The sequence below is a fragment of the Hyperolius riggenbachi genome, chromosome 3 (assembly GCF_040937935.1).
Source record: "Hyperolius riggenbachi isolate aHypRig1 chromosome 3, aHypRig1.pri, whole genome shotgun sequence".
NCBI classification, from domain to species: domain Eukaryota; kingdom Metazoa; phylum Chordata; class Amphibia; order Anura; family Hyperoliidae; genus Hyperolius; species Hyperolius riggenbachi.
Genome location: NC_090648.1, coordinates 455,323,434 through 455,445,329, shown reverse-complemented (window position 1 = coordinate 455,445,329; position 121,896 = coordinate 455,323,434). Strand labels below are relative to the sequence as shown.

The following is a 121,896-nucleotide window of genomic DNA, read 5'->3' as shown; positions in this document are numbered from 1 at the left end:
GCGTGCATCTCCAGCTTGGTGGGCGGAGCTGAGCTCCGCCTTCAGTCTCCGAGCAGCCATTGCCGCTCAGAAGACTGTTACACAGCGAAACCGCCGTGTGTTTACTTGTGCAGCTCTGCGATCAGCAGCAGCGCTGTACTGGGGACAGCCGGGTGACATGGCTGTCCCCCTGGGGGACAAGAGAGCGATCGGCTCTCATAGGCAGAGTGGCCGGCTGGGGGGAGGGAGGGGATTTGGTTAAAAAAAATAGTAATAAATATTTAAAAAAAAATATTTATTAAAAAAAAAATAAACACAGGGGGGGAGGGGCCATCAGACCCCACCAACAGAGAGCTCTGTTGGTGGGGAGAAAAGGGGGGGGGAATCACTTGTGTGCAGAGTTGTACGGCCCTGCAGCTTGGCCTTAAAGCTGCAGTGGCCAATTAAACAGAAAATAGCGTGGTCACTAGGGGGATTTAACACCATGGTCCTCAAGAGGTTAAGAATAACGATACTAAAATAGCTTTTCCTGCATAAAACACCCGTAAAATTTTATGAAAAAGCACAACCAAAACATCTATTTTCAAATGTTTTTTTATTTAGAAGTGTTTATTTTAAAAAAAAATGTTTTGGAATCACAGTTTTGTTCAGTTATGACTCTGAGGTGTCAAGAACTGTTTTTACATAAAATATGTTAACATTTCTAACACAGATTAGCAGATCTAACACAGACCGCCACCTCATAGAAGACCAGAGTTTTGAATCCTGGCTGAAGAAAGTGCCTATCCAGTATGGAGTTCTTGGGTAAGGGCTCGTTTCCACTATCGCGAATCTGCATGCGTCCAACGCATGCAGATTCGCACATGTAATGCAAGTGGATGGGCCTGTTTCCACTGTAGCGTTGTTGAGGTGCGTTTTTTTCAGCGGTAAAAAAACGCACAAAAGAGCCAACGAATTCGCCTGCGAGTGGAATGCATGCGAATCGCCGCTAATGTATTTAATAGTAAAAACGCATGCGTTTGTTACATGCGTTTTTACCCGCGATTTCGCGTGCGATTTCGCACCTTTTTCAATTTTATTTTGCCCTGGCAGTGTCATGGTTAATTTCGCATGGCACCCTGCCATGCGAAATCGCACGCGAAATCGCGGGTAAAAACGCATGCGGAAACGCATCCGCATGCGTTTTTACAAGCGTCGGAATGCTGGCGAAATCGCGTCGCAACAGTGGAAACAAGCCCTTAGACTCCCTAACACTGCATTCCATTAGGTATTCCACACGCCCAGCTCTCAAGTGCTTTGTGTTTGACAGGATTAAAGTCCTACAAAAAAGTTAGCATTATTATTATTAGGCCTCCTTCAGGCTGTCAGCTGCTCCCTTGGATCTGTTGGGCATTTGCCAGGCAGCTGTAAGTGGTACAGGCAGAGAGGTGGCATCCATCTACTGCATGCAAATTTTATTGGGTGGCTGGACGGTGCTTGTTCTTCTCAGCAGATCGGAGACTGAGCCGACCGGCAAGCACACAGATCAGTACGGTTAAAATATCCAAACAATTCAAGCAGGTATACAAATGTCACCTGGCCTCCACCTTTCTCTGTATGCCTGATATTTTCTGTGAAGGGTAATTTTATATTTATTCAGTGTTCTGTTTGAAATTTTCTGGGGAAACCAATATTTGGATGTTTTAAAATGTGTGGGGAAGAAAACACCATCAAAAGCATTCCCAGTGTGAAGGAAAAAGGGCGTGATAAAATGTGGGTGCCCGATTTTGGCTAGTAGAGTGTTGGTAAAATTGACCGCAATTCTACATTTTAAAAGTGTACATTTTCATAGTAAAATATCTGTAAGTAATGTTGATATTTTATTGCAACTCAACCTAACGCTATTCCCACACAGAACCCTCCCTTACCGATGCCAAACCTTAACCGATCCCTCCCACACCTACACTTAAAAACACCTCCCCCACGCCTAACCTTAACCATTCCCTTATGCCTAACCTTAACTGCCCCCCCATGCCTAACCCTAAAAACAACTCCCCCATGCCTAACCTTACCAATGCCCCCATGCCCAACCTTAACGGCCCCCCCACAGTAATTTTTACTGGTATGTGTAACTAGGGGTGTGACAGTGATGTAATTAGAGGTGTGTCAGGGGCGTATATTAACGTTTCCCTCTTCCTCATCTCGAAAAGTAGGGAGGTATGACTTTAGATAATGTTATGAGGATAGGAGGAACCTGGGAGGGGGTTCAAATAATGAATGCATTAAAAAAGGAGTGTTAGTACCTATACCTCGTGCAACAAGCAGCCAATATAGTACATCTTCCAAAGGTTGAGACAAGGAGGGGTGATAGTAGTGGGGGGTGGGGCAGGCAGGATCTGTCTGGCAGTAGGAGTGACACTTGGGAAGGGGGGGGGAAGGAAGTGGTAAAATTGGCCAATAAAGATTGGATGTGTGTATGCACATTTAGATGGGCATCCTGGAAGAATTGCCCCTGACTCTGTTGGAGTGAGTGAGAAATGATCTGCCTGTCAATATTAGGAGTAGGGAGGATTGTCTGGCTGGCACTACTTGGGGGAAGATGGAGGTGGGATTTATCTATCAGACACTACGGGGGTCACAGACTGGGAGGGGAATTATCAGCATGTTTTTAATAATTCATGCCTATCATTGATAGTATCTACTAATGATTGGTATTACCTGACTGTCACTGATATAATCTGCATGTTCACGTCTATCTGCCTGCTATTGGTATCTGCTTGTCTGTTGTAATATCTGCATGTCATTAACCACTTTACCACCAGCGGTGTGTGTATCTACGCCCCTTTTAACACCCCTTCCCCACCAGGGGCGTAGATACACGCACCCCCTGCCACTACCGCCGCTGTCTGCGCTCCCGCTCGCTCGCGCTCCCGTGCTCGTGCACGCCGTCGCCCGCTCGCCCGGAGATCAATGAACGGGAAAAACCGTTCCCGTCCGTTGATCTCTGCCCCCCAGCAATGATCGGCTGCTTCTATGAGAAGCAGTGCGATCATTGTGAAAAAAAACGTTTCCCAGCTTCATAACACTTCCTGTAAGCGTACTACGCTTACAGGACACATTCACAAAAAAGTGGCCAAATAGTAAAACTACATCCAAAAACATCTTTCATATATAAATACATGGTTTTATATTATAAATTAACTCATTACCTCCCAAACGCCCCAATTTTTGGGGGGGTAATGAAAAGAAAAAAAAACATAAATAGCTACCTTAGGGACTGAACTCTTTAAATATTTATGTCAAGAGGGTATAACAATGTTACTTTATATACTGTGGGCTTGTAATTAGGGATGGACGCAAAACTGAAAAAAATGCACCTTTATTTCCAAATAAAATATTGGTGCCAAACATTGTGATAGGGACATAATTTAAATGGTGTAATAACCGGGACAAATAGACAAATAAATTTCATGGATTTTAATTACAGTAGCAATTAAAGACTATAATGGCCGAAAAGTGAAAAATAATGATTTTTTTCCCACATTTTTCCTATTTTCCTATTAAAACACATTTAGAATAAAATAATTCTTGGCATAATGTCCCACCTAAAGAAAGCCTAATTGGTGGCGAAAAAAAACAAGATATAGTTCATTTCATTGTGATAAGTAATGATAAAGTTATAGATGAATGAATGGAAGGAGTGCTGAAAGGTGAACATTGCTCTGGTGCTCAAGGGGTAAAACCTCTCAGTAATGAAGTGGTTAATATCAGCCTGTAGATCGTATAATTATAATAATATTGGCCATTTCTATCTGCCTGGCATATGTATTACCTGCATACCATTGGAATTTGCCTAAATAAAATATTGATATGTACCGGACAATGTTGATTAGTAAGATACTATATATTTTGAATGTGTTTTTTTTGTTGTTTTTGCTTACGTTTTTAAAAGTGTACATTCCTGCCCGTAGGAGAAAGTGTGACACCGTGGCATGAAAAGCAATGATCAGGGCTGGATTTCTAGAAAGGCCACAAAGGCCCATGCCTTGAGCGGCAACAGCCCAAAAGGGCACCTGGACATGAAATGGCGTTGCTTCTACATATGAAAGAGAAAGCTGCAAATTGAGAGCAGCACATGAAAAAGGGAAGCTGGTGCTCAAGGGAGCTGTGCATAAAAGAGGGGCTGCTATATATGGATTATATACATGGAGGACGGGGCTGAACATATAATGGGAGAGGCACTGCTGTAAAAGGAACGGGAGACCCAACATACTTGGCCTAGGGGAAGTAAAAGTATAAATCCGGCCTTGGCAGTGATACTTGTGGTCCAGTCATGTAAGAGGCATTGGCTTCATGGTGGTACGGTGGAAAGCTCCCTTTGTAATTTGCACATTCTCTTTATTTATTTAGCAAGAAGTTTAGAATCAGGATGATACCATTTATTGGCTAACTTAAAAGAATAAGAATAAGCAAGCTTTCGGCTGTAAAGCCTTCGTCAGGCTTCAATCCTGAACAGGATTGAAGCCAGACGAAGGCTTCACAGCCGAAAGCTTGCTTATTCTTATTCTTCTAAGTTAGCCAATAAATGGTATCATCCTGATTCTAAACTTCTTGCTTTTACTGGTGGCTAATATGGTACAATACCACACTACTAGTACTTTATTTAGGTTTCTTTCTAAACCCGCAAAATATACTGATAAGTTAATTGGTCCCCATCCACAGATTGCACACAAAGGACACCTAAAGTGAGGGGATGTGGAAAATCCAGTCAAACATCAGCCAGAAACACCTGATCTGCATATGCTTGTTCAGTGTCTATGGTTAAAAGTATTAGAGGCAGAGGATCTGCAGGACAGCCAGGCAATATGGGTTGTTAAAAAGGAAAAAGAAACATGGCAGCCTCCATATCCCTCTCACTTTAGGTATCCTTTAAGCCTCGTACACACTCATGAGGACTGTCACCCAGCAGGGATTTGCACTCAGTCAGTCTGGTGACCTTCCGGGGCCAAGGCTGTTCAGATGCATCACTAGACTTCTGGCTAGCAATGCGTCTGTTACTATGGCGAGAGGAGGAGGGATGATGCACGACACATGATGGAGACGCTGCTAAAGACCCTGGATGTTTAGGTGGTGTTCATGGCCTTATTTGTATTCTTTGCCGCCCACGGCCACTGTCAGAAGCCGGCCCCCTTCAGTATAGGTAGCCAGATAACCCTTCCCAAGGGGTTAAACAGCCTGATGACCCCTCCCCCCTTCCCAGCCTTCACGCTAGTATAAGAAGCCAGATGATGCTCCCTCCCCCTTCTGAATAGATAGCCTGATTACCTCCTCCCCCCAGTATAGCCTGCTGCCCACCCGCCCTTGATCCTAGGGTGCACTAGGCCATTGCCTTCGCGGCCTTGGCTTAAATCCGGCCCTGGTGGTGTTGGGCTGGGGGGCTCCAGTACACATGGTAGATTCTTGCTAGATGTTCACCTGAGGCTGTCTTCATCAGCTGCCCTGGACGATTTTAGACTCTCGTGTATAGGGACGTAACTACAGGGGAGCAGCACCTGCTACCGCAGGGGGGCACAGAGCTGTAAAGGGGCCCCAAATACTACTTCACTCCCTCCGATGAAAGGATCTATCCTTAAGATTGAGTCACAAAGGGTAGGCAAGGGAAAGGGTGTAAACATTAGGGGGTCCCATTAAAATGTTGCGGGGGGGGGGCGTGATTTATAGTGTCACCCTTGATGGTGTACATAGCGGATTGTGGTTGAGATTAGATTCTGAGCTCCTGGAGGGGCTGTTAGCAACACAACTTTGTCAGCAGCAAAGCACTGTGGTTGATGTCAGTGTTATGTTATTGACAAATAAAAATATTACATGGGTACAGTATGTGGCACATTAATGCAGCAGCAACAGCATATAGCCTTGGGTATTGTACATTTAAAGAACCAATATCGCGAAAAAAGTAGGCAGTTAAAATCTGACAGAACAACAGGTGTTGGGCCAGTCCATCTCTTCATGGGGGATTCTCAGGGTTTTCTTTGTTTTCAACAGCATTTCCTGAACAGCAGTTGCAAAGTCTAACTGACAAAATAGTGCGCAAGTGTTTTGGGAGGCTGGCTGGTATTTTACTATTTTGACAGTTAAATTGCTGTTCAGGAAATTCTGTTGAAAAAGAAAACCCAGAGAATCCCCCATGAGGAGATGGACTGGCCCAAAACCCGTCGGTTCTGTCAGATTTTAACTGATTACTTTTTTCGTGATGGAGGTCATTTAAGTTATGCCAAGTACTTAGTACTGTACACAATATGTTATGTTATGTTTCGTATTCTATATTTTCTCTCTATAGTCAATAATTCCTTTGCTCATGGGGATATAGGGCTGTTCAAAAATAAATTCAGTAGAGTAATCCAACCCCTCAGTATCCACATAAATATGATTTGACTGCCCCTTAGTATTCCTATGCAGTATGACTGCAATATTGTTGCTATAGTGTTATAAAAGCCTGTTTCAGTGGTTGACAGGATAATGTTGATAATGTTGATGACTAGATGGCTGTACCTCCTCCTAGTCTATCAAATGCAATTACTATTTTTATCCAATATTATGGACATATGGAACCATAAAACTCTTCTTAAGTACTGATGCTGTAAATGTTGCTGGAGACCTGTCCTTTGGGTAGACGACCAACCAACAGATCCAAGCAAATCATGAAAAATGTTTTGAGCCACCACAATCAGACATCTTCTTTCAATGTTAGTAAATATGCAGAGATAGCCACTATGCCCTTGGTCAATGTTGACCATCTTTATTGTGCAGTGACATCAAGTCTCTTCTTAATGCAACAAAGAGCTTTGTGAGGGACTCCATCCAGACTCTCTGCTGGTCCTCATTGTCCAACATTGATGATTTTAAGGCTGTGTAGGCCATGGTCAGCACTGTCCTTTCAAAGTCCTCCTTCTTCAGTGGACCAGGGACTTTGGACAACTGGTCTCCCAGCCTCCGGATATCAGAGATGGACTTGGGAATGATGTCATTGCAAAGAACATCAAAGATGGTGGCCTTTCTCAGAGAGCACAACTCAGGGTCTCGGAGAGTCAGTCGGTCCTTCTGATCAATGTTTACTCCAGTAGTCAGGAACTGAAAAAAAAATAAGAAAGGAATAAAGTTGTCAATTTAATTTTTTTTGTATTTTGTTATTTTTGTTTGGGAGTGTCTTGTAAATAAAATGGAAAGGCAATTTTTTTTTTCAACTTTGAAGTGGTGGGATCAGCAACCACTACTAATTTCTGCCAATGTTTATTGATGCATGTGGCTGTTTTTTTCTCGAGAAGTTAATCTTTCTTTGGGTGGTACGTTTTGCTAGGAATTATTTTATTCCAAATGCATTAAAAAAAACAAAAACATTATTTCTCAGTTTTCGACTATTACAGTTTTAATCCATGTGCTACTGTGGATAAAAGCCAAACATTGTATTTGCCCATTTGTCCTGGTTATTATTACAACTCTTAAATTATGTCTCTAGTACAATGCATGGCAACAATATTTTTTTGGGGAGATAAAACGTATGTCTTTTCAGTTTTGCGTCCATCACTAATTACAAGCCTTTACTTGCAAAAATAACAGTAATATACAGTACCCTCATGACATACATATTAAAAAAATTGAGTCCCTAAGGTAACTATTTATGTATTTTTTATGTCATTTTTTTTAATATACAAATATTTTATTTTGGTAACTATGGGAGAATGGGGGAGGTAAGGGGTTATTTTTAATGGGGGATTTATGTATTTTTTTTATTGAATTGAATGTGTTAGGGTGTAATTTACTATTAGGCCACTGGATGCCCTCCACCCCAGTTTGTTACTCCTGTGTACTGAACAGTACACAGAGGTAATGCATGTATGTTTTACTTTAAATTTTGTCAGTGACCACCGAATTCTCATTGATGCAGTGATCATTGCTCACAGGCGTTTAGATGTGTGAAGGCCTGAGCCCACTGCAGTTGTGTTCGTTTTTCAGTTACACATCAATGTTATAGATGCTGGAAAGCGGACAGAACCGGAAACAGCTGCGTTAGTGGACTCAGGCCCTCAATGGGAAATGTGTTTCCATTCACTGATCTGTCTACAAACGGACGGCAATCAGAACGTGCATGGGATTGCGCACAAGCACGCACGGTGGGCGATCAGGGTGGCAGATAAATATCTACGTCCCTGGTAGTTTAGATGAAGTCCTGCAGGACGTAGAGATACTGCCGCTGGGACAATAATTAGTTAATATGGAAGACTATCCACAGGCTCGTGTGATCTAATATTGGTATCTTTTATTGAAAACGGATGAACACAGAAACACATCAGACACATCCACAGAAACAAGTGACTTGTGCCGAACTCACAATCTGCTCTTAGTCATAGGATCTTCTTCCACTTCAGACCTGTGTATGGCTTACCAGATCCAAATCCTGTGAGTACTACGCTTGGGGTAGAGCGTTTGAACTCTCAGTTCCTCCAAGACTTTAATATATGCAAAATAGTATTAAACTGAAACTTCCTTACCCTATGGCAGTTGCAGGATAATTGTAAAGGCCCATTCCCACTTGCAAAACGCAAAACGCTAGCTTTTGCTAGCGTTTTGCTCTGGCGATTTTTGGCGATTAACGCAAAAAAACAATTGCCATTCACACTTGCCGATTTTTTCGCGGATGCGTTTAGCACTTCTATAGCACTAAATGCGATCGCCGGGAAATCGCCGGAAAATGGTGCAGGATACAAATTTGCATTTGGTGATTTGCGTTAATCGCCTGATATTTCCGCAAATCGCCCAAGTGAGAACGGGCCCATAGGGTATTATGGCACTAGCGCTTTAAAAAGCGCTAGCACTTGAGCGTTTTCAGATGTGAACAGGGCCTAAAAGAAAGCTGTACTATCTGTTATTCACTGTCTGATCAGTAGATGGCACACTTAAACAAATTATCACAATCTCTGCTTCAGTGAGAAACACACAAGATCGGAGACCACGTTTCCCTTGATCTGAAAGACAGGGAACATAAGGGACCCAGTGAACCTGGCCTCAGGGCCGGGCCGAGGCAGAGGCTGGAGAGGCTCCAGCCTCAGGGCGCAGTGTAGGAGGGGGCGCACAACTCATTCAGCTGTCATTCCCAATTGTGTTTGAAGCAGAAAGAAATAAGAAAAGGGGATACATGATAGTGACTGCAAGCCAGATAACTAGAGATTAAGGTGTTGGGGAGGTTGGGGGCTCTGGGGCACCTATTTATCTAATAGCAATCAGTGTGTGACGGCCGGGGTGGGAGGGATGGAGGGGCGCACTTTGCTTTCTCAGCCTTGGGTGCTGAAGGACCTTGTCCCGGCTCTGCCTGGCCTTGATTTGTTTTTTTTTCCTAACTGTCTGATATTAGATGGCAAAACATTTCAGTGCATGCTTGGCTTGGTGCACATTTGACAACATGATTGCTGAGAGGGTAGAAAATTAATGTTTGAGCTGCTGCAGTTTGTGCATGGTGAGAATGTTTTGTTTACATTTTACCGCGAACTTGAAGCGAGAGGGAAATGGAGGCTGCCATATTTATTTCCTTTTAACCACTTGCCGACCGCACACTCATACCGTGCGGCGGCAAAGTGGTAGCTGGAGGACCAGCGAGGCAGATCTGCGTCGCCAGGTGCCTCCCTAATTAATCAGGAAAAGCCGCTCGCGCGAGCGGCCGTTTCCTGTCAGATCACGGAGCGGGTCTCCGTGAATAGCCTGCGAGCCGCTGATCGCGGCTCGCAGACTAAATGTAAACGTAGGAGACGTATGTCTCCTTTGTTTACATTGTATGGCGCTGCTGCGCAGCAGCGCCGTAAGGCAGATCGGCGATCCCCGGCCAATCAGCGGCCGGGGATCGCCGCCATGTGACAGGGGACAGACTGTCACTGGGTGCACAGGACGGATAGCGTCCTGTGCAGCCCCGATCACCGGGGGGAGCAGGTAGGAGAGAATTTTGCTGCGGAGGGGGGCTTTGAGGTGCCCCCCCCCCGCAACATGCCTGCACATTGGAGCGATCAGACCCCCCCCCCCTGCACATCATCCCCATAGGGGGGAAAAAAGGGGGGCGATCTGATCGCTCTGCATGATGTAACATGATCTGTGCTGGGGGCTGCAGAGCCCACCCAGCACAGATCATAAAAAGTAGCGTTGGTCCTTAAGGGGGGGTAAAGGGTGGGTCCTCAAGTGGTTAAGCAATACCAGTTGCCTGGCTATCCTGCTGATCCTCTGCCTCTAATACTTTTAGCCATATCCCTGAACAAGCATGCAGCAGGTCAGGTGTATCTGGCATTATTGTCTGATCTGACAGGATTAGCTGCATGCTTTTTTCTGGTATGTGATTCAGACACTACTGCAGCCAAAGAGATCAGCAGGATAGCCAGGCAACTGGTATTGTTTAACAGGGGAAAAAAATGGCAGCCTCCATACCTCTCTCACTACAGTTGTCTTTTAAAGACATTCTGGTCTGGATTCATGAAGTAATAACACTGAGTCTGTTTTCACACACATGGTTCTCATTATAGGGCAATCGCCCTGCGGCAGAGTGCACCCAACAGGGTAAATTGTGGATCTCCGCCCCCCGCTTAGTGACGAGCTCCCTGCTGGACAGGAAGCAGGTCACTGAATTTTGATGATTGGGGCTTGGGTGCTGCACCGCTACTGCAACAATATATAATGCAATTGTGTGTCAAGCAGTAACTCTCAAACCACTCAGCAGCCCACTGCAGACTCTGTGTCCCTCTGCATCACCAGGAATTACTTTCGTCACATCGTGTCACACCCACGATGGAAAAAATTAGACACAAGTGACAAAGTCATAAAACGCAGCTCTGTAGTGTGAAGTATGTATATTACTGCTCTTCTCTCCCCTCCTCTATGCGTACCTCGATATCTAGCTTCCTATTCTGTTTGCAGTTCCATGACACCAGCCATTCTGTCCCATGTGCAACTGCCAGTTGGACAGCATCTCCCCTAGGCTCTGGCCTATGTGGCCTTTTCAGAAAGCCTGCTGAGTGTAATATTTGCCCACTTGTTTCAGTATTTTCATTAGTTACAGCATGGAGAGTCTTTGTTCTGAAGAAGAGCGTTCATCCATCATATTCACACCGCACAATCCTTGCTCTGTATATTAAAGTAAACTGCTTGTCATTGACTTTTCCTGGAAAGGATCTATACATTTTCCACTGACCTCATAAAGCAGCTCTACCTCGGGCAGAGACTTCTGGAGGACCGGATCCAGGAATTCAGGCGTAGAGCGCCGCACCCGATGGGCGGATGGAAAGAAGACCACTAAAAACAAAAGAGGACAGGTAGCATGATGAGTTAAGTGCATATACATAAGTCTGTAGTAAATCTTGCAAAACATCACATTCAGAGCCGGGACAAGGTCCTCCAGCACCCAAGGCTGAGACACCAAAGTGCGCCCCTCCACCCCAGCTGTCACACACTGATTGCTATTACACTAAGAGGTGCCACAGGGCCCACAACCTCCCCAACACCTTAATATCTAGTTATCTGGCTTGCAACCACTGCCATGTATCCCCTTTTCTTATTTCTTTCTGCTTCAAACACAATTAGGAATGACAGCTGAATGAATTCAGCGCCCCCTCCTACACTGCGCCCTGAGGCTGGAGCCTCTCCAGCCTCTGCCTCGGCCCGGCCCTGATCACATTTGTTAGTAGACTTTTACTTAAAGTCACTGGCGTAGGGATAACCATAGCAGCCAGAGCGGTTGCTATGGAGCACAGAGTCAAGGAGGGGGAGGGGGGCCTCTGTCCTGGCGGCATTTTCCTTATACAAAGACCGGCCTGCCCAACAAACCATGCGCCGAAGCCCGAACCGTCCCCATACCCCCACCACATGTACATACATGCTGTCCCCACCAGCCACTTAACAGCCTGGAGTTTGAAACCCCCCCTCCATACACATACACGTGCTCTCCCCACCAGCCTCTCAATAGCCTATACCAGTTCTCCGTGATGTGCCAGAGACCGCACTTTGGCCCACACACACACACACTTTCCCCCTGCCGTACAACCCCTGGAGTTCCAGGAGCCACAGAGTGTCACTGTTGCCACAGCAATGGAACATGGAAGTCGGGCCACTGCTCTACATGCAGAAGCTGGCCTCAGTGTTCCATTGCTGTGGCAACAGTGACACTCTGCTGCTCCCAGATTTACAGGGGTTGTACGGCGGGGGGAAAGTGTGGGTGGGCCAAAGTGTGGGCTCTGGCACATCGCGGAGAACTGGTATGGGCTATTGAGAGGCTGGTGGGGAGAGCACGTGTATGTGTATGGAAGGTGGGGGATTCAGGCTCCGGGCGGTTGAGCGGCTGGTGGGGACAGCATGTATGTGCGTGTGTGTGTGTGTGTGGGGGGGGGGGGGCAGTGCATCACTTGTTGGGGAGGGGGAGAATTGGCATAGGTGTGTGTATGGCATTGGTGTGTGCGTGTGTAGGGGGGGCCCAAGAGAAAAAAAATGATATGAGGCCTGGTCATTTTTAGCTACGCACCTGCTTAAAGTGTACCCGAGATTAAAATAAATAAATAAATAATATATATATATATACACATATATACATGCATACATACATACATACACCTGGGTTTTTTTAAAGCTCCCTTCAGGCTCATCAGTCCCTTGCAGTCTTCCCAGGTCACCTGGATCATAAACCGGGGGCGGAGATTGCTAGCCGCCTCAGTGATGCTGGGGACCCCCCAGATCCTAGTTACGCTCCTCTCGGATACACTCTGGTAAACTGATTTCTACTAACAACTGGCTCTAGATTGTGATAGTGACAATAAAGGACAACTGTAGCAAGAGGGATATGGAGCCTGCCATATTTATCTCCTTTTATTGCCTGGCTAGCTTATTGATCCTCTGTCTGTAGACACTGAACAAGCATGCAGCAGATCAGGTATTTCTGACATTATTCTGTCAGATTTGACAAGATTAGCTGCATGCCTGTTTCTGGTGTTATTCAAACACTACTGCAGCCAAATAGATAAGCAGGACAGCCCGGGAACTGGTATTAATTAACAGGAAATAAATATGGCAGCCTCCATATACCTCTCGCTACAGTTGTCCTTTAAATTGTGGGTCCCACTGAGAGATAGTTAGGGACATAAACTGTTACATGTTCCATTTAGGCCTCGTTTCCACTCTACAACGCAGGCGGTCATGCGTTTGTATATCTGCATTGCTCTCCATAGTGCGGATCCCATTCAGTGACAGTCAATGGGGCAGCAGTGTGCTGTGGGCTAAATTGCATGCAGCAGTACTATATCACAAGGAACTGTCTGGGAACATTAGACAATCTATGCAATTCTGATGTCCTTAAAGTTGATCGGAGATTAACTTTTACACATTGCATATTTGTGTTCCTTTCCTAGTTTATAGGGCATTCCTCAAGCCAAATACTTTTTTGTTTTTGTTTTAATACTCTAATCCCCTATAAACTAATAAAAGCCACGTCCACAGGTTTTCAGAGAGCCAAGGCAGTAGCAAGGGCTCATGGGAGCTCAGTCTGGGCAGGAGGAGGGAGAGGTGTTACTAGCCATTGATTTCAAAGGCAGAGTGTAACGATTGTGGAATTCTTTCCGTGGTCAGCGCACAGGATGCGCGCTGACACTGCGGAAATCCTCCACAAGCGTGTAATCTGAGAGAACCCAGCAAAAGGTGCAATGCACCTGTAGAGGGGAATTCCTGCCGGCAGATGGAGCCGTGGAGTGCAGAGGAACAGATCCTCTGCACAGCCACAGATGCCAGATAGGAATTGTACGAGGGGAAGCAATGCAGGGCAAGATAGCCCTTATGCTAGGTACACACCATACAATTATGAACGTATGTTCACCAATGTCGTCGCCAACCTGCGACGGTGAACACACAACAGTGGAAAGCAAGTGAGAACACAATCGCAAAAGATGCGATTGCCAATGAGAATGAGCACAGGGACAGAATGTATGTGTGTGCACCAATCTAGTCGCCAACCCGCGACGGTGAACACACAACAGCAGAAACAAAGTAGGAACGCAATCGCGAGAGAGGCGACTGCCAGAAGTGACACAAGACTGAGCAAGACAGAGCACGAGACTAGCAAAGGCACAGCAAACTACAATGAGAAGATAAGGAAAATAACAAACGCTAGCTAAACGCGAACACCGCACTCATTCGCAACAGCGAACGTGTTTACGGCGCAGTCTCCGCACGATAAGCGCAACAGAGACAAGCACGCCACCCTAACTAACCAACACCACACAACACGAAACAGAGAACACGAGCGCTTGCTTAATGGTTACATCACCGAGCCCACAGCAAGCGCTCGTATCAGACAAGACAGAGAGAAGGAGCAGCCAGCAGCAACCGCAGCTCTGGCCTACACTCCCAGACCGAGTTCAAAAGGAACCACCGCTGCTACCGCTAGAGCGAGTGCGATCCAGACAGACAAACAAACAGAAACAGGAATAGGTCAAATAAGATCCACCACTCTTCCGCCAGAGCGAGTGTGATCTAGGTACAGGGACAGGACAGGAAGGATCCACTGCTCTTTCCGCCAGAGCAAGTGTGATCCAAGTACAGAAACAGAGCTTAGTAGGATCCACTGCTCTTTCCGCCAGAGCAAGTGTGATCCAAGTACAGAAACAGGCTAGTAGGATCCACTGCTCTTTCCGCCAGAGCAAGTGTGATCCAAGTACAGAAACAGAGCTTAGCAGGATCCACTGCTCTTTCCGCCAGAGCAAGTGTGATCCAGGTTCTGGAGCAAACGATTCACCATCACCAACCGCTGGCGACAGTGCAATCGCAAGGACAAACAGAAGACAGAACAGGCAATACAAATAATACAAACTGACTGTACTAGAGGGATGCCTAATGCAGTCCCCAGGAATACTCTAAGATAATCTTTAGCCAACAATAGCAAGGCTGACACTCCAGGAGTGTTTCAACAGTAACAAACCATGATGACCAGCAAAGGATTGTGGGATCACATGGTATTTATGCTGCAAGCCTTCAAGGGAGGCGACTATGCAATTTGCATAATCAGTATATGCAAATTCCTCAGCAGCAGAGCAGGTCTGAAGTTTGCAAAGCAAAGACAGGTCTATTATCCAGAGACCTGCATCCCACAGACTCAAGGAATGGTCAAACAGCTGTCTGCCTGTGCAGCCAGCTGAGCGGATCATTACACAGAGGGGAGGAGGAGAGGGGATTAGGCTGATGGCTCAAGATACAGATAAGCCTGCCTCTGTGTAATGTTTACAAACAACATGGCCGCTGTCATTGTATCACAGGAATAAATAATCATATTCTATTACAACTGTTTGCAGCTAGATTTGCTTTGTAAACCATCTAAACTTTACATAAGATATATAGACAAGTTACTTGTTATAGTTAGTTTTTCATCTTGGATGCGCTTTAAGTGTCGCACACTATGGGCTTGATTCACTAAACTGTGATAACTCAAATATCACACCTTATCAAAGATATCACACCTTATGAAAAGATATCACACCTTATGAAAAGATATCACACCTTATCAAAGTTAACATGCCTTATCAGAGTAGCATAGCGAGCGCTACAAACCCGTAGGGGCTCAGGGCAGGACGAGTGTCATTGGCAATTAGCAGGCATAAGTTTGTAGCACTCGCTATGCTACTCTGATAAGGCGAGTTAACTTTGATAAGGTGTGATATCTTTGATAAGGTGTGATATCTTTTCATAAGGTGTGATATTTGAGTTATAACTTATCACGGTTTAGTGAATCAAGCCCTATTAGGCCCGGTTCACATTAGCGGTTTCCATCCGAAATCGCCGTGCCGGAGCCGGACCGCATGCAGAACGGACGGAACGGACGCACGGCATAGCAATGAAAGTCTATGCGTCCGTTCACATTCGTCCGTTTCGTCCGGACCGGATCCGGACTCCGGCGTAAGACCCAACATGCGCTATTTTTTGGTCCGGCTCCTCCGGCAGCCGTATCCGGAGCGGAGCCGGACTGTTGCATCCGGCCAATACAAACCAATGAGAACCGGAGAGCGCACAACACACTGGCTATAAAAACCGGACGTTCTACCCCACTTCCTATGCTTTTTCTATGGTATAGTGGCCATTTTGGATGGGGACCACATGGGCCCAGCATTCACAGAGTGGAGCAGCAGTGATTTTATGCTGGAGCTCGTTGGCAGCAACATGTCCGACGATCTGTCTGATAACGAGGGCGTGAGGCCCTACACAGCAGAAGACCTCATCCTACAGGTGCAGCAGATACCAGCCCTGTGGGACAAGGGGGATGCGGACCACAGCAACGTCAAGAAATGCAGAGGCCTGTGGAAAAAAATTGCCAAGCTGTATGTGGAGGGCTTTGATAACTTGAGCAAGAGACAGCAAGGCACAGAGGGTATGTTGACTAGAAGTGTTTGGGGGGGCTTGTGGTTTTGTTTGCTTGTCATGTATTCAACTTTTGCTATTGATTTGTGTCACCGACGTGTTGCTCATCCACCTGTGGCCCACCCACCTGTTCCCCACCCACCTGTTCCCCACCCACCTGTACCCCACCTGTGATGTATCCAACCCACCTGTGATGTACCCCACCTGTGATGTATCCCACCCACCTGTACCCCACCTGTGATGTATCCCACCCACCTGTGATGTACCCCACCTGTGATGTATCCCACCCACCTGTACCCCACCTGTGATGTATCCCACCCACCTGTGATGTATCCCACCTGTGATGTATCCCACCCACCTGTATCCCACCTGTGATGTATCCCACCCACCTGTACCCCACCTGTGATGTATCCCACCCACCTGTACCCCACCTGTGATGTATCCCACCCACCTGTGATGTACCCCACCTGTGATGTATCCCACCCACCTGTACCCCACCTGTGATGTATCCCACCCACCTGTGATGTATCCCACCTGTGATGTATCCCACCCACCTGTATCCCACCTGTGATGTATCCCACCCACCTGTACCCCACCTGTAATGTATCCCACCCACCTGTACCCCACCTGTGATGTATCACACCCACCTGTACCCCACCTGTGATGTATCACACCCACCTGTACCCCACCTGTGATGTATCACACCTGTGATGTATCCCACCCACCTGTACCCCACCTGTGATGTATCCCACCCACCTGTACCCCACCTGTGATGTATCCCACCCACCTGTATCCCACCTGTGATATATCCCACCCACCTGTACCCCACCTGTAATGTATCCCACCCACCTGTACCCCACCTGTAATGTATCCCACCCACCTGTACCCCACCTGTGATGTATCACACCTGTGATGTATCCCACCCACCTGTACCACACCTGTGATGTATCCCACCCACCTGTACCCCACCTGTGATGTATCCCACCCACCTGTACCCCACCTGTGATGTATCCCACCCACCTGTACCCCACCTGTGATGTATCCCACCCACCTGTACCCCACCTGTGATGTATCACACCCACCTGTACCCCACCTGTGATGTATCCCACCCACCTGTACCCCACCTGTGATGTATCACACCCACCTGTGATGTACCCCACCTGTGCACATAAAACATACACAATGACCAATTATTAAACAACAATTTATATTTAAAAAATTAACACATTTTAAATCACTTAAAAACTTGAAACTACAAAATATACACATTTTAACAAAACATATTAAAAACCAAACATTCACCCTCGTCCGGGTGGTGTGTTAAAATAAAGTCTCAGTCGGTCCCTGTTCCGCAGTGACACTACTCTTGGCCTGGTTGCATACCTCCTCAGGGGCATTAGTGGAAGCACATTCGGGGGTTCCGGAGTCTCTCTTTCCTCCTGCCGCACAAAGTTGTGGAGGATGCATGCTGCCTTCACCACGACAACTGCGTTGGCCGGTTTCAGCAGCATGGGCGTGTGGAACACCCTCCACTTTGACACCAGGATCCCAAATGTGCACTCCACCATTCTCCTTGCACGACTCAACCGAGCATTGAAGTGTAGCTGGCTGGCATCAAGTCCCCTGTCTGGGTACGGACGCATTACATGGTCGGACAGGGCGAAGGCCTCGTCCCCCACAAACATATAGGGGTAGGCCGGTGCCCTTGTCCCAGGCCAGGGTGTGTCACGGGGGAGACACAGTCTGCCTTCCTCCATCAGCCGGCAAAGGGTCGTACGCTGGAAAATTCCAGAGTCATTGGAACTACCGTACGACCCCACGTCCACGTACACAAACTTGTAGTCCGCATCTGCCACTGCCATTAGAACAATGCTAAAGTATTTTTTGTAGTTGAAATAATGGCTGCCACTCCCCACGGGTTTCTGAATACGGATGTCCATCCAGTGCGCCAACACAATTAGGAAACTTGCACTCGGTCCAGAAGCTCTTGGCGATCTCCTCCCATTTCTTGGTGTCTGGCACTGGCATGTATCTGGCCCTCAGTCGCGTCCAAATGATCCTCGAAGTCCTCACGACGATGCCTGCCACCATGCTCTTCCGAATACGAAATGTCACATGTAGCGATGTATATGTTTGTCCAGTTGCCATGTACCTACAAGAGAAATAATCAAAATCAATTTTTCATGTCGTTACAGGAGAAAGGTTCAAGACAAGGTGGCGCAATATGCGTGATGCCTACGTGAAATTTCTACGCAGGAAAAAACTTGCCGAAAGAAGTGGCAGTGGTGGGGGAAAGCGCCTAAAGGAATACCAATTCGCCAAGCAATTATCTTTCATAAATGCAAGCTTGGAACCTAGACTGTAAGTACCACTACTGTGGCCTGGAACTGAGAACTCATTGTAGCAGACAACTACCATGACTTCGGACATGTATTGCTATAAACTGGCCTCAATTCCCATGGCTTTAGCAAACTTTTCTCAAAAGCTTTATCAAACGTTTGGTACAAACGGTTGATAAAGTGTTTGATTAGTGTTTGCTAGCTCTGTGAATTGACGCCACATGCTGTTTGGCAAACCAATAAATATTGTTTTTATCTACAGGACTGAAGACAATTTTGAGCAAGAGGAACCGACCCAGGAGGCACGCTTCAGCAGTGAGGAGAGCTTGGTGGATGATGAGGTCGCCGATGTGACTTATTGCCCCGAGGAGAGGAGTAGGAGGAGGGAGTCCTTCCCTATCGAAGCTCTCGACTTTGATGATGACTTGGGCGAAGAGAGCTGTGATTTGCAGGTTGCAGGACCGAGTGTGGCAGAAGCTGCACCTCCACAATCGACCAGTATGGAAGCTCCAGAGGACCAAGAGCAAAGAGAGGAGCACAGAGAGACTGCAGCACAACCAGCGCGCAGGGCAACCCCGACGCAGGCCAGAGGACGGGAAGATGCTACCACCCCACCAGTGAGGCGTCGAGGTGCCCTCCCCCCAACAAGAAGGGAGACAGAGTCCGAGATGTCCGGGGCTGTCTCCGGACTTCTCGGGATTATGCAGAGCCACCAAACTCTCATAACCCGGCAGTTGCAAGATGGGGACAGGGGCCATATCATGGAGCAGTACAAGGCCCACATCAGTTCACTGCAATGTGAGCTCGAAGCTGTACATGGGCACTACAGGGACGAGCTTAAAATGATGCATGAGATGCACAGAGGAGAAATCGACCAACTGCGTGCGCAGCATCATCAGTCGGTGGGCCAGCTGCAGAACATGATGCAGCAAATGCATCAACAAAGTAAGGAACTGCTGAAATTGCAGGCACACCCGTGTTTTCACACTGTGATGTCTCTACTACCGTATTTGGAAAAGGTGCCTTCCCAAAACATGATGGCGTGCCATTCCACTTTGCTGGAGGCGATCAAACAACACATGGACACGCCATTGCTCCAACCACCAATTTTTAGACCCCCACAACCTACAGTGGTGCCCCCCTGGCAATCTTCATCACAGATGTACACTGGCTACAGAGGCAGTCAATATGGACCGCCGCTGTCAGGGTCCAGCTCATCCACGACCAGCACCCAAGAAAGTCCGGATTTCCAGGCAGCAACTCCCACCTTCTCTAGTAGTGGTGTCGATACAATTTGAAAAAAACAGTCATATTGTTCCTGGACATGCTCCTCTGAATATCTCCGAACCTCGGAGGAAGGATACCATCCCAGGGCTTTTTAGCCCAACCTTTTCCCTGCCCCAAATCCTTCAACCAAGGTTCAGAGGTGTTCAGATGACCATGTCAGGGTACTTTTGTTTTTGCTGGACTTGAACGTTAGGGCCTGGTGTCCCCGAAAGACACTACCTGGGTCACAACCTTGTGCCTGTTGCACTGCACCTGTAGTCCTGCACCTGTGCCTTTGGTTCCTCTTGCTCCTTACTTTGTTGTTGTCCCTAACCACTTGCACAAGACCCTTGGAACCATGGATGAAGGACACCTTGACTGGTCGGTGAGAGGCCTAGCCTTTTCACTGACCTGTGTCCTTGATCCATGGAACAGAGGGTCATGTGCCGGTGGTTAGGTTTTGGAAGCACTAATTTAGGGCCTGGTGTCCCCTAAAGACACTACCTGTAGTCCTGCACCTCTGCCGTCGGTTCCTCTTGCTCCTCACTTTGTTCTTGTCCCTAACCACTTGCACAAGACACTTTGAACCATGGATGAAGGACACCTTGACTGGTCGGTGAGAGGCCTAGCCTTTTCACTGACCTGTGTCCTTGATCCATGGCTCAGAGGGTCATGTGCCGGTGGTTAGGTTTTGGAAGCACTAATTTAGGGCCTGGTGTCCACGAAAGACACTACCTGGGTCACAACCTTGTGCCTGTTGCACTAGACCTGTAATCCTGCACCTCTGCCGTCGGTTCCTCTTGCTCCTCACTTTGTTGTTGTCCCTAACCACTTGCACAAGACACTTTGAACCATGGATGAAGGACACCTTGACTGGTCGGTGAGAGGCCTAGCCTTTTCACTGACCTGTGTCCTTGATCCATGGAACAGAGGGTCATGTGCCGGTGGTTAGGTTTTGGAAGCACTAATTTAGGGCCTGGTGTCCCCTAAAGACACTACCTGTAGTCCTGCACCTCTGCCGTCGGTTCCTCTTGCTCCTCACTTTGTTCTTGTCTCTAACCACTTGCACAAGACACTTTGAACCATGGATGAAGGACACCTTGACTGGTCGGTGAGAGGCCTAGCCTTTTCACTGACCTGTGTCCTTGATCCATGGCTCAGAGGGTCATGTGCCGGTGGTTAGGTTTTGGAAGCACTAATTTAGGGCCTGGTGTCCACGAAAGACACTACCTGGGTCACAACCTTGTGCCTGTTGCACTAGACCTGTAGTCCTGCACCTCTGCCGTCGGTTCCTCTTGCTCCTCACTTTGTTGTTGTTCCTAACCACTTGCACAAGACCCTTGGAACCATGGATGAAGGACACCTTGACTGGTCGGTGAGAGGCCTAGCCTTTTCACTGACCTGTGTCCTTGATCCATGGCTCAGAGGGTCATGTGCCGGCGGTTAGGTTTTGGAAGCACTAATTTAGGGCCTGGTGTCCCCGAAAGACACTACCTGGGTCACAACCTTGTGCCTGTTACACTGCACCTGTAGTCCTGCACCTGTGCCTTTGGTTCCTCTTGCTCCTCACTTTGTTGTTGTTCCTAACCACTTGCACAAGACCCTTGGAACCATGGATGAAGGACACCTTGACTGGTCGGTGAGAGGCCTAGCCTTTTCACTGACCTGTGTCCTTGATCCATGGCTCCGAGGGTCATGTGCCGGTGGATAGGTTTTTAAAGCACTTTAATTTTAGGGACTGGTGTCCCCGAAAGACACTTGGGCAGCTATGCCCTGCAACTCTTCCTGCACAAAGTTGGTGGTTGGTGTTCCTCAACACTGACCGGGCTATACCATAGAAATGTTTTGTCTTCCATGTTGGAAGAATATTTTCATGTTGAAAAGGTTAATAATTGTTTTTTCCAATAAAAAAAAAATTGTTTTTACATACCTCAGTGTGATGAGTAGTTGTTCTTGTGGTGTGACTGCTCTCCTGAACGTGGTATCCTTCTTCCTTAGGTCATCCTTCACCATCCCCAAGAGGGTATCAAACCTGTCAGGAGATGGAAAGGAAGAAGCTGTAAAGTCTGTTGTGGGACAAGGTGTTGGGTGGAGGATGGGGGAGGTGTGTTTACAGAGGTTTGGGAGTGTTGTGGAGGGTGGGGGTGTAGTGTATAGCTAGGTATACAGGGGTGTGGGGGTCATGGTGGTGTGTTTAGCTAGGTATACAGGGATGAGGTGTTGTGGGGGTGAGGGTGGGGTGTTTTAGGGATGGTGGGGGTTGGTGTATTTAGGCCTAAATACTTACAGGGGAATAGACATCCGAGTGTAGCTGTAGAACTTCTGTGGGTGTCGTCTGAGGTCCCGGTAGAGGGCCTGGAACTCTCCCTTCCTCTGCCTCCTGGCTAGTAGAGGGTGCACCCACCATCTCCTGCGAGGAGCACGCCTTCTCCCCACATAGTAGTAGATGAACAACAGGAAGGAGAGAATTCCCAGGTAATAAGAGTAAAAAATGACTGGATCCATGGTCCCAACTGCAGTCTCTGTATCCAAGGATGGTCTCCACACGTCCACCTGTCTCCAACAATGACCCCAGAGCTTCTGCTGACCTCCCAGAACCCCAGGTATTTATACAGGTTGTTATCTCTTTAAGAAACCGGATCCGGACCGCAATCGTGTTCACACCGCACGGAAAACGGATGCAAACGGACCGGATCCGGACCGGAACCGTACGGATCAGGTCTGGTCCGGATCCGGTGCGGTCCGGACATCCGGTGCGGTTTTTACAAAACCGCAAGTGTGAACGGGGCCTAAGCGTCACTGAAATGTGCACAGCAACGAATAAGTAGAAAAGAGGCCACCGTAGTACAAGTAAAAAACAAATAAGCAACAAGGTTTTATAGGCCAACAGGTCTGCTATGAGCATAAAGAAAATGTAACTTTTGTTATAAAATTATTTAAATTTACATTTATGTCGACATTGATATAAAACATCCATTCTATTCAGTAAATATACAATATTAGTCATCACCAATAATCATATTATTATTATTATTATTATTATTATTATTATTATTATTATTATTATTATATAAAAAAAATGGCATAATTACCAATATTTAGTAGGGCCGGTTGTAGACTTTTTGCTGCCTGAAGCAATACATTGTGAGGATGCCCCCCTCCCCCAACGTGAGTGCAAAGCCGGACCGGAGAGGAAAGATACATGGGGCTGTGCATTGAAGGCACTGGCACTACGCTTACCTCCCTCTGCTTCCTCTAAGACAGCATCTCCTCCCTGCTGGCCCACAGCATCTGTTCCCCAGGATGCCCCGTATGTGCTGCACCGGCTAGGATCACTCACCCACTCTCAGCAGATTAGCGATGGGTTCACCAGCCACACATGAAGTCCTGCTTCCTCTCTGACTACAGCGGCACCTCATGCGACCTGGCAGCATGTAACAGGTCACATGAGGCACCACTGTAGCCATGGATACAGGACGCTGGATGGGAGAATGGAGACCCCGTCGCTGGACCACTGAGAGCAGGTGAGAGAAGCGGTGCCGCACATCTAGGGAGAGAGAGAGAGATCGAGGAGGGGGAAATTTGGTGCCCTCTAATTGTTGCCACCTTGAAGCCCGTGATTCACGTTGCTTTATGGAAGAACCGCCCCTGTCAGTATGTGTAACCATAATTACCAAAAAAGACAATAATGAAAGCCTTCCAGATGCTCTAGGTATCCATTTCTACAAATCAACCATTTAGGTCACAAGTATTGATCAAAATAACTCTGATAAGAAAAAGACTCGCAATCAGTCAAAATGAAGACCTATCATTCAGAGACGTCACTAGGGTTGGTGTCACCCACTGCGGAAACTCATTGTGTCACCCCCTCTTATCCCAATGAACTTCCAACCTCATCAGGTAGTAACGTTGCTTGTTACAGGGGCATGTTAAGATGATCCCCACGTGGCCCTGGTGGCCTCTGAACTCAGTTATCAGCCAACATGGAGCAGCCAGAAGGGAGAAGAGCAGGCGTGAGAAGTACCTCAGGCACTAATGTATAAAGTTATTGTAAGGGAGCCATGGACTATGAATATACAAAATGTATTAAACCAACTATAACAATTGAAATACCAGCTAATAAACCCCCCCCCCCCCCTTCTACTCATAAAACCAAAAGCAATGCAAAGAGGCCTCTAGCAAAAACCAGTCACCAGCGGGACTGCACTCCTATTCCAAGACTGAACAATTTCTTCAGGCCCAAATAATGTATAGCTATGCTGTTTGCTGACATCCAGATGGATTGGAAGCATGACAGTTTGCCAGCTCGACCCCGTGTGCTGATCATCTGGCACACCATAGACGAGCAATGCCATGCTGGGAGAAAGATCGCAGAGGCACGGTGGAGCCGGAAGTCGCCCACGGACGTGACGCGTTTTGTCCATTCACTGGACTTTGTCAGACGAGTTTGATATTCCGTTTGTACATTTTGTTACATCAGGCACTAGCCTGGTCTGTATTTACATAGCCTACTCCACTCTGCCTTAGCCTGGAGCATGGTTTCACCCCCTCTGCTGGTGACACCTGGTATGGGCTGCCCCTACTGCACCCCCCTCCCCAAGTGATTCCACTGCTATCAATTAACACCTCCCCCATAACAGACCAGTGAAATCAAATCAAGAGAAAAATCAAGAAAAAGAGTTAAAGAGAAACTCCAACCAAGAATTTAACTTTATCCCAATCTGTAGCTGATACCCCCTTTTACATGAGAAATCTATTGCTTTTTACAAACAGACCATCAGGGGGCGCTGTATGACTGATATTGTGGTGAAACCCCTCCCACAAGAAGCTCTGAGGACCGCGGTACTTTTGACAGTTTTGCCACAATGTAACAAGGTTCACAGACAGGAATTAGCTGTTTACAGCTGTCTCCAACAGCCAATACAGCTAGCAGCAGCTACAGAACCTGCCCACAGTAAAAATGTCACCATGTAATAAATGTCAGAATGTAAATCAGGGAGAGGAAAGATTTTACAATGAGCAAACACTGACTAAATCATTTATACATAATTATTGTAAAAATGAACCACTTTTTTTTATTACATTATTTTCACTGGAGTTCCTCTTTAAGGTGCATCAGCAGAAAATATGTCAGCACTCCATAAACTCTTAATATTTGGATCTGTGCCTGGAATTAGGTTTTAAATGTATTCAAATCTGTAATGTGGAATTCTCAATATTTACCCTTCCAAGTTATTAAACCAATATGAGCAATTTGCAATGTATTCTGCGCGTTCCTTTCATTTAATAAGAATATTGGCTGTAAAATGTAAATAGTTTGGTTCTTAGCTTAGGATTTGCATGACAATCATCTCCAGATTATTATTACAGCATCCAGTTCCATTCTGCTCTTTATTTGGATAAACCTTGCAACGTTTAGTAGCAATTTTTCGGGGCCAAGAAATACTTCAGATCGGAGAAAATAAGAAGCATGTGGATGAAACGCAGCGAGTTTCTTCCAGTAGACGAGTCTATATAAAAGCCTCTGACGTGCGTAATGAAATGTGATTCTCCATCTGTGTGAATGTAGAACAGCTTGGCACAGTGGCATGGAGGACTGTGTACGTTGGCACGCTGAGTTGGATACGTGGGACTGGCGACAACATTTGTATATAAGGCCGTGCCTACCTAATGTGTTCTCAGGGCCAGCGGACGTGCGGGGCGTTGCCTTAACAAATACCAGGGAATTACAGGGCCAAGAAAAAAACACTTGACCACGCTTGGCTGTTACAGCAACTGGTCTGAGTGTATTAAGTGATAAAGATGCTAATCCTGCATTCAAAACTTTTTTTGCTGTTCTGGTTTGGAGTTATCACATACCTTAGGAGCACTGGCCCTTTAATTGCCATTGCCATTGGCTGGCAAAACAGTAGCATGCTGGGGGGTCTTTTTATTTATAATATATTTCTTCTCTTCCCTTTATTTCCCCCTCCTTCTAATGACATAAGACAGTGCACTTCCTAGTATAGACCTTAGTGGGAGTGTCTGAAGACTCTGGGAGGAGGGCGGGTAATGAATACACAATTAGCAAGAGGAGAAAAAAAGAGCGAGGGAGGAAATGATGTCAGGATTAGCTTCATTCAAAGGTAACCAAGATGGAAACTGTCTAGAATAGGATTTTCTGCTTTTCTTTTATAAAATTCACAGGAATCATAGCAGGAGTTTGTAAATAGAACTAGTATTTATCTACTTATATATGTGTGTTTTATTTCTAGGTTAGCATGGGTGTCACTTGTTCTTTAAAGCGGACCTGAACTCAGAACTTTCTCTCTGCTCTAAAAGATAAGCAACAGCATAAGTCAGTCGGCTATTGCGCACACATAAACCAGAAAGAGGAGCTGTGTGGCCCCGATGTGATTAGCGACAATGCATTGTTGCCAATCTTCCTGGGGGCCACGCTCAGCAACGGGGGGACCAAGGAATAGCAAGGGAAGCTTCAATAGGATCCTGAGGCTTCCCTCTGTCTCTCTAGGTAAGTATCTGATTTTGAACCCGAGCTTCATCTCGCATACACTTTAACGCTGCCGGATAATTTGCAATAGCAGGATGAGCCATTTTTTGGCTTTACTGTGTCCAAATTTCCCAGCGCCCTCTTTGTAGGTATGTCTCTGTGGGCATCCAGAGGCAGGCTGCCACATCACTGCCCCAGCCTATCCTTCCGTTCTCACTTCTAGTAGGGAATATGGTGCTCTCACCCCCTTCTTTACGTAGGGGAATGGCTGTCACAGACATTGACCTTCCACCCAGTATACCAAACGTTAGGGGTGGCTATGAGCATGACCGCAAGGGATGGATCATGATCGCAAAGGACTTATGGGTAGATTGCATACTAGCACAGGCGGCAACATCTTTAGTACTGGCAGGTGAGTTCTAAAACCAGTAGAAAATGTACCTGATCTCCCAGAATGCTCTGGTGGGGAGAATACCGCATAATAAACAGCCTAAGCCTCAGTGGGAGGGAGGGGCTTCATACCAATATGCAGCAATAAAAAGCTATAGGAAGTGTTTTTAATGTAACAGTGGGTATCCTGAATAATCCACTGCATTCTACTACCGTATGGGTCATTAAGGTTCTGTTTTAGTGAGACACAGTGGTGTTTTGATTTTACTTTAGAAACTGCGCTAAGGATTGGAAATCCCGGTGGGAACAGTCCCAGTAGCAGCCGTTTGAACATCTGGACAAATTAATTTAATTGTTGGCAGTGACAGTTTCTCTCTTACATAATAGTGATTGTGAAGTGTTATAGCATTATTCGTATTTGAAAGAATTACAATAAAACTTTATATGAAGGCATTCATAAAGTGTACCTAAGATGAACTGGGGCTTCCTCCAGCCCCCTTGAAGTTGCTCGGTCCCCCGCCATCTCCCCAGGCTGCTCTTGTGCCCCCCTGGATGGCCTGGTGCTCTGTCCCAGGACGCTTCATTGCGCATGCATGGCCCCATCTTGCTTTCGAAGCCGGAAGCGTTCTGCACCTGTGCAATAGTGCAGCCGCGCATGTGCAACAAAGCACAACTGGGACGGAGTACCCATAGCTCACAACTGTCTCTCTTTTGGCGGGACAGTCCCTCTTTGAGAGCCCTGTCCCTCTTTCTTCCTCATTTGTCCCTCTTTCAGGACTCATGTACTGATTTATGTAAATATATCTACTGAAAAATGTGTTTAATTGACTCTAAACTTTATTCCCATCCTTTACATTGATATTTTTCTTACTTTCAAATGTTAATATGAAGGAAAATGAACCAGGATAGAATGGACCAGTGTGGTTTGAATTATAAAACATCATAATTTTCTTATGAAATCTTTATAGTGTGTGTGATTAGGGAAGGGGCATGCTTAGAGGTGTGACAGGGGTGTGGCTTAAGTGTCCCTCTTTCTGATCTCAAAATGTTGGGAGGTATGGAGTACCGGGCCCTCCAGCGGGAGATGGCGAGGGGCCGAGCGGCCACAAGGAGGCTGGAAGAAGCCCCAAGTAAGTATATAACCTGAGATTTCGTTCATCTCAGGTTCCCTTTAACCACTTAAGTACCAGCAGTCTCTGCCCCTTTAAGGACCAGAGACCGCTAGTACAGAAATGGCGGAATCCCAACGAATCGCCGCACATACCTGCCTTCACCGCCGTACGTCGGGAACCTGGACCACCCACTTTGCCGTCTTTATGACGGCAGAGTTCCTGTGAGCCAGCCAGGAGCCGCTTTCATTGGCTCCTGGCCCTGTCTTTCAATGTAAGTCAATGCGAGCTGCTTACATTGAAAGACAGGGCCAGGCACCAATGAAATCAGCTCCTGAGTCGCTCAAATTGCATAGAGACAGGCAGAGGCAGTGAGCTGCGGCGGGAGACGGCGCTCGGCGAAAACGGTGGATGTGCGCAGCGCAGTGCTGGTCGTAATGGAAAAAGCTACGCTTACGGATCATTACGCGTAATTTTACGCTATTACGCATTACGAAATTACGCTTACGGCATAGGCAATCAATTTCGGTACATGTCTGTAATTACGCATTGCCCTTACGCAATTACGCGTAAGAATACCGTAATTCAGGTTGTTACGTTATAGGCTTACGCGTAAATTCCTACTAGCAATTAATGCGTAAGGTCATGCTGCCAAGCGGAAAAGTTGACGCATGGATCAATGTTAGGTAGCCGCCGACTTTAAGGGTTAATAGCAAAGCCCCCTTAAGTGCTAAGAGCCTCAAATTTGGAGAATATATTAAGGAGATCAGAAGGAATAAGAGGAAATTTTTTTTTTTCAAAAAGACCTTATAGTTTTTGAGAAAATCGATGTTAAAGTTTCAAAGGAAAAATATATACATTTAAAAACCCGCCGACTTTAACGGTTAATAGCAAAGCCTGCTTAAAATTTAGAAACACCAAATTCACAGGGTATATTAAGGGGATCAGTGGGAATAAGAGGAAAAAAAAAATTTTCAAAAAGACCTTATAGTTTTTGAGAAAATCGATTTTTAAGTTTCAAGGGCAAAAATGTCTTTTAAATGCGGAAAATGTCAGTTTTTTTTGCACAGGTAACAATAGTGTTTTATTTTCATAGATTCCCCCAAGTGGGAAGAGTTTTACTTACTTCGTTCTGAGTGTGGGAAATATTGAAAAAAAAACGACGTGGGGTCCCCCCTCCCAGACCTCTTTAACCCCTTGTCCCCCATGCAGACTGGGATAGCCAGAATGCGGAGCACCGGCCGCGTGGGGCTCCGCACCCTGACTATACCAGCCCGCATGGTCCATGGATTGGGGGGTCTCGGAAGGGGAGGGGCAGCCAAGCTTTCCCCTCCCCCTCCGGGCCCTTGTCCAATCCAAGGACAAGGGGCTCTTCTCCACCTCCGATGGGCGGTGGAGGTGGAGGCCGCGATTTCCTGGGGGCGGGGTTCATGGTGGCATCTGGGAGTCCCCTTTAAAAAGGGGTCCCCCAGATGCCCACCCCCCCTCCCAGGAGAAATGAGTATAGAGGTACTTGTACCCCTTACACATTTCCTTTAAGAGTTAAAAGTAAATAAACACACAAACACATCGCAGCGGAGGGCAGCGGAGCCGGCGGGGACTTAGCGTCCCTTCACCCGACAGAGCTCTGAGCTATAGCTCAGAGCTCTCTAAAGCATCTTTGTATTTGGGCTCCAAGGAGCCCCATTGGTCCTTAGCAGACCAATGGGGTTCCTTCAAATCAGAAGATTACCAAGTAGATTACCAAGGTCCTGAAGTAGTAAAATTAAAGTTTTATTTGACATTACCATTTTGAAGACCAAGTTTTTATACTTTTTTTTTTCATTTCAATGTATTCATAGTACAGTATAAGTAGCTTTACTCTGTGGAAATAAATACATAGGAATCTTTAATAGTTATTTTAAAGCTATTTTAAGATTTGCCAGTGGTTTAATTACAGCCTAGAATCTCAGGGAAACTTGCAGAATCATTACGCTGTATGAATATATTGCTGAACAGTCAAGGCAACCTTTCTATAGTTCTAAAAATGCAGCAGTGACTCAGTTGGGATAAATCCGTTTTCCATCTCCCTCCCTGAGAACCATAATCACTGCCAGTGTGTTAAAAATACCTCCGCACCAAGCTGGCCGGGAGCGAGGTGTGTGTCCCGGGCACGGAGGAGAAGGGGGTCACTGTGCTAATGGGTGGAGGAGGCTGAATGGGGACATTGTGTGCCGTGTGCCAAGGGTAGTCCTGCTCGATGTTCTCCAACCAGACTTATGGTATTTAGAAAAGAACACCAGGTTGTGCTAAATAAAAATTGATCTTTGAATACTTTTATCGTGTGCTGCTAGTAAAACTGGCCATTTTCACAACTACACTCCTGCTAAATTAACAATTATAAGCAGATTATGGGCCTTACTCACAAAGCTTTTCTGTTAAAGAGACTCCGTAACAAAAATTGCATCCTGTTTTTTTTATCATCCTACAAGTTCCAAAAGCTATTCTAATGTGTTCTGGCTTACTGCAGCACTTTCTGCTATCACAGTCTCTGTAATAAATCAATGTATCTTTCCCCTGTCAGACTTGTCGGCCTGTGTCTGGAAGGCTGCCAAGTTCTTCAGTGTTGTGGTTCTGCTATGAACTCCCCCTTCCAGGCCCCTCTGTGCACACTGCCTGTGTATTATTTAGATTAGGGCAGCTTCTCTCTTCTCTCTTATCTTTTACAAGCTGGATAAATCGTCCTCTGAGCTGGCTGGGCTTTCACATACTGAGGAAATTCAGACAAGCGCAAAGCTGTTTGCAGGAAGAAAAGAGCAGCCTGAAACTTCAGTGCATGAGAGATGCAGGGGGAAAGAAACACACAATGATCTCTTGAGATTCAAAAGGAAGGGTGTATACAGCCTGCTTGTGTATGGATGTATATTCTATGTGTGGACATACTGTACATCAACCTACTTCCTGTTTTGGTGGCCATTTTGTTTGTTTATAAACAAACTTTTTAAAACTGTTTTTAACCACTTTTAATGCGGCGAGGAGCGGCGAAATTGTGACAGAGGGTAATAGGAGATGTCCCCTAACGCACTGGTATGTTTACTTTTGTGCGATTTTAACAATACAGATTCTCTTTAAATTATCTCACCTTATTCATTAATTCACAATGCATCTCTCCTTAAAATTGACTTAACCCATGATTTAACTCTCCTTATCTAATTTAACGCATGGTTTAGCTCTCCTTATTTGACATAACTCATGGTTTAGCTCTCGTTATCTATTTATCTCATGAATTATCTCTCCTTATTTATTTCATGCAGTGCCGTAGCTAAGGAGCTGTGGGCCCCGATGCAAGTTTTACAATGGGGCCCCCCCAAGCAGTCTATACATAACAATTAATACGGCGCACCAAAACCTGCCAATGGCAACTACAGTGTCAGAGATGCAAGAAGGGGATGGGGAACAGCTTGTTAATGATTACCACTATTCAAAGCATCTATAGAAGTGATTATTTATTATGAGTACAGAAGCCAATAATGAGCTAATATTGAAGTTGAGGGAGGGCCCTTCGGGGGCCCCCTGGCCCAAGGGCCCCGATGCGGTCGCAACCTCTGCAACCCCTATTGCTATGCCCCTGATTTCATGCATTAGCACTCCTTACAGTTAAGGTGAAAATAAGTAACCTTTGTGAATCAACCCCTATATTAGCTATTGTATTGTCTTTAAAGCAAACCTATTTGAAATAACCACAAAACCTGCATAGCTCCCAAATGTCCCTTTTTCAGAGGGACAGTCTTTCTGTGGGAACCAAATCCCCCTGTTCCTCTTTTTCCCTCAGTTGTTCCTCTTTCAGGACTGATATACAGATTTATGTTAATATATGTACTTTTTTTTTTTTTTACTGAAAATGTGTTTAGTTGGCTCCAAACATTATTTCCATCCTTTAAATTGATTTATTTCTTATTTTTAAATGTTAATATGAAGAAAAACTAGTGATGATAGAAAGGACCAGTGTGGTTTGAATTCTAAAATTATATCTTTTGCCTATGAATTTTTAGAGGTATGAGTGATTAGGGTTGTGATGGGGGTGTGGTTAGAGGTGTGGTAGGGGTGTGTCTTTAAGTGTCCCTCTTTCTCACCTCAGAAAGTTGAAAGGAATGCACCTGGACAGGGTGGATGCTGGATTCCTAGACACACACAATCCACAATCCAAAGGAAGGATCTGTACACAGACTTTGCTGAAACTCAATTAGCTTTTATTGTCGCATTACACACGATACACATTTGACCGTATAACCGGCAAACGTTTCGGGGGCCACAATGATCCACTTTGTCAAGGGATGGGGCAGACAAACCTGTATATGTTTGTCTGCCCCATGCCTTGACAAAGGCAAAAGGGACCATTGTGGCCCCGAAACGATCATCGGTTATACGGTCAGATGTATATTATGTGTAATGGGACAATAAAAGCTATTTGAGTTCCAGCAAAGTCTGTGTTTGGATTCCTCCTCTGGTTTAAAGCAAACCTGTGACATAGAAAGGGTTAATATTAGTATGCTTACCTCAGTAGTGGGAAGCCTCTGGATGGTCCAGAGGCTTCACAGATTCTCCTTGAGCCCCACCGCTGCTGCACGGGACCCTCTTCTTCTTATGGCCATGCTACTGTCTGAGAACAAGCTTCTTCATACTGGGCATGCACAAGTACGGTCTGCACATGCCCAGAAGAACGAAGCCGCTCATGCACAGATCAAAAAGTCGGCCACAAGCGGCCTAATTCTACTAGACATGTGTGGACCGTACAGGCATATGCTCAGTACACAGAAGCTAGTTGTCAGACAGCAGTGCGGCCACAAGAGCATATTTGATTAGACCTTGTTTAATATGTTTAGAGGGATCCATCACTGGAACGGGGGGCTGCAAGATTATTGGGGAAGCCTCTGGTCTACTTCTGAACTGCAGTCCAGACTTAGTCCAACTCCCCAAATAGTGTTGTCAGAAACGCTGTTGCTTCCTGCTTCACCTGCTGGTGTCTTCACAAGTCACCAGCAGGTGGCTCTGTTTGCTTTTCATGGTTGCCTGCAATTTACAGGTTTACCACTTGATGGAGTATCATGGGTTATACATGTCTCTGTTCCACAGGTGTCCGGCCAGCCTGCTAGTTCCTATTTAAGCTGGCCACTTCCTTCACACTACGCAGATCCTCGTGTCAGTGTGACTTCTGTTTGCTGGTCCACTTACTTGCTCTGCTCTGTGTTTCCAGTTTGTCTGACTGCCTGTGTAAGCCTTTTGGCTTGCGTCCTATCTTGTCCTGCTCTGTCACTTGTCTGTGTCCCAGATTAGCTAGAGTGTATTAGTTTAATCCTGTTTTGTACATACATAGGCTATCTTAGTTGGCGCTGTGTATGTGTGTGTGTGTGTGTGTGTGTGTGTGTGTAATATTGTAGTGGTTTCTGATTCTAGTGTGTATTGACCCTGGACTGTGTTGATGTTGATTCTGCCTTATGATTCTGTGCTGCGATGGTTTATTATTGTACATATGTATATAGCACTGTTCATTAAAAATACTAATTCATTGCATATCTGTGTCCTGACCTTTTGTATATGGTACTAAATGTGATCAGAAAATACCCTGCTAGCAGGAGTCATGACAAGTGTGCAAATGAGTACGTTGTTGTATAGATCCTATAGTGCTTTTGTAAAGAATAAAGGTACTACTGAGAAACTTCCATGAGGAGATGGACTAGTCCAAAATCTGTAAGATCTGTCAGCTTTTTACTACCTACTGTAAGTTACAGCAACATAGGAAAAAAGTAATTAATAGTGCATTTTACTCTGGGAGAAATATATATTTTATATGTATGTATTTTAAATTCTACAATTTTTTGTGATAGTGGCCCTGTAATGTACTTTTATGCAAATTTTGTTTAAAGCTATCTGGCTTTCTTATTTGCCCACAAACAGTATTTTAGCGCATGTACCAGTTTATGACTTGTCTGCTGCCCATTGAAATTTACTTGGTTCATGTCAGGTCACAAACAGGACCTGCCAGTTTCCCACTTTGGAATTTCTTTGGTGTCCAGGAGAAATTATGTTTGGAGCTACATCATTGGCAGGATAAGGGGAAGGACAGTCCACAGATCGTGTCCCAGAATCCACTGGCTGCACCAGCGGGAAAGTTCCTGCAAGGACAGAACATTCTCATATAAAATGTCTGTAATCTTTTGTAGTTCTTGGGCTTGATTTACTTAAGATTCTCCCAGGCTGGAGTTCATTGGATGTTTTGAACGTTCCAACAAACCTGGCCTACAGTTATTAAAAAGACTGTCTGCTGTCAGGTGACAGAGGTCTATAACTCTTGCCTTTGCCACATGGTGCCATGCTAGCAGTAGCTGAAAGATTAGTGAAAGGGCCGTGTGATTGCATTTTGGAATTTACTGGCGCTCAATGACTGTCAAATAAAATGATCCCACAAAAGATCTTGGATGGATCCAGTTTCTGAATTTACCTCCAATGCACACCACTCTGGTGTAAACTCATTGAATGGTTAGACTTCCCAGGTCAAAGATTGCTCCTGATAAACCCTATCCTCCTCAGACAACAGTGGCTCAGGTGGTGGGAATTGTTAAATCCACTAAAACTTCATGGCAGGGCTGGATGTACCATAAGGCACTGTAGGCACGTGCTTACAGGCGCCCGATGATGCAAAAGTGGCTCACTCCCCTCCCCGAGCGCCTTCCTCCCTCCTTCCCTATGCAGAATCCTGATGATGAAAGTGTAAATGAGAGGTTAATTACCTTCTCTCTGCTTTCCTCTGACAAGATCTCCCTTCAGTCAGGGTGTCAGGCATGGACTCACCCCTCCGGCGGCTGGCAGCGTGGACGCCGCTCTCGGCTCTGACGTCACCGGATCTCCGAACTTCCGGGCTGCGTCAGCTGGCAGCGCCGGCGGCCGTTCTAGCCGCAGGTCCTCATCTCAGGGCAGGGCAACGCGCGCACGCACGGAGCGTCAGGCCCTTTATGCCCTGAGAAGGAGGCTGCCTTGATCCGCCCCTTGCTGACCTCATCCGGGGGGTTGGAGTTCCTGAACTGACAGTCTGCATTTAAGCAGCAGACTGCCAGTCCTCCTTGTCCGCTGTAGCGATCACACTCTGTGCTAGCTCTCGGATCCACAGTATACTTATATATTGGTTACGCCAATATATAAGTACTGGAAGAAACATACCATTGTATTTTACCTGTGCCTTTGATCTTTTGCCTGTCCTTGACTCTGAGTTTGCCTAATCCTTCTGTACTGCTGCCTATCTGATTACCCGTTGCCTACCTTGCTGTGCCCTCGTTTACTCTTTTGCCTACCGTCTCTGTACCTCGTATCTCTGATCTCTGTTGCCGAACCCCGGCTAGCCCTCTAGACTCCGCCTCTGCCTCCTGATTCTGTACCTCGTATTTCTGTTTACCTGTTGCCGATCCTTGCTTGTCGACCTTCCCCGCCAGCGGGCCCTTGCCGCTGGACGGTAGTCTGTGCTCTGTGGGCCCTCGCCACAGAACAATACGCTATTATTGTTTGCACCAATCATTACACCCCATTTTGGGTGGACAGAGGTTAGCATATATATCGGATTATCGGTGAGACTGCAGATCACTTATAATCAGGTATATCTGTATTTCTGGCGATACTGCAGATCCCCAGAGATCAGTCACTCTCTGTTCTCTCTAGTGGTTACGGAACGTGACAGTACAGCGGACCAATTAAACATGGAAGCCCTGGTCCAGCAGGTTAATACTCTGTTGACAATTGTTGCTCAGTTGGACCAGACCATTAAAGACCAGCAGGTCCAGATCAACCGTCTAACAGAGATTGTGCAAAACTTGCAGGCGCCAGGTGTTCCCGCTCCTATAGCACCTGTCGAACCTAAGATGCCGTTGCCCATACCGTTTTCAGGGGAACGTGCTGATTTCCGAAATTTTCGAGATCGCTGTCAGTCATATTTTTTGATGCGTCCCATTTCATCTGGTACTGAATTACAAAAAGTCAGGCTTATAAAAACCCTCTTACAGGGCAACTCACAGACCTGGGCCTATAGCTTACCCTTAGGTCATGAGGCCCTTACCTCTGTTGAGAAGTTTTTCGAAGCCATGGCGGTGGTATATGACGATCCAGATATTGCTGCCACGGCTGAAATGAAATTGAAAAGACTCAGACAGGGTCAGAACTCTGTTGAGACTTATGCTGCGGAGTTCCGCAAGTGGTCGTTCTCCACCAGGTGGGAGGCACAGTCTCTTCTAGATAGGTTTTTGACTGGGTTGGCTGACTCCGTATCTGAGTTGATGTTAAGTCATCCCGAACCCAGAACCCTGGATGAGGCCATAAGCCTTGCTATTAAGATTGATCGCAGGGTACGTTTTCATAAGTCATCTAGACAGCGACCCATTATGCGACCTCAGCCTCCCATGAGTCTTCCCAGTACTCCTCCTTCTGACGAGCCCATGCAACTGGGTCACTCCAAACTATCAGAGACAGAAAAGTTAAGAAGGAGAAAGGAGGGTCTATGTCTTTATTGTGGGGAGAAAGGTCATATCGCGTCTGTTTGTTCCAGGAAGGCGGAAAACTTCTCCGCCTAGGGTTAGTCGGAGGTACTACCCTGGGCGAGAATTCTGTACCTCCCAGAGATAAGGTCTTATTACCCATTTCCATCTCCTGGAATAAACAAGACAATTTACTGCAGGCCTTTATTGATACAGGCGCTGCAGCCAATTTTATGGATTCTAATCTGGCATTAAAGATAGGCATACCAGTCATTCCTTTAGAGAAGCATATCATAGTCACGGCCATTGACGATTCACCATTGCAGGATAGTTTGCCTGTCTCTGTCACACCTGAATTAACCTGTAATGTGGGGGTTCTGCACTGTGAGAGGTTACGATTCTATCTCATTAGAATGCCATCCTGTCCTATTATTTTGGGCTTGCCATGGCTACGTCTGCATTCCCCACAGATTGATTGGGCCTCTGGGCAATTACTATCCTGGTCACCCTACTGTCAGGAGCATTGTATTTCACAAATCCCGCTTCGTTCTACTCACCTAGTTCTTCAGGGCCTCCCGCAGCCTTATGTATCTTATGCCGATGTGTTTTGTCCACGGTCTGCTGACTCACTGCCACCTCACAGACCGTATGACTGCCCGATTGAACTCAGACCTGGAACCATGCCTCCCAGGGGTCACCTTTATAATCTCACTGGTCCCGAGAAAGTGGCCATGAGAGAATACATCCGGGAAAACTTGGAGAAGGGGTTCATTCGACCCTCTAGGTCACCCGCTGGGGCAGGGTTTTTTTTTGTAAAAAAGAAAGATGGTGGGCTACGTCCTTGTATTGACTACAGAGCTCTCAACGCAATCACAATTAAAAATCGTTACCCGCTCCCCCTGATCGACGATCTTTTTAATCAGGTCACAGGTGCCCAGATATTTACTAAGTTGGATCTTAGGGGAGCCTACAATTTGGTCAGAATTAGACAGGGGGACGAATGGAAGACGGCGTTCAACACTCAGGACGGGCATTACGAATATACGGTCATGCCGTTTGGCCTGTGTAATGCCCCCGCTGTCTTCCAGGAGCTGGTTAATGACATTTTCAGGGACGTTGTAGGGAGGTTTGTGGTCGTTTATTTAGATGACATTCTGATTTTTTCTCATGATATCAAGGAACATCGGTCACAGGTTCAGTATGTTTTGCTCAAATTGCGTGAGAATTCATTATATGCCAAATTGGAAAAATGTTTATTTGAGGTCACTGAGGTACCATTCTTAGGTTATATAATTTCTAGTTCCGGGTTATCAATGGATAACAGCAAAGTCACGGCTGTATTGGACTGGCCTCAACCGGTTGGGCTGAAGGCCTTACAACGGTTTTTAGGCTTTTCTAATTATTACAGAAAATTCATAAGAGGGTATGCTGCTTTGGTAGCCCCTCTTACTGACATGACAAAAAAAGGGGCTAACACCGTCAATTGGTCTTCCGAGGCCATCTCCGCCTTTCAAAGCCTTAAGACAGCCTTCTGTTCCGCCCCCATTCTACATCACGTCGATTCTTCCAGGCCGTTTATCGTGGAAGTAGACGCATCTGAGATTGGGGTTGGGGCAGTCCTATCACAATACACCGGGTCACAGGGAAGACTCCATCCCTGCGCTTTTTTTTCAAAAAAATTTTCTGAGGCAGAGAGAAATTATGATATCGGGAATAGGGAATTGCTTGCTGTGAAATTGGCTTTTGAGGAGTGGCGACACTGGCTTGAGGGGGCGGAACATGTGATCACAGTATATACGGATCATAAGAATTTAGAGTATCTGAAGGGGGCTAAGAGGTTAAATCCTAGACAGGCACGGTGGTCTTTATTTTTTTCCAGGTTTGATTTCATTATCACGTTTAAACCGGGAAGTAAAAATGTCAAAGCAGATGCTCTTTCCCGATGCTTTGACATAGAATCGGTATTGCCCTCTGAACCAGATCCAATTTTATCGGAGAAAGTGGTGTTGGCTTGTATAGGCTCCAGGGAGGATCTTGCCTCTGTTCTCCTTCCTCATCAACCAGACAGTCCGGCAGGAAAACCTCCTGATCTGATGTTTGTTCCTTTACAGTTTAGGTTACAAGTGTTACAGCTGTTTCACTCATCCAAACTGGCAGGTCATCCTGGAGTAGCCAGAACCAGAGAATTGTTATCTAGAAGTGTCTGGTGGCCCAATTGGAGGAGGGATGTCGAAGAATTTGTGGTCTCTTGTACTGTATGCTCACGGAGCAAATCCTCACATATATCCCCAGTAGGTACCCTCCAACCCCTACCCATACCCTCCGAACCCTGGACTCACATATCCATGGATTTCGTAGGGGAATTACCTTCTTCAGATGGGAACACGGTGATTTGGGTTATTGTCGATCGATTTTCTAAAATGGCTCATTTCGTGCCATTGAAAAAATTCCCTTCCGCCAGGGAACTGGCAGATCTCTTTGTGATCCACATCCTGCGCCTTCATGGGGTCCCGGAGAATATAGTGTCTGACAGAGGGGTGCAGTTTGTCTCGGAATTTTGGAAGGAATTTTGCAGAATACTAGGGATCACGCTCTCATTTTCGTCTGGTTATCACCCTCAGACCAATGGTCAGACGGAGAGGGTGAACCAGTCATTGGAACAGTATCTCCGGTGTTATGTGGCAGATAATCAAACGGAATGGGTTCAATACTTACCATACTCCGAATTTGCCCACAACAATCTCCGGAGCTCTTCCTCAGGGTTTTCACCTTTTCAGATTGTTAATGGGAGATCTCCTAGGTTTTCCCCTCTTCCTGTCAGTTCCTCTCCTTTCCCTGCCCTAGAGACCTGGCAGGAGACACTAAGATCTCGCTGGAAGGAAGTAAATGCCAATTTAAAGAGAACAGTTGCCCTCCAGAAACAACAGGCTGACCGAAAGCGTTCACCCGAGTGGGAGTTCTCTCCCGGGGATCTTGTTTGGATCTCCACTCGGCATATCGCTTTGCGGCAGCCATCAGCTAAACTGGGGCCTAAATTTGTAGGTCCATATCCAGTAGCTAAAAGGGTCAATAAAGTATCTTATCAGATAACGTTACCCCAATCTATGCGTGGGGTAAGAACATTTCATGTGTCTTTATTGAAACCCGCGGTGCATGTGGACTCTGGTCCTCCCCCTGTTATTGTAGAAGGTGAGCCTGAGTATGAGGTCGAGAGAATACTAGACTCTCGATTCGTTAGGAATTCTCTCCAGTATCTGGTTCATTGGAGAGGATACGGTCCTGAGGAGAGATCCTGGGTACCAGCACGTCATTTCCATGCACAGGAACTCATACAGGAATTTCACGATTCCCATCCTGATAAACCTTCATTGGCGTGTTCGGAGACCACGCCTCAGGGGAGGGGTAATGTCAGGCATGGACTCACCCCTCCGGCGGCTGGCAGCGTGGACGCCGCTCTCGGCTCTGACGTCACCGGATCTCCGAACTTCCGGGCTGCGTCAGCTGGCAGCGCCGGCGGCCGTTCTAGCCGCAGGTCCTCATCTCAGGGCAGGGCAACGCGCGCACGCACGGAGCGTCAGGCCCTTTATGCCCTGAGAAGGAGGCTGCCTTGATCCGCCCCTTGCTGACCTCATCCGGGGGGTTGGAGTTCCTGAACTGACAGTCTGCATTTAAGCAGCAGACTGCCAGTCCTCCTTGTCCGCTGTAGCGATCACACTCTGTGCTAGCTCTCGGATCCACAGTATACTTATATATTGGTTACGCCAATATATAAGTACTGGAAGAAACATACCATTGTATTTTACCTGTGCCTTTGATCTTTTGCCTGTCCTTGACTCTGAGTTTGCCTAATCCTTCTGTACTGCTGCCTATCTGATTACCCGTTGCCTACCTTGCTGTGCCCTCGTTTACTCTTTTGCCTACCGTCTCTGTACCTCGTATCTCTGATCTCTGTTGCCGAACCCCGGCTAGCCCTCTAGACTCCGCCTCTGCCTCCTGATTCTGTACCTCGTATTTCTGTTTACCTGTTGCCGATCCTTGCTTGTCGACCTTCCCCGCCAGCGGGCCCTTGCCGCTGGACGGTAGTCTGTGCTCTGTGGGCCCTCGCCACAGAACAATACGCTATTATTGTTTGCACCAATCATTACACCCCATTTTGGGTGGACAGAGGTTAGCATATATATCGGATTATCGGTGAGACTGCAGATCACTTATAATCAGGTATATCTGTATTTCTGGCGATACTGCAGATCCCCAGAGATCAGTCACTCTCTGTTCTCTCTAGTGGTTACGGAACGTGACACAGGGGCATCTCTAGCTACTTAATACTGAAGTTCCTCTAGCTACCTAATACTTAGGGACACCTCTAGCTACTTAATACTGAGGTTCCTTAGCTATGGAATACTTGGGGGCACCTCTAGCTACTTAAAGAGAAACTCCAACCAAGAATTGAACTTTTTCCCAATCAGTAGCTGATACCCCATTTTACATGAGAAAGACAATGATTTTCACAAACAGACCATCAGGGGGCGCTGTGTGACTGATTTTGTGCTGAAATCCCTCCCACAAGAACCTCTGAAGACCGCGGTACTCCTGGCAAACAGCCACAATGTAACAATGTTCAGAGACAGGAAACAGCTGTTATTAGCTGTCTAACAGCCAGAGCAGCTAGAAACAGCTAAATAACCTGCCCACAGTAACAATGTCTCCATGTAATAAATGTCAGAATGTGAATCTGGGAGAGGAAAGATTTTACAATGAGCAAACACTGACTAAATCATGTATACATAATTATTGTAAAAAATGAAGCACTTTTTTTACTACATTATTTTCACTGGAGTTCCTCTTTAATCCTGAGAGTACTTCTAGCTACCTAATACTAAGGGGCACCTGCAACTACCTACATCAGGCAGGGGAAGTAAGGGAGAGGTGACAGCTGGGATAGCCAGCAGTACACTTGCGGTGCAGTTTGGTGGGGGTTTGTAGGTTTATGGAGGGTGAAGTCTAAGGTGACAGGACATCTGTGCCTATACACTCCTGTTGTGAGGTAAATCCGGGCCTGCTCCATGCTATATAATAAACTGCAATGGTGTATTGTTCTTGCAACATGAATTTATTTAAAAAAAAAACTAAAAAAACTTAACAACTTTTGTACATGTATGTTCTGTAAGATGCATACAAATGAGCTTTTGGGTTTTAAGGGAACTTGCCACTATTAATGTGCAATGTCGGTCCGACCTCTACTAATTGTTTGCACAAGCCAAGTGTTCCCAATCCACAATCAAGATAAACCCAACTGGTTTCATTCCAAATAACTTTATCAAGGGTACTCTTCCAACGAACGATAAAGGTTAGAGTTGCAGAGAATTGCTCAAAACATTGCTTTTGCGGTGTACAGCAATATAACACTGTACACCCTGTTATTTTAGGGCAGGGTATGCACCAAGGAAATTTGGACGCACCATAGGTGCCTATGAAAATACTGTCTACATCCAGAAAATTGGGAAAATTTGGCTGCAGGGTCACTCAAAAGAAATAGCGGGCTCCTGTAGCACCCATAAATAATAGTGGCATCAGAGTTCTGCTACTGTGAGGGCTCTTGTTAGACACAGATAGGAGAGGGTTCCTGTTGGGCATAGATAGGGATGGGTTCTTGTGAGGCATAGAGAGGGTAGTGTTCTTGTGAGGCATAGATAGGGGAGGCTTCCTGTTAGGCATAGATAGGGGAGGGTTCCTGTTAGGCATAGCTAGGAATGGGTTCTTGTTAGGCATAGATAGGGTATTGTTCTTGTTAGGCATAGATAGGGGAGGGTTTTTGTTAGACATAGATAAAGGGGGGTTCTTATTAGGCATACATAGGGGAAGGTTCTGGTTAGGCATCGATAGGGGAGGGTTCTTGTTAGGCAAAGATAGGGGAGGGTTCTTGTTAGGCGAAGATAGGGGGGGTTCTTGTTAGGCGAAGATAGGGGAGGGTTCTTGTTAGGCGAAGATAGGGGAGGGTTCCTGTTAGGCGAAGATAGGGGAGGGTTCCTGTTAGGCGAAGATAGGGGAGGGTTCCTGTTAGGCGAAGATAGGGGAGGGTTCCTGTTAGGCGAAGATAGGGGAGGGTTCCTGTTAGGCGAAGATAGGGGAGGGTTCGTGTTAGGCATAGATAGGGGAGGGTTATTGTTAGGCATAGATAGGGGAGGGTTATTGTTAGGCATATATAGGGAAGGGTTCTTGTTAGTTGGAGCTAGGAGAGTGCTCTTGTTAGGGACAGGTAGGGAAAGGAGTTTGTTTTTTAGGCATAGATAGCGGAGGGTGCCCCCAGTAGGAAGTCAGTTGTAGGTCTCCCCCCATAGGTAGCCCGACATAGGTGCCTCCAATATAGGTAGCCAGGTGTTGGTGCCCTCAGTATAGGCAGCTAGGAGTAGGTGCCCTCTCTCAGTATAGGTAGCCAGCTATAGGTGCCCCCCGTATAGGAAGTCAGATGTAGATGCCCATGGTATAGGTAGCCAGCTATAGATGCCTCCTTGAAAGCTGGTGCCCTGAGCGACCGCTCCGGTAGCTCAGGTCAAAGTCTGGCTATGGGCATATGGAATATGTTGAGAAGAGCAAATCATCTTCTAAAAACACATTAAGCAAAGCAATAATTAACAGGCGATGGCTTAATTTACTGCAATGCTAGTGAGTAGTGACAGTCTGCATGATAGAATTTGCTCCAAACTTGCATTTATCCTTTATATGGATAATCCACAAATCAGCTATTGTCCCCACTATGTTAGGAGTGTGACTCCTGGAAACATATGGTAGTTATTTTATGCACAGCTGAAAAAAGCCATCACTATTCACCATCAAGCTGAAATTCGATTATAATCAGATGAGGAGATGATTCAGCTGTTCTCTGGAAAAGTAAATCCCCGATAGGCACAATATTTTGGATAGCCGCAAAACAAGCAACGTTCCTCAGCTGCAAATTCACTGCTATCTGTCTGTGGGTTCCAGAGTGGACATCAGGAGCATAAATAAGCATTCTCAGAGACTTCTACGCAAGCGGATGTCCTAAAGGATCAGTGTACTTCTACAGTACTGTTACTCAGAATGTTCCCCTCAGGCTTCTAAGTAGCCCTCCAGACCCCGACAGCTGCATTGCATAGCGTGACGCTAGGGGATTGGTCACCAAAAGTGATAGCAAACTGTGATTGGTTAAACTCCCATGTGTAATAGTATATAAAGTTGACACTGTGTAATTTTGTTAGACACTTGGCACGGCTTGACAAAGGAGGGCGATCCTCCGAAACATTACTGTTATTGCCTAGGAAATGTGCCATGATTGGCTTTAAAGTGGGATTGTCAGTTTTAAAATCAAATTCCATGTACCTACTGCTCTGTGTTTATTATGCAGCCTGCAACCTGACTCTGCATTGCAAGCACTCAAATCTAATCAGAAATGTTTCTGCTGTAATAAGTCTTATTTTAATCAACCTGGCTCTATTTGGTACATTGCCAAAGAGAAGGAAGCTTGTCATCATCCCTCCCACATTCTTGCTCCTCACTGATTGGCTGAGGGCAGTTCAGCGTGAAGCTGCTGAAATCTGATCTATGCTGTGCTCACATGTGTTTACAAAGCAAGCTAGATATGACAATGCAGTTTCTAGGAGAAAAAAATAATAAGGGAGGAAATTACATCAGGATTGGCTTCAGTCAGAAGAAATAAAAATGGAAAATGCCCGGAACAGTTTTCTCTCTATTTACTAGATAAAATTCACTGAAATAAAAAATGTGGACAGTAAAATACTTATACATGTGTTTTTTAATGGGAAAGTATGGATGTTCCGCCTGCTTTAAATAAAAGGGCAGTGATACTGAACTTGATGGTGCCAGTCTCGTCGTTTCTGCAATAAATTGTAATTTCACAATACAAACTCTTCACTAACCTACCAGAATTTAAAGGGAACCTGAGACGAGAAGTGTCTCAGGTTCCATACTTACCTGGGGTTTCCTTAAGCCCCCTTAAGACTGCTCGTCTCTTGCCATCTCCCAGGTGACTCCTGTCACCTGCAATTCAGCCCGAAAGCCTGTCCGTGTCGCGCTTCATTGCGCATGCGCAGCCCAGCCAGGTGCGCGTCCCCATCATGCTCCCATCCCCAGGAGTGTTCTGCACCTGCGCAGTATTACTGTGCCAGCGCAGAACACTCCCAGCTGCTGGAGCGTGATGGGAGAGCGCGCCTTGCTGGGAGAGCCCATGCGCAACAGGCTTTCAGGCTGAATTGTGAGTGACAGGAGTCACCCGGGGAGACGGCGAGGGACGAGCGGCCTTAATGGGGGCTTAAGGAAGCTCCAGGTAAGTATGCTACCTGAGACACTTCTCATCTCAGGTACACTTTAAAACAAAAAAAAGCCCAGGTCAAGTTTTCTGGATGAAATATGTGCTCTCTTAAATTATGGCACTGGAGAACCCGTAATAAATCAGACTCGCTGTTTAGCATGAGTTTGGACACACCTTTACAGATCGAAAATGTCCCTGGAAACGATTATTATGACATTTTGGCACCTGTACTTTACAAAGTGTGGTTCTGAAGGAGCTGTTTCCAGAGAGGTTTCCAGAGTAGCAGCCAGCGCCTTCTGTAAATCAGTAGATATATGTATGTGACATCATCACTCGCTGCCTGCACAATGTTATTTGATAAATATACGTCAGTAATTATAAGCACATATGTTAGAATGTTCCGAGAGTTTCAGAAGTTCAGGCGCGCGTCATTTAACTGCGTCTGTGCTGGACTGGTCAGCAGATGTGAGCGGAATGCAGAATGGTAAGTTCTGAGGCCCCATAACTTCTTACAGGTCCATTAAATCTCTTATGACACAACAAGGCTTTGATCAGCAAGACATGAAAGGAATATGGTCCACATGGGCACCTGTAGCGGGTTAAGTGCATATGAAGGATAGGACCGTCATGTGACAAGTTCAACTATCTGTATAGGGTTTATTGGTGGCTAACATCAGAGAAAAAGAAAATCACTGCTGTTTAAACATACCAATAAAAATACCATATATATATATATATATATATATATATATATATATATACCGTGTTTCCCCTAAAGTTAGACCTACCCCGAAAGTAAGGCCTACCTTATATTTCAAGCGTGCTTGAAATATAAGCCCTACTCCAAAATTAAGACCTAGCTGAGGGACGCATTGTGTATGGGGAGGTGTGTGGTCTCTTACCGTACCTCCCTTGTGGCTGCGTCCCCCTCCATTCCTAGTAATTCCTCCGGTGGCGGCGGCATTGTAATTCATCTGTGAGGGCGCCCTTTGATCCTCAGGCAGTATGCTAGGTCAGGCTCTGCGCTGGCGCTCTCTACCCTGTCATCATGTGCGCCCGGCTGATGCGTCCGAGGCGCACATTGAATCAATGTGTGGCTGGGACACATCAGCCGGGCGCACAAGATGACAGGGTAGAGAGCGCCAGCGCAGAGCCCGACCTGGCGTACTGCGCGAGGGTCAAAGGGTGCCCTCACAGATGAATTACAATGCTGACACCGCCGCCACCTGAGGAATTACTAGGAACGGAGGGGGATGCAGCCACAAGGGAGGTATGGTAAGAGCCTCCCCATACACACAGCGTCTAGCCCCTCCCACCCCCGAAAATAAGCCCTAGCACTAATTTTCTCCCCAAAAAGAATATAAGACAGCGTCTTATATTCGGGGAAAGACGGTATATATTACAGTTTAACAGTGTGCTGACCAGGTAGCTGTTATGGGGTAATGGCCATTTTCAAAATGGAGGACAGAGAATTCCATTAATCACAGTGGACAAACAGGATGCAGGAGAGGAGAAAGAGATTGATGAGTAGACTACACAGGAGGTAAGTATGATGTATGTATGTTCATTTTGACTTTTAATTTTCAGTTCAGGTGTGCTTTAAGAGTGAATGATGAATGGATAGATAAATGGAAGGATAGAGAGATAGATGTACAGGTGTGTGTGTGCTTGTGTGTATATATACACACAAGGGGCGCTGTTCGTGACCTTGAGACTGTGCTGTGTGCTCCTGTCTGTTTGTTGCCTGGGGAGGCGGGAATATACCCGTGAGGGGCGTTGCGGTTCTGTTCGTGGAGTATGTGAATAAATTGTCTTTATCTTAAGTGACAGCATCGAGTCTATTTCTGAGTGGCCGGTCCACCGCCGCCACCCGAATATTTTAAACATTTTAGCATATTTTATCCTTTTGGCGCCTCTGTACATCTACTATTCTATTCATTATGTTCTCCTGGACCCCTCTGTGCTGTTTCAGCTACTCCCTGCTGCGATCCTGGCTTGTAATTGCCAGTTTTAGGCAGTGTAAACAACACCTGTAGAACATCAGGTGCCACAGCATATCGGCATTTGGGCGTCCGCAATGCAGTATATATTGCGGGTGCTGTATCAGTGCCTGCTATATAAAATGGGCGCCCCAATTTCTGCTCTGGCGCTCAAAGACCGCTATTTTGTACTGGCGCTTATGGTGTGGCTCATTTTACCTGCCCTGCCCTCCACACCTCTGGGCTCCCCCTGCAGTCCAAGGGGCTGCTCTCCAGTAATTAAACCCCTGGGTAATACTTATAACTGATTGCTTTTAGAATTTTTCTCGTTAGGTTTTGAATCGAGTTCAGGTTTCAGTATCGGTGTCTCTGCCTGGCTGTGATTGCAACCAGCACAGCTGTCCAGCTCTCTGCAGCTCAGAAAGGGCTGCGCACTTGTTCTGTAAACATGTCTGAGGAGTCCGGATTCCAAGACTTTAATGATGATGGAGCTCAGAGTGACTAGCTTCTGGTGGAAGCTGAGGGTCAGGGAGTGCTCTGTGAAGCTGCCAAATGGACAAGACAGACTTAACCAGATGACCTCTCTGAGGATCTGACCATTCAGTCATACTGCAGTCCTGACATGATGATCCAAAACAGAGACGCTGATACATTCCATCCCTCTCTGTGCATCCCATCATCATCCCAAGAGGCTGAGAGAAACCAGAACTGATTAACCACAATTAACTGATGTCCTTTTCTAAAGAAAATGGAAAATGTATCCCAATAATTACAGCCAGTCAGGCACACCCATGTGACTGTGATCAGCTCAGTGTTTAGGATACATATCTGCTTTGGCCAGCATAAGTATTGTAACCAGCAGTGCTGCTCGGATACCCCTTTTAAAAACCACTTAACGACCAGCTAACGCCCATAGGCGTCGGCAGGTCTTAAGTGGTTTACCATGGAGCGGCCTTTGCATGTCAGTTCACGGAGAATGTCTCCATGAACAGCCGGAGAGCCGCCGATCGCGGCTTGCCGGCAAAATGTAAACACGCGGGGAAGAAATCCCCGCTGTTTACATCATACGGCGCTGCTGCACAGCAGCGCCGTAAGGCAGATCGGCGATCCCCGGCCTCTGATTGGCCGGGGATCGCCGGCATCTGATAGGCGGAAGCCTATTCTAGGAGGAATTCCGTCCTGCACATTACGTAGGAAGAGGGAGAGGGAGGTAAGGAGCGTGAGGGCGGAAATGGCTGCGGAGGGGAGCTTTGAGGAGCCCCCCGCAAAACGCATATGGCCGGCGGCGATCAGACCCCACCAGCAGGACATCCCCCTAGTGGGGAAAAAAGGGGGGGGAAGTCTGGTCGCCCTGGCTTCAAAGTGATCTGTGCTGTGGGCTGGAGAGCCCATGCAGCACAGATCGGACCAGCATAGGCTGGTCCTTAAGTGGTTTTAAAAATCCGTATCCGATTCGGATCCAGATATCCGATCCGGGTCGGATATCCGACCTCAGTATCCGGCGGATTCGGATATCCGGATAGAAAACTGGAAGTGGCCCTTAAATTGCTTCTAAATAGTTTTTTTAGGGTAAATTAGGCATGTAGCATCATTATTTTTTTAAATAATTGATGATGTGGGGACTTAAAATCCCCCCCCCCCAAAAATGGCGGTCAATTAACATCAGGACTAGGTTCCAGGAAGTAGTCATACTGCCGCAGTTAGGGTCTCCCCACAACTTGGACAGCACAGACACCTCCAAAAAAATTACACAGCAATTGTGTTCAGTTAATCGCTATGGCACCTAGTGTTGGTACCACGGCACAGGTAAAACATTAAAAAAGGAGAGGTTCCAGGAAGCGGTCGTACTGCCGCAGTTGGGGCCTCCCCACAACTTGGACAGCACAGACACCTCCAAAAAAATTACACAGCAATTGTGTTCAGAGAATAACCATGGCACTAACTTGGTAGTACCACGGCTGTAAAAAAAATTATAACCTGGCTTATGAATGAAGATGGACCCAGGAGGTTGTGGTGGTAAAGGGTGGTGAGGCAGGCATAGTGATTCCCACTCAGCCACTTCATTTCCTCCTCTTGCCAACAACAGGGGCCAGGAACTCACCAACCGCCCAAGCCTGGTTCATTTTTAAAGAGTCAGTCTGTCCACAGACTGGGGGGACAGACAAAAGCTCTTCTCTGTGACCACGCCACCGGCCGCACTGAAGCACCTTTCTGACAGCACGCTGGAAGGCTGGCAGGACAGCACTTCCAGGGCGTACTGCGTCAGCTCGCTCCAGATATCCAGGTTCTTGACCCAGTAATCCAAGGGGTGTCTGTCTCAAGCCCGCTGTAGGACCCTATGTAGTCGGTCACCATACGGGTCACGTGGTGGTTCTGGCTTTGAGAGCCGAAAGCTGCTACAGGCACCTCCTCTGTAGGCAGCGGTACTGGCGTGGCGTAGAGCGCCTTTGTCAGAGACAGCAGGTTTGTTGGGTGCCTGCTGCTGCTGCATGCAGACACCTGCTGCTGTGCTTGCTGGACTGTGACAGCAGGGGGGGTGGGAGGCTGGGGGAAGGCTTCCTCCGAGCGCCGAACCAGAATCCGCTGCAAGTCCCTCATTCGGTGCACAGGGTCTCCTCCTACAGGCAGGAACTGAGCCAGCTTCCCCTTCAGTCGTGGGTCCAGCATCAGGGTGATCCAGATGTCCTCCCGAGTACGCATCTGCTTCACCCTTGGGTCTTTGCGCAGGCAACGCAGCATGTGCACTGCCATGGGTAAGAGGGCTGCCATCTCTGCTGACACATACTCATCTTCATCACCCCCAGTGCTGTCCTCCTCTGATTAATGATCCTCCTGCTCTCTCCACCCCCGCACCACTGCAGCTGCACTGCGCTGTGCCCCCTCCTTTTCAAGGTCAGGGACCTCCAACTCCTCCAAGTCCTCAACCTCGTCCTCCTGCCGCACAGAGGTGGACTGTTCCTGCTGGATCAATGCTGCCTCTCCAACTTCCAGCAGAGCATCGAGGGCCTTGTCCAGCATGCACACATGGTCACCCACTCACACAGCAACGCATGGTCCCGTGTTGACCATGTTGGTGGCCTCCAAGAAGGGTGCCAGCACCAAGCACACCAGCTGCATTTTTCTCCACTCAGCAGGGCGGATGATGTCCGGGAGGTGGGTGGTGCCGGTCCCGGACAAGTTAGCCTCCATGGTGGCTTTGGCCAGGTAGTGGTTGACAGCCCGCCTCTAGTCAACCAGACGTTCCAACATTGCCAGGGTGGAATTCCAGCGTGTTGGAACGTCTTTGATGAGCCAATGCCGTGGGAGGTTCAGTTCCAGCTGCACGGCTTTCAGGGACGTTGTGGCACCACCCGAGCAGCGAAAATGACCCAAGGTTTTCCTTGCCACAACCAAAAGAGTGTCCATCCTCTGGTAGGTGCGCAGGAATTTCTGCACCACCAGGTTCAGGACGTGGTCCAGACAGGGGATGTGGATGACGTTTCCACGGTGTATGGCAGCAACCAGGTTTGCCCCATTGTCGGCCACCACCTCTCCGACTTTCAGGCCTCTGGGGTCAGCCAACTCCTCTCCTGCTCTCGGAGCTTGGCCAGGACGTGGTCTGCCGACAGTCTATTCTTTCCCAGGGTGACCATCTGCAGCAGCGCTTGGCAGTGGCGGGCCTTCACGCTGCTGCTGGAGTGCGACCAAGGAGGAGGCTGCGAATGGAAAATGGCCAGGGCTGACAGCGGGAGAACGGATGAGATCAGATGGATGCTGAGGGAGCCCACTAACTACAGGTAAGTATAAATCCTTGTGTTTTCATCTTAGGTTTACTTTAAGTAAAGTATAAGAAGCTACTGCCAGAGATGTCCCAGTATTAGGGAGTCCTCCTCCCCTGTATAGATAGCCAGAAATGCCCCAGTATTAGGGAGTCCTCCTCTCCTTTATAAATAGCCAGAGGTGCCCCAATATTAGGGAGTCCTCCTCCCTTGTAACTATGCTGTGTTCACTTTTTTCTTTCTCTGCCTGAAAGAGTTAAACATCAGGTATGTAAGTGGCAGTTCCTGTCTGTGTCAGGACTGAGTCAGACTACAGTGTGACCCTCACTGATAAGAAATTACAACTGTAAAGCAATTTCACAATTGTTTATTTAATTACTTGGGGGGGAGGGGGGGGGGGGTAGCAGAGGCTGTGTCTCTTAAACCTGTGCTTTGGCCTGGCCCTAGTTGTGACACTAGTCCTTTATTAGGCCAACCAGTGTGTCACGTCTTGTCACACTTAGGCCCCGTTCACACTTGCGGTTTTGCAAAAACCGCACCGGATGTCCGGACCGCACCGGATCCGGATCGGACCTGAACCGTACGGTTCCTGTCCGGATCCGGTCCGGATCCGGTCCGGTTGCATACGGTTTCCGTGCGGTATGAACACGGTTGCGGTCCGGATCCGGATTCTTAAAGAGATAACAACCTGTATAAATACCTGGGGTTCTGGGAGGTCAGCAGAAGCTCTGGGGTCATTGTTGGAGACAGCTGGACGTGTGGAGACCATCCTTGGATACAGAGACAGCAGTTGGGACCATGGATCCAGTCATTTTTTACGCTTATTACCTGGGAATTCTCTCCTTCCTGTTGTTTACCTACTACTATGTGGGGAGAAGGCGTGCTCCTCGCAGGAGATGGTGGGTGCACCCTCTACTAGCCAGGAGGCAGAGGAAGGGAGAGTTCCAGGCCCTCTACCGGGACCTCAGACGACACCCACAGAAGTTCTACAGCTACACTCGGATGTCTATTCCCCTGTAAGTGTATAGGCCTAAATACACCAACCCCCACCATTCCTAAACACCCCACCCTCACCCCCACAACACCTCATCCCTGTATACCTAGCTAAACACACCACCCTGACCCCCACACCCCTGTATACCTAGCTATACACTACACCCCCACCCTCCACAACACTCCCAAACCTCTGTAAACACACCTCCCCCATCCTCCACCCAACACCTTGTCCCACAACATACTTTACAGCTTCTTCCTTTACATCTCCTGACAGGTTTGATACCCTTTTGGAGATGGTGAAGGATGACCTTAGGAAGAAGGATACCACGTTCAGGAGAGCAGTCACACCACAAGAACAACTACTCATCACACTGAGGTATGTAAAAACAAATTTTTTTATTGCAAAAACAACCACTTTCCAACATGGAAACATTCTTCCAACATGGAAGACAAAAAATTAACATATCTATGGTATAGCCCGGTCAGTTTTAAGGAACACCAACCACCAACTTTGTGCTGGAAGAGTTGTAGGGCATAGCTGCCCAAGTGTCTTTCGGGGACACCAGGCCCTAAAATTGAAGTGCTTCAAAAACCTAACCACTGGCACATGACCCTCTGAGCCATGGATGAAGGACACAGGGCAGTGAAAAGGCTAGGCCTCTCACCGACCAGTCAAGGTGTCCTTCATCCATGGCTCCAAGGGTCTTGTGCAAGTGGTTAGGAACAAGAACAAAGTGAGGAGCAAGAGGAACCGATGGCAGAGGTGCATGACTACAGGTGCAGTGCAACAGGCACAAGGTTGTGACCCAGGTAGTGTCTTTCGGGGACACCAGGCCCTAAAGTTGAAGTGCTTCAAAAACCTAACCACTGGCACATGACCCTCTGAGCCATGGATGAAGGACACAGGGCAGTGAAAAGGCTAGGCCTCTCACCGACCAGTCAAGGTGTCCTTCATCCATGGCTCCAAGGGTCTTGTGCAAGTGGTTAGGAACAAGAACAAAGTGAGGAGCTAGAGGAACCGATGGCAGAGGTGCATGACTACAGGTGCAGTGCAACAGGCACAAGGTTGTGACCCAGGTAGTGTCTTTCGGGGACACTAGGCCCTAAAGTTGAAGTGCTTCAAAAACCTAACCACTGGCACATGACCCTCTGAGCCATGGATGAAGGACACAGGGCAGTGAAAAGGCTAGGCCTCTCACCGACCAGTCAAGGTGTCCTTCATCCATGGCTCCAAGGGTCTTGTGCAAGTGGTTAGGAACAAGAACAAAGTGAGGAGCAAGAGGAACCGATGGCAGAGGTGCATGACTACAGGTGCAGTGCAACAGGCACAAGGTTGTGACCCAGGTAGTGTCTTTCGGGGACACTAGGCCCTAAAGTTGAAGTGCTTCAAAAACCTAACCACTGGCACATGACCCTCTGAGCCATGGATGAAGGACACAGGGCAGTGAAAAGGCTAGGCCTCTCACCGACCAGTCAAGGTGTCCTTCATCCATGGCTCCAAGGGTCTTGTGCAAGTGGTTAGGAACAAGAACAAAGTGAGGAGCAAGAGGAACCGATGGCAGAGGTGCATGACTACAGGTGCAGTGCAACAGGCACAAGGTTGTGACCCAGGTAGTGTCTTTCGGGGACACTAGGCCCTAAAGTTGAAGTGCTTCAAAAACCTAACCACTGGCACATGACCCTCTGAGCCATGGATGAAGGACACAGGGCAGTGAAAAGGCTAGGCCTCTCACCGACCAGTCAAGGTGTCCTTCATCCATGGCTCCAAGGGTCTTGTGCAAGTGGTTAGGAACAAGAACAAAGTGAGGAGCAAGAGGAACCGATGGCAGAGGTGCATGACTACAGGTGCAGTGCAACAGGCACAAGGTTGTGACCCAGGTAGTGTCTTTCGGGGACACTAGGCCCTAAAGTTGAAGTGCTTCAAAAACCTAACCACTGGCACATGACCCTCTGAGCCATGGATGAAGGACACAGGGCAGTGAAAAGGCTAGGCCTCTCACCGACCAGTCAAGGTGTCCTTCATCCATGGCTCCAAGGGTCTTGTGCAAGTGGTTAGGAACAAGAACAAAGTGAGGAGCAAGAGGAACCGATGGCAGAGGTGCATGACTACAGGTGCAGTGCAACAGGCACAAGGTTGTGACCCAGGTAGTGTCTTTCGGGGACACCAGGCCCTAAAATTGAAGTGCTTCAAAAACCTAACCACTGGCACATGACCCTCTGAGCCATGGATGAAGGACACAGGGCAGTGAAAAGGCTAGGCCTCTCACCGACCAGTCAAGGTGTCCTTCATCCATGGCTCCAAGGGTCTTGTGCAAGTGGTTAGGAACAAGAACAAAGTGAGGAGCAAGAGGAACCGATGGCAGAGGTGCATGACTACAGGTGCAGTGCAACAGGCACAAGGTTGTGACCCAGGTAGTGTCTTTCGGGGACACCAGGCCCTAAAATTGAAGTGCTTCTAAAACCTAAGGACTGGCACAGGACCCTCTGAGCCATGGATGAAGGACACAGGTCAGTGAAAAGGCTAGGCCTCTCACCGACCAGTGAAGGTGTCCTTCACCCATGGCTCCAAGGGTCTTGTGCAAGTGATTAGGATCAACAAAGTAAGGAACAAGAGGAATCAAAGGCACAGGTGCAGGACTACAGGTGCTGTGCAACAGGCACAAGGTTGTGACCCAGGTAGTGTCTTTCGGGGACACCAGGCCCTAAATTATTAGTGCTTCTAAAACCTAAGGACTGGCACAGGACCCTCTGAGCCATGGATGAAGGACACAGGTCAGTGAAAAGGCTAGGCCTCTCACCGACCAGTGAAGGTGTCCTTCACCCATGGCTCCAAGGGTCTTGTGCAAGTGATTAGGATCAACAAAGTAAGGAACAAGAGGAATCAAAGGCACAGGTGCAGGACTACAGGTGCTGTGCAACAGGCACAAGGTTGTGACCCAGGTAGTGTCTTTCGGGGACACCAGGCCCTAAAGTTCAAGTCCAGCAAAACCAAAAGTTAAAAAGCCCTGTGATGGTATCCTTCCTCCGAGGATCGGAGGTATTCAGAGGAGCATGTCCAGGAACAATTTGACTTTTTTTTTCAAATTGTATCGGCACCACTACTAGAAAAGGTGGGAGTTGCTGCCTGGAAATCTGGACTCTCTTGGGTGCTGGTCGTGGATGAGCTGGACCCTGACAGCGGTGGCCCATATTGACTGCCTCTGTAGCCGGTGTACATCTGTGATGATTGCCAGGTGGGCACCGCTGTTGGTTGTGGGGGTCTAAAAATTGGTGGTTGCAATAATGGCGTGTCCATGTGCTGTTTAATCACCTCCAGCAAATTGGAATGGCACGCCATCAGGTTTTGTGAAGGCACCTTTTCTAGATATGGTATTAGAGACATCACAGTGTGAAAACACGGGTGTGCCTGCAATTTCAGTAGTTCCTTGCTTTGTTGATGCATTTGCTGCATCATGTTCTGCAGCTGGCCCACCGACTGATGATGCTGCGCACGCAGTTGGTCGATTTCTCCTCTGTGCATCTCATGCATCATTTTAAGCTCGTCCCTGTAGTGCCCATGTACAGCGTCGAGCTCACATTGCAGTGTAGTGATGTGGGACTTGTACTGCTCCATGATATGGCCCCTGTCCTCATCTTGCAACTGCCGGGTTATGAGAGTTTGGTGGCTCTGAAGAATCCCGAGAAGTCCGGAGACAGCCCCGGACATCTCGGACTCTGTCTCTCTCCTTGTTGGGGGGAGGGTACCTCGACGCCTCACTGGTGTGGTGGTCCTCACTGGTGGTGTGGCAGCATCTTCCCGTCCTCTGGCCTGTGTCGGGGTTGCCCTGCGCGCTGGTTGTGATGCAGTCTCTCGGTGCTCCTCACTTTGTTCTTGTTCCCCTGGAGCTTCCATAGCGGTCGATTGTGGAGGTTCAGCTTCTTCCACACTCGGTCCTGCAACCTCAACATCCAAGCTCTCTTCTGCCAAGTCATCATCAAAGGACGGAGTTGTGATTAAGGACTCCCTTCTCCTACTCCTCGCCTCGGGGCAATAGGTTACATCGGCGACGTCATCATCCACCAAGCTCTCCTCACTGCTGAACCGTGCCTCCTGGGTCGGTTCCTCTTGCTCCAAATTGTCTTCAGTCCTGTAGATAAAAAAAATATTTATTGGTGTGCCAAACAGCATGTGGCGTCAATTCACAGAGCTAGCAAACACTAGCAATCACTTTATCACCCGTTTCTACCCAACATTTGATAAAGCTTGTGAGAAAAGTTCGCTAGCCATGGGAATTGAGGCCATAGCAATACATGGCCGAAGTCATGGTAAATGAGCTCTCAGTTCCTGCCCACAGTAGTGGTACTTACAGTCTAGGTTCCAGGCTTGCATTGATGAAAGACAATTGCTTGGCAAATTGGTAGTCTTTTTGTCGCCTTCCCCCGCCACTGCCACTTCGTTCGGCAAGTTTTTTCTTCCGTAGCCATTTCACATATGCATCCCGTATATTCCGCCACCTTGTCTTGTACCTTTCTCCTGTAACGACATGAAAATTTGATTTCGATTATTTCTCTTGTAGGTACATCGCAACTGGACAAACATATACATCGCTACATGTCACATTTCGTATTGGGAAGAGCACGGTGGCAGGCATCGTCGTGAGGACTTCGAGGATCCTTTGGACGCGACTGAGGGCCAGATACATGCCTGTGCCGGACACCACGAAATGGGAGGAGATCGCCCAGGGCTTCTGGACCGAGTGCAAGTTTCCTAATTGTGTTGGCGCACTGGATGGGAAACACATCCGGATTCAGAACCCCGTGGGGAGTTGCAGCCATTATTTCAACTATAAAAAATACTTCAGCATTGTTCTAATGGCAGTGGCAGATGCGGACTACAAGTTTGTGTACGTGGACGTGGGGTCGTACGGTAGTTCCAATGACTCTGGAATTTTCCAGCGTACGACCCTTTGCCGGCTGATGGAGGAAGGCAGACTGCGTCTCCCCCGTGACAGACCCTGGCCTGGGACAAGGGCACCGGCCTACCCCTATGTGTTTGTGGGGGACGAGGCCTTCGCCCTGTCCGACCATGTAATGCGTCCGTACCCAGACAGGGGACTTGATGCCAGCCAGCTACACTTCAATGCTCGGTTGAGCCGTGCAAGGAGAATGGTGGAGTGCACATTTGGGATCCTGGTGTCAAAGTGGAGGGTGTTCCACACGCCCATGCTGCTGAAACCGGGCAACGCAGTTGTCGTGGTGAAGGCAGCATGCATCCTCCACAACTTTGTGCGGCAGGAGGAAAGAGAGACTCCGGAACCCCCGAATGTGCTTCCACTAATGCCCCTGCGGAGGTATGCAACCAGGCCAAGGGTAGTGTCACTGCGGAACAGGGACCAACTGAGACTTTATTTTACCACACCACCTGGACGAGGGTGAATGTTTGGTTTTTAATATGTTTTGTTGAAATGTGTTTATTTTGGAGTTTCAAGTTTGAGTGAATTTAAATGTATTAATTTTTTACAATAAATTGATGTATAATAATTGGTCATTGTGTATGTTATATGTGCACAGGTGGGGTACATCGCAGGTGGGTGGGATACATCACAGGTGGGTGGGATACAGCACAGGTGGGTGGGATACAGCACAGGTGGGTGGGATACAGCACAGGTGGGGTACAGGTGGGTGGGATACATCACAGGTGGGGTAGAGGTGGGTGGGATACATCACAGGTGGGGTACTGGTGGGTGGGATACATCACAGGTGGGTGGGATACATCACAGGTGGGGTACAGGTGGGTGGGATACATCACAGGTGGGATACATCACAGGTGGGGTAGAGGTGGGTGGGATACAGCACAGGTGGGTGGGATACATCACAGGTGGGTGGGATACATCACAGGTGGGTGGGATACAGCACAGGTGGGTGGGATACAGCACAGGTGGGTGGGATACATCACAGGTGGGATACATCACAGGTGGGATACATCACAGGTGGGATACATCACAGGTGGGGTACTGGTGGGTGGGATACATCACAGGTGGGATACATCACAGGTGGGATACATCACAGGTGGGGTACAGGTGGGTGTGATACATCACAGGTGGGTGGGATACAGCACAGGTGGGGTACAGGTGGGTGGGATACATCACAGGTGGGGTAGAGGTGGGTGGGATACATCACAGGTGGGGTACTGGTGGGTGGGATACAGCACAGGTGGGGTACAGGTGGGTGGGATAAATCACAGGTGGGGTAGAGGTGGGTGGGATACATCACAGGTGGGGTACAGGTGGGTGTGATACAGCACAGGTGGGGTACAGGTGGGTGGGATACATCACAGGTGGGGTAGAGGTGGGTGGGATACATCACAGGTGGGGTACAGGTGGGTGGGATACATCACAGGTGGGGTAGAGGTGGGTGGGATACATCACAGGTGGGGTACTGGTGGGTGGGATACATCACAGGTGGGGTACTGGTGGGTGGGATACATCACAGGTGGGGTACTGGTGGGTGGGATACATCACAGGTGGGGTACTGGTGTGTGGGATACATCACAGGTGGGGTAGAGGTGGGTGGGATACATCACAGGTGGGGTAGAGGTGGGTGGGATACATCACAGGTGGGGTACAGGTGGGTGTGATACAGCACAGGTGGGGTACAGGTGGGTGGGATACATCACAGGTGGGATACATCACAGGTGGGGTAGAGGTGGGTGGGATACAGCACAGGTGGGTGGGATACATCACAGGTGGGTGGGATACAGCACAGGTGGGTGGGATACAGCACAGGTGGGTGGGATACAGCACAGGTGGGGTACAGGTGGGTGGGATACATCACAGGTGGGTGGGATACAGCACAGGTGGGGTACAGGTGGGTGGGGAACAGGTGGGTGGGCAACACGTGGGTGACACAAATCCATAGCAAAAGTTGAATACATCACAAGCTTAAACCACAAGCCCCCCCCAAAAAACTTCTAGTCAACATACCCTCTGTGCCTTGCTGTCTCTTGCTCAAGTTCTCAAAGTCCTCCACATACAGCTTGGCAATTTTTTTCCACAGGCCTCTGCATTTTTTGATGTTGCTGTGGTCCGCATCCCCCTTGTCCCACAGGGCTGGTACCTGCTGCACCTGTAGGATGAGGTCTTCTGATGTGTAGGGCCTCACCCCCTCGCTATCAGACAGATCCTGCTCCATATTGCTGCCAAAGAGCTCCAGCATGAAGTCACTGCTGCTCCACTCTGTGAACGCTGGTGCCATGTGGTCCCCATCCAAAATGGCCACCATACCATAGAGTCTGCATAGGAAGTGTGGTACAACATCCGGTTTTTATAGCCAGTGTGTTGTGCGCTCTCCGGTTCTCATTGGTTTCCATTGGCCGGATGCAACATTCCGGCTCCGGTCCGGATACGTCAGCCGGACCAGCCGGACCAAAAAATAGCGCATGTTGGAACGGACGCCGGAGTCCGGATCCGGTCCGGCTCCGGTCCGGACGAAACGGACGCATGTGAACGGTCGCATAGACTTTCATTGCTATGCCGTGCGTCCGTTTCGTCCGGTCCGCATGCGGTCCGGCTCCGGCACGGCTCCGGCACGGCGATTCCGGATAGCAGCCGCTAATGTGAACCGGGCCTTACAGAGTAACTAAACATCTGTTTACAATTGCTTAAGACATATGTTAGCGCTCCCACAAGAATTCTAGTCATATAAAATCATCTTTTTGTTTCATTTTGCAGTCAGTGTGACTTTACAAAACTAATACCTCAAATTTCATTTTCTTTTGCCAGTCTGAAATCTATACTCTTTTTGGCGTATAGTCTGCAAACTTATATTCCCATCATTCTGTATCTAAAGGTGGCCATACACTGGCCCGATTTGCGGCCGTTTCGACAGCAGATTCGATCCTGGGATCGAATCTGCTGCCAATCGTTCGCGCTAAACTCACCCGCCGATCCGATTTCCTCCTGAAATCGGATCGGTCCGTCAATCGCGCCGTGCGGGAAATTACCCTCGATCACCCGCGGGTAGGGAGCGCGTCGCTAGCGGCGGCCGATCCGATCAGGTATACATTACCTGACGCTGGCTCCCGGGCGTCTTCTCCGCATCTTCTCCGCATCTTCTCCGCGCTGCACCCGCTCCATCCCGGCGCTTCCTGTCACCAGTGCATGCAGTGTCCAGGTCATGCAGTGACCAGGAAGTTCACATAGAGGGCGCTCTATTTGAACTTCCTGGTCACGGAGTGACACAGGAAGCGCCGGGATGGAGCGGGTGCAGCGTGGAAAAGATGCGGAGAAGATGCCCGGGAGCCAGCGTCAGGTAATGTATGCGGGGGGGGGGGGGGGGGGGGGGGACAGGCGGCAGCGGCGGCTCCACAGATTGTGATCGGTTTCAGGCTGAAATCGATTCACAATCTGTTTGCAGTAAAGGCAGCCATACGATCCCTCTCTGATCAGATTCAATCAGATAGGGATCTGTCAGCTGGTCGATCTAATGGCAAATCAACCAGTGTATGGCTACCTTTAGACTTGCTCAGGGCGCTTTCACATCTAACAAAGCATGCAGGAGCCGTTCTCCTGCACGCGTTGAATAGCCTGTGGCGTGTCGTCAAGATGCTGCGGTGAGACGCACTCAGCAGCGGTAGCCATTAACCTTCCTGGCGGTAAGCCCGAGGTGAGCTCGGGCTATGCCGCGCAGGAAGATATCTCAGCCCCTGGTGGGGCGATTTTCTTCATTTAAAATGCTGTACGCGCAGCTAGCACTTTGCTAGCCGCGCACACAGCTTGATCGCCGCCGCTCTGCGGCGATCGCCCGCACGCAGTGGCGCAAGAGGGGCCCCCCCGCCAGAGCCCTGCGCTGCCCGGACCAATGAGTTCCGGGCAGCGCTATGGGCTGGACCGGAGGCGTCTGACGTCAGGACGTCGGCTGACGTCCATGACGTCATTCCGATCGTCGTCATGGCGACAGGAGAAGCCAAACAGGGGAGCGCGTTATATACGCGTTCCCCTGTTTGCTATTGATGCCGGCGACGATCGCACTAGAGGGACACATGCGCCCTCTAGTGGTGTTTCATGTAGCTACCACTCTGGTAGCTTTACATGAAACAAACAAAAAAAAATAAAAAAAAAGGATTTTTGCCTTTTTGCCAAAAACAATTAACCGCCAGGAGGGTTAATTCACCTAACAGGAAAACGCCAGCTCCCGACGATTAAAAACTCCCGGGTGCGTCGAACAGCAATGTACCGAAACGCAGCGTCGGGTGTGAAAGGTAAAATGAAAGTCTATGCGTCAAAACGCAGGAAACAGGCTGTAGTGTGAAAGAGCCCTAAGTAAGTCAGGGCTCAGATCTGATCTTAGATCAGAGTTCTCCAGCTGATAGATGCACTGAGTTGAAGCTCTGGCTTCTCCCTTTCCACACAATCAGAGTGCGCGCCAGTGCACACCAAAGAGCGCTAGCGTAATTGCAAACGTTCAGCGCTTTTTGAAGTGATTTTCTAGGCAATTTTAGGCATGTGCCTAGCGATTTTCTAATCGTGCCTAGAGATTTTTGGAGCATTTTGGTGTAGCGTTTTTATTTTTAGTTACAGTAGAGCTAGAACTGAACAGCTTCTGTAACAACAAACACTTGGAAAATCGCTCTGTTCTAGCGCTTTTCGGAGCAATTTTCCACTTTCCTATACTTAGCATTGAGGCTGAATTGCCTCAGAAATGCTGCAGGACCCATATTTGCGTTTGGGAGAAAATCACATCGCTCTGGTGTGATCCATCCCATTCAATTACATTAGCCAAGCGCTTTTCAAAGCGCTGTCGTTTTGAAAAGTGCTCAGAAGTGCTCTTGTTGGGCACCAACCCTGAATGATAGTAGCATGTGACATACCCAATGGACTCCAGAAACACTGTAGAATGGCTGTGTGTTGTAGGAATAAAAGAGAAAAACAAGCTGAAAACAAGCAAACTGCCTTTTTTTTTCAGAAAAAAGGTGACATTTACTACAATCACCCTTCCTGCATCAAAGTGAACTGTCTGCAGTGTCCAGAGAACTGCAGGTTACTCCCTTAGAAAATTGCCAAAATTGCAAATTTCTACTGCTGACTGCTGAGCAACAGAAGCAGGCAGTAAATAAGAGCAATGTCTGCATAGTTTTACTCCTCTGTATAACTTATACTTAACAGACTTTATTTAATACAATCCTATGGTGCATTTCAATGGAGTAAAGACCCCCAGCCCCTTCCCCCCCCCCTCCCTCCCCCCCATAAATGTGTTTCGGCAACATTTTCAGGAAAAGAAAGGGAGTGCGGTGGCAAAAAATGGGCATGACCATGACAGGATATGGGTGGAGCTAACTGTAATCTAACAGTGTAACTCAAAGGCAGTGGGCAGAGTTTCCCCCCAAAATACGGTTAGGCAAAGTGACCCTGAAGGTAATTAGACAACATTCCTCATACACACATAAGAAAGCAGCGTTTCCCTCATGATATGGTGGGATAGGATTTGCCCCTTCCACCATGGATGTGCAGACAATTGAATTACAGAATCTGCTATGCTATCGTGTTAATATGGACTGAGGAATGCCAGGAAGAATTAAGGCAGTTCTGAAGGCAAAAAGGGGTCAAACTCAGTACCAGCAAAATGTACCTGATAAAGTGACCAGAGAAATATATTAATTTTCTTGTCGTCGTGTTTTATTTATTTATTTTTGTTCATGCATAGCATTTAGTAATCCCCAAAAATGCCAGATGCTGCTACAATAACCCCAAAGTATCAAATGCAGCCACTATGACCATCAAATAATAAATGCAGCAGACATTACCTCTGACACATAAAATGCAGAACATTTTACCTCTGACACATGCTATGCAGCAAGTGTTACCTCCGACACATGCTATGCAGTAAACGCTTCCTCTGACACATGAAATAAAGACAAAAATTACCTCCCACACATGAACTTCCGCAAAAAATGTGAAATGATGTCCCTCCTTGTATAAGCACAACAGGAGTAAAGAGGTGCCCTGATTGGAATAAAAGCGTCTAAAAACAGCTTAAAACGAAATAAGAATATGAGGTGGCTTACCTCAATGACGAAATCTTTGTATATCACAAAAGATTTTTATTTAGCACAGGCAACGCGTTTCGCGGGTCTGAGCCCGCTTCATCAGGCCAATAAAAGTGCCAAATGAATAAAAATGCTCAAGTATGACCGAGGGCCCGTGGTCAGGGGGGGGGGCCCGCCACCCGCCAGAGAACCCTGAGCAGGAGGGGAGACAGCCAGTGAAGGAGGGCGATGGGCATAGCAGCGGAGAAGGGGGGAAGTTTCCCCCCCTTCTCTCACCTTGGGGCCCCCCTTCCTGGCTCTCCCCTCCGTAATCCGCAAAGTGTCGCACAGCTGGAAGCGGCTGACAGCGGGCGGAGACTTACCGCTGTTCAGCCACCGGAGGGAGCGCTGATCTGTGTGCCACTAGTCTGGGCTTCTCAAGCCCACACTAGCGGCACACAGATCAGCGCTCTCTCCGGTGGCTTAACAGCGGTAAGTCTCCGCCCGCTGTCAGCCGCCTCCAGCTGTGCGACACTTTGCAGATTACGGAGGGGAGAGCCAGGAAGGGGGGCCCCAAGGTGAGAGAAGGGGGGGGGGAACTTCCCCCCTTCTCCGCTGCTATGCCCATCGCCCTCCTTCACTGGCTGTCTCTACTCCTGGAGACACCTACAAGCCTGGCTGCATATACTGGGGGCACTTACAGACCTGGCTATACTGGGGAGACCTATACACCTGGCTGCATATACTGGGGAGACCTATACACCTGGCTGCATAGACTGGGGGCACCTATACACCTGGCTGCATATACTGGGGAGACCTATACACCTGGCTATACTGGGGAGACCTATACACCTGGCTGCATATACTGGGGGCACCTATACACATGGCTGCATATACTGGGGAGACCTATACACCTGGCTGCATATACTGGGGAGACCTATACACCTGGCTCCATATACTGGGGAGACCTATACACCTGGCTGCATATACTGGGGGCACCTATACACCTGGCTGCATATACTGGGGGCACCTATACACCTGGCTGCATATACTAGGGGCACCTATACACCTGGCTACATATACTGGGGAGACCTATACACCTGGCTGCATTTTCTGGGGAGACCTATACACCTGGCTGCATATACTGGGGAGACCTATACACCTGGCTGCATATACTGGGGGCACCTATACACATGGCTGCATAGACTGGGGAGACCTATACACCTGGCTGCATATACTGGGGGCACCTATACACCTGGCTGCATATACTGGGGAGACCTATACACCTGGCTATATATACTGGGGTGACCTATACACCTGGCTGCATATACTGGGGGCACCTATACACCTGGCTGCATATACTGGGGGCACCTATACACCTGGCTGCATATACTGGGGGCACCTATACGCCTGGCTGCATATACTGGGGGCACTTATACACCTGACTACATATACTGGGGGCACTTATACACCTGACTACATATACTGGGGGCACTTATAGACCTAGCTACATATACTGGGGGCACCTATAGAACTGGCTGTATATACTGGGGGCACCTATAGACCTGGCTGTGTATACTGGGGACACCTATAGACCTGGCTATACTGGGGACACCTATACACCTGGCTATCTGTACTGGGGACACCTATAGGCCTGGCTACCTATTCTGGAGACACCTGTAGACCTGGCTAGCTATAGTCGGGACACCTATAGACCTGGATATCTTAACTGGGGACATCTATAGACCTGGTTATCTATTCTGGGGACACCTGTAGATTAGGCTACTTATACTGGGGACACCTATAGACCTGAATACCTGCACTGGGGTAAACCTATAGACCTGGATACTTCCACTGGGGATACCTTTTGACCTGGTTACCTATACTGGGGGCACCTATTTTGGGGGAACTGCTGCCAGATTAACTATTTTTGGGGAACTGCTGCTGCCAGATTAAGTGTATTTTGAGAAACAGCTGCCAGATTATGTGTATTTTTGGGGAACCGCTGCCAGACTGTGTATAATGGGGGGACTGCTGCTTCCAGATTCTGTGTATTTTGGGGGAACCACTGCTGCTACATGTATTTTTGGTGATCCGCTGCCAAATTATGTGTATTTGGGGGAACCGCTGCTGCCAGATAACGTCTATTTTGGGGGAACGACTGCCATATTATCTGTATTTTGGAGGAACTTCTGCCAAATTGCATGGATTTTTGGTGAAATGCTGTCAGATTACATGTATTTTGGGGGGAAACACTATGGCAGAGTTCAAACTTCCCCGGCAGACCATTTACACCACTCCTAAGGTCATGTATATTTTGCCCCACCCATTACCACGCCCACATTCTGTTGCGTGACCACACCAATTTTTTGGCGCGCGGTGCAGGGTTTTTTGTCAGTGTACAATATCACAATATAACATATTTACTGTTGTCAATAAAGTATTACGGTATATCTTAGTCTGTAAAAATATAACGTGAAAGGTGGGAAACACTGGTATGGGGGGCCCCATAATCTCCAATTGCCCGGGGGCCCCATAAGTTGTCAGTCCGCCCCTGAACATGATAAAACAGCGTGGGTCAAAACAGATGACGCACAGGCGTTTCGGACTTCCGAAACGCCTGTGCGTCATCTGTTTTGACCCACGCTGTTTTATCATGTTTTAACTTTTATAATTAAATAAAGTGATTTATTTGATGGTGTGGATCATGAAGTTTTACAAATAAATAAATAGATACAGCATAGGGAGCCTCTCAATGCTCCCTATGCTGTATCTATTTATTCATTTGGCACTTTTTATTGGCCTGATGAAGCGGGCTCAGACCCGCGAAACGCGTTGCCTGTGCTAAATAAAAATTTCGTCATTGAGGTAAGCCACCTCATATTCTTATTTCTTTTAAGCTGTTTTTAGACGCTTTTATTCCAATCAGGGAGCCTCTTTACTCCTGTTGTGCTTAGTTTACCCCCACACACGTAGTGTCTGAGGGGTGGTGACAGACCACTGGTGGTTTTTACCACAGTGGACGACTGTCCCTTCTTTTTCCAAATAGAGCGGCTATCCCGCATAAGTGGGCGTGGCCATGACAAGGTGGGTGGAGCTGGAGGGCGGATTGGGGCAGGGCTGTTTGCGGGGAAAAATGGATGTGGGGGCGATTGAGGCGCGCGCGGCGCGCCGCGCTGAAAGATGGATTTGGCCATGACATTGTATGGGCGGAGCTTAACCGTAGCACAGCAAATATAGCCAACTATGACCATTAAATAATAAATGCAGCAACAGTTACCCCAGACACCAGAAAATAAAAACGCAATTTGTGCAACATTTCAGCAGAAAACAAACGCAATTTGTGTAACATTTCAACAGAAAACTAACAGAATTTGGGCCACATTTCAGCAGAAATCAAACGCAATTTGGGCCACATTTCAGCAGAAATCAAATGCAATTTGGGCCACATTTCAGCAGAAATCAAACGCAATTTGGGCACATTTTCAGCAGAAATCAAACGCAATTATGGCACATTTTCAGCAGAAATCAAACGCAATTAGGGCCACATATCAGCAGAAATCAAACGCAATTTGGGCACATTTTCAGCAGAAATTAAACGCAATTTGGGCACATTTTTAGCAGAAATCAAACGCAATTACGGCACATTTTCAGCAGAAATCAAACGCAATTTGGGCCACATTTCAGCAGAAATCAAACGCAATTTGGGCACATTTTCAGCAGAAATCAAACGCAATTTGGGCCACAATTCAGCAGAAATCAAACGCAATTTGGGCCACATTTTCAGCAGAAATCAAATGCAATTAGGGCACATTTTCAGCAGAAATCAAACGCAATTAGGGCCGAGTTCAGCAGAAATCAAACGCAATTAGGGCACATTTTCAGCAGAAATCAAACACAATTTGGGCACATTTTCAGCCGATATCAAACGCAATTAGGGCACATTTTCAGCAGAAATCAAACGCAATTAGGGCACATTTTCAGCAGATATCAAACGCAATTAGGGCACATTTTCAGCAGAAATCAAACGCAATTAGGGCACATTTTCAGCAGAAATCAAACGCAATTAGGGCACAGTTCAGCAGAAATCAAACACAATTAGGGAACAGTTCAGCAGAAATCAAACGCAATTAGAGCTGCAAAAAGAAAAGAATTTACTCACCTGGCAGGCTGACACTGACAGAAGTCTTCTCTCCCCGTCTCCTGGCTGGCTCCTCAGGCGCGCAGTTCCCACGGAGCTCCCTCCCTCCTCCAATCTCCCACGCTGATTGAATGCAGGGCTACGGGAAGATGGCCACCCGAAGCCCTGTACTGGAGGCATAAATAGTCTCCAGAGCAGGGCTTCGGCGGCGGCCATCTTCCCGTAGCCTTGCTCTGCTCTGCCAGCCCCGCGGGACTGCGGGAAAACAGTGACGTCACGCCGACGTCACGGAGCCGTCGAGGCCCCTAAGACCTTAAGGCCCCAAGCGGCCGCGTGGTCTGCTTGGTGCCTCGCGGCGCCCCTGCAGCCTACAGTATGTGGGCTGCACCACACGTTGCTTAAGACAGAGAATTTCCGAACATTATAATCTGGCCTCATGGAAGACAGACAGCATTAGCAGTGTGGCAAGGCACTTCAGGGAGAAACATGAAGGAAATATGAGAGGCTTTACGTTTCAGCCGTTTTTACTATATTTGTGAGTTGGATTTAAATAAAAACCCTTGGACTTTACCTGCGGGTGTGCGGATTTCATCTCTACCTGTCATTGGAAAGTTCCTCTTTAAGCATGGGGTGTTGGATTGCATTTGCATTGTGTTATAACAAACACATAATGCAATGACAATTAATATTTGAGGTGGCAGGGGATGTAAAGGAAACATATGAACAAATGGCAACTTCATTGACCAATATTGTGGGAATCAATGCGTGCAATTCTAACAACGCAATGCGCGTTCTGCATTGGCATTGTACCAATAGAATCTGTTACATCGCAACTGATGAGGTGTGAACTGTTCATTAACTAAAACTCACTGAGGCGCTAAAGTCGTTACCACAGATCTCCTGTTGTCCCCAATTTTTGCCTGATGAAGCGGGCTTGACCTGCGATACGCGTTGCACTATTGTTTGGGGTACCGTATAATAAATGTATTGATTTATACAGGATCTCTTGTCTGTTTCTGGGAGGCAAGCCCACCACTTCCTCCTAAGTATTTTTAAAGATTTTATGAACTTTTATCCTGCTGGCGCCTCTGTTCCACATTTAAATACACTGCGTCCACTCCTGGTGGAGGGGAGTGCTACCCCTTATCTTGGTTCTTTTCTACAGAGAGCGACGTCTTAGCCATGAGTGAGGACAGGCCTAATCTCCTCACCTGCCTTTATAGTGGTTGCCTGAATGGTAACCCATGTTTGTGAGTATAATTTCTCTCACTTAACCACTAGACTAATTATCTTAACATACTACACCATATTGGGCTCTCGGTTTTCTCTTTTTGTTCATAAACTTTGAGCCACACCGTGTTACAGTGCACAAAGCATTGTCAGTCAGAGGCTGGAGAGGTCCTAGGCTAGCCCTCCCTGTCATGAGGACCCGGGACACAGGGAAGGAGAACACACTTCTACTCCCTTTCCCTCTCCTCGGACCCCCCATTTGTGCTCCCCCTATATGCTGGGTTACAAGCAGCAGGTCACAGTTGGGGTTTACAACAGTGGTTCAACACCTCCAGACTCCAACCACTAGAGGTCCCCCGTTTGTCTTCTGAAGCACCACCTCTGAATATGATCTGATAATCAGGAAGTAGAGAACAAGCTGCGCTGGAGAAGACAGACAGGGGCGGGAGCTCAAATGGCTAAAGCCTGGAGGAGGTGAGTAGAGATGTCGCGAACCTCCGCGAAAGGTTCGGTTCGCGAAAAAGTTCGCGAACCGCAATAGACTTCAATGGGGAGGCGAAATTTGAAAATTTTAAAAAATTCTCCTGGCTAGAAAAATGATATAAAACATGTTTCAAGAGCTCTAAAACCTGAAGGCACACCTGATTGAGTGAAATAAACATCACTGCTGGAGGATCCACCCTCCCTCCCTCCTTCCCTCCTCCAAGCAAGGTCCTTATATCATTTGACTCAGTTGTCTGCCTACACTAATTAGTTATGGGACAGCTGCTACACACTCTGCTAGGGAGATTTTAATTAGCCTCTTGTGGGTCTCCCACCTCCCTCCTCCCTCCGGGGGAGGAGGGTCTCTTCTGCCAGGGAATTATACTATTTTAAATACCAGTATACATCATACCATGGCTGGGAATCAAACCCAGCTCTCACTGTGTGGTGGGCAAGTCACCCTAACCACTGTACCACTACAGTAGTAAGTGAAGCTGGCCTAAAAATTACCATTTATGCTCAATGCAATAGAAACAGGTTGCTTACAGGGAACCTTAACTGAGAGTGATACGGATGTTTCCTGTAAACAATACCAGTTGCCTGGCAGTCCAGCAAATCTTTGTGACTGCAATAGTGGCTGAATCACACCCTGAAGCAAGCATGCAGCTAATCCAGTCTGACTTCAGTCAGAGCACCTGATCTGCATGCTTGTTCAGGGGCTGTGGCTAAAAGTATTAGAGACACAGGATCAGCAGGCGATTCAGGCAACTGGTATTATTTTAAAAGGAAAAATCCATATCCTTCTCCGTTTAGGTTCCCTTTAAGGATTTGTAGCATAAAAGCCAACTCACATTGGCTGGGATTTGAACCTGGGTCTCACTGTGTGGTGGGCATGCACCCTAACCACTGTACGAACTGAAGCTGGCCTAAAAATTACCATTTATGCTCAATACAAGAGAAAAAGTAGACAAGACAAATAACATTTATATCACACTTTTCTCCTGGCGGACTCAAAGCACCAGAGCTGCAGCCACTAGGGCATGCTCTATAGGCAGTAGCAGTGCTAGGAAGACTTGCCTAAGGTCTCCTACTGAATAGGTGCTGGCTTACTGAACAGACAGAGCTGAGATTTGAACTCTGGTCTCCTGTGTCAGAGGCAGAGCCCTTAACCATTACACCATGCAGCCACTGCTTACAGATATGTAGCCAGACATGGCCTTCTCTTTTGTGTTCAACAGTTGTCCAAAGAGAACCCCAGATAGCCAGGTAGATTCATATCTCTCTCTCTTCCTAACACTGCTACTGCCTATAGAGCATGCCCTAGTGGCTGCAGCTCTGGTGCTTTGAGTCCGCCAGGAGAAAAGTGTGATATAAATGTTATTTGTCTTGTCTACTTTTTCTCTTGCATTGAGCATAAATGGTATTTTTTTTGGCCAGCTTCAGTTGGTACAGGGGTTAGGGTGCATGCCCACCACACAGTAAGACCCAGGTTCAAATCCCAGCCAATGTGACTTGGCTTTTATGCTACAAATCCTTAAAGGGAACCTAAACGGAGAAGGATATGGATTTTTCCTTTTAAAATAATACCAGTTGCCTGAATCACCTGCTGATCCTGTGTCTCTAATACTTTTAGCCACAGCCCCTGAACAAGCATGCAGATCAGGTGCTCTGACTGAATCAGACTGGATTAGCTGCATGCTTGTTTCAGGGTGTGATTCAGCCACTATTGCAGTCACAAAGATTAGCTGAACTGCCAGGCAACTGGTAGTGTTTACAGGAAACATCCATATCACTCTCAGTTCAGGTTCCCTGTAAGCAACCTGTTTCTATTGCATTGAGCATAAATGGTAATTTTTAGGCCAGCTTCACTTACTACTGTAGTGGTACAGTGGTTAGGGTGACTTGCCCACCACACAGTGAGAGCTGGGTTTGAGTCCCAGCCATGGTATGATGTATACTGGTTTTTAAAATAGTATAATTCCCTGGCAGAAGAGACCCTCCTCCCTCCGGGAGGTGGGAGACCCACAAGAGGCTAATTAAAATCTCCCTAGCAGAGTGTGTAGCAGCTGTCCCATAACTAATTAGTGTAGGCAGACAACTGAGTCAAATGGTATAAGGACCTTGCTTGGAGGAGGGAGAGTGGGATTGTCTCCAGCAGTGAAACAAGTGCGTTTGGCAATAATATGTCTGCTGACAGTGATATGGAGGGTCAAAGTTTTGCTCAATAGAGCATTATGGGGCGAATCGAACTTCCGCAAAAGTTCCCCTGATGCAGGCGAACGTGAACCCCCAAAGTTCGCAGGCGAACCGTTCGCGACATCTCTACAGGTGAGTCTCTATTGTGTTAACTAAAACAGGTCACTTTACAGATATATCACATAACCAGCATAGGTTCAACCCACAGATCTGATATTTGTAGAGTACCAAATCTCAGTGATTCTCTGAAATCTCATCATTCGATTGCATGTGTAGTACAGTTTAGAAATCTCAATTGGTCTAAACTGAGATCTCATTGAACTGATGAAGAAAGACCTCTTCCTCCATTCATTCTTAAAGAGGAACTTAAAGGACAACTGAAGTGAGAAGATTATGGTGCTGCCATGTTTATTTCCTACTAGTTTATTTAATACTAGTAGACCTAAGCCCGTTTAAAAACAGGCTTTAGGTCTGTGTTGAAACCCCGCCTCCCTCTCCTCCCCTTTCTTCTTATCCTCCCCCGTGACCGCTACCACCGCCGCACAGTCACCGCACACACGCCCGCCCCTTCTGGCCCCGTCATCCCTCAGCTCTCCCTAGTCTCTGCATCCCTCCCTGCACATGCGCAGTGGCACAAAATATGACACACACACACACACACACACACACACACACACACACACACACACACACACACACACTGGGAAGCAGAGACAAAGGGGTTTTTATTATAGAGGACTAGTTGCCTGGCAGCCCTGTTGGTCTATTTGGCTGCAGAGGTGTCTGAAAAACAACAAAAACAAGCATGCAGCTAATTTGTCAGATCTTAATGTCAGAAACAACTGATCTGCTGCATGCTTGTTCAGACTCCACAGCTAAAAGTATTAGAGGCAGAGGATAAGCAGGGCTGCCATGCAACTGGTATTGCTTAAAAGGAAATAAACACGGCAGCCTCCATATACATCTCTCTTCAGTTGTCCTGACCTTAAACCCAGGTTTAAACTTCACCCCTATCAGTAGCTGATACCCCCTTTCCTACATTAAATCTTTACCTTTTCTTGAATAGATCATCAGGGACTTCTGTATGGCTGATATTGTGGTGAAAACCCTCCCACAGTGTGATGTCAAGACCAAGGTCCTGACAGTTTTCTGTCTGTGAACCTCATTGCATTGTGGGAAATAAAGGCTTTTTTTTTCAACTGCCAAGCAAGCACTATCACTCTCTGTGCACAGAACTCTCAGTAACGAATAGGTATGTGCTCACGAGTAATTAGGAGTAGCTAGCTACTCGAATTTGTGATTCTGAGGCTTAATTGCCCCAGGTGTGTGGCAGGGAGAGAGGAGGTTAATTACCCAGCTGCCCACCACTTCTATGTTTACCACAACCTCGCACGCGTCCAATGGGACGCGTTCCACAAAGAAAGTGAGCGAAGGAAGGAGGAAGTGCGCGGTACGTGGCCCGTTGGACGCGTGCAAGGCTGTGATACGCATAGAATCAGCGGGCATCTAATTTATCAACCCCCTCTCTCCCTGCCGCACACCTAAGGGCCCGTTTCCACTACAGCAAATCTGCATACGTTTTATGCATGCAGATTCGCACCAGCAATAGTAGTGGATGGGTCTGTTTTTACTTCTGCGTGATTCTGTGCGGTTTGTCGTGCAGAAAAAATCTGCACGGCAGACCCATCAGAATTCGCACGCTGCACACGATTCGTCTGTAATGTAACTAAATAGGAAAACCGCAAACATTTTAGTCTTGAGGTTTTCCCGGCGTTTGCACGTGCGTTTTCGTTTAAAAACCCATGTCAATGCATGCCGGCATTGACATGGTTAAAATCGCGTTGTGAAAACCGCAAGTGATTCCGCGCGAAAATCAGCATAGAAATGGCAATGAAACCGCAACCGCATGCGGATTCCTTGCCGCGATTTTCCCGGCGAAACAAGTGGAAGCGGGCCCTGAGGCAATTAAGCCTCATTAGAATCACAAATTCAAGTAGCTAGCTACTCGTAATTACTCGTGAGCACATCCCTGGTGAAGAACATTCCGTGGTTTGCATATAGAAGACCAGGGCTGGCCTTAGGTTTCATAGTGCCCTGAGCGAAACCTGATTATTGTGCCCCCCCCCCCCCTTCATCCTCTTCCCGCGTGCGCGCACACACACACACACACACACACACACACACACACACACACACACACACACACACACACACACACACACACACACACACACACACACACACACACACACACACACACACACACACACACACACACACGCCCATATGCAATTCACCTTTTCTCCTGAGATATCTCCTAGGGAAGTGGTTCCCAACCTTTTTGATGTTGTGACACAAATGCTCAGATCTCTGTGACAAGTCACATACGTATAATAGAAAAAATACTGTTAATAACCATGAATGGATGGAAAGAGTGCATTATCCTGAATATACTTAAAAATGAAGGCTAGAACCTTTCAGGAATATTAATAAAAACATTCAGTGGGACAGTTAGCCGCCTCCTACCCCATTTAGAATGGTAGCACAGCACCGACAATTCGTACCACGCTTTATAGCCGCAGTGCGCCCCCCCAAAAAATTGCCCTCAAACTCAGTATAGGTAGGTAGCCAGGTATAGATGCCCCCAGTATAGGATCTCATGTGTAAGTACCCTCAATATAAGTTGCCAAGTATAGGTGCCCCCAGTATAAGAAGTCCGTTGAAGGTCTCCATCCCCCCATAGGTAGCCAGGCGTAGGTGCCTCCAGTATAGGTAGCCAGGTGTTGGTGCCCTCAGTAAAGGTAGCCAGCTATAGGTGCCCCCAATATAGGAAATCAGGTGTAGGTGCCCTCAGTATAGGCAACCAGCTATAGGCGCCCCCTAGGAAGCTGGCGCCCCGAGCGGCCAGGTCAAAGGCCGGCTATGTTGAAGACAACTCTATAAATTACAGTACCAAGAGACTTGTTTACAGTAATTTATGAAACATTGTATTTTATGTGAGTACCTTCTAGGAAAACATCACTGCCTTCACTGAGAGCAGTTAAATAAAAAAAATGAAAAATAGTTCTTTGGTATGAATAAGAAACACAAGTCCATATTTACACTGACTCTGCTTATAACCACATGTTTATTTATGAGGTTTTTGGCTCACAAGGCATCCTAATAAAAGACTTCACAGTCAAAACAATAACCTAAAACAGCAGTTTGTAATTTGTGAACACTCAAAAGAACTAAATAAAACTGTCTAGAATGTGATATAACTACCACCATTGGTACAGTAAAGGTGGCCATACACTTCTAGATGGCCCACAGATTCGACCATCAAATAGATTCCTGTCAGATCCAATCTGATCAGAGAGATATCGAATCCATCAACTCACTAGGAATAGATTTTTTTTATTGATTCCAGAGTAAAAATCTATTAAAAAACAGCATTGTACAATTCAATGCAGTGCAATGCTGTAGACCCTCGATCTGCTTCTGCTGCCCATCTATATCTTCCATCAGTGGATTATTGGGGAATCAATTTCTAGCAGATTCGTTTGGAGTGATAGAATCCGCCAGGAATCGACAGGAAAAATCGATAAGTGTTTGGTTACCTTAAATCAAATCCTTAGTGAATAAATAAAATAAGTCAGATACCTTTGGAGGGAGAAGGCTCTGGATCTTATAGATCCATAGCTGAGGTTGCCTGCAAAACATGCACCGTTGGGGAGTCACAAGGACAGGTTTGAGAAACACTGCTCTATAGGATCCAGAGCCTTCCCTGTCCATAGGCGAGTATCATATTCGGTCAGCACGGTGGCATAGTGGTTAGCGCTCTTGCCTTGCAGCGCTGGGTCCTCAGTTCAAAACCCAGCCAGGGCACTATCTGCATGGAGTTTGTATGTTCTCCCATGTCTATGTGGGTTTTCTCCGGGACCTCTGGTTAACTCCCACGTCCCAGAAACATACACATAAATTAATTGGCTTCCCCTTGAAATTGGCCCTAGACTACGATACATAAACTACATGATACATACATAGACATATGACTATGGTAGGGATTAGATTGTGAGTCCCTCTGCGCTGCGGAAGATGGTGCTATAAAAATACTAAATTATATATATATATTATAAATCCAATAAATGAATAAATATACAGATACTCCTTACCTCTGTGCCACCTGCTGGTGAAGTTGGCCTCCACATAGTTATAGAAGAGAAGCATCAGGCAGGGTATCAGGTACATGGTGGTGGAGTGTGCGGTCTCCAGAGTACAGCTGCTCGCTCAGCCCCTCACTAGTGGCTCCTGTGCGTTCTGCAGCCTCTTGTACACTGAATCATGTCTGGATGATTTTTTTCCCCATCATAGACATCTGGAATGAGTCAGGAATGCAGCACGTGAGAGCGCAACAGCCGACATGACCCAAACATTGCCCCCTTTCTCTGCAGCGCTGTCAGGGTGCCCAGCTTATTCCTTATTACTGAGTGACTCACAGGATTCACACACAGCTTCTGCAAATTACTGACTTCAGGTGAGCCAAGGACCTATCTCAGTATGAAACTCCCCTTTCATAGAAAGGTGCTAAACACATATATCAGCCCTTAAAGGGAAGTGAGAGGCTGACGTATTTATTTCCTTTTAAGCAATGCATATTGACTGGCTGTTCTGTGTTACTTTAGGTATCCTTTTACCACTTAAGGACTGCAGTCATAAAACCCCTTAAGGATCAGAGCCTTTTTTTCAGACCACTGCAGCTTTAACGGTTTATTGCTTGGTCATACAACCTACCATCTAAATGAATTTTACCTCATTTTCTTGCCACTAATACAGCTTTCTTTTGGTGCTATTTGATTGCTGCTGCGATTTTTACTTTTTATTATATTCATCAAAAAATGAATTTTGTCAAAAAAATGATTTTTTTTTTAAATTTCTGTGCTGACATTTTTCAAATAAAGTAAAATTTCTGTATACATGCAACACTAAAAATGTGGACAAACATGTTTTTGATTAAAAAAAATCCCATTCAGCCTATATTTATTGGTTTGGGTAAAAGTTATAGCCTTTACAAACTATGGTGCCAAAAGTGAATTTTCGCATTTTGAAGCATCTCTGACTTTTCTGACCACCTGTCATGTTTCATGAGGTGCTAAAATTCCAGGATGTTATAAATACCCCCCAAATGACCCCATTTTGGAAAGAAGACATCCCAAAGTTTTAACTGAGAGGCATGGTGAGTTCATAGAAGATTTAATTTTTTTGTCACAAGTTAGCGGAAAATGACTTTGTGACAAAAAAAAAAGAAAAAAAAAGTTTCCATTTCTTCTAACTTGCGACAAAAAAAAATGAAATCTGCCACGGACTCACTATGCTCCTCTCTGAATACCTTGAAGTGTCTACTTTCCAAAATGGGGTCATTTGTGGGGTGTGTTTACTGTCCTGGCATTCTGGGGGGTGCTAAATTGTAAGCACCCCTGTAAAGCCTAAAGGTGCTCATTGGACTTTGGGCCCCTTAGCGCAGTTAGGCTGCAAAAAAGTGCCACACGTGGTATTGCCGTACTCAGGAGAAGTAGTATAATGTGTTTTGAGGTGTATTTTTACACATACCCATGCTGGGTGGGAGAAATATCTCTGTAAATGACAATTTTTTGATTTTTTTTTACACACAATTGTCCATTTACAGAGATATTTCTCCCACTCAGCATCGGTATGTGTAAAAATACACCCCAAAACACATTATACTACTTCTCCTGAGTACGGCGACACCACATGTGTGGCACTTTTTTGCACCCTAACTGCGCTAAGGGGCCCAAAGTCCAATGAGTACCTTTAGGATTTCACAGGTCATTTAGCGACATTTGGTTTTAAGACTACTCCTCACAGTTTAGGACCCCTAAAATGCCAGGGCAGTATAGGAACCCCACAAATGACCCCATTTTAGAAAGAAGACACCCAAGGTATTTCGTTAGGAGTATGGTGAGTTCATAGAAGATTTTATTTTTTTGTCACAAGTAAGCGGAAATAGATTTTAATTGTTTTTTTTCACAGTGTCATTTTCCGCTAACTTGTGACAAAAAATAAAATCTTCTATGAACTCACCATACTACTAACGGAATACCTTGGGGTGTCTTCTTTCTAAAATGGGGTCATTTGTGGGGTTCCTATACTGCCCTGGCATTTTAGGGGCCCTAAACCGTGAGGAGTAGTCTTGAAACCAAATGTCGCAAAATGACCTGTGAAATCCTAAAGGTACTCATTGGACTTTGGGCCCCTTAGCGCACTTAGGGTGCAAAAAAGTGCCACACATGTGGTACCGCTGTACTCAGGAGAAGTAGTATAATGTGTTTTTTGGTGTATTTTTACACATACCCATGCTGGGTGGGAGAAATATCTCTGTAAATGACAATTTTTTGATTTTTTTTACACACAATTGTCCATTTACAGAGAGATTTCTCCCACCCAGCATGGGTATGTGTAAAAATACACCACACAACACAATATACTATTTCTCCTGAGTACGGCAATACCACGTGTGACACTTTTTTGCAGCCTAGGTGCGCTAAGGGGCCCAACGTCCTATGAGTACCTTTAGGATTTCACAGGTCATTTTAAGGCATTTGATTTCTAGACTACTCTTCATGGTTTAGGGCCCTAAAATGCCAGGGCAGTATAGGAACCCCACAAGTGACCCCATTTTAGAAAGAAGACACCCCAAGGTATTCTGTTAGTCGTATGGTAAGTTCATAGAAGATTTTATTTTTTGTCACAAGTTTGTGAAAAAAAAACAAATAAAAATCAATTTCCGCTAACTTGTGACAAAATATAAAATCTTCTATGAACTCACCATACACCTAACGGAATACCTTGGGGTGTCTTCCTTCTAAAATGGGGTCACTTGTGGGGTTCCTATACTACCCTGGCATTTTAGGGGCCCTAAACCGTGAGGAGTAGTCTTGAAACCAAATGCCAGGCACAGTGACACTGCATGCGCTCATCTAGGTAGGTGGGTGCACTGTGAACAACAGGTAGGCATATGCAGTGATGGGTATTATAATGTGTACCTGTCACACACAGACAGGTACCGGACAGGCACAGTGACACTGCGTGAGCTCACGTAGGTAGGTGGGTGCACTGAAGTGAACAACAGGTAGGTATATGCAGTGATGGGTATTACAAATCTGCACGTGGCACAGTAGTAATCACCACTAAGGGGCCAAAGGCCAGCTGCGACTGACTGACAGGGCTGTACATCATGCAAGTGGGCCACACACAAAAAAAAAAATTGATCACAAGAACAAGATTAGCTTTCAAAAGAGCTGTTGAGGGGTGCTTTTTTTAGCAATAAGAATCAGCAAGGAGCAAATTAACAAACCTACAAGAGCCTAACTAAGCTTTCCCTATGAGAGTCTGCAGCAGCTCGCCCTTCTCTGATTACTGCAGGCACATGAGTGAGTCCAATGCCTGACGCTGCCTGCCTTTTATAAGGGGGTGGGGGGTAGGGCTCCAGGAGGGAGTGTAGCCTGATTGGGTACAATGTGCCTGCTGATAGTGTTGGGCAAACACCTAGATGTTCGGGTTCGCGAACGTTCGCCGAACATCGCCGCGATGTTCGGGTGTTCGTGCCGAACTCCGAACATAATGGAAGTCAATGGGGACCCGAACTTTCATGCTTTGTAAAGCTTCCTTACATGCTACATACCCCAAATTAGCAGGGTATGTGCACCTTGGGAGTGGGTACAAGAGGAAAAAAAATATTTGAAAAAGAGCTTATAGTTTTTGAGAAAATTGATTGTAAAGTTTCAAAGGAAAAACTGTCTTTTAAATGTGGAAAATGTCATGTTTCTTTGCACAGGTAACATGCTTTTTTTCGCCATGCAGTCATAAATGTAATACAGAGAAGAGGTTCCAGGAAAAGGGACCGGTAACGCTAACCCAGCAGCAGCAGACGTGATGGAACAGGAGGAGGCGCAGGAGGAGAAGGCCACGCTTTGTGAGACACAACAACCCAGGCCTTGCATGAGGACAAGAAGCGTGCGGATAGCATGCTTTGTACCGCCATGCAGTCATAAATGTAATAAAGATAAGTGGTTCAATAAACAGGGACCACGCGGCAACGCTAACCCAGCAGCAGCAGACGTGATGGAACAGGAGGAGGCGCAGGAGGAGAAGGCCACGCTTTGTGAGACACAACAACCCAGGCCTTGCATGAGGACAAGAAGCGTGCGGATAGCATGCTTTGTACCGCCATGCAGTCATAAATGTAATAAAGATAAGTGGTTCAATAAACAGGGACCACGCGGCAACGCTAACCCAGCAGCAGCAGACGTGATGGAACAGGAGGAGGCGCAGGAGGAGAAGGCCACGCTTTGTGAGACACAACAACCCAGGCCTTGCATGAGGACAAGAAGCGTGCGGATAGCATGCTTTGTACCGCCATGCAGTCATAAATGTAATAAAGATAAGTGGTTCAATAAACAGGGACCACGCCGCAACGCTAACCCAGCAGCAGCAGACGTGATGGAACAGGAGGAGGTGCAGGAGGAGAAGGCCACGCTTTGTGAGACACAACAACCCAGGCCTTGCATGAGGACAAGAAGCGTGCGGATAGCATGCTTTGTACCGCCATGCAGTCATAAATGTAATAAAGATAAGTGGTTCAATAAACAGGGACCACGCGGCAACGCTAACCCAGCAGCAGCAGACGTGATGGAACAGGAGAAGGCGCAGGAGGAGAAGGCCACGCTTTGTGAGACACAACAACCCAGGCCTTGCATGAGGACAAGAAGCGTGCGGATAGCATGCTTTGTACCGCCATGCAGTCATAAATGTAATAAAGATAAGTGGTTCAATAAACAGGGACCACGCGGCAACGCTAACCCAGCAGCAGCAGACGTGATGGAACAGGAGGAGGCGCAGGAGGAGAAGGCCACGCTTTGTGAGACACAACAACCCAGGCCTTGCATGAGGACAAAAAGCGTGCGGATATAGCAGCAATGCTTTTTGCCGCCATGTAGTCATAAATGTAATACAGATGAGAGGTTCAATAAACAGGGACCGGAAACGCTACACCATCCCAGATGTTTATTGGTCATGTTACTTGGTTGGGGTCCTGGAGTGTTGCATAGTCATTTCCAATCCAGGATTGATTCATTTTAATTTGAGTCAGACGGTCTGCATTTTCTGTGGAGAGGCGGATACGCCGATCTGTGACGATGCCTCCGGCAGCACTGAAACAGCGTTCCGACATAACGCTGGCTGCCGGGCAAGCCAGCACCTCTATTGCGTACATTGCCAGTTCGTGCCAGGTGTCTAGCTTCGATACCCAATAGTTGAAGGGTGCAGATGGATTGTTCGACACAGCTACGTCATCTGACATGTAGTCCTTGACCATCTTCTCCAGGCGATCGGTGTTGGAGGTGGATCTGCACGCTTGCTGTTCAGTGGGCTGCTGCTGCATGGGTGTCAGAAAATTTTCCCACTCCAAGGACACTGCCGATACCATTCCCTTTTGGGCACTAGTTGCGGCTTGCGTTGTTTGCTGCCCTCCTGGTCGTCCTGGGTTTGCGGAAGTCAGTCTGTCGGCGTACAACTGGCTAGAGGAGGGGGAGGATGTCAATCTCCTCTCTAAAGTCTCCACAAGGGCCTGCTGGTATTCTTCCATTTTGACCTGTCTGACTCTTTCTTCAAGCAGTTTTGGAACATTGTGTTTGTACCGTGGATCCAGAAGGGTATAAACCCAGTAATTGGTGTTGTCCAAAATGCGCACAATGCGTGGGTCACGTTCAATGCAGTCTAGCATGAATTGAGCCATGTGTGCCAGAGTCCTACCAGAATCCTCATCATCCTCTTGTGAGCGTTGTGATAGTTGTTGTGATGCATCATAGTCGTCACCTTCCTCCTGGTCTGCTTCTGCTGACCATTCGCGCTGAATTGTGGAAGTCCAACGTGCACCGCTCTGGCCCTCGTCAGTGGTGGCATGAAATTCCTGCTCCAACTCCAGCTGTTCCTCCTCCTCTTCTTCGTCATAGCTGCTGGGGCCAGCGTTCCCTGAGGCGGATGGCCTGATGTTGGTACCATCACGCTGATCGTTTTCTCCTTCAGATTCCCCCAGTTTCATCATGACAGCTGTTTCCTTGATTTTCAACATTGACCTCTTCAGTAAACACAGCAGTGGTATGGTAATGCTGACTGAAGAGTTGTCACTGCTCACAAGCAACGTGGATTGCTCAAAATTTTGGAGGACTTGGCAGAGGTCCAACATGTTGGCCCAATCGGATCCACAGAAGCTTGGCAGCTGTCCGGATGCGCCTCGGTACTGCACCGTCATGTACTGGACCACTGCACTTTTCTGCTCACAAAAGCGGGCTAGCATGTGCAGTGTAGAATTCCAGCGCGTAGGGACATCACACAGCAAGCGATGGTGGGGGAGATTGAAGCGCTCCTGCATCTTGGCGAGTGCCCCCGAAGCAGTACTGGAATTTCTACAATGTTTGGCCACTCGACGCACCTTCAACAGAAGATCGGCCACGCCTGGGTATGTCCTCAGGAACCGCTGAACTACTAGGTTCATCACGTGCGCCAGGCAAGGGATGTGTGTCAGCTTAGCCAACCTTAAAGCGCGAATGAGATTACTCCCATTATCACACACAACCATGCCCGGTTTCAGGTCCAGCGGTGCCAGCCACAACTCCGTCTGTTCCTTTATTCCCTTCCAAATTTCCTCCCCTGTGTGCTGCTTATCCCCAAGGCAGATCAGCTTCAGCAACGCTTGCTGACGCATGCCAACAGCTGTGCTGCACTGCTTCCACGATCCTACTGCTGCTGGGTTAGCGTTTCCGGATGAGGTACAGCTTTGAGATGCGTTGGAGGAGAAGAAGTCAGAGAGGTAGGTGCTGCTGTTGTTATCCACTGGGAGGGACGGCGGTGCAGCTGTTTGTGGCGTGGGCAACACCCGCGCCGTAGCAGGTGAGGAATCGCTGCCAGGCTCCACAAGGTTCACCCAGTGCGCGGTAAGGGAGATGTATCGACCCTGGCCGAACGCACTCGTCCAGGTGTCAGTGGTGAGGTGAACCTTGCAGGCAACGGCATTCTTCAAGCTTCGGGTTATTTTGCTGACCACGTGCTCATGCAACTCAGGCACTGCAGAGCGTGCAAAGTGGTAGCCGCTGGGAACCACGTAACGTGGGATGGCCACTGACATCATGCCCTTGAAGCTGTTTGTCTCCACCACTCGATATGGCAGCATTTCGCAGGCCAGAAGCTTGGCTATGCTGGCTGTTACTGCCACGGCCCGGGGGTCATTTGCTGGCAATTTCCTCTTGCGCTCAAACATCTCCGACACAGACAACTGAACCGTAGCGCTGCACACGGAAGGGCTGTTGGTTGTTGTGTTTGATGAAGACTGGGAGACCTCAAGAGCACTACTCCGGAAAGTGACAGTGTCAGCGTCGTCTGATGTTTGTGAATGTTGTGAACCATGCAATGGCTGGGCTACCGCTGCTGCTGAGGCGGGTCTGGTGGTGAGTCTGGTGAACCCAAGGGAGGCAGTGTTGCTGGTACCCTGTCCTGCCGAGTTTGCCCACAGAGTGGGATGTTTGGATAGCATGTGGCGGCTCATGCTGGTGGTGGAGAGGTTGTTAATACTTTTCCCCCTGCTCAGGCGGGTCTTGCACACCTTGCAAATCGCCATGGTAACATCCTCAGTGCAGTCTTCAAAGAAAGCCCAGACTTTGGAGCACCTGCCTTGCTGGCGATTTCTGTTTGCTCCTCTTTTGCCTCTCACTTGAACTTCCACGCTTGTGGTGCCTGAAATTGCGCGCCGCCTACCTTGTGGCACAAGGCGAACTCGTGCAGCAGTGGGTTCTTCAACAGACTCATCTGTGCTGCTGCTACGACGGCGATGTTCTCGTTCACAAACAAAATCTGGGTCTCTGTCCACATTGTCCATACCCTCCTCTTCCATCTCCTCAAACTCGTCATATGTCATTGTGGGGGGCCGCCGCCGTGGAGTAGAGCTCCCCAGAACAACCTCTGCGCAGCTCACTAAAACGTCGTCTTCCAGATCTTGTCGGCCGACCTCCTGCAATTGCAACCCCTCCTGCCCAACTTGCTCTGGGATTTGGGTTTCCGAGTCCTCCTCGGACTCGCCTTGTATTTCAGTGCGCGGTGCATTTCCCACAGTTAATGGTTGTGAATCCGGGCACAACATTTCTGGCTGTTCCTCCATTGACCTTTGAAAGGTGGAAGTTTGTTGGGCTGGGAATAGCTCCTGCGAATACCCCATTGTGTCCTGAGGTAATTCATCGGACTGGTTATATGGCAGTTGTGTGCGTGGTGTCGCTGCCGGTTGTGTCAGCTTTGTGCCCACTGGCTCCTTGTAACTGGCTGAGGACTCGGACCTCGTGCGTGATGTGCTGGTGCTGCTTAACCCACTGCTGGACGCTTGAGAGGTCATCCAAGTAATTATCTGGTCCTGTTCTTTTGGATTTGTGAGGGTTGTTGTCCTGGACAACATGGGCGGTATTGAGTGGGTTTTCTTGGGTGCTCCCCTGTGGCCTGTACGTTAACCGTCAGGGGAAACACCTTTTCCCTTGCCCCTCCCTCTTTCACCGGATTTCTTCCTCATTTCACTTATCCTTACAGTACACGCTGACTGGCAGCAGTACAGTGGCAGTACAGAAATGCTATACAGTACCACTATTCCCAGCAGCGACACAGAGCACAATGCTATACAGTGGCGGGTGAGCGGTGTACCACTATTCCCAGCAGCGACACAGAGCACAATGCTATACAGTGGCGGGTGAGCGGTGTACCACTATTCCCAGCAGCAACAAACAGCACAATGCTATACAGTGGCAGGTGAGCGGTGTACCACTATTCCCAGCAGCGACACAGAGCACAATGCTATACAATGGCGGGTAAGCAGTGTACCACTATTCCCAGCAGCGACACAGAGCACAATGCTATACAGTGGCGGGTGAGCGGTGTACCACTATTCCTAGCAGCGACACAGAGCACAATGCTATACAGTGGCGGGTGAGCGGTGTACTACTATTCCCAGCAGACACAGAGTGGCAGTAAACAGAATGCTATATAGTGTGGCTGAGCGAGGTACACCGAGTGGCAGTAAACAGAATGCTATATAGTGTGGCTGAGCGAGCGGTGTACTACTATTCCCAGCAGACACAGAACAGTAAACAGAATGCTATATAGTGTGGCTGAGCGGTGTACCACTATTCCCAGCAGCGACACAGAGCACAATGCTATACAGTGGCGGATGAGCGGTGTACCACTATTCCCAGCAGCGACACAGAGCACAATGCTATACAGTGGCGGGTGAGCGGTGTACCACTATTCCCAGCAGCGACACAGAGCACAATGCTATACAGTGGCGGGTGAGCGTTGTACTACTATTCCCAGAAGACACAGAGTGGCAGTAAACAGAATGCTATATAGTGTGGCTGAGCGAGGTACACAGAGTGGCAGTAAACAGAATGCTATATAGTGTGGCTGAGCGAGCCGTGTACTACTATTCCCAGCAGACACAGAACAGTAAACAGAATGCTATATAGTGTGGCTGAGCGGTGTACCACTATTCCCAGCAGCGACACACAGCACAATGCTATACAGTGGCAGGTGAGCGGTGTACCACTATTCCCAGCAGCGACACAGAGCACAATGCTATACAATGGCGGGTGAGTGGTGTACCACTATTCCCAGCAGCGACACAGAGCACAATGCTATACAGTGGCGGGTGAGCGGTGTACCACTATTCCCAGCAGCGACACAGAGCACAATGCTATACAGTGGCGGGTGAGCGGTGTACTACTATTCCCAGAAGACACAGAGTGGCAGTAAACAGAATGCTATATAGTGTGGCTGAGCGAGCGGTGTACTACTATTCCCAGCAGACACAGAACAGTAAACAGAATGCTATATAGTGTGGCTGAGCGGTGTACCACTATTCCCAGCAGCGACACAGAGCACAATGCTATACAGTGGCGGGTGAGCGGTGTACCACTATTCCCAGCAGTGACACAGAGCACAATGCTATACAGTGGCGGGTGAGCGGTGTACTACTATTCCCAGCAGACACAGAGTGGCAGTAAACAGAATGCTATATAGTGTGGCTGAGCGAGCGGTGTACTACTATTCCCAGCAGCGACACAGAGCACAATGCTATACAGTGGCGGGTGAGCGGTGTACCACTATTCCCAGCAGCGACACAGAGCACAATGCTATACAGTGGCGGGTGAGCGGTGTACCACTATTCCCAGCAGTGACACAGAGCACAATGCTATACAGTGGCGGGTGAGCGGTGTACTACTATTCCCAGCAGACACAGAGTGGCAGTAAACAGAATGCTATATAGTGTGGCTGAGCGAGCGGTGTACTACTATTCCCAGCAGACACAGAACAGTAAACAGAATGCTATATAGTGTGGCTGAGCGAGGTACACAGAGTGGCAGTAAACAGAATGCTATATAGTGTGGCTGAGCGAGCGGTGTACTACTATTCCCAGCAGACACAGAACAGTAAACAGAATGCTATATAGTGTGGCTGAGCGAGGTACACAGAGTGGCAGTAAACAGAAAGCTATATAGTGTGGCTGAGCGAGCGGTGTACTACTATTGCCAGCAGACACAGAACAGTAAACAGAATGCTATATAGTGTGGCTGAGCGAGCGGTGTACTACTATTCCCAGCAGACACAGAACAGTAAACAGAATGCTATATAGTGTGGCTGAGCGAGGTACACAGAGTGGCAGTAAACAGAATGCTGAGCGAGCGGTGTACTACTATTCCCAGCAGCGACACAATGACTGGGGGGACCCTGGCTAGCGTGGCTGGAGCGCGAACTACCTTGCCTGCCTACCAAAGCTAAACCCACAGACAAATGGCGGAAATATGACGTGGTTCGGGTATTTATTTACCCGAACCACGTGACAGTTCGGCCAATCAGAGCGCGTTCGGGTCCGAACCACGTGACCCGTTCGGCCAATCACAGCGCTAGCCGAATGTTCGGGGAACGTTCGGCCATGCGCTCTTAGTTCGGCCATGTGGCCGAACGGTTTGGCCGAACACCATCAGGTGTTCGGCCGAACTCGAACATCACCCGAACAGGGTGATGTTCTGCAGAACCCGAACAGTGGCGAACACTGTTCGCCCAACACTACCTGCTGACTGTGATGTAGAGGGTCAAAGTTGACCCTAATGATGCATGCACTATGGGGGCGAATCGAACTTTCGGAATAGTTCACGGACACGGTTCTCCACAAACGCGAACCACAGAAGTTCGCCGGCGAACCGTTCGGGTCATCTCTAATCCTTGTGAGACAAAAGAGGAAGACAGCCCTGGCCAAAAGGGTTTACAGCTTAAAGGGTTAAAGGGTAGGACAGTAGGTAAAGGGAAGCTGTGCATGAGATGGTAGAAATGGTGGTCTGTGGCTGAAGTGTCCTAGGTAGGAGTATATGCTTGCCTGAAGAGGTGAGTTTAGATTGCACCTAAGAAGAGTAAGTGTGGATGAGTGGCGGATGAGTAGAGGGAGGGTGTTCCAGAGCAGGGGAGAAATATGTCTTCGTAAATCATGACCTGTGGCAACTGGTTTAAAGTCATGTGTCCCACCATGTCTGCTTACAGTGTTACCAATCATATGGGTCAATCCACTGTTTTAATATGTGGCAGCAAAGGATCTGAGTTAATTCTTTGGTCCCTTCTTAAAATCGACCACAGTCTTTATATGCTTTGATCAGTTTTATTTGTGACCCGCTATGTAATGTTCTGCTATTCTGGAAACCTTCCAGGGTCACAATGGTCTCCACTTTTTCTTTATCAAACATGTTTGGCTGGGGAGTGAGGCTGGACAGGATGGAAAATAGTTGTTATTAAAAACATTTTCCTCTAAGCATTCAAAACAATGCATGACTGCAACTATTTCAGTGGGTTAGTTGAGCAACCAGCTCAGAGAAATGGGGAACATGTGTTGTGTTATCAACAACAGTAATGGTGGGTCAGCACTCTTCCTGGAACCAACAACAACATGTTTAGTAGATCATGTGGCCGGATAGTAAGCATCAGTAGGGAACCTTGGCTCTCCAGCTGGGATAAAACTACAGATCCCAGCATGCCTTTGCCTTTATTAATCATGACTGTGGCTGTCAGACTCCTGCAATGCATTGTGGGACTTGTAGTTCCTTAAAAGACATGTCCAAGCAGCTTAAAAATACAAAATCCACTTACCTGGGGCTTCCTCCAGCCCCTGCCAGCTGTCCTGTGCCCTCGCCGCAGCTCTGCTCCCCACCAGTGGCCTGAGGTCCTCTCCAGTACAGGAGGCCTACTTGCGCTCCGACGTGCGGCTCATGTAGTCGCGCTGACGTCAGCCGGACTGTGCTGCACAGCCACAGTAGTTCTGCGCCTGTGCAGTACAGTTCGAGTAACGTCAGTGTGATTCCGTGAGCCAGACGCTGGACTGCAAGTAGATGCCGACCTGGCGAGGTCGACATCTGCACTGGAGAGGACCGGGAGCCACTGGAGCTATGGCGAGGGCACAGGAAGCCAGCACCTATTAAGGACACCTTGGGCAAGACTCTCTAAGGCCTCTTGCACACTGCAAGCGATTCCGATTCAGATTCCGCTTTTTAATCAGTTTTTACATCCGATTCAGATTCTGATTTGCACCCTGAGTTTGCTCCTTGCACACTGCAAATCGGAATCTGAATCGGATGTAAAAACTGATTAAAAAGCGGAATCTGAATCGGAATCGCGTGCAGTGTGCAAGAGGCCTAATACTGCACTGGCTGCAGCTCTGGCGCTTTGGGTCCGCAAGGAGAAAAATGTGAAATAAATGTTCCGAGTCTTGTCTATAATACTATACCAGTATATGACAAAACAATGCTGCCCACAAAGCAAGCATTGCCTCCATTAATTATTATTAGGTAGTATTTATATAGCGCTGGCAGCTTCCACAGCACTTTACAGAGTAAATAGTCTTGCCACTAAATGTGCCTTAGAGGGGCTCACAATCTAATTCCTACTATTGTTTTATGTGGAAGTAAAAAGCGTAGCCACAAAAACACATGATCTGAAGGATCGCAGGGAGTGAAGTAGTAAATGGGGTCCCCCCTCCCCCAGTAGCTCTCTTGTACTTATGTAGTTATGCCCCGGATGCATTTGATAGGTCCAAACAGAGCGCAGAAAGTATAACAACAATTTAACCCCCCCCCCACACACACACAATCCTGCAAATTCCCCAGAGAAAGAAAGAAAGAAAATCCGAAGGTGACCTCATCCAGAAAGGGGTTTGGAGAAAAGCTGATGTGTAGATGACTTTCATTGGGTTCTCACCAGTTTTCCCAGTGTACCTTTCAGCTGCTTATATGCATATCAATCCAAGTATTTGAAAGGTTCCATAAAGTCTTTCATTTCTTCTTGAGATTTCACCAAAAGAATGTAGGATTTCCATTTCTGAAAGAAACATTTGATCTCCTCAACATTTAAAGTGGCATCCAACTTTTCCAGTCTCATAATAAAGGTGAATTCATCATGGACATCTGAGATACCCTGAGAGGTGGGATAAATCCAGTGGTTGAATACACTGGCGTAACAATAGGGCCTGCAGCCCCTGCCCCCGAGGGGGGGCCCGGGCCCTCCCCCCTGGAGCCCGCTTGGGGCCGTTTTGGGGGGCTGGAGGGGTCGCAGCATGAGGGGAATGCCATGCTGCACTTCGGCGGGGAGGGGGGACGGTCCTCCCCCTCCCTCATGAACTCCTCTGCACGACTTATCACCTTCGCTAAGCGGAAGTACAAGGGGGATGCGGAAATCTGTCCGGGCAGAAGAGCCGAAGCCTCACAGGTGAGCGCTTCAGTTTTTCTGTGGGGGAAAGGGATCGGTGATCGGGAACCATGTTCCCTTTCACTGATCCCAGGGCTACCGGGGGACACAGCGGGGACGCGGGGGCGCGCCCGCGATCGCGGGAGCGCGCCCAAGCGCGGGAGCGCTGCAGAGCTGCTTCACGTCCGGGCGGCGAATGGCTGCACTTAGTGGTCCGACATTCTCACTGTCTGGCAGATATCTCAAAGTGGACTCCAGGTGCCTCAAGCTTTAAAGTGGAGTAAAACTACTTTTTATTACACATACAGTTATCAAATTTTCTTTTGTGCACAAGTAATATTGTCCATTTACGAATTACAAGTTCCGGTAACTGGCTCAGTCACATCAGTCCAGGCCTACTGCGTATACGCGGTAGGTCCATGCTTGTGCAGAAGACCCAGACTGGACCAGACCAATCTCAGCCAAACGGCAGACCGCAGGAAGACGGCGTGGGACTCAGACATGTTTATGGGGCTGGAGGAAGCCCCGGGTAAGTATCAAATCTTTAGTTAATTAGGTCTCTGGTAAACTTTAAGAACAGTTTATCTGCTTTGAAAACTGCCATTGCATTTTATTGATAGATTTTAATATATAAATACAGCAGATATATCTAGTGATAATTTCTCACCTGTCTCTCCTTGTCATCTCATTTGCATGTGAGTGTGCGAAGGGTTAATTGATTTTTTCTGTTTCTAGCCACACCCCCTTCAGCACCTCCCTTTCCCTAATAATTTATTTAATGTCCTAACTAGAGGCGATGTGCCTGGATATATGTATGTTTATTCTTATCATTGACCCCTGTGGCTAGGGTCCAATTCGGTGCACTCCCCCTTCCCCTGTATGTTTGTCAGCATGCAGACAGCTTATGCTGGTGTATGCGCATGGTGCACATGGACACATAACGTTAGCTCCCTTGTGCGATTGGTAAGATACACTGTCTTTCCCAGGAGAGGAAGTTAGGATGTGTGCTCCTAATCCATTGATAGGTTTGATGCAATGAATGTGTTTGCATGTCTGCACTATGCATGTTACAGGGCCAGAGTTAGGACACCTATGTTTACCTGGGTACTTCTGCGCAGTATAGGTGACTAAGCATAAGAATGCATTCTTCTGTGAACTAAAACCCTGGCTTTTAATTTAGCTGTAGGGATAACAGTTGTGCCTGGATGAGTAAATCTGTGAATGCATTTGTTTGAACATTTGCATGTGAGTGTGCGAAGGGTTAATTGATTTTTTCTGTTTCTAGCCACACCCCCTTCAGCACCTCCCTTTCCCTAATAATTTATTTAATGTCCTAACTAGAGGCGATGTGCCTGGATATATGTATGTTTATTCTTATCATTGACCCCTGTGGCTAGGGTCCAATTCGGTGCACTCCCCCTTCCCCTGTATGTTTGTCAGCATGCAGACAGCTTATGCTGGTGTATGCGCATGGTGCACATGGACACATAACGTTAGCTCCCTTGTGCGATTGGTAAGATGCACTGTCTTTCCCAGGAGAGGAAGTTAGGATGTGTGCTCCTAATCTATTGATAGGTTTGATGCAATGAATGTGTTTGCATGTCTGCACTATGCATGTTACAGGGCCAGAGTTAGGACACCTATGTTTACCTGGGTACTTCTGCGCAGTATAGGTGACTAAGCATAAGAATGCATTCTTCTGTGAACTAAAACCCTGGCTTTTAATTTAGCTGTAGGGATAACAGTTGTGCCTGGATGAGTAAATCTGTGAATGCATTTGTTTGAACATTTGCATGTGAGTGTGCGAAGGGTTAATTGATTTTTTCCTTGTCATCTCAGTGCAGTTCATTTTCAGCATGCTGCTGGCTGTATACTCATTGCAGCAACAAAGGAATGTAAACAAAAGATTATGTAATCTGAACTGAAAATTAAAAGTCAAAATAAACATAAACATGTCATACTTACCTACTGTGTAGTCCACTCATCAATCTCTTTCTCCTCTCCTGCGTCCTGTTTGTCCACTGTGATCAATGGAATTCTCTGTCCTCCATTTTGAAAATGGCCATTACCCCATAAAAGCTTCCTGGTCAGCACACTGTTAAACTGTAATCTCACCCACTCGAGCCATAGGGAAACATGGACATTATCTTGCACATTCGGTTGTAACTGATAGCAACTGCTATATTTCAATTCTGACAAAATATTGTCAGAACTGGAAGGGATCATTGTAAGAAGAAAATGGTGAGCTTCTGAGAGGAACTGACGATGAGATGTAATATGCATTTGCAGCTACGTCGTGTTTATTTTAAATAATTTTACTCAGTTTAGGTTTCCTTTAAGGAATATTTAATTGGCAAATACTTAAGTGCACCTTTAGAAAAATCCTATATACAGTGCAAAAGATCTGCAGCGGGTTCCTAATATTTTGGGCAGTAGTTATGATTAGCGTGACCATATTTTGATTTCCAAAAAAGAGGACGATCACAACAGCATGTGGGCGTGGTCATGGGTGGGGCCAAATATACAAGACCTTAGCAGTGTGCTATCCAACTTCGCGGGCATGGAGGGCCGTTTTTTTTTTCCCAGACCACATGGTGGTGGAGGGCCGGCCGACCACAAAATGCAATCAGATTCGCAGAAGATTTCCCCACAAAATGCTATAAAATCACACAGGCAGGTGACAAATGACAATCATGGTGAGAACTCCAGAGAAGACTTTAAAAACCACGCCAGTTAAGCACAATGATTTAGTATTCTGGCTGAACTGGATGGCTGTAGGTCTTCTGTTCAACTTAAAACTGTAACTGCTGAGAAAAGACAAGTTAAACATGCTGTACTGAACATTTTGCCATTCATTTGCCCATACTGAAAGCTGGATATCTCAGTGATTTAACTGAACACTTTGGGCTTAATTTAAGCTAACAAAGGTGTTTATGATGAAGTGCATGAATACAGGAGGCTCTGCCAGTCTCTCACACAAGTCAGAAAGCAGCCCTCCTGGAGTCTAGGGACTGTCAAAAACTTTTCAACTTTTTTAACGCCTTATCCACACATGCAGTCATTATAACAGTGGTGAGAGAGCAGCCAGATATTTGCCCAGGGACCCTCCAGGCAAGCTCTGCATCATGCTGTGTATATTTACAAGCTTGCCTGCCCTCTAATTGCACTTTTATCAGCTAGCCTTGTTTCACATTACCTTACCACAACAAACCTGAATACACCAGACCTGCCCTAAATCACTGAATGAAAGGCTGCCTGGGGGGAGATTGCCCCCCTTCCCCCCCCTGGCCAGTCTGTGCCTGACTCACACACTGAACAAAGCAGCTCAGCTCCCTCTGTGTTTAGTCACCCAGACATTTCAATAATCCGGGAGGACTGCCTGGACAGGTCGTAAAAAGTGGACCTGTCGGGGCAAAAGAGGACGCCTGGTCAGCCTAGTTATGATAATATGTTGGTGGTTTTTATGTTGAAGGCATATTTAGCTTTAAAAAGGAACAAGAGATGGGATTCTCTTCACTTTCACCAGAAAAGTACTAAGATGTAATGGGGCCCTGGGCAAGATAGCAGTTTTTGTTCACCGCAGATGGTCACCTGGCTGTTTTAATAAGATTTGGTGCGGGCTAACATCCACTAGGCCCCTAGATACTCTGGTGTTTAAATACAACAAATGTGTGTCCTCCACCTTTAAGACCATTGCTCCTCTGCGCACCAAATATCTTACTCCACACCATCATGCACAGTGGTTTGATAACGCTATAAAAGAGCTGAAAAGACAAGGCCGAAAACTTGAGAGGCTGTGGCGCAAATCTCAGTCCCCAGAAGACAAACATGCCTTAATCTTCCACTTGAAGAGCTACCAAAAGGTAATCACAGGAAAAAAATCATCCTTTCTATCACAAGAGATTGCAAATGCAGTTAACAAACCAGCCCAACTGTTCCGCACAGTGGAAAAACTCTGCAACCCAGCATGTCAAAAACTTAATATCGAGTCTTTAAAGGACCTCTGTGACCAATTTGCCAATTTCTTCACAGACAAAGTCTCCGCTATAAGGTCCGCCATCCAACTTACAGCATCTGAGCCTAATATAGCGCCGAAGACCACTAGCAGAGACAATGTAACACCTTGGTCAAACTTCAAAGAAATTGATGAAGAAGTCACATCAAGCATCCTCCTTCACGTCCGCCTAACTACCTGTGACCTGGATCCTGGCCCAACACAGTTCATGTTGAACTGCCCCGACCTGTTCGTACCGGTATTCCTCAAAATTGTTAACTGTTCCTTACAATCAGGGATATTTCCTGCTTTACTGAAGGAAGCAATCATCAGGCCTCTCCTCAAAAAACCCTCCCTGGACCCAGATGCAATGACCAGCTACAGACCTGTCTCTAACCTCCCCTTTCTGGGCAAGCTAATTGAAAAAGCTGTATACCTCCAGCTAGAAGCCAGAATCCTACAAAATAACAGTTATGACCCATTCCAGTCTGGCTTCAGGAAACACCACAGCACTGAAACTGCCCTCATCCAAATATGCAACCACCTGCTCATGGCAAGAGACAGAGGAGAGTGCTCGATCCTCATACTGCTCGACCTTTCTGCAGCCTTTGACACAGTTGACCATGACATCTTGATAAACAGGCTACAGGAATACTGCGGCATTGATGGCATAGTACTTCAGTGGTTCCAATCCTTCTTGAGTGGCAGAACCCACAAAGTGTCTATGGGGCCCTTCCTGTCCACCCCTGTAACACCAGGGATGGATCTAGAGGGGGGCAAGCGGGTCTCTTGCCCCAGGCGCAGTTTGTTGAATTCTTAAAAAGGCGGCAAAATTTGGATGGGGAATGGCAGTTTAGGCGTCAAAACCTGACCTTGCCCCAGGCGCAACTTGGGGCAACTTGGTCTAGATCCGTCCCTGTGTAACACTTAAGTATGGGGTGCCCCAGGGCTCAATCCTCTCTCCCCTGCTTTTCACGATTTACATGTTACCATTGGGAAAACTAATCCAAAAACATGGCCTGACATACCACTGCTATGCAGACGACACCCAACTATATCTTTCCTTCAAGCCTGGTGTGACAGACCCAACTCTAACTATAAACGCCTGCTTACGTGAACTACAGCAATGGATGAATGACAACTGGCTGAAACTAAATGCAGACAAAACTGAAGTCCTTCTGATTGGAGGGCAGAGCATGATAACAAAACAACTTAACTTGCAGTCTTCACCACTGGGAATAGGAGGCTCGGATCTACGCAGCTCTGATCATGTGCGTAGCCTGGGAGTTCTAATTGATGGGGATTTAAACTTCAGAACTCAAATCTCTGCTGTGGTGAAATCATCCTATTTTCACCTGAAGAACATTGCAAAAATCAAGCACCTTATCCCCCCAGAAGATCTGCCAACCTTAGTCCACGCCTTCATCACATCCCGACTGGACTACTGCAATGCTCTATACACTGGCCTTCCAAAAAAGGCCTTGTACCGCCTACAGCTGATACAGAATACTGCTGCCAGACTGCTAACCAACCAACCCCGTCACTGCCACATAACGCCAGTCCTGCATTCCCTTCACTGGCTACCTATAGAATGGAGGGTCCTATTCAAGATCGGCCTACTGACATTTAAATCCCTGAATAATCTAGGCCCTGGATACATGAAAGATATGTTACAGCTGCGTAGCAATCCCCGCATTCTCAGATCCACAGGTTCTAATAATCTAGTCATACCCAGAGTCCACTTGGAAACTTTTGGTCCCAGAGCCTTCTGTCATGCTGCCCCTACGTTTTGGAACTCCTTACCTCAACAGATCAGGACAGCCCCATCCCTGGACATGTTTAAATCCAGACTGAAAACCCACCTGTTCAGTCTGGCATTTGCAGAAATATAACTTTTGTTGTGTGAATACTTCATCCTACTAATCACTGAATCTGAGAGAGCCTAAGCGCTTTGAGTCCTATGGGAGAAAAGCGCTATAGAAATGTTATTGTATATTATTGTATTGTATAGATCTTCTCCAGACCCTAGGTAACTGCCAAGGTTTGTCTTGTGGATTAGCCACCTCTGCTTTTCACTCACCATAACTGACCACAGTATGTTGTTCCATTCAATTATTTTATTCTCCTATGAGTACATCAGGAAATTTATTTTCCCAGCCCTTAAAGAGAAACTGTAGTAAAAATAACATATAAATAATACAATACAACTGCTTATTTTTTACAATGTTCATTTATAAATTATTTAGTCAGTGTTTGCCCGTTGTAAAATCTTTCCTCTCCCTGATTTACATTCTGACATGTGTTACTGGTGGTGACATCTTTAGTCCTGCCAGGTTATCTGTACGAAATGTTTGTTTACCGAGAGTTCTATGCACAGAGGGGGATACTGCTTGCTTGGCAGTTGGAAAAAGCCATTATTTCCCACAATGCAACGAGGTTCACAGACCGCAAAATGTCAGGACCTTGGTCATGACATCACACTGTGGGAGGGTTTTCACCATAATATCAGCCACACAGACCCCTAATGATCTATTCGAGAAAAGGCAAAGATTTCTCATGAGAAAGGGGGTATCAGCTACTGGGTTCAATCCTGGGTTAAAGATCCTCTTGAACTGTCCATTTTTAAAAAATAAAAAAGCAGGTTTCCTATAAAAAGTTTATCTACCTAAAACCATAAGAAATTCTTCTGGAGAGGAAGTGCTGAATATTTTCAGCTGAAAAGAATGACATTTGCCTAAAACAGAGCAAGCATATGCCATCATGTATACAATGCAAAGCTTAATGGCTTACGGCCCAGATACATATCACAGCTGCTTCACACACACTGTATATTCACTAAGCTTCTGTTATTGCGTCTACCAGCAAATCATTATGGACTGTAAGCTCTGCATTATAAACAGTCCCAGGAAGCACCAAGCTTTCAGTAACTTGGAAAACATGATGGATGAAATTGTGGGAAAAAGGTCATGTGATAGAGGAATAATTTGAGTCTTAAAGTGGACCCAAATTAAAAATACAAGATTTCAGAAATAAAATCTATTTTCTAAATTATAATAATAAATAGCAGCCTTTTTTCATCTGCATGATGACAAATATAAAATATTTAACATTTATTGGTGGAACCCCTCCCTTCCTTTCATATTGCCGGGACAGAATCCGGCAGATTGGTGGAGTAGGAGGTGTCCGGCAAAGGAGGAATTGCTAATGGCTGCCCCCAGTATAATCCTAGTTATGAAAAGAGAAGGGTGAAAAGCATGCACTGAAATGCTCATAGGCTTGAAGGAGTGTTTATTTATCTTTGTATGTGTCAGAGTGGTGCAACTAAATATTTTTAATTAAAAAAATGTTTGGTTTGGGTCCGCTTTAAGTTAAAGTAAAACTGAATAAAAAAATAAAACAAAGAAAAACGGATACTTAGCTAAGAAGAGGGAAGGCTGTGGGTCCTATAGAGCATTTCCGTTCCTCTTCTCATCCTCTCGTTTCCCTGTAGGCTCATCCGTTCACATCTCCAGACGTGGTTTTTTTTTGGAAGTCTTAAGAAGCCCGAATGCAAACAAAGATGGGCGGCTCTGTGCTGCGCACATATGAGTGCGCAAGAGAGGGCGCTTGAACATGCACAGTATGGAGCGGCCTGTCTTCAGGAACCTGTGTGCTCCCGAAGCCCACCGGCAGCGAAAGCCAGCAGTCTCCAGCCCACGAGTCACTGCTAACGGGGAGCCAGCGCAGGAACGACAGGATGAGGATAGGAGCAGGAAGGCTCTATAGGCCCGAGCCATCCCTCTCCTTAGGCAAGTATCTTTTTTTGTTTTATTTTTACTTCCGGTTCCCTAAAGAGTAACTCCTTTGGCAATGCATAGCTTCAAGTCTGCCAAGTATTGCCTGAGGTGTAATTTTTAATTTAATTTAATTGCAGTTCAGCTCTCTTTTCCCTCTACAGACACCGAGCTCTGGGAATTTTGTTTACATTTATTAAGGGCCGTAATTGTGGGTGGGGAGTCTGGGGACAAATTCCTAATTCAATTTAAATCCAGGTCCAACCCCAGGAACAAGGTAGGAGGATCCAAAATGAATGAGGTTGGGTGCGGATGGGTGGAGATTCTATCCCTGCACAAAGAAGTATAATTACAAATCATGGGGTCCTCCAGCAAAACGTTTATGGGGCCCCCCTATTGTTCACAACCTTTCTTTTGTCTCCCTTTGGTGTCTCATCTTACAAGGGTCATAAAACGAGAGTGGCCATCAGGATCTTCCACCTATAACTAGTGTAGCCAAAAAATACTTGATCTGGAGTATGGAAGGGAGGGAAGGTTAGTAGGTGGGACCCTCCCACACCTCTGGGCCCCCCTGCAGTCACAGGGCCTGCTCCCCTGTAGTGACACCCCTGCCTGCACACACTCCTACTAAAAACACATAGGGCAGCATTCACAAAGCTTTACCGCTTGCGGTAATGCAGAAAACAGCTGATTTTACCAATCGTTATTCAATTCACTAATGCTGTTACCACATGGCAACCTGCCGTTTCCGAGCAGTGAGGAAAATTACTGATTTGTGCGGCAAACACCTCAATAAATGCCAGCAAATGTCAATTCACAAATATCTGAGCATGCAGAAAAGCCAAGAGGGATGTTCACTGATTACCCGGAAGCTCTCAGGTGTCGAAAACCAGCCACCGCAATGCTTCATATCCCATAACTGGCATGAGCAGAAAGCCAATACTAACAGCCTCTGCCTCCTGCAAGCCCCTGTCTTTTGCTGATAGGCTTCGAAGCCTTCTAAGGAGGAACAAGCTTTTAAGGAGGAACAAGCTTTTCTACCCCTCCCCCCGGCAGCGGAGGAGAGAGACCTCGGAAAAAAAGAGGTTTCCCCTGCAGCCCTTCAGACGTTTAACCCTTTAGGTTCCTGTTTGAAGATGTGGAGGAGCAAGTAAGGGACATCACCTAAGCACAGCGTGTTTAATATTTCTTGGAGTTCATCTAAGCAGTGACTTAGGTTTACTTTAACCACTAACTGACTAAGGTAACTCCTGGTTGAGCCTGCCGGCACCTCTCATCACATTAATGGGCAGCCCATGTGTGGCACTCTTTGCCGGGCCCATGTTCACCATACAGGAGCCCCCCAGGGATGCCCTGAAGGTGTCCCTGATAACAAACATGTACATTCCAAAGGGATATCGGGGATGCCTCTTACTATTGTAATGGGTGCTGCACGAACAGCATGTAACAAAACAGAGACAAATCCACACTGCTCTGCTCTTACTGAAACCTTTTTGTCAATTGAAGCCCATTTTTTCGGTAAGTTACAGAACGTCAACCGCACCTGTGAAAATCTTTGTGAATTGGGAAAAAAAAACTCTAAAATACCGAATGTGGTATTTTACTTAGCTAATTTTTTTTTATTGATCCGCCCTTTGTGAGTGCTGCAATAATGGCCTCAATTAATTTGTATAGCCAGCTAAAACCCATACACTGGTCCACAAGGACAGTGCAGAGTGGATGAAAGTGCTCAATAAAAAATACTACTATATTTCTAACATGTTTCGCCCATGGAGGGCTTCATCAGAGGATCACCATATAGTTCAACGTGCATAATGAAAATAAAGTAGAGCATCCCCTTACCAATAGAGTTCATGCAGCAGCAAAAAAATGTAAAGCTGTTTTTAAGGCTAATAAGGAGTATTGAAGTGTGCTGGTATTTCAATGTGTTTCTTGAGGCCTGGGAAGCAGGAAATATTACATTTGCGCACACATGGGCGTCCTCTGTCTCTGTGCAATGTCTTCCTGTGATGGAGAGCAATGCCTGGTGATCATATGAACAGGACATTCCACATGATTTGTCAGAGGACAATACTGCTTCCCTCAGCAGAAGAAGTCCATATGGTACAATTCCAGGGTCTCCTCAGAGCCGGATTTCCTTAAAGGCCACACAGGCTGCGGCCTTGGTGAGCTGCTGCTCATCAGGGGAAGTTGGACGTGGGAATGGGGGCTGCTGAACATGGAACGGAGGCCTGCTGCACAAAGAGGGTCAAATAGAAAAAGAAGGATGCAAATGGAAGTTGGGTACATGTCTGGCCCTGTATCTCTTCTATCCCACAATGCACCTCTCCAGGGCCTACTGTATCTGCTGTCAGTGTGACAAAGCTACAAACCACACAGGTCACCTCTAAGTGGGGCGCATCGGAGAACATTGTACAGATTTTCACTTTCTGAATGCTGGAATTCTACAGAAGCTGTTGTCTCAGAGAACAGCCAGATAAACTGGCTAAACTTTCTGGGAAGCAGAACTTTGTAGGCGCCAAAGTTATGGGAAGAATTTCCTGCATTCTCTAAGCTGTTTTCAAGCCTTTCTGCTCGGAATACAACAGAGCGGGCTGTATCTACTGCATTAAATACATTCTGATCATCCTGCCTGTTCTAAACTGCTGAAAGGTCGAATCTAAATGGTTCCCATTAAAGCGTGTGGATGGCGTCCCAGTTGTCCTACCATTGTTTTCCTCCCTCCTAAAGTAATTTACATTAGAGATTAAAAAAAGGTAATAAGTGCATATCTGGGATTAAGGGCTGTGACCAACTATGGGCTTTTTTCGAAAGTGGGAAGCGCCTGCAATTTGCATAATAAGTACAGCAATTTCTCAAGCGATCAGGATTTGGCTACTGATGCGATTGCTCCAGTATTGGGCGACTCCATGTGTGGATCAAAGTGTTTGACAAAGTCTGACACTTTGGTCCTCTGTACTAGCACTGGATGCCGCATAATAATAAAATTACGTTGGCACTTGCGCAAGGGGGTGGAGCTACAGCATGCCAGCCGCTGCATGCCTTGCCACTGACACCAGGCCCCAACCCCCTACCACTGATGCTGAGTACAGTGCCTTTTTCCCAATCACCCATGCCCCCCACCCTCCCCCCCAGAACCCTGGAAAAAATTAGTTGCATGGGCGGGTGATCGGGAAAAAGGACTGGAAAGGGTCAAGGCAAACCTGAACTGAGAGAAGACCCAAATGACAAACACATATTCCATATATTTAGCTCCTGCTAATTGTAACCGACATCTTTCTCCACTCCATTGTCCCATTTGGCGCTACATGTTCTAGAATTCCGGGTCCTCCATTTTAAAGATGGCACCTACCCAGGAAACAGCTTCATGACCTGAAAATGTGCACTCATCAATACCCACTCTGGCCGTTATCGTGCGTCCCGGTTCATGCTGTGCACTTCGTGCTGGGGTGTGCAAGAGAGGTGTGAGTGCGCACATAGAGGGCTGGCAATGGGCGGCAAGAGGGCAGTTATGGAAGAGAAGTTGGGGGAACACATAGAGGAGGTCAGCCTCTGTGCGTCTCTGGACAATTATTATTATTTTATTATTTAGTATTTATATACTGCTGACATCTTACGCAGTACTGTACAGACTATATTCTCACCTAATTGTCCTTCAGAGGGGGCTCACAATCTAATCCATGCCATAGTCCTATGTCTATGTATGTATCGTGTAGTGTATGTTTCGTAGTCTAGAGCCAATTTAGGGGGAAGCCAATCAACTTATCTGTATGTTTTTTTGGGGAAACCAGAGTATGCGATGCGGAGGAAACCCACGCAGACATAGGGAAAATATACAAACTCCTTGCAGATGTTAACCTGGCTGGAAATCAAACCAGGGACCCAGCGTTGCAAGGCGAGAGCGCTAACCACTAGGCCACCATTCTGCCGAAATGTTGTTGAATACTGTTGATATGGATTCTGGAGACTGGAGGAAGCATCCAAGGTCAGCCATGAACATAATAACTCATTGCATCTCCAAAATATGAAATCATTCGTCTTTCCACAGAAGTAATTACCATTGCTAGAATCATTTTTGGTGAGATTCGTGTCACATTTTTCTGGGTATTTTGGTTCATCTTCTATATATATAAAATCGGATGTATGTGTGTGTGTGTGTGTGTATGTGTGTGTGTATGTGCCGCGATCACGCAAAAACGGCTTGACCGATTTGAATGAAACTTGGTACACAGATCCCTTACTACCTGGGATGATATGTTCTGGGGGTCTCGCGGCCCCCCTGCACACCTGGGCGGAGCTACAAACAGCAAATCAGATTCCACCCATTCAAGTCAATGGAAAAAATGTAAAAGGCTGCCATTCTCACAGTAATCAAGCCAGAGTCCCCACACATGGCACAGTTGGTCACTTGGTGACCGAGGTTACAAATCCAGGAAAAGTGGGTGGATCATAAAACAGCCAATCAAATTTCAGCCGTTCATTTTAAATGGGAAAATGTAAACTGCAGCCATTCTTAGACTGTTAATCACAGAGTTCTCAAACTTGCCACACTTGGTCACTGGGTGAATGCGATTAAGATTCAAGAAAATGGGTGGAGCCTACAACAGCCAATCAAAATTCACCTATTGATTTTCAAGGGGAATATTTAAACTGCTGCTATTCTTACACTTTTAATTGCAGAGGCTTCAAACTTGCTACAGCCGGTCATTGGGTGACTGGGGTCCAAATTCACTAAAGGGGCGGGGCCACATACAGCCAATCAGATTTCCTTGGTGGATAAACTGCTTCCATTCACACATTTTTGATGCCAGGAACCTGACAGCTCACAAACTTGGTCATTGAGTGACTGTGTGTTGAGGTTACAAAAAGTGGGCGGAGCCAAAACAACTTTTACTGGGAAAATATAAACTGCAGCCATTCTTACACCGTTAATGGCAGGGTTCTCAAACTTTGCACAGTTGGTCATTGGGTGACAGATTAAGATTTTGGAAGGTGGGTGGAGCCTACAACAGCCAATAAAAATTCCCCATTTGATTTTCAAAGGGAATATTTCATCTGCTACCATTCTCTTATACTGGTAAAAGCAGATGCCTCAAACCTGGTACAGTTGGTCACTGGGTGACTGGGGCCCAAATTCAGGAAGGGGGCAGAGCCACAAACAGCCAGATTTGTTTATTTTTCAATGGGAATATACAAAGTATTGATACCAAGGAACCCAAAGCTGATAACTTGATAATTGAGTGACTGTATGTCAAGGTTAGAAAAAGTGGGCGGTGCCAACAACTTCATTTTTTACATTGCAGGGTTCTCATACTTTACACAATTGACCACTGGGTGACTGGGATGAACATTCAGAAATGTGGGTGGAGCCTACAACAGCCAATCAAAATGTACCTATTGATTTTCAAGGAGAATATTCACATTGCTACCATTCTTACACTGTTAGTGGCAGAGGCCTTAAACCTGATACAGTCAGTCATTGGGTGACTGGGGTCCAAATGCACTAAAGGGGTGGAGCCACAAACAGCCAATCAGATTTGTTAGATTGATTTCAGCCATTCTGTTATTGGCAGGGTTCTCAAACGTGACACAGTTGGCCACTGGGTGGCTGGGACTAATGTTCAGAAAAGTGGGTGGAGCCTACAGCAGCCAATCAAAATTCACCTATTGATTTTCAAGGGGAATATTGAAACTGCAGCCATTCTCACACTGTTAATAGCAGAGGCCTCAAACCTGCTACAGTCGGTTGTTAAGTGTTTGGGGTTCAAATTCAGTAAAGGGGCGGAGCCAAAAAGAACCAGATTTCTTTGCTGGATAAACTGCTTCCATTAGCACAATTTTGATGCCAGGAACCCAAAAGCTCACAAACCTGGTCATTGAGTAGTGACTGTGTCAAGGTTATAAAAAGTGGGTGGAGTTAAAAACAGATTTTTCTGGGAAATTGTAAACTGCAGCCCTTCTTCACTGTTAATGGCAGGGTTCTCAAACTTAGCATAGCTGGTTACTGGGTGACTGGGATTAATATTCAGAAAAGTGGGTGGAGCCTAAAAATGCCAATCAAAAATCACATGTCACTTTTCAAGGAGAATATTAAAATTGCTGCAATTCTTGCACTGGCACAAGCCTAAAACCTGGTACAGTTGGTCATTGGGTCACTGAGGTTCAAATTCAGAAAAGGGGACAGAGCCACAAACAGTGAATCAGATTTGTTTCATTTCATGGGAAAGTACAAATTATCGATGCCAAGGACCCCAAAGCTCACAAAATTGGTCATTGAGTGACTGTGTGTCTAGGTTACAAATAGTGGGCGGAACCAAAACCAAATTTCACTGGGAAAATATAAACTGCAGCCATTCTTACACTGTTAATGGCAGGGTTCTCAAACTTTGCTCAGATGGTCACTGGGTGACTGAGATTAATATTCAGGGAAGTGGGTGGAGCCTATAATAGCCAATCAAAATTCACCTGTTGATTTTCAAGTGGAATATTTAAATTGCTGCCATTTTTACACTGTTAATAGCAGATGCCTCAAACCTGCTACAGTTGGTCATTGGGTGACTGGGGTTTGAATGCTGGAGAGGGGCGGAGCCACAAACAGCCTATCTGATTTGTTTCATTTCTATGGGAATATGCAAATTATTGATGACAAGGACCCCAAAGCTCACAAACTTGGTCATTGGGTGTTTGTGCGTTAGGGTTAGAAAGTGGCCGGAGCCAACACCAGTCAAATACATTCCCGGGCAACGCCGGATCATCAGTGGGTGGAGACAAATACACATTTCACTGGGAAAATGTAAACTGCAGCCATTCTTACACTGTTAATGCCAGGGTTTTTAAACTTTGCACAGTTGGTTACTGGGATTAATATTCAGAAAAGTGGGTGGAGCCTACAAAAGTGAATCAAACTTCATCTGTTGCTTTTCAAGGGGAATATTTAATTGCTACCATTCTTGAACTGTTAATGGCACAGGCCTCAAACCTGGTACAGTTGGTTATTGTGTGACTGGGGTTCAAATTCAGAAAAGGGGTGGAGCCACACACAGCCAATCAGATTTGTTTCATTTCAAAGCAGATTATTGATACCAAAGACCACAAAGTTAACAAACTTGGTCAGTGAGTAATTATGTGTTAGGGTTAGAAAAAGTAGGCGGAGCCAACACCAGCGAAATACATACCCGGGCAACGCCGGGCAATCAGCTAGTATACTATAATTATGACAAAATATGAATTGTAGGCTCTACAATACATGTACACAGATTTCCCGAGTCCAGCTAGAGTGGGCTAGCAAGAGTTACGACTAAGTACCCGGTAGGGTCAGAAGCGCGTCAGCTTGCTTGCTGTTCCATCTTTTGCTATTCTCTATGATGCCTCAATAAAAAGGATTTGGTTTTATTCCATGGAAGGTGTGCGGAGGACTTCTTTGAACTTTTCTACTGGGCTAGCAGAAGGTCAGCTCCTAGCAGTTTACCAGCCAAAGGCCCCTGGAGAGGATCCCTTTTGAAGCTTGGGCTCAAGCTGTTTCATTGGTTTGTGTGTATTTGTGAGGACTTCCTGAAAACTTTCCAAAGGGAAGCAAATTATATATACATTAGGGTCTGCACACCCAAATATTCATAATACAGAGGCACTTTAAGTGAAAAAACCTGATTGCAGTGTAACATCAACAATGGATCATGAACACAAAAACACGCGCACCAGCATAAATTTGTATGCAATACTTATATTAATAATCGTTTAATGCTCAAAAAAGTATTAAAGAGTCTGTCCAAAAACACCAGCAGGGAATACATATGCGTACCGAGTAATGACATATCAGAGGAGGAGGAATCTATAAATGTCCAAATTATCCTACAGCAATGCTATTTTGAGGCAATGCTGTTTTCGGACAAACAATTCCAAGTAGCGCAATGGTAGCCAGGCAACTGATGCTGAGAAGCAGAGTAGTGTTGCCTGCCAGTAGTAAAGATGATGACCAGCAGGCTCACTGTGGATCAAACAACATAAATTAATTACATGGTGAATATCAATAATTTCTTGAGCTCTCTTCTATTTTTTAACGTCTCACTTGCAATGTATTGATTTTTTTTCCCCTCCCTGCTACAATTTTTTGCTACAGTTCCTCTATAAAGAAGCATTGAAGTGACTTTAAAAAATCAGATACTCACCTATGGAGAGTCAAGGCTCTGGATCCACTTTCAGTGTCCTCGTTCTTGCGCTCAGGGCCAGACCGAGGCAGAGGCGAGAGAGGCTCTAGCCTCAGGGCGCAGTGTTGGACGGGGCACACAACTCACTCAGCTATCATTCCCCTATTGTGTTTGAAATAGAGAGAAATACAAAAAGGGGATACATGGCAGTGACTGCAAGCCAGATAACTAGAGATTAAGGGGTTGGAGGCCTGGGGCACATCTTACTCTAATAGCAATCAGTGTGTGATGGCTGGGGTGGGAGGGATGGAGGGGCGCACTTTGGTGTCTCAGCCTGGAGGAACTTGTCCTGGCTGTGGTGGGGGAACGAAGACCAGGGCTGTTTCTTGGGCAGTGCGGGCAGGGCGACCGCCCGGGCGCAAACCAGCAAACAGAAGAAGGGGGGCGCAGGCAGAAGGATATAACTTACAGGGAGCTGGTGACGTGAGGTGCAGCTAAATGTAAGAAGAAGATTACTAGCTGAATCACCTTCCTTGACTCCTGCCTGCATCAGACGTCAAGTCATTATTACGTCATCACCGTGTGATGACACCTGATGTCCTGTAGTGGTACTGCAGGCTGTCAGTGTGCGGCGCCCATGGAGGAGTCGGCTTTCCGGGCTCTCTTTACCGGTGTGCTTTCCTGGTTCTTGCTTTCTCCTGGATGAGCACCTGGCAACTAGTAAGTAGGGAGATCTACTTGTGACCTGTGGCTGTGAGACTATCCCTAAAGAGTAAGGGTTCGCTAGTCCACGGGGGTGGGGGGGAATGTGGCACAATTTTTACGCCCTCGCCCTGGGTGCAATTTAGCCTAGAAACTGCCCTGACGAAGACACAGAGAGAGGTTTGGGAGGGCTCCATGAGATCCAGAGACTTTCCTCTCTATAGGTGTGCATCTGACATTTTTTTTTTACTGGACTGTTCAGTATTGCTTTAAAGAGAATCTGTAACGACAAAACGTCCCCTGGGGGGTACTCACCTCGGATGGGGGAAGCCTCAGGATCCTAATGAGGCTTCCCACGCCGTCTGCCGTCCCTCGGGGGTCTCGCTGTAGCCCTCCGTACAGCGGTGACGTAATATTTACCTTCCTGGCTCCTGCGCAGGCGCTCTGGCGGCTGTCGGCTCCGAAGGAGGCGGAAATACCCGATCGCCGTCGGGTCCGCTCTACTGCGCAGGCGCAAGTCTCCGGCGCCTGCGCAGTAGAGCGGACCCGACTGAGATCGGGTATTTCCGCCTCCTTCGGAGCGAAAGCAGCCACAGCGCCCCCGCTGGAGCCTGCAAAGGTAAATATTGAATTGAACAGTCAGGCCTGTCGCCGGCTGTTCGGAGGGCTGCAGCGAGACCTCCGTGGGACAGAGGACGGCGTGGGAAGCCTCATTAGGATCCTGAGGTTTCCCCCACCCGAGGTGAGTACCCCCCAGGGGACGTTTTTGATGTTACAGAGTCTCTTTAACACAGTGCAGCACATCGTTATTACTGTGTATTGTACTGTAAAAATAGCTTTGTGCATCCTGCAATGCTGCAGATTTTTTCTATTTGTTTGAGAGTTCTGTGGTCTTTTGTATATGTAGATCCATACTTGGAGTCAGGCTTGGCAGCGGATTGGTCTCTGTGAGTTTATATACAATGTGAATATTTGTAGCAGACTTGGGGAGAGCATGTCAGCGTAGATATACTGTACCTTTACTTGCCGTGTTCCCAAGGGGCACCAGTAGCATTACTTATCCTACCTCCTGTACGCTTCCTGGAATTCGACATACACGGTATAACCCCCACAGCTTGCTCTGGGCGTCGTTGTTGCTGTGCTGTAGGAAACAGAACACAGAGAAGATGAGAAATCAGGAGCTGCCTGGTCTGGGTTGACAATCATCGCTCTAGATGGAGGGTAGACAAAGGCGTAGCTAAGGAGCTGTGGGCCAGATGCAAGTTTTACAATGGGCCCCCCAAGCACTCTATACATAGCAATTCTATACATAGCAATTGATAAGGCGCACCAAAACCTGCCAATGGCAACTACAATGTTAGAGGTGCAAGAAGGGGATGGGAACAGTTTGTTAATGATTACCACTATTCAAAGTATCTATAGAAGTGTTTATTATGAGCACAGGACCAATAGAGAGCTAATACTGTAGTTGAGGGAGGGCCCTACGGGGCCCCTCTGGCCCATGGGCGCTGATGTGGTCGCAAACTCTGCAACCCCTATTGCTACGCCCCTGAGGGTAGACAACATGCCAGGTGTGTGCAGAGCCGGATTTGTACTTTTTACTGCCCAAGGCCCACTATCACCAGCTGCCCCTGGACCGACAACATCCCAACCCCCAATATGGGCCTCGATTCATAAAGCATTACCGCATGCGTTATCGCCCAAGCGATATGTTGTTGATAGTGGATTCATAAAATTGAACGCATGTTTTACCGCTTGCGGTAATAGTGCAGTAATATAGTGCGGTAATGAAAACGTTGTTTGTGTCGGTAAACTGAATGAAGTGTATTCATGAAAAAAAAGGGGGAGTAAGGAAGCGATAAATGACATGTTGTTATCGCCAACAAAGACCTGGCGAGTTTGCTCTACACAGTAGCATTTTAGGTGACAAACGGAGCCCTTTGAACTTAATGTTATGGAATTTTGAAGGATACAGAGGAGGAAGGGTGGTTGTAATATCACCAAGGTTTTCAGAAATCGCGCAGTTAGATAATTTATAAGAATAATATATATATATATATATATATATATATATATATATATATATATATATATATATATATATATATATATATTATAATTTAGAATAAATAAGTCACGTGTGTCTAAAACTGCCCACTTCTACCCAGCATGCACCTGGTCATTAGGAAGTCAGCTGCAAACTACCGCACTCAGCAAATTATACCGACAGCTTTCCGCACCACACCGCACACTTACCCCACACTTACCGACTGCTATCGCAATCCCGTCGCACTCGGAATTTTTTTTTATGAATTCACTGCAAAAACCCTCATTTACCACTAGCGGTAATTTCCTGCCCTTTTCTGAACTACCGCACTCACTTTTATGAATCGAGGCCATGGCAGGGATTCGATTGTAGGCTTTGCTTGAGGACAGTTAGTGAAGTGATGACAGGGATCACATTATATGCTCCTCTAAGGACAGTTAATAGTGACATGATGGCAGGGATTAGATTTTAAGCTTCTTGGAGAGCGGCACATTCGGTGAGTGACAGGCAGCTCAGTGCCTGTTTGCTGCTTCTTCATTCCCTGTGTGCCAGATCCAGCTGTTGGTAGCCGCCCACCGCTATATGTAAACTCTGTGTAGCAGGACGAATATTCAGCAGGCTAACTGCTACTGCAACCCTGCTGCCCACAGCCCGCCACTTACTGTCCTGGCGCCCTAGGCCATGGCCTAGGCGGCCTTGCCTGAAATCCAGCTATGTGTATGTGAGACTCACAAAGCAATCCAAAGGATCAGCATTGCAGCCTGCAGATACAGTATTACTTTCTTATAGGGGACCTAAAGTAAGAGGAATATGGAGGCTGCCATCTGCATTCTCCAATAAACTATGCCAGTTTGACTACTATGCTGATGCTCCATCTCTAAGGCCTCATTCACTTCATGACCCGCAGATGGCCATGTGATTGGAACGCAACACGTACGATCGTACGCCATCTGCATTTCAATGGATTGCGTGGCTGATCCCATTCACTGTAGTGAATGGGTCAGCCGTGCATTTTGCCCAAAAATGCGTGCAGCAGTGTGTTCAGGCATCGCACTGCCACGCAACGCATGTAATGTGAACGTCAGACAGTGCTGTCTATGCACTTCTGATGTTCTTGTGTGTCTGCCTCCTGCATGTGTTGCCGAAACACGGACGGCAACACGTCTAATGTGAACAAGACTTTAAACTTTGAAGTTTATCTGAGGCAAAACACATTGTGAAAACACATTGGGATAAAACTCCATATTAATTGAAAAAAAAAATCATCCATTAAGTAATTACTTAATCAGCTTACCTATCCTGTTGTTTTTAGTGTTCACTGGCAGATGTGTAGGAGAAATGTGATATGAATAAGATCATCCAGATAGTTGCAACTATAATGGCACCTGTACCGTCTGTAGATCTCCATAGTGCATGATATATGGGTATTTCCCTTTTTTTATTATGTAATTTATTTGTAGAATATACTATTGTTTGTGCAATGCTGCAGAATATATGTGTGCTATATAAATCAATAATAATAAAAAATGTCCTGAAATGTCAGTGCAAATATGGAAAAACGATAATGGATTTCTGCCAGTAGGTGGAGCTGCAGCACTGGACAGATTTAGCCCTATTCATGTCCAAGTAACTCGTTTTTTGTGTGTGTTGCATTAACCAAGATGGGGTTGCTGCCCAGTATAGCGATTTTATTATTAGATTGCTAGAGGAGTTATTTTTTTGGACAAGCAAAATATGACACTTGCTTTAGATCATCAGCTGCACTGCAGAGCAATGATGCAACACTCCACCTGAACAAATAACAAAATTAAGTTTAGGAAAAAATAACTATACCACTTTATGCAATAGGAACAAAGATCTAAAGAGCCAATAAATTGGGGTTAAGGTTTATTATATGTCATTAATTGAACAGCTCTGCAGAGCACAGGTGTCAAACACAAGGCCTGCTGCCTGAACCTGGCCCACCCTGCCCTCCTTGCCATTTTATATGACCCTCCATAGCTTCAAATGTGCAGGATTGGAATAACTGCACAGTTGCCTTCCCATCCAGAGGAGCACACCGGAGAAGGGAGGGGAGGAGCAGGCAACCATAGCCACCTCCACGGTTGTTATAGTTACACCAATTAGTTTAAAGGATTGTTCAATAAATGTTAAATCTTAAAGGATACGTGAGCCAAAAATAATAAATGCTGATCTATATACCTGGGGTTTCCTCCAGACCCTTGAAATCTCTGTGCCTCTTGCCACAGCTCCCCTGGTAGCCACTGTCCTATGGTTCCGATGCTCGGGGCTGGGAGTGTGCAGAATGCTGCATGTGAGCGCAGCCTCGGGTAGCATGTGCGCACACTTGGACATGCACAGAAGCCATTACGGAGGGGACCCCAGATTATTGGCTGCAGCCGAGCTGCGGCGAGGGACACAGAGACTTCAAGGATCTGGAGGAAGCCCCAGGTAAGTAAATCAGCATTTATTATTTTTGGCTCATGTATCCTTTAATGAATAAGTTGGCCTACAACTTGCCACACTCTAGTTTCTTGGCAGAGGCGGTCATAGTCCAGTCCATTCAAGGTGTGCTCTGCAGTTGTGTTGTGTCTGTGCAATTTGTTAGTATCTTACAAAGTTGGGGCACTAAACTGTATACAAAAATAAAATTGTAAAACTAAAAAAGAAAATAAGACAGTGTCTTATATTTGGGGAAACATGGTACGATAAATAACAGTTTAATCGCAGCTGCCTGCTAAATAGCATAATGGCTATCAATTTACAATAAATAACAATTGCGCCCATTTTTGGCCGCGCTTTTTTTTTTACTGCTCCTCCCACTATAACATATAAAATAATAATGAAAATATTAATGCTACTGTGATACCAACACAAGGCAAACTTTGCTTGGCTGCCAGCTGTGTCATCAGTTAGAAGTCATCTCATAGATGTAGGGGGTGACATTTCCCCCCACATGGCCTTCTCTTCATTGTGACAGGACTGAGTTAAAGAGTGGGATTACAGGAATAAATTGCAGTGGCGGCAGCCAGAATCCCTTGTATTTCTCCAGAAATGTATTTCCTGAGGTGATTAGGGAAGATTTTCTGCTGAATACCGTGCTGCCGATGAGTTTTTTTGTCCCCTGTCCAGGCTGCTGACAAAGCGCTCGATACGCAGACAAGCTGCTGACAGAGGACTGATAATGCAAAGGAAATATCAGCACTAGGGCTTGCATTGTCCATTCCCCTTTCTACAGATGTTCTGTAAAACGTACACATAAAGGGTACCTGTCATTTGGACACAACAGAACAGAACCTTCTTGTAGGTCACTAGAAACAAATGACAATCCTGTGGTGTGAGAAGCCTTAGTAGACAAACAGGGCTGTACCTTTTATCCATGTAGAAAGACGCATACAAGTACAGTCATGGCCAAAAGTTTTGAGAATGGCACAAACACTGGTTTTCACAAAGTTTGCTGCTTTAGTTTTTATGATGGCAATTTGCATATACTCCAGAATGTTAAAGAGGATCTGTAACCTCAAAAAATCCCCTGGGGGGTACTCACCTCGGGTGGGGGAAGCCTCCGGATCCTAATGAGGCTTCCCACGCCGTCCTCTGTCCCACGGGGGTCTCGCTGCAGCCCTCCGTGCAGCCGTGACGTAATATTTACCTTCCTGGCTCCTGCGCAGGCGCTCTGACGGCTGTCGGCTCCGAACTACACGGAAATACCCGATCGCCGTCGGGTCTGCTCTACTGCGCAGGCGCAAGTTTCCGGCGCCTGCGCAGTAGAGCGGACCCGACTGAGATCGGGTATTTCCGTGTAGTTCGGAGAGGAAAGCAGCCACAGCGCCCCCGCTGGAGCCAGCAAAGGTAAATATTGAAATTACAGTCGGGCCTGTCGCCGGCTGTTCAGAGGGCTGCAGCGAGACCCCCGTGGGACAGAGGACGGCGTGGGAAGCCTCATTAGGATCCGGAGGCTTCCCCCACCCGAGGTGAGTACCCCCCAGGGGATCTTTTTCATGTTACAGAGTCTCTTTAACCACCCTAGCGTTCTGGACGAGCTGAGCTCGTCCAAGAAAAAGTTGCTGTTAGTGTTTAGGACGAGCTCAGCTCGTCCAGCGCTGTCCCCACTCACCAGCGTGCACAGCGTGATCTCCGCCGCCTCCTCTGTGCTGCTGCGGCTGCTGCGGGGCTCCCTCTCCCTCCTGCTGGCTCTGATCGCCGGCGCCAGGCTCCCCAGGCTCCTCCGATCCTCCGGTCCCCGCTCCCCAGGCTCCCCCGATCCTCCGGTCCCTGCTCCCCTCCTCTCCGCAAGCCTACGGAGATCCGGCAGTCAGGGAAGATGGCGTAGCCCAGCCACTTCCTCTGACGCCGGCTCCTGCGCCCCCTAGTGTCCGTCGCGGCGACAGCATCATTGGATTACATAGGTACACAAACTCTATGTAATCCAATCATGCTACTGTATTTCAAAAAGTTGTTTGCACAAACACAAACACCTGTCAGCTCTCAATAAAAGCCCTGAACAGTTACTGGCTCTCCCTCTTTCAGAGTCCTCAGCGTCCAGTGTTAGTCTGTTTACAGCTATCATCTGTGATTTCTGTGCGATTTCTGTGCGATTACTGCTTTTTTCCAGCCTTAGCTTCGTTCATATTACTGTCAGATTGCGTATTGCTTTCCGTCTTTTTCAAGACGCTGTGATCCCTGTGCGTTTGCTTTTGCTGGTTTTTTTTTTTTTTTTTTTTTGTCGCTGCTCGTGACCCCGTACCCTGCTTGGGGTCATGGCCTCGTCCTCCCGGAGGCGTGTGCGTGACGAGGAGTTGTTGGATGTCCTCGAGGCAAGGGACAGCGAAGACGAGCTCCTAGAGGAATCGACAGACAGCGATGTTCCCGGTAACCTGTCTTCGGAGACGGAGACCAGTGATGAGGAAGCCGAGGAGCCAGTGACGGTCGCACGCACCTGGTGTGAGCTGGGGAGCCCCACTCAAGCTCCGCCACCCAGGTTCCCCTTCACAGGGGCACCCGGGCAGAAGATCGCGTGCGACGAGAGTCCGCTGTCCTTTCTGGAGCTCTTCCTGACTGATGACGTCATCCGCAAGATTGTTGAGGAGACGAATCGCTATGCAGCGCAACATCAGCAGGGATCTTCTCTACCCAGGTTCTCGCGGAGCAGGAAGTGGGAACCTGTGACCAGCAACGACATCTGGGTGTTCCTGGGGCTCGTCATCCTCCAGGGAGTTGTTGGTAAGCCGCTGCAGAAGTGGTACTGGACCACTAATAAGATCCTCAGTACGCCCTTCTTTGGATCTGTTATGTCCGAGCCACGGTATACCCTCATCATGAAGTATTTGCACTTCGGAAACAACGAGGAGTTTGATGAGGCCACCCATCCCGCACCCAAGCTGAAAAAAATTTGGGACATATACCAGATGATTGTTGCGAACTTCAAGGCTGTGTATGTTCCAGATCGCGACATCACGGTTGACGAAAGCCTCATGGCATATAAGGGGAGACTGAGCTGGGTGCAATTTATTGCCTCAAAAAGGGCACGCTTTGGGGTGAAGTCGTATATGCTCTGTGAGGCCAACTCCGGGTACATCTGGAACTCTGTAATTTACACGGGCAAAGGCACCAAATTTGCCCCTCAGTTCAGCCAGTTTGGGTGTGCCACCTCCTCTGTCCTAACCCTAATTGAGCCATTGCTGGATCAGGGGTACTGCCTGACGACAGACAATTTCTACAGCTCCCCTGAACTTTTTGATTACCTGGTCCAGCATAAAACCGATGCCTATGGTACCTTGAGGGCTAACCGTCGGAATCTGCCGCCGGCCTTTTCTGCCAGGAAGCTGAAAAAGGGGGAGGTCGTTGCCTGGCAGAAAGGCAAAATGATGGCTCTAAGGTGGAAGGACAAACGTGATGTCTGTGTCCTCAGCACTATTCATAATGCCGAGACTGTCCGCACCACCAACAGGAGTAAACAGGAGGTGGATAAACCCAAAGCCATACTGGATTATAACAACACTATGGGGGGTGTGGACAGGGCTGATGGAGCCATGACTTTCTATCCGGCTGTCCGCAAGCAGCAGCGGAAATATTATAAAAAAAATTTCCGCCACTTACTTGAGCAGTGCTTGTGGAATGGCTATGTGCTCTACAAGAAAAGGTGTGTAAGGCCTGTACCCCACCATGACTTTGTCTGGCAGCTGACGGAAGCAATCTGCACGAAGTACCCCGCACCAGAGTCAACATCTAGACCGGGGCGCAGGGCATCATATGTCGTGAATCCGGCACGGCTTTCAGGGAGACACTTTGTGGAGTACTTGCCACCGACCCCACAGAAAGCAAACCCTACAAGAAGGTGCGTTGTTTGCTGCAATAAGAAGGACAAGGATGGCAAAAAGATGCGGAAGGAGACCCGCACTTACTGCCCAGATTGTGACGTGGCACTTTGCGCATTACCATGCTTCAAGATCTACCACACTAAAGAAGTGTTCTAAGGTACACTTGTAGCCTGTATAATTTTGTTTCTGCCTTCATTTATTTATTTCTGCATTGATTTATTTATTTCTGCATTTTCTTTATATTTCTGCATTGAGGAAAAATGCAAGGTATTTCAGTTAGTTATTCATAAATTTTATTTTATTTTTGACAAGAATTAGTGTTTGACACTTTTATTATACTCAGAATGTATACTAAACTCTTGCTTGGCTCATTTTGGTAAGTTACAGGAAAAAGGTGCTGAAAATTAAATGTACCGCTTTTTGCACAGAAATCCTTGGGAATCAGAACGCCGAGGTGGTTAAGAGTGATCAGATGCCATAAAAATGAAACAATGAAAAAAGAGACGGCACTCCACTGGCTGCAAACGATGCTGTGTATTGTTCGTGAATACACAGCATCGTTTGCAGCCAGTGGAGTGCCAGCTCTTTTTTCATTGTTTGATGGGTCACAAGCTGTAAAGCTAAGTACCCACGGGGGTACAATTGTAGCTGTCGCCGCACACGGGAGCGTGTGCGCGACAGTTCGGCGGCAGTTCGGCGACAGCTCGTCGCCAAATCCCTCTGCATCCACACGGCAGCAGAGGGATTAGCGATGCGGCGGAAGCTGTCGCCGAGTTTCCTCCCCCCCGCCGGAAGCTCCATGTGGTGTGTGTGGGTAGCTGTCGCTAGCCCGCATACACATGCGGGGCTAGCGACAGTTCCGGCGAGGTTGCGGCGACAACTGTAGCCGGCGATTGAACATGTCAATCGCCTGGCGACAGCTCCGACGGGCGACGGTTCGGGGCGCGCGCATCATACACACGGGGGAACTGTCGCCGCAACACGCGCGTGCCACGCGGTTGCGGCGACGGCCGTCCCCCGTGAGTATGGGCCTTAAGAGCAATCCAGCTGAGGCAAGGCACCGGCAAAGTGTTTCAAGTAGCCAGCTACTTGATTTGCTGCTTATCCAGCATCCTCTTTCTTTGGCCATAAAAATGAACTTGATTCCCCCCAAACAATGCATGCATGAAATAGGGGTGTGAGGAAAAATGGGCACCTGTTTTCATTAATAAAAATATTTTTAAGATGTACCAATATTATTTGTTTTTAAATATCGGGCGCCTAACCTTAAAACCACCCTTCCTGCCACCTAACCCTGAAACCTTCCCTTCTTGACGCCTAACTCTAAAACCCCCCTGAGCCAAACCCTAAAACCTTCCTTTCTGACGCCTAACCCTAAAACCCCCCTTCCTGGTGCCTAACCCTAAAACCCCTCTTTCCTGACGGCTAGCCCTAAAACCCCCCTTTCCTGATGCCTAATCCTAAAACCCCCCTTCCTGACGCCTAAAACCCCTGTTCTTGGCGCCTAACCCTAAAAACCCCTTCCTGATGCCTAACCCTAAAACCCCCCTTCCTGACGCCTAAAACCCTAGTTCTTGGCGCCAAACCCTAAAAACCCCTTCCTGATGCCTAACCCTAAAACCCCCATCCTATCCTCATAATGTTCAAAATTATATACCGGTATTTCAAAGTTATAATTTTTTAAAAATGAATAATTTATAAATACAAAACATTAAAAATGTCAAATACTATAAAGTTCTAATTTTCAAAATGATAAAATATTTCAAAAACTTTAACGTTGCAGTTTGCAAAACAATAATTATCGCGCACCCACATTTCTGCTTTGGGCTCCTAATAGTCAATATTTGAATTAGTGGCTAGGGGGTTCCCAAATCGTTGATTAACTGTTGGGCACCCAAATTTCCTGCTTCCAAAAAAACATTTCCACTGCATTTCAGCTCTGCCACATAAGGACCTGCTGATCATTTCAGTAATCTTCTTGTTAACACAGGTGAGAGTGCTGATGAGCACAAGGCTGGAGATCATTCTGTTGTGCTGATTGAGTTAGAATTGTAGACTGGATGCTTTCAAAGGAGAGTGAAGCGAAGACTTCGGGAAGATGGCCCGATGACAAGAAGGGCAACAAAGAAGCCACTTCTCTACAAGAAAAACTTCAGGGATAAGCTGATATTCTGCAAAAAGTTTATTGATTGAACTGCTGAGGACTGGAGTAAAATCATTGATGAAGCCCCATTTCGAATGTTTGGGGCATCTAACAAATTTATTGTCCAGAGAAGAAAAGGTGATCGCTACCTCATGCCAACCGTAGCACTCTGAGACCATTCATGTGTGGGGCTGTTTCTCATCAAGGCAGTGGGCTCAATCACAATTTTTCCTAAGAAAGCAGCCATGAATAACGAATGGTAACAAAACATCCTCTAACATCAATTTCTTCCAGCCATCCAAAAACAGTTTGTTGAAGAACAATGCTTATTCCAGGAAGATAAAGCACTGTGCCACCGCACAAGGCCAAAGTGATAACTGAGTGACTTGGGGAACAAAATATTGAAAATTTGGATCCATGGCCAGGGATCTCCCCACAACTTAATCGAATTGAGAACTTGTGGTCAATCCTTGAGAGGTGGGTGGACAAACAAAAACCCACAAGTTTTGACAAACTTCAAGCATTGATTATGGAAATGGGTCAGCTTTAGTCAGGATTTGACCCAGAAGTTGACTGACAGCATGCCATGGTCAATTGCAGAGGTCTGGGAAAAGAAGGGCCAACACTGCAAATAGTCAATCTTTGCATAAACTTGATGTCTATCACGCTGGAGCATGCACAGGTAGCGTAGCTAATACAATACACAACAGTGGAGGATAAGATTAGTGAAGTCCTAGCCGTAGTCATACACAAGTCAGAGGTATCGTGGTACAGAGTCACTAGGCAATCTCATAGTCAATATCAGGCAGGGTCATACACATAAGTCAGATGTCAGTCATATTGAAAGGATCAGGTGAAAGCTAGTCGAAGGGACAGGTCGAGTCGAACACGTAAATCAGATGGCAGAGGTACAGAAGGGTCAGACAAGAGCGAGGTCAAGAGGCAGGCAAAAGGTCGGTACACAGATAAATATATAATAGATGTTATTTCAATAATATTACTAGATTACGAATAAATTACAAGATATATAACTACAAAGTACAAGACTGACTGACTAGAGTATATATATATTGTGCGTCTACACAATATATTAAACACTTCACCACTGAGGGGTTTTACCCCTTGAGCACCAGAGCAATTTTCACCTTTCAGTGCTCCTTCCATTCATTTGTCTATAACTTTATCATTACTTATCACAATGAAATTAACTATATCTTGTTTTTTTCGCCACCAATTAGGCTTTCTTTAGATGGGACATTATGCCAAGAATTATTTTATTCTAAATGTGTTTTAATGGAAAAATAGGAAAAAATGTGGGAAAAAATTTGTTTTTCAGTTTTCGGCCTTTATAGTTTTTAAATAATGCATGCTACTGTAATTAAAACCCATGAAATGTATTTGCCCATTTGTCCCAGTTATAAAACCATTTAAATTATGTCCCTATCACAATGTTTGGCACCAATATTTTATTTGGAAATAAAGGTGCCTTTTTTTCAGTTTTGCGTCCATCCCTAATTACAAACCCATAGTTTATAAAGTAACAGTGTTATACCCTCTTGACATAAATATTTAAAAAGTTCAGTCCCTAAGGTAACTATTTATGTATTTTTTTTAATTGTATTTTTTTTTTTTTTATTACAAAAAAAATAAAAAATTGGGGAGTGTGGGAGGTAATGAGTTAATTTTTTAATGTATAACTAATGTATTTGTATATGAAAAATTCTTTAGGGTGTAGTTTTACTATTTGGCCACAAGATGGCCACAGTAAGTTTTTGTTTATGGGACCTGCAAGCGTACAGGAAGTACGCTTGCAGGAAGTTCAGGGAGGCTGGGAAACTTTTTTTTTTTCACAATGATCACGCTGCTTCTCGTAGAAGCAGCTGATCATTGCGGGGGGCTTAGATCAATGAACGGGAAAGGTTTTTCCCGTTCATTGATCTCCGGGCGAGTGGGCGGCGGCGTGCACGAGCGCGGATGAGCGAGTGGGAGCGCGGACAGCGGCGGGAGCGGCGTCAAGTGCGGATTTCTCCATCCCTTGGTGGTAACAGGGTGGAAAAAGGGACGGAGAAATCCGTACCGCTGGGGGTAAAGTGGTTAATGTAGCTCAAAATACAGCTAGCTAGGCCAAGAACCAGCGAACTGATTAGTATCAAGGCCAGTGAGTGAATGAGTGCTCTGGCCTTATACACACCTGAATCTCTCTCAGCAACCACTCCCACATGGTGATGTCACTAGTGACATCACTAGATACTCCTCCTAAGCCTAAAAGGCTTATCAGCAGCCCCGCAGTTACTGCCACAGGGAAGCTGGGGACGCCGCCAGAGGACTCCAGCGCAGAAGCCCCGCCACTCGCACGGACCATGGCCGCATTGCACCGGAGCCGAACTGAAGCCAAAGCACGTCAATGGAACAGTTTCCAATGGGTGCTGGTTATTCGGAGCGGTGCGGAGCAATCAGAGAATCTGCAGCACGCATCTGCCTGCCCCATGTCCCTTCTCCTCCATTGACGTGAATAAAAGCGGAAGTGATGCGATGCGGAAAGATAGCCGCACTTACATCACTTTGCAATTGGAAAAGGACCCTTTGCTAGCTAGTTTGTGCAGGGTTAAGGGTTGGGCGTTAGGCAGGTAGTTTGTGCGAGGGGACGGAGGTTAAGGGTTAGATGTTAGTTAGGTAGCTTGTGAGAGAGGTCCATATATCCATCCGCCAATCTTGTTAAAAATTCTCGAGTATGGATCATCTTGTCATTTATGGTTTATGCTGCTATTAGCTTTTGTGATAAGAACTGGGGCTGAAAGCAGGTGTAATAGATGAGGGGAAATGAAGGTGGTGGGCCGTTCACAGGGTCTAGAAGAGAAATGCAGCACAAGACGGGCAGGTGGTCTGCAGGTGGGCGGCTCTGTAAGTGATGTTTATGATCTAGAGGCAGCGGTGAGCACGATACTGAGAAGTAATAGAGTTCCCAGGAAATCGGCCAAAGGGAGATCAAAGTAAGTAAGAACAGCACATAATATAACTTATCTATAAACATAGGAACATATATAAATGACAGATCATTTGCACATTGAACTAGAGGCACCACAATGATATATAGTAGAATGCAGTACTGTATATTATTCAGGATACCCACTTTTACGTAAATTCTTCTGGTTTCAGCATCAGAAACACTTCCTGTAACTGTATATTGCTGTAAATTAGTAAGTAGCTCCGCCCTCCAAGTGATGGTTTGCCTAGGCTGTTTAGGTATGCGTAATTCTCCTTCCAGACCAGATATTTTATCTGGCTTCAGAACAATCAGTAAACAAACATTCAACAGCAATGCACCTGCCAGCAGCAAAGATGTTGCCACCAGTGTCGCTTGTGTCTTTTTCGTATCGAAGAATGCTATTTTCGATTATGAGAATATATTTGTAAAAATACATTGCATTTTTTGCAATATGGTCAAAGGAAACAAATTTTTCCTTTTAATGTGAAAAAAAACACATCTTTTATTGCGAAAAACAAAAATCACAAATGTATCACTGCCTATCAACAGTCCATGGAAAAGAGGCCTAAAGCTGGTACAATTTTCAAATCATACAAGCGATTAGATAAATGTGATCGGAAATAACATATCAATAACACTGATTATGTTACCATCAACAAACAAATCTGGAGAGGTCGCAGCTAGCAAAGAGAAGTGGATATTTAACCACTTGCCGACCGCGCACTCATACCGCGCGTCGGCAAAGTGGCAGCTGCAGGACCAGCGACGCAGTTCTGCGTCGCCGGCTGCAGGCTAATTAATCAGGAAGCAGCCGCTCGCGCGAGCGGCTGCTTCCTGTCAATTCACGGCGGGGGGCTCCGTGAATAGCCTGCGGGCCGCCGATCGCGGCTCGCAGGCTAAATGTAAACACAAGCGGAAATAATCCGCTTTGTTTACATTGTACGGCGCTGCTGCGCAGCAGCGCCGTAAGGCAGATCGGCAATCCCCGGCCAATCAGCGGCCGGGGATCGCCGCCATGTGACAGGGGACGTCCTGTCACAGGCTGCACAGGACGGATAGCATCCTGTGCAGCCCCGATCACCAGGGGGCCAGGTAGGAGAGGGGGAAGCGGAATTTCGCCGCAGAGGGGGGCTTTGAGGTGCCCCCCCACCCCCCCGCCAGCTACACGCAGGCAGGAGAGATCGGACCCCCCCAGCACATCATCCCCCTAGTGGGGAAAAAAGGGGGGTGATCTGATCTCTCTGCCTGGTGTTTGATCTGTGCTGGGGGCTGTAGAGCCCACCCAGCACAGATCACAGAATTCAACGCTGCTCCTAAGGGGGGGTAAAGGGTGGGTCCTCAAGTGGTTAAGTAAGGGGCAAGCCAGCACACACAGACTCACAGCGGGCAAGCTCTGTGCTCCATCAGTCAGGCAGAAGCAGCAGAGCAGATCGAGAGACTGAAGAACATCAGCTGAGTGTAGAGATGATGCTACCCCCTACAGTCTGCTGCCCTGAATCGCGTGATTCAGTCTGCTTCATGGTAGGGCCGGCCCTGATGTCACCCTGCCCAGGGCTCTGTTTGGCCTTCATCTGGTCCTGCTCAGAGAAGAAGGAAAGGAATTAGCTCAGAGTGCAGCCTTTTTTTGACCATATGACATTTCTTTAACTTTCAGCACTTTCCAGACGGCAGCTCCAGTACCAAATTAAAACCTTTGCATGTAATAAAAGGCTGTGGTAGCACAGCCTGGCCATAACAGAGAAGCCGTATAGTGGAATTTCTGTGACTGTAGATACACTTTAATCTTGGAGAGGAACACATCTGGACACTGTCTGCAGTTTTGGGTTCCATATGTTGAATAACAAAAGTCCTCCGCATTCTTTCCTGCACATCACGGGCGGCTGTTTTTGGCTGAGCGCTGGGGACTATCCTGCTGAGCTCAGCATCACTGTCCTATTGGCATGTCCTCGGGGAAGCCAAACGTTTGCTGATGTCTTGTTTGTGTGTTGAATAGCCCGAAATAGATGCACCTCATTTGATTCAAGGAAGCTTATAGTGGCAGGAGGATAGAGGCCCACATTTATTTTGCTTTTAAAATGCCAGTTGCAGGGCTGTCAAAAGTGAGCTATTGGGCTCAGTGGCAATCACACCTGCAACAAGCATACACTCATCCGAAAACCCCCATACAGTAGTGTCTCCCAATTTAATAAAAGGAAACCTGGAGTGAAAGGGATGTGGAGGATGCCATTAAAAATACTTGAAAAAAAATACATGTTCCTGGAAGTCCTGCTGATATATTTGGCTGCAGTAGTATCTGAAACACACACAACTAAAACCAGTATGCAGCCAATCCAAACTTCCATCTTCTATTCTCATGCTTACCTTCCACTTTTCAACTCCTAACACTAACACCCCCCCCCCCTCTCTACTTATAGCACTAACCTACTCCTCTCTTCCCCCAACATTAACCTCTCCACTCCTAACACTAACCTTCTCCCTCTCCACTCCTAACACTAACCTCCCCTCTCCACTCCTAACACTAACATCACCCTTATCCACTCCTTACACTAACCTACCCCTCTCCATTCATAGCACTAACCTCCCCCTCTCTACTCATAGCACTAACCTACCCCTCTCCATTCATAGCACTAACCTCCCCCTCTCTACTCATAGCACTAACATCCCCCTCTCCATTCATAGCACTAACCTCCCCCTCTCCATTCATATCACTAACCTACCCCTCTCTACTCATAGCACTAACCTACCCCTCTCTTCCCCCAACACTAACCTCCCCTTCTATTCTCCAAACACTAATCTCCCCCTCTCTGCTCCTATCACAACCCCCTCTCTCCATTCCTAACACTAACCTCCCGATCTCCACTCCTAACACTAACCTCTTCCCATTCCAGTCCTAACACTAAACTCAGCCCTCTGCACACCTAACACTAACCTCACCCCTCTCGATAGCTAACAGGAACCTCCCCCTACATACACTTTACACTATCCTTCCCTCTCTCCATGCCTAACACTAACCTCACCCTTCTCAATGCCTAACACTAACCTCCCCCCCTCTCCACACCTAACACTAACCTCCCCCTCTCCACTCCTAGCACAAAACTCTTCCCTCCCCACCCCTAATACTAATCTTACCCCTCTCTACTCCTACCACTAACCTTTACCCCTCTCCACTCATAGCACTAACCTCTTCCCTCTCCACCCCTAATACTAATCTTACCCCTCTCTACTCCTACCACTAACCTTTACCCCTCTCCACTCCTAGCACTAACCTCTTCCCTCTCCACCCCTAATACTAATCTTACCCCTCTCTACTCCTACCACTAACCTTTACCCCTCTCCACTCCTAGCACTAACCTCTTCCCTCTCCACCCCTAATACTAATATTACCCCTCTCTACTCCTACCACTAACCTTTACCCCTCTCCAC

The 121,896-nt window shown here is 47.0% G+C and overlaps 1 protein-coding gene across 2 annotated transcripts; it reads right to left on the bottom strand.

Moving 5' to 3' along the window:
* Nucleotides 1-4,539: 4,539 nt before the first annotated feature.
* Nucleotides 4,540-74,857, bottom strand: FAM180A (family with sequence similarity 180 member A). 2 transcript variants are annotated; one of them, XM_068272999.1, is made up of 3 exons: nucleotides 74,708-74,857; nucleotides 11,180-11,280; nucleotides 4,540-7,086 (listed from the first exon to the last, which is right to left on the bottom strand). In XM_068272999.1, the coding sequence occupies exons 1-3, from the start codon at nucleotides 74,781-74,783 to the stop codon at nucleotides 6,739-6,741; spliced, it is 525 nt and encodes a 174-aa protein (XP_068129100.1). In that variant the 5' UTR covers nucleotides 74,784-74,857; the 3' UTR covers nucleotides 4,540-6,738. The 2 variants fall into 2 exon arrangements, with proteins under 2 accessions (XP_068129100.1, XP_068129101.1); XM_068273000.1 differs by lacking the exon at nucleotides 74,708-74,857 and adding an exon at nucleotides 12,590-12,647.
* Between the last annotated feature and the right edge of the window lie 47,039 nt (nucleotides 74,858-121,896).

Bases quoted from the DNA above. Each gene is read 5' to 3' on its own strand.
- FAM180A (XM_068272999.1), bottom strand. From the start codon at position 74,783: ATGTACCTGATACCCTGCCTGATGCTTCTCTTCTATAACTATGTGGAG. The intron at 11,281-74,707 runs GTAAGGAGTATC...TTTTGTTTTTAG, and splicing joins CACCAGCAGGTGGCACAGAG to TGGTCTTCTTTCCATCCGCC. The intron at 7,087-11,179 runs GTCAGTGGAAAA...TTTTTTTTTCAG, and splicing joins AGGTAGAGCTGCTTTATGAG to TTCCTGACTACTGGAGTAAA.